The sequence below is a fragment of the Lampetra planeri genome, chromosome 49 (assembly GCF_965212315.1).
Source record: "Lampetra planeri chromosome 49, kcLamPlan1.2.h2, whole genome shotgun sequence".
NCBI lineage: Eukaryota > Metazoa > Chordata > Hyperoartia > Petromyzontiformes > Petromyzontidae > Lampetra > Lampetra planeri.
Window position 1 is genome coordinate 737,110 of NC_136155.1, and position 144,179 is coordinate 881,288.

General features: G+C 54.0%; 3 protein-coding genes and 1 non-coding gene across 5 annotated transcripts; 2 read left to right on the forward strand and 2 right to left on the reverse strand.

Annotated features, from left to right (window-relative positions):
- Positions 1 to 458: 458 nt before the first annotated feature.
- LOC144734058 (dual adapter for phosphotyrosine and 3-phosphotyrosine and 3-phosphoinositide-like) lies at positions 459 to 14,154 on the reverse strand. Of its 2 annotated transcripts, XM_078616108.1 has the most exons (10): positions 12,986 to 14,154; positions 12,215 to 12,334; positions 11,197 to 11,330; positions 9,326 to 9,450; positions 8,569 to 8,616; positions 7,904 to 7,966; positions 7,019 to 7,104; positions 6,394 to 6,481; positions 4,498 to 4,554; positions 459 to 3,962 (listed from the first exon to the last, which is right to left on the reverse strand). In XM_078616108.1, the coding sequence occupies exons 1-9, from the start codon at positions 13,015 to 13,017 to the stop codon at positions 4,504 to 4,506; spliced, it is 747 nt and encodes a 248-aa protein (XP_078472234.1). In that variant the 5' UTR covers positions 13,018 to 14,154; the 3' UTR covers positions 459 to 3,962; positions 4,498 to 4,503. The 2 variants fall into 2 exon arrangements, with proteins under 2 accessions (XP_078472234.1, XP_078472233.1); XM_078616107.1 differs by having other exon boundaries at positions 459 to 4,554; positions 12,986 to 14,153.
- A 4,993-nt stretch (positions 14,155 to 19,147) lies between these two features.
- Positions 19,148 to 62,688, reverse strand: ADAMTSL2 (ADAMTS like 2). The gene is given in 20 exon segments (XM_078616050.1): positions 19,148 to 23,517; positions 24,966 to 25,110; positions 26,978 to 27,154; positions 27,802 to 27,969; positions 28,730 to 28,885; positions 29,751 to 29,964; positions 30,353 to 30,479; positions 31,432 to 31,535; positions 33,313 to 33,544; positions 35,571 to 35,649; positions 35,652 to 35,906; positions 37,416 to 37,571; positions 40,139 to 40,314; positions 41,417 to 41,497; positions 46,804 to 46,927; positions 49,159 to 49,304; positions 50,148 to 50,250; positions 53,467 to 53,539; positions 61,456 to 61,607; positions 62,574 to 62,688. Coding segments are annotated over 20 exon segments (2,889 nt in total). The 5' UTR covers positions 62,676 to 62,688; the 3' UTR covers positions 19,148 to 23,398.
- Positions 62,689 to 91,127: 28,439 nt separating this feature from the next.
- On the forward strand, positions 91,128 to 91,231 carry LOC144734094 (U6 spliceosomal RNA). The gene has a single exon (XR_013588475.1). It is a non-coding gene; the product is annotated as a U6 spliceosomal RNA (small nuclear RNA).
- Positions 91,232 to 118,783: 27,552 nt separating this feature from the next.
- MYMK (myomaker, myoblast fusion factor) lies at positions 118,784 to 125,615 on the forward strand. The gene is made up of 5 exons (XM_078615985.1): positions 118,784 to 118,981; positions 119,566 to 119,680; positions 121,580 to 121,728; positions 122,464 to 122,580; positions 125,376 to 125,615. The coding sequence occupies exons 1-5, from the start codon at positions 118,847 to 118,849 to the stop codon at positions 125,526 to 125,528; spliced, it is 669 nt and encodes a 222-aa protein (XP_078472111.1). The 5' UTR covers positions 118,784 to 118,846; the 3' UTR covers positions 125,529 to 125,615.
- Positions 125,616 to 144,179: the final 18,564 nt, after the last annotated feature.

The following is a 144,179-nucleotide window of genomic DNA, read 5'->3' on the forward strand; positions in this document are numbered from 1 at the left end:
ACCCGCGACACTGACAAAATGCACTTGAAGCGTGATGCGTGCACCGCTCGGGGAAGGGATCCAGTTGAGGAAGAGGCGTCACCGGCCGTCGCCTTGCGAATGTCCCCCACAGTACGGGCCGTTGGTGAACCCGTGACCTTGGTTGCCCTGGGGTCATTGCCGTGCTCCCAGAGTCCACTCTCGTTTTTTTACAAACCCCCAAAAAACTTGACATTTCGTCTCTCACAGCTGGTGAACCTCGGCCTGCCACAATCTGCTGCACGGCGATGCGTTATTCAATTGTAATTAAAATATTTAGCTGATTGTTTCGTACGATACGAAATTATTGTTGAGTGCTGGGTGTCAATCAGAACTGCTTATTGTTGCTGTGTTATGTTTAGTTTGTTCTCCTTTCCCCCGGCACCTCAGATTAGCGCAGTTGGCTACGTACGGTGCGAAAGAAGTTCAACATACATGCATTAAATGGCACATTTTATTATTTAGCAATTGTTTAACAAATGTTCAACATGTAGGTCACACACAGCCGGCAATGCCGTCGTCTGCACGAGCTCAGCTTTCGAGAGGTTTTGCTGCAATTTTTACAGAGCACTGTACAAATACCATCATCATCATCATCATCCCAGAGGGGTCGATACAATTGACACCACTTTGTGGGGAAGTCAATAGTGGTCGTCCTACGGAAAGACTCGTCCCACCATAGGAACGTGGAATTTCCACCACCAGCTCAGCACTGTTAAACACAAGAGGACTACTGACTCACTGCTCAATTCAGCACGAAATAACACGAAGGTTTAATTAACAATAGCTTTAGATAACATTAATAATAATGCAATTTATTCCGGAAAGCCCCAACGAGTCTCAGAACTCTTGTCGCAGGCTGGTCCTGCATTGGGATGTTGAGCTATTTCCTTATCAAAAAGTCAAAAATGATTTCTACCCCCAGAAAATCACTCACGACTCCGAACCTTCCACTTGAACCGCAACCCAATTACTTAGAACTACCGCGATGAAAACCTGGCGTCGCCGTGCACGCAACGCGGCCTTAAACAACATAAACACTGCACCCGAGGCAGTTTGCCAATAAATATCTTTAAAACGAAAAGCTTTCGTCCGTCAAAATCGTCCTTTGTTTTTGTTTTGTATCCAGGAACGAAGCGTCCACGACACGCCGTGGCTCAGCGGGACACCTCTCACCGGAGGCACCTTCGTGGACACCGAGGGTCACGTGACCTCTCCTCCTCCGACACGAGTTTTCTGACACACGACCTTGAGCTGCACGGCAAAGTCACCGCGTCGCATACATTGTGTGCGTTTCCTTCCCCCGCACCTCCGACTGCGAGAGACGTTCAACATACATACAACTGAGCATCACACGACTCACTTTCTTCAGATGTGTAGATCGTCCTGGCTTACAGCTTATTTAATTGGAGTAGCGCGGGAGATTTTTTCCCATGGCGGCGAAACTAAAAAGACGCGCAATGGGTATAGCTTAATACAAACCTCACATTTTGAACACTGCAATTCAAACGCACACCGCAATACTGAACGCGATCTCTTAAAAATAAAACGCATAAATATCGACCGTGCACGTTTTCACGTCTCCCACGCCGCGGTGTCCGCAGAGCGAGTGGTCGCGAGGTCAACCCCCGCTCGCGGGTCCAACTCGGCCCATCATCGTTGCGAGGCAGATAAAATGAACGGCACCTTCCTGAGCAAGTCGACTGTGGTCGTGCTCTGAAGCTCGTTCTCACAGATGCCGAGTAGACCACCAGCTCATACCCCATCCCCCCTAGCCCCCCACTCTATGTCCACCCAGTGGCTCAAAGGCTCCGAGTTCAAATCCGGGAATCAATAGTGGTTGCCTTTATGAGGCTAAACTTGTCCCCGCCATACAAATGGGGAATTTCCAGCACTGGATTAAGGCTCTAAACCACTCGAGCAAATACATTTGTGGGCTTTTGTTTCCCTTTTGTTTCCCTTTTTTCCCCTTCACGGTAGCGGGAACGCAGCGCGGTCAGCCTGGGACAGCGGCGCCCCCCCCACACCCTCTCATCCTCCACATCCTTCACTCTTCTCCCTCGTCGCTAACTATCATCTCTGACGCGTGACTTCATCTACCTGCCAATCCTCAGTCTCATCCTCTCCAGTTATGAGGTGGGTCAGGTGGGGGGAGAACCCTCACAAGCGGGTTGTGAATGTGCACATTCAATGTGTTCACTCTGGCGAGTGAACACATTTAATGTGCACATTCAATGTGTTCACTCTGGCGAGTGAACCCGGGTCTCGCTTGAATCTCGCAGTCTCAGTGGGCCCTGGTCATCTGCTTGATGTAGAACAAAGGAAGGGAGGAATTGGGGGGAAATGAGATAATGTGACTGAAACCTAGCAATTCGTAATAATAATAATGCACGACTAATTGTTTTGGGTTCGGCCACTTAACGATTTGTGTCGTAAACACCTTCCACCACCTGCCGACGCAGCCAACCAAATAACACATTGTCGCAAGAGTCGAGCTCACAAATGATGATGATTGTTTTCAGCTCCGTTGCCGGTAAAAGGTGAGGAACAATTCTCAGAAGCAGAATGAGAAGCAGTGAAATACGATGACGATTTCGCTTGAAACTGCGCCAAGCGTCTTCAAGCGAAAGATCCAGGAAGTCAGAATTAAAGCCAGGAAGTGAAGAGATGAAATAACACGAATACTGTGCAAAGGAAATCCAACTTGACAAACGGTCAGCATGAAACAGAAGCGAATTTGACAACATCCTTGTCATTTCATTGGACGGGACGAGTTGCGGGCGGCAGTCACTGTACGCGGTGAACATACAACCGCTCTGTAAGGTGCCCCTCTGCGCAGGCCTCAATCCTTCAAGTACAAATTAGAACCCAGCAAGCGCCTCTTCCTCTCTACCGCCGTGCGGCAGGGCGATCGGCATCGTGCGCGCGTTGGAACTTCTTTGGCACCGCACGTGGCCAACCGTGCGCGGGTTCCGGGCCCGTGGGCCAGCAGTAGCCGCAGGGCCCTCCGCGGGCGACGCGTCGCGGACTTCTCCGAGGCGCTGCCGGCGGCAAAAACGAGCCGAGTGCCGTTGCAAATCGTCGCGACGGACGGAGTTCCATGGCGCGGTTTTGACGGCCGCGGTCGGAATGGTGACCAGGCGCAGCCACCTCGGGCTGGCGCGGCCGGCTACGTACGGCACAGAAGAAGTCCGCACGCACAGGAGCGGAGCTCGTCTTGGAATACCGGCACATAACGCTCCCGTGCGGTCGAGTGCTGACACGGTGGTTGGCGCACTCGCGCCAAGAGACCCGTGGTGATTCGCTTCACAGCCACAACCACCGGCGGTGAGCCCCGGCGTCACACCGTGTGGCGAGCTTAACAGCGACCGGGTTTAGGAGTTTGTATTTTTCGTTCAAAAGTGTTCACAGACGGACTGACGGAATATTTGACGATCACTCCATCGCGCGTTTTCAGATGCGCTTCTTTGGCCGTCTGGAACGCTCTTTCTTCCAATATTAGGAAGCTACTGGAGCGACCATGCACTTTGAAATCATCATCTAGATTGGAAAGACATTTATTTATGAACTGCTTTTTGTGTTTAGTTTGTTGTCCCTCCCCCGCACCTTCGATGAGCACGGGTGGCTACGTACCGTGCGAAAGAAGTTCAACGTACACACACGTGACATCTGGGACACTCCCTGGCGTAACCAACAGGAGGTCGTGGGTTCGGTCCCGACCCTGACGCCTGCTGCTGTATATGTGGAGTCTGCGTGTCTCTCTCCCCGTGGTCACGTGACATTTTCTCCGGGACCTCTGGTTTCTCCCTCCACATTGAGAATCAACATCACGCGTTTAGAGTATTCGGCTGCAATGCATTTCCACGCGATAAGCCACTTCACTGAGCTACCGTTTGTGGCCAGGTCGCTTCTGAAAAAGAGCTACATAGCTCAGTGGGCCTTTCCTGGTAAAACAAAAAAAGTATAATTTAGTAGAACACCTTTCCCTTGTTCACCAATCCGTACTGAGAGGAATGAAGAAGTACGGTCAAACAACCCTCATGATCCGTACAGTTGGCTATGCGCTGTGCGCGGTGTTCAACACGTGACCGACGTGGCACGGCGAAGCCTTTATCCAACGGTGGACTCACAAAGGTTGTAAATGACGACTGTTTTAAATGCGAGGCTCATGGAGGAATACAAAGGCAACGTGTTTTTCCCCATCAGATTCATCATCGATGCCATTCAAGGAGCAGTGCTTGTGTTGCGATCGAAGCGTCGTAGTTTTTGTTATTTTCTTTGAACCTATCTACGTGACTTTACCGAAAGTCCCAAAGAATATGCACACACGTTCTCATTTTGTAAGTGTGCTCTCATCATTCAGTGAGCGCACTTTCGCGTCTTGTTGTTTATACGCACGTAGAGACGCATGGATGTGCGAGCGTGAGCGCGTGCGAGCGGGTGGCTCACGCCCCGCGAACGATGCGCGTCGTCACGCACCCTGCGCTAGCTCGCCAGCAGGAATCTCGTCTTGCATCCATCCTGGTTGATGTGGCTCTGCAAAACAGAAAATATACGCACAGCAGCGAGACGCCATGAAGCATTCCGACGAAAAGGGGCCGAGTCATCGTTTCCTCGCCGGTGACGAGAAGTCCCCATCGGCCGGGTGAAGTGTTGAGCGCACTGGACCTGCGATCCGGAGATTGTCACCGGATCGATGCCATCGCCCCGGTGCGGAAGTGGAAACAATGGGGGCGGGTTTCTGAAATCCTCACCTCCTCACCAATCACCGCTTCCTCTGTCCACCCAGAAGTATAAAGGCTAGGAGATGTTAACTACCTCGCCTGGTATACAGGAGGTCGTGGGTTCGATCCCGACCCTGACGCTTGCTGCTGTATATTTGTTGGAGTTTGCGGTGTCTCTCTCCCCGTGGTCACGTGGATTTTTCTCCGGGCCCTCCGGTTTTTCGCTACGCATTTATTTGGCCGCAACAAATGTCCACGTGATAAGCCACTCACGTGATAAGCCACCACTTCGACGAGCTGTCATTTGTGATAGGCAGCTCGCTTCTGAGCTACATAGCTCAGTGGGCCTTAGCTGGTAAAATAAAATGTTTAGTTTATAAATGGGTTCGCCGCAGTCGAACAGAAGGATGGTCAGCATGGAAGAGTAGGCCAAAACACGCTCCAAGGGGCCTTCTAGAGCTCCCTCTCGTGGGATCCCTTCCGCCAGGAGCGGTGTTAGCAAGACATTGCAGGGCTGCACCTTTAGCTTTCAACCTCCGCTTGCTGATTCTGAGGCTCTTAATGATCTCGATGGAATATGCGGCTGAAGGAGGTCATGAATGCAGGCCTTGAACAAGCAACAAAATAATCTTAGAATCAATACGGGGGGTACGGATAGGGTGCCAGTGAAGGGACAGGAGCAGAGGGGTGACGTGGTCCTTCAAGCGTGTCCCAGTTAGCACCCTGGCTGCTCTACATTTCCACGTGATAAGCCACTTTGTTCAGCTATCATTTGTGTGCCTTGTCACTTAATAATAGCTCCTCAGTGGGCCTCACCTGGTTGATTAAAAATGTGAAGTTTTATTTGTGTATTTTTAAGTGAGTCGTTTCCCTTTCCTACACTTTGCACCACCGTCGTGTTGTTGTTGTTGTATTGTGTTGTTGTTGTTGTTGTCACCTTCTGACCCCGTGCCCCGACTGGACATCTGTGACAAAATTACTCTAAAGCTCATCAGATTCGTCCAAGTATTAATATTCTGATAACCAAGTTCAACATACAGACACACGAGCAGTCTCCACCTGTCCCGACTGAGCAGGCTGACGCTGGGGCACGGAACGAGCGACGCACGCTAGCGAGCGAGCGAGCGAGTGGTGAGTGGCGAGCGAGTGGTGAGCGGCGAGCGAGCGAGTGGTGAGCGGCGAGCGAGCGAGTGGTGAGCGGCGAGTGAGCAAGTGGTGAGCGGCGAGCGAGCAAGTGGTGAGCGGCGAGTGAGCGAGTGGTGAGCGGCGAGCGAGCAAGTGGTGAGCGGCGAGCGAGCAAGTGGTGAGCGGCGAGTGAGCAAGTGGTGAGCGGCGAGTGAGCGAGTGGTGAGCGGCGAGCGAGCGAGTGGTGAGCGGCGAGCGAGCAAGTGGTGAGCGGCGAGCGAGCAAGTGGTGAGCGGCGAGCGAGCAAGTGGTGAGCGGCGAGTGAGCAAGTGGTGAGCGGCGAGCGAGCGAGTGGTGAGCGGCGAGTGAGCGAGTGGTGAGCGGCGAGCGAGCAAGTGGTGAGCGGCGAGTGAGCAAGTGGTGAGCGGCGAGTGAGCAAGTGGTGAGCGGTAAGCGAGCGAGTGGTGAGCGGCGAGTGAGCGAGTGGTGAGCGGCGAGCGAGCGACCGAGCGAGTCCGCGCCTCACCAGCTTCCAGCGCAGCAGCCTCACCCACTCGTCCGTCTCCCGCGGCGAGTCGGCGTACATGTAGTAGGTCCTCTCGGGGAACACGAGGCTGAGACGGGGGCGACGCCACAGTTACACGAGGACACCGTCGGTGTCCCCCCCCCCCCCCCACGAATGCAAAGTTCAAAATTCGCCCCCTCCTTCGCCCTGGGATGGAACTAAACAATGTGTAGTTGACCACGTAAGCCCCACTGAGCCATGTCAGAAGCGAGCCGGCCACAAGCGTCAGCTCGGCGAAGTTCCCCTCCGACGGCACTTCCCCCGGCGCTCTCCGGCACCATCTCACATCTGGTGACGGCGGCGAGGCGCGAGGTCCGGCGCGGCACACGGGGTGGTGGTGCGTGGCCAAAAACACCACGCCCCGCCGCCTTTGTCTCCTGAGCGGCGATGTTTACACACCGCACCAGGTACTCGCTTAAGGCCGAGTTGACTTAAAGGAGGCCCAGGACCGGTTCAGATATTCGCCACCGATGTTGCTCGTGAGCGAGGATCGAACTCGCGTCGCCAAGAATGTGACGCGTCGTGTGCGCTCACCGGCACGGGCTCACCGGTACGCGCTCACCGACACGCGCGCGTACGCACGTACCAGAACACGTTGGTCCTGTCCTGCGTGTAGTCGTACTGCACTGCGCTGCACCTCGTGAGATCCAGCGTCTTGATCGCTTCAGCGTCCTGCGAGAACGCGAGGGAAACGCGTCATGCAGCCCACACGCACGGCGGACCCCAGAGGGCACACAACTGGGTGGGTGCGTGGGGGGGGGGGGAGTCATGTGACCATACTTCACCACGCTGGTCAATTCAAGTCGTTGAACTTCTTTCACACTGTACGTAGCCAACCGTGCCAACCCTGCACAGCTTCCCAAATATAAATAATACGTCATTTTAACTTGTGCGCTGGGCAGTATTCGCTCACTCTTGAACACAGACGGAGAATTACTCAAGAGGCGCGAGTAACCACAGACAGGCAGGAAGGCAGCCAACCGTGAGACCAGGACAAACAATTGCCCAAGCTCTGCGGTCCACTATACGTTGAGGTGCTCTTGGTCAACACGTGCGAGGGGGCAACACTCGATCCCGTGAAGATTGCACGGGCGGAGTGCTGTTCATAGATTCCCCCGGGCCCTGCGGTCTCCCACTCAGACCCGACTGTGTCCGTGTGGTCAGCAAGGAGCACGGCGGCGGTGGCTATGAGATGTTAACTACCTCGCCGCCTGCTCGTGCGAAGTGCCCGTACCCTGGCCTGCCGGGGGAAACGCGTGACAGCAGATGTGCCCGAGGTCCAGAGGGAGACTGGCAGGAGGAAGGGTGGGGGAGAGATTGAGAGAGGGGGGGGAGAAAGGGAGAGAGACAGACGGGGAGATACAGGGAGGAAGAGAGGGGAAGGGAGCAAAGCCAGGAAAAGGAGTGACGAGAGAGAGACAGAGCAAACGCTCGGTGAAGGGACTGGCTTTGGCGGCTTGTAGCGACTCACCCTGGGCTCCTTGTAGTACTTCATCTCGTGCCGGAACACCGTGAACCATCGCAGCTTCCAGCTCTGCAGCTCGTGCACAAAAAGCAGAAACAAAGCAAATGACTCACTCAGGAAACGTTGCATCTTCCGCCAAAAATAAACGCAGGCCGGATCATCTCACCGGGCGATGCCATCACAATACCCACTCTCGTGGTTATCGACCTATTTTCATTGGTATTATTATAGTATTTGATGGGCTAGTCACTCTCTCCGTGACGGGCTACGCGCACTGTGAGAAGTCCATGTACGTATGCCGAGCTTCTTTCGCACCGTACGTAGCCAACTGCGCTGATCAAAGGTGCGGGGGAAGGACAACATCTAAAGAAAAGATCTTTCAATCTAGATGACATAAAAGTGCATACCTCCAGTGGCTTCCTAATATCAGTGGCAAGAGCTTTCCAGACGGCCGCAGAAGGGCATCTGAAAGCGCCGTTGTTGGATTGCGTAGCCAAAGAGGCTGACGGCTAGCTATGAAGAAGAACCATTGCCCGAACCGTCGTCTCTTACATATTTATCGTTTTAAAGCCACACGGTGTTATTGCCGCACGTGATGAGTGTTTTAGTTTGCTATAATAATGATGGCTCCTATAATCACAAGGCCACCCAGCGGGGCCTAGCGGCAGTACCTTGATGATGAAGCCTTGCTTGGTGAGGAAGCCTTCCTTCGTTGCTAACTGCGAGGGGGGGGGGGTGATGGTGATGTGAGGACATCGTAAAACAAACATTATCCAGGCTGACAAACTCCACACTCTGAAAAACAAAACAAATAAACTCACCCAACAAAAAAAAAATTAAATTAAAAGACCGACCAGGACAGACAGACTTGAAGTTCCTCAATATGACTTTCTTCATCTATATTAATGCCCGGGGCTTAGACAGCCAGATAGACGCTAACTTAATATGCTTCTGTGGTAATACCAGAGGTGCTCACGGCCAGCTTAACAGTGCCTTGAGAATTTTAGGATTTACTATTAACACATGAGGCTCCTCCAATTAGCACGGTTGGCTATGTACGGTGCAAAAGAAACTCAACATGCATACGTACGAGGCTCAAGGAGCCAGACGATGGCTCCTCGTACGGTCGTGTAGCGGTTAGTGAGCTGCGCTATCAACCCAGTGACCGAGGTTCGAATCCCGCTCACGGGCAACACCGGTGACGATTAACTGAACCGGTCATGGGCCTCCCCTATGTCGACTCAGTGTGAAATGAGTACCTGATGCGGTGTGTAAACAACATTAGCACCGAGTTGACAAAGGCAGCCGGGCGTGGTGCTGGCCATCCATACGTTGGCCGGTACAGCCCTAGCGGTCCGTCTCAGGCTACACGGAGGATCTTTGTCTTAACAGATAAACAAACCCTCCTCCCGGCTGTGCCACGCTCACCGAATCGGCGTGCGGCTCCAGGAGCTCGGGCTCGCCGTGCAGCGCCGTGTGGATGCGCACCGACTCGTACGTCTGCGGCTCCGACACTTGGCGCGGGTAGGGCAGGTGCAGCAACACCAGCGTGCCTGCCGGCACGGCCGTTCCACGCACAGACAACCTCAAAACTCGTCGTCGTCGCCGTCGTCGTCATGCTAACAATCCACATTTATGTAACACTTCATGTCACTTACTGCTCTCGTGTGGACTCACAATTATCGCTATCACACAACCTACTTAACGGCCAACAACCGCAGGGACGTTTTCAGACGTCTGACAACTGCCTGGCGATGCTGCAAGCGCGAAACGTCCGCACCAAAGCTGTCCGCCGTCGCGCGCCGGTGACACTCAAGCAGTCGAAATTTGGCTGTTCCAGGCGACGACTCGCCACGCCGCCGCAAGCACGGCCCGCCACGAGTCGTCTCGTCGTCGGCAACTTGCCGTGCCGGTTTCGTTGGAAGGGCGCGCGACACAGAATCAGCATGTCTATTTATCTGGGAGAAATCTGGGAGATACAAATTTAGCCTGGAGACACGGCCACGTGCATCCCAGTTGAGCACTCCTCGAATGTAAGAAGCGGCTGGTTGCGAGCGATTCTCTGACGCGCTGGAAAGCGTGCGGGGAGGTTTTGAGAAACGGGAAGACTTCTTCACACAATTCTGGCAAATTGCCTGATGAAGCTGGTTGTAATCACCAGCAGAACTTCACAGCACTCTAATGGTAAATGTTGGGGGTGTACTCTCCAACACTCCGGTGTAGTCAATCTTAATTTTAGAACTTTCGTGACTGCAGGAATTATTATTTGGTTCTTTCGGTTAAGTCGCGTTTAAAGATAAAATAATAAATTAAATTAAATAATAGAATACGACGTTTCGATTGCAACACAAGCAATCATCATCAGGTATAATGAAATAGCGACATAAGATCTAACCAGAAAACTATAGACAGACATATTAGCAGACAGATATCACCAAGATACATACATAGCGAGAGCAACACAGGTGACAGAGAGGGGTGATCGTCTCTGTGGGGTGGCCTTAAATAGACAGAGGGGGGGGCGGAGGCAGAGAGAAGGAAGGGGGGTTAGAGAAAAAATTAGCATATCAATGAGTGGTCAACAGACGTGGTGCTGCACGGCAAGTAAGCCTGAAAATCAGGAGGACACACTAAAATTAAATAACCTAGTAAAATATCGAAATGTAATGTAATACAACACAGAGGGTCGGTCAACACACAATTAACGCATAGCCTGGTTGATTACGTATTTCAAAGATTGCTAAGTTAGAATTTAAGTGTGAACATTCTAAAGAGGACACAGGCAGAGAAAACAAGTCGCCAGAGAGAGAGAAAAAAGATAAGCTTAAAACTTCCCCGTAGAAGTGGTTCAATCTTAATTTTAGAACTTTCGTGACTGCAGGAATTATTATTTGGTTCTTTCGGTTAAGTCACGTCTAAAGATAAAATAATAAATTAAATTAAATAATAGAATACGACGTGTAGTAACTAATTGTCAGGTTTTGTTGACGTGACAAACCTTATTGATTGGCTGTGTCAGGCTGTGGTGGGGATAACGACACGTTCATATTTAAGCGCTCTGAACCCAACAAAAAACCTTCATCACGAAAAATATTGGTCGCGAAAGAAGAGAAAAGGAGCGAGCGAGTGAGCGAGTGAGTGAGCCCCCGCGCGAGTGAACGGCTCGACGACGAATCAGCCGCACGCCCAACAGCCCAAGCCGAACGTCTCGCGGTAGCGGTGACGGTGGCCGGTCGGCGGCACGAAGCGACGGCGCCACCACCACCACGACCACCACCATCGCCGCCGCCGTCACCCACCGGTCTCGCTGCCCACGAGTGGCTTCTGGGAGAAGTGCGCCAGGAGCTCCGGCAGGGACTGGAACTCGCTGAAGCCGAATTTGATCTTCCCGTCGCTGCACTTCACCAGGAAGTGCTTCACCGAGTCCTGGCACCTGCTCGCTCGCACGGAGCGCGAGACTCACTCGGGCTGGCCAGACTCACTCGGGCTGGCTGGCACGTAGGATGAGACTCACTCGGGCTGGCTCGCACGGAGCGCGAGACTCACTCGGGCTGAATCGCACGTAGGATGAGACTCACTCGGGCTGGCGAGACTCACTCGGGCTGGCTCGCACGGAGCGCGAGACTCACTCGGGCTGAATCGCACGTAGGATGAGACTCACTCGGGCTGGTGAGACTCACTCGGGCTGGCTCGCACGGAGCGCGAGACTCACTCGGGCTGAATCGCACGTAGGATGAGACTCACTCGGGCTGGTGAGACTCACTCGGGCTGGCTCGCACGGAGCGCGAGATTCACTCGGGCTGGCTGGCACTGAGCATGAGACTCACTCGGGCTGGCTCGCAAAGAGCGCGAGACTCACTCGGGCTGGCTAGACTCACTGGGGCTGGCTGGCACGTAGGATGAGACTCACTCGGGCTGGCGAGACTCACTCGGGCTGGCGAGACTCGCTGGGGCTGGCGAGCCTCACTCGGGCTGAATCGCACGTAGGATGAGACTCACTCGGGCTGGCGAGACTCACTCGGGCTGGCTGGCACGTAGGATGAGACTCACTCGGGCTGGCTGGCACGTAGGATGAGACTCACTCGGGCTGGCTGGCACGTAGGATGAGACTCACTCGGGCTGGCTGGCACGGAGGATGAGACTCACTCGGGCTGGCTGGCACGTAGGATGAGACTCACTCGGGCTGGCTGGCACGTAGGATGAGACTCACTCGGGCTGGCTCGCAAAGAGCGCGAGACTCACTCGGGCTGACTGGCACAGAGTGCGAGACTCACTGGGGCTGACTCACATGGAGGACCAGTGGTCGGCACTACTCACTTGACGGACACGGCGAGCTGCCCCGACTCACGGCTCTTGCGCAGGAGGTAGCTGCCCAGCGCCCCGTTGGACATGAGCAGAGCCTCCGCCTGGTGCCTGCTCAGCTCCCCGTGGTACCAGCTGCGCCGCACACCGCACAGGCAAAACGCCACCCACACAAGCGTTTTAACAGACTGTTGGGGCGAGGTGAACACGTGTGTGTGTAGCGACAGATGAACACGTGTGTGTGTGTGTGGACACAGGTGAACACGTGTGTGTGTGTAGAGACACAGATGAACACGTGTGTGTGTGTGTGTAGACACAGGTGAACACGTGTGTGTGTGTAGAGGCAGATGAACACGTGTGTGTGTGTGTAGACACAGGTGAACACGTGTGTGTGTGTAGAGACACACGTGTGTGTGTGTAGAGACAGATGAACACGTGTGTGTGTGTGTAGAGGCAGATGAACACGTGTGTGTGTGTAGAGACAGATGAACACGTGTGTGTGTGTAGAGGCAGGTGTGTGTGTGTGTAGAGACACACGTGTGTGTGTGTAGAGACACAGATGAACACGTGTGTGTGTGTAGAGGCAGGTGTGTGTGTGTAGAGACACACGTGTGTGTGTGTGTAGAGACACAGATGAACACGTGTATGTGTGTGTAGAGACACAGATGAACACGTGTGTGTGTGTAGAGACACAGATGAACACGTGTGTGTGTGTAGAGACAGATGAACACGTGTGTGTGTGTGTGTAGAGACGCACGTGTGTGTGTGTGGTTGCCGTGAGCTCACGAGATCTCCTGGAGTCCAGATTCGTCCTCCATGATGGGGACGAGCGCGAACGGCCCCTGGGCCAAACCATGAGCCACCACGCCCGAGTGGCCGTCTCTGAGTGTGTTCCCTGCGGCCCCTCGGCTCAATGTCCACTCTGTCAGTACTGTCCTCCGTGTGTGCTGCCCTCTGTGTGTGCTGCACTCCGTGTGCGCTCTGCGCGTGTGTGCTGCCTTCCGTGTGTGCTACACTCCGTGTGTGCTACACTCCGTGTGTGCTGCCCTCTGTGTGTGCTGCCCTCTGTGTGTACTGCACTCCGTGTGCGCTCTGCGCGTGTGTGCTGCCCTCCGTGTGTGCTACACTCCGTGTGTGCTGCCCTCTGTGTGTGCTGCCCTCTGTGTGCGCTCTGCGCGTGTGTGGACTCGACACTGACACCGCGGTTTAGTCGCTTCCTTGTTTTGTCCACGTGACAAGAACTGCACCCAGCACGCCCTCACCCCCTGCCTCCCTCATGGCAGAGAGGGCAGCGCAGTGGGCTGGTCACTGTCTAGAGGGGGCAGGGCAGTGGGCAGGGCGTTGTCTAGAGGGGGCAGGGCAGTGGGCAGGTCACTGTCTAGAAAGGGCAGGGCAGTGGGCAGGGCGTTGTCTAGAGGGGGCAGGGCAGTGGGCAGGTCACTGTCTAGAGAGGGCAGGGCAGTGGGCAGGGCACTGTCTAGAGGGGGCAGGGCAGTGGGCAGGTCACTGTCTAGAGGGGGCAGTGGGCAGGGCGTTGTCTAGAGGGGGCAGGGCAGTGGGCAGGTCACTGTCTAGAGAGGGCAGGGCAGTGGACAGGGCGTTGTCTAGAGGGGGCAGGGCAATGGGCAGGGCGTTGTCTCGGGAGAGAGAGGGACGCGGTATTGTCCAGGTGAGCCGTGTTTAGGGTTCACCGTGGCCTCTCTGCTGCCTCCCTGCCACTGAGTGGGTCACTGAGCAGCTCTAGACCGTGTTTGGTGGTGGTGGTTCTACGGCATTGGAACGATGCGATGCAGTAGCTCGCCCTACACGAGTCTGTGTGCTGTGTGACACCTCTGGCAGGCAGGAGGACGAAGCGTGGTTGGCTACGTACGGTGCGAAAGAAGCTCTACATACAGTCCACACATTCACGTTGCAACGGACCCAGCAAGCAAGCCCACGCATGTGTAGCCAGGCGTTGTTCTGCATTGCAGCGTTCCAACAAACTGGTGGTGTGAGAGTCAGAATATTTATTGATACGGCGAGGAACCCGATAAGCGATCAAAGTTCCTCTTTGTAAACAGATGTCCCGTCGATGTGTGCTCGTGCGTGTGTAGCGGTGCACAAGTAACGACACAAACATCAGCATATTTGACAATAACACGAATTCCCAATGTTTTGAGTGGAGTTTATTGGAATTCCTGCCTCCTGTACTCCCAACGTAACTGCTCACGGCCTGTGGTTGATAATGATGATAATTATAATAATTATAATAAGTGTATTACATCTTATTTTCTGGATTATAAGACGCTCCAGAAAGTCAAGGCTATACGGGGGAACTTTATCTTTGTATGGAACGCAGCTTTCCAATCACACTGCGCCAACGCTTCCCAAACCCGATGCAAAGACAAAGATCCCCCATGTAGCCTTAACAGACTGTAGGGGCAAGTGCTGTTAGCGCGTAGCACCTATGAAGGCTGGCACGGCACACGAGGGGGTGGGTGGCCAACACCACGCCCGGCCGCCTTTGTCTCTCCAGTGGTGATGTTTACACACCGTACCAGGTACTAATTTGAGGCTGAGTCGACCTAAGGGAGGCCCAGGACCGGTTCAGATAATCGTCACTGGTATTGGCCGTGAGCGGGAATCGAACTCAGGTCACCGGGTTCGTAGTGCAGCGTAGCGCTAACCGTTGCACCACCGCTCCCCACACGCCGTATGCTCCCACATTCACACATCCGATTTGCGCGGTTGGCAACATACGGTGCGAAACAAGTTGAAAAGAAACCAGTTTTGTTTTCTTATTTCACCCCACTGAGCCGTGCAGCTCGTTTTCAGAAGCGAAGTGGCTCATAGTGTTGAAATGTATTGCGGAAGCCAAAACCATGCACACGTCAGGGCAACGTGGAGCTTCTCGTGTTTGAAGGGGCACGGCAGCTGGCGACTGACACCAATGAGCGCCTCGCCTCACGAGACACGTGCCGCTCAAAAAGGGGAACCCACAGCCGAGTGGAAATTCAACCGCAAGCCGTGACAACCGCAGTGGGATTTTTTGCGTTTTTGTTCAATCTTTCCCCTGCCTCTCACACAAAAATAACGTCCGCTCAAGTTGTGTTTCGCCTGTTAAATTGCGACAGTTACCACAGAACCCCCCCACCCCTCCCCGACTATCGAAATCCGATGAACTGCGAATCTCGTTTGTGGCCCATGTCCAAGTAAGTTCCCGTCTCGTGTCGACCGTTGGACGCTGCTCGACATCCCCATTTGCGTGTCTCCCACTCTCTCGCGAGGATTTGTATCCGGGTCCTCCGATTTTTCCTTCCACATTTAAAATCAACGTGCATTTCGAGTATTTGGCCGCTATACATTTCCGCATGACAAGCCACTTGATCTCGCTGTTATTTGTGGTCAGGTCGCTTCTGAGTTCTGACAAAGAGCTCCACAGCTCAGTGGGTCTTAACTGGTCAAATAAAACTAGTTTCGTTTAACCCGTTTGCAGATGGAGGGTTTAATTGGCTCAGGGGACAGGTTCAGTGAGGAAGGTTCAAGGAGGCTGAGGATGAGGTTGTAGGGAATGTGATGCAGCACATCGGGCTCACTCCGGACTTCACTCCACACGTGTTGCTGTGTTCTTGGCGACAATAAACAGCCCGTGGGGAACGAGGTGCATCCTCTGCACAAGTTTTAAATATAAGACATTTCCTTTTTATTTAAAACCACATTGGAACAGATGCTATGACATCAGCAAATACTGTCATAAACCTTACATATGATTGTTAGCATAGGCAACCGAGTTGATATATTTTAATATTTTTCATCTAAATCTCTTGATACAGCACACATATTTTTTTCCCGTAACATTTTGTAAAAAAAAAATGGTATACTCTACACAAACATGGTATCCACATTGCACAAACATTATCCATCGGGAAGCGTAACAAATAAAATAAAAACCTCATGACGCATCGTCCACGTGTGACCTGGTGGGCTGGGCCACGTGCCGAGCACCGCTGCGGGGGGCATCGCGACAAGCTGAAGTGGCCCAACTCGCAAGGCCACGCTGGGGACCACGCGTGGCTGCGCCTACCGCCGTTGCCAAGTTCTGTCAGCCGCCTCTGATATGTTCGACTTTGAGCGATGTGGTTTTTTGTTTGTTTTGCACGCGAATAGATGCCAACATTCAGGTCGAACTGCCTTATGCACAGGATGCTGGAGCCTTCGCTTTCGAATTTGCGTCAACAGTCAGAATCAGTGTTTTCAAACGACATGGGTACATTTCTAGAGGCTACGTTTCGGGACCAGGCATCTTTCACAGTACCAACCCGTTCAGCTATCCGTTAAACCGGTTGCGATGGATTGTATTCCACTGCTGATGGCATTTTTTGTTTAAACGGCGCAGTCATGCGCGTCAATATTTCAAATTCTGTTGGTAAAGTACAAGTCGCATGGTCGCGTTGGAACGCCCCCTTCTTCCACTGGCACAGCCGAGCCGAGCGGGCGTGGAACCCTCACGGTATGAAACTCTCGCCTCGCAAGACACCGGAATGAGGCTGTTGGCCAGACAGGTCCACGGCCTTGGGGTTATCATCATTTTCATCTTTACTCTGCACTAAAGTCGGTACACATGAACGAGTTGATGCCGACGTCAGGCTCAACGAACATGCGATGTCAGCCGCGCAGCTCGGATTCTGCGGTGGAAAAACAACCGGGGCGCTCCCCCCGAAGCTGCACCGGGCTGGCTCGGCACTGGCTCGGATCGGGTGTGCAGTGGAAAAAAGAGGTGTTCGTAACACAAAAATCTTGTTTTGTGCATGACATTTCCATCCGGCAACCCAGAGTGGGCTCGCATAGCTTCAACACATTTTAAAAATTCACACGTGACACAGTTCTTCAAAGTATGCAGTTTCTAGTTCAAGTTTACAGCTTGTAAGCATGTTTCCACTGTGTGTGAAAAAATCTGATGGGTCTGTACATTTGTCAAGACAGTTCCATCGACAGAAAAAAAAACATCGTGAGCACCAGCAGTTAACAAATCACCGATACATCGAGAAATGTGTTTGAATCGGTGAACGTGGAATTAAATATTTGCGTGTGCACCCAAGCATTCATGCTATGGCTTGGGTTCCGATTAGGCCTGTCAATGCCATACAGCAAATTGTCAGCGACATTTATACCGGTGTATCACTTGCTGCAGGCTGCTTGTTTAAACTGCACCAGTTGCGGACGCGAGGCAATTAATTGAAACGAGAACACGGTTCGTATTGAAGAATGCAGTTGCCCACGACCCAATGCATGCCGGCGCATCGATTAGTTAAAAGGACAACCCAAATACAATCACACAATGTGTTGCAGAGACATGCCTGGGTCACCTGGCCGATACAAGTGTTGTCAGTGAGAACAAATTTACTGTTGTGGAATGCAATCGCAAGATTTGTGGGTATCGCAACATTTTAGTTCGTGATATCACCGCGGTAAAAAAAAACAATATTTTACCGTGGGAAATATCGGAGGCACCACCAAAACAATGACACCGCAGTGTTTTGAACACATTGACAAAGCTGGTGCTTAACGAAAGCCAAAAACGTTCAAAGCGTCTCTGCTTTTCATGCACCTTCAAGTAGAACGTCTTGAGCGATGGAACTAAACGTCACGACGGGTCGTGCAATGTGGATCTCTGTAAAAGCCGGGTCCGCAACTGAGCAAATAATCAGCTGCGCAAATTGGGCGCATGCAACCGATTCGCTTGCACGTGGATGCCTCCGCAACCGGTTGCACGAGCTGGTGCTGCTCACGGTAGAGACGCAGACGCTTCTCAAGCATCGATCTGTCAAGCGATTTGCAGCGGCGCATTTCATCACCGTGGGGCGCATTTGCTAACTATGATTGGCTCTTATAATCCCGATGGGTGGGGTGGGGGGGGTGAAGGTCACCAGGAGAGGGTAAGGGCGATGCTCCCAAGGGTCCTGGCCAGACACATTAGTCACGCCCAGCCACGCCCTGTGTTTGCGCAACTACTCGCTCAAGATGTGGACAAAGCAGCTACAGAGGCGATGATTTAAGTTGCACGATTTCAAGAGCGATCTGAACACTTTGTAAACGGCTCTGTCTGGAAACTGTCGCAGGTCGTCAACCATTCAAACCACAAGCAGTATACAGTACCGTGATATGGAACGTCATTAGCTTTTCCCCGTCACAGAAACACATATATATGTTTTGGGTTGTCCCTTATAAGCAAGTGTTGAATTTCAAGATATCAGATTCAAGTTGTCAATTAAAATCAAGTTTGTATGGAGCAATACGTTGCCATGTATTGTTGCCACTTATAGCACCCACATTGTGTGCAATCGTTCACGGCTGCTGTTGAGTTGTAATTCTCGACAGGGTAACCGCGTTCAAATTGCTGCTGCGTTATTAGCTTCCACGCTGCACCAATGCGCATAGCAGTGAGAATTTTTTTCCAACTATAACACGTGGCATCGGATTCATTCATGCAATTGGACGAACGTCACTGAGAGATATATGATGAGCACATTTTTTTTGAACCGTCACCATTGTTGCATTGCATTAATTGCACGCCCTAATTTGACTGCGTTATGGTAAAAGAACGCACGAAAGGAAAACAAACACGTAAATATATTTATATATTTGTTACAACTTACAACACTGTTAATGGCTCATAATGTAATATACATTGAAATTCACTATTCTGCCATTAACTTAAATTTATCTATCCTAAGGAATCCCACAATTCACAGAAGCCAGGCGTTCAGCACAGCAGAGGTCAAGCAGCGCCTGTGCAGTGCCCATCCAAGGCCCCCCCCCCCCCCGGAGGCTCCTGGAAGGGCCCTCTCATTGATTCATTCACAACTACACGCGGGGCCCTCTCTTGTGCGAGGCCTGGGAGTTTTGTTTGTACCCTTTTGTCCCCCCCCCCAAACCCACCTACCCCCCCCCCCTCCTATCTTACAAACATTTGATTAAAGTGAGAATATTGGCACCGCAGCGCAGTGTGGAGGAGTGCGTGCAAGTCACCTTTTGCATTTACAAAGAAAATTTTGTTACGCGGGGGGAGGGGGGGACGTTACAGCATTTAGTTACGTGCCGGTGTGGTGGATTCCGAGCGATTTCTCATGCGAATGACTTACGCGAAGGTATGTTTCACCACCTCAATGAATCAAGGCACATTGCAGTCCATCGGTCTCCATGGGGCATTTCTCTACCCACGTTTTGCAGTAGCGTTTTGTTGAAGCAGCCTAAACCCTCGCCTGGATCGACATTCTTATTCTCATCAGTCAGCATGGCATGGGCTCGTTGAATGCCCGCGCAAGCAAATTCTGCTGAAAAATATCGGTTCGGGAGGCCCCGTAAGGCTGATGGACGGATACGTAATTTGACTTGGTGAAGGAGATCCTGTTTGTGTTTCGCTTGGCAGAGCCACACGTGACCCAGACTCTCTCCTCCTTGCCGACTGCGCTCCAGTGATGGACTGATTGATGGAGGCACAATTCTGCTGCGTAGCGATCTAAACTCTTTGGTTCTTTCGGTAAAGTCACGTAGGTAGAAATAAAATAATATAAGATACAATAAAACAAATCACGACGTTTCGATCGCAACACAAGCAATCGTAATCAGGTGGGAACACCACAGCAAGAAAACATGATTTACTTAAAGAACCAAAGAGTATGGATTCCTGCAGTCATGAAAGCTTAAAATCAAGATTAGCGATCTAAAGTTACAACATTTCTGGCCACTCAAGCACCATCTCCTCCCACAGGGCGAATGGTCTCTCTCACGTTCACCTCCACTCGCTGATTACGCCCCCACAACCACGATGCTAGCCCCACCCACTACTCGTGAAGCTCCGCCCTCTACTCAGGTAGCCCCTCCCACTACTCCGGTAGCCCCACCCATGAGCCGAGTATGAAACTGGAACATTTAGAATCGATGACAAAATTGACGATTTTTTCCCCGTGAGCTGCTGGGGGGAGAGAATCACTGAGCCTGTGGCCATGGCACGTGGGCCCAGTGCCGCCATCGATGTTGGCCTGCTCACCCACTGGTCACGGAAACCGAGGCATCTTTCAGAACGCTCGTGAATGGAGGCTGGCCAAATATCCCAATGTAGGACGGCAGAGCTCGGGCAATTGTTGGCGCCGGTCCTGGCCGTCTTGCCGCTCGTCTGTGGATTCCTGGCGCAGGCCTCGGCGCGACAGAACACTCTGCAGCGTTTTGATCTGGCACTTTGCACGAATGACGCCGCTGTTAACCCCCCCCCACCCCCCCAATGTAAACCATTATCCGAGTGCCAGTGGATAAGGGGTGGGGGGGGGGCTTCGGTTATTGCACCTGGAATTGTGGGTACTCCCATCGTGTCGACCAATGCAGCACACATCCGCCTACAGTGCATCACTCGTCAGTTTCACAGCACCAGTTGTCGAGCGTCAACGAGCACGACGATGCTGGCTCCGGACGATACCTGACAACTTTCCAAGGGCTTTAGAGAGAGAAACAAAAAAAGGGAACTTTTTTTTTAGTCGATGTGCACAAGAACGAATATAATTCTATACTAATTTTTTAGGGGGGTGGAGGGGGTGGGTGGGTGGCCCCCCCAGCGACGAGGGGGTTCGTGGACACCTTCCCGTCACGCCGCCTCGTGCCTCGGGGGGCACGCAGAAGGCTCCGTGGCGGCGTCGTTCAGCAACAAAAATCGGAGAAGCTGGCAGCGGTTGTCCTAATCGTAGCCTCGTAGAAATGTGAAATTGTCACCCACGGACCCAGGGGCCTTGGGCGGGTGATAAGCACCGCCCATCAGTGGTCATCCGAGCCCAGACGTCACGCTGACCTTTGAACCGATGGCATTGGCCGAGCAATGTGACGAGCAACGGCGTCGTTGGGGTCTCGTGATTTCGTGGGAACGCCACCGGAACGGGATAACGGGCTCACCGTGGCACAGTTCTGCTCCGAGTCACCCGTGAAGAGGTCTCACGAGGTGCCTCTTGCCTTCGCGTGACCGCGCTCTTAAAGCACCAGACGCGACCTTTCCACACGCTGCAAATCCCTTCGCATCAACTCGCTACGCTCGAGAACCCGGTTTAATCACAAAGTCACGTCTATGTGAGGCTATGGGTCTCCATGCAAGTCTATGGGTCTCTATGTGAGTCAATGGGTCTCTATGTGAATCAATGGGTCTCTATGTTAGGCTATGGGTCTCCATGTAAGTCTATGGGTCTCTATGTGAGTCTATGGGTCTCTATGTGAGTCTATGGGTCTCTAATCGAGTCTATGGGTCTCTAATCAAGTCTATGGGTCTCTATGTGAGTCTATGGGTCTCTATGTGAGTCTATGGGTCTCTAATCGAGTCTATGGGTCTCCATGTAAGTCTATGGGTCTCTATGTGAGTCTATGGGTCTCTATGTGAGTCTATGGGTCTCTAATCGAGTCTATGGGTCTCTAATCAAGTCTATGGGTCTCTATGTGAGTCTATGGGTCTCTATGTGAGTCTATGGGTCTCTAATCGAGTCTATGGGTCTCTAATCAAGTCTATGGGTCTCTATGTGAGTCTATGGGTCTCCATGTAAGTCTATGGGTCTCTAATCGAGTCTATGGGTCTCTATGCGAGTCTATGAGTCTCTATGTGAGTTTATGAGTCTCTATGTGACTGGTGAGTGGGCTGAGACATCAACTCGCTACTCTTGAGAACGCAATGAAATCACAAACTCAGGTCTGTGTGAGGCTATGCGTAATTCTCACATCAACAAGTTTAAAATTTTCAAATGTATGTATAGCAATGGCCAATGACTAATTTTCACGTAAATAATTCACGTTCAAATGTAGAATATCAAACGATGGTTTTTAAATGATGTGTTTAGCAGAATATATGTTAACGTGTTATAATAATATTTATCCAAGAGAATGCCCATTAAGATCCACCCTTTCTGTTGCAGGGCAGAAACTGGAGTCATCATCATTATCATCATCGCGTGCGTGTAATTATCTGTACAAAACAATAATTATAATGTACGGCGCTTTGTCGATCCACTGCTAGATGCAGGCCTTACCCCCATGCCTGTAATGGCCATGGGAGTTGTTTGACCATACTTCCCCACGCTGGTCAATGCGCGTTGTTTGAAGGGGTTGACCCAGGACCAGTTTTAAAATTGCTCGCCACCGATGTTAACCGTGGCCGGGAATCGAATGCCGGTCGCTGAGATGTGCAAACCACCACTGTTCCGTGGCTATGTGTGCAAGTGGTAAATGCGCAGTATTTGTACCATCGTTGGTTAGCCACGAGTGGTTCGTTACCTCTGAAATACCGGCCCTTGCTATAGTAATGTGGAATTCACCACTAAAGTCGAAAGACCACAATTATATTAGCACCACCAATGTACTCATTCACCTATGGGGACAATGTTGTATCAATCCCACTATCGATGATTCTGTACCTACTGCAGAGCGTAAATACATGTTCATCACGGGACATTGGGTGGTGAAATGGCTCAGTGGTGCCGCCTTTACCGCTTGTTGCAGAGATATGCGGTTCGACTCCGGCAGGCCGCCCTGGTTAACAATGCAGGCGCATTAACCGTAATATTCGCGCCGCCTGCTGCGCTTCAGTGGACGTTCAAGATCCCGTTACGCCCTCCGAACAGAGTAGCACATTGCGTGCCCACGGCGTGCTCAGGAAATGTGACAAATTTGAAAATGTACCAGCAGATTGCCCAATTGGGATTACACATAGCAGCGTCTGCCTCCTACTGGCAGACTGATGTAGAGCGACAGCTGCCACTGGGAGTGACCTTGGCTCGACCCACATAGCAGCATCTGCCTCCTACTGGCAGACTGATGTAGAGCGACAGCTGCCACTGGGAGTGACCTTGGCTCGACCCACATAGCAGCGTCTGCCTCCTACTGGCAGACTGATGTAGAGGGAGGGACAGTACTCAAACCGCCCCCACGACTGGACACCACCGCGGGCTGAGTGTGTGCCAATCACAGCAGCAGCAGCGACGGCGGGGATGGTGGCGCCTCCCTTCGCAACGATCGCCTCACGCGCTATTGGAATGGTGGCGAAGACAACATTTGGGGCAAACGATTCCGTTTGCTTTTGACTGGAGGGGGAGGAGGAGGAGGTGTGGTTTGTTTGGAAAGGAGCGCTGGCATCCGTCCGAGGCCGACACCGAGGGCGATGCGCCTACGCAGCGCCACTCGGCGCACTGCGCGCGCTTAAACGTTCTTGTTTTTGCACGACCGGCAGCAGGCCGTTCGGTAATACCAGTGGCCGCACAGCTTCACTTTGATCACGAGGACGCAGTTCGCCGTCGGCTTGTCTTGACACCGGTCGTCTGTCCGCAAATAAACACGCGCACGCACGAGGGTTACCCCATTCGTCGACGTGAGGACAATATGCAATCACGTTTTCTTGACGCGGTCGTGGGCGTGTAAACCACGTTAGAAGAAAGGCGGCGCAGCAAAAGTGTGGACTCGTCATCTGCCCCTTCTCTGTGGGATAATGCTGCAACCCTCACGTGCATGAGCTTCCTCCCACACGCATACACACTCATGCATTGGTTGAAAACCCCTTAATCGTTTCCCATTCCGATGGGAAAGGACATACCTGCACGTCATCAGTTTTTCTTATGATTCTGTTCCGATGACGTACGTGTACGTCGAATGACTCTATCGGCCTGGAGACGTGCCGAGGCTCCCACAATGCCGTGCGGGAGGGCGTGCGGCGCAGTCTGGCGCCAGCTATCGTAGAGTGCGGTTGTGTCGCTACGGTTCTCTGCGGTGAGTAACAACGTCTTTAAAAACAGCGGCGCTGCTACGCCTCTCTAAATCATATTAACGCTGAGCGGCTTGCGCGTTTCGAGATTCGGGCGGTGAACGGGACACCACACCCTGCGACTTGCAGGTGTCTCGAGAATGGGAAAGGGTTCATATTTATTAGACGACCGCAGCGCTTGAGCTTGATGGTTGGTAGCGGCGGCGCCCCGCGTGTCCGCGACCTTCACGCATTGTGTGTGCTTCCTCGGCGACCGTGCACAGGCGGCGATGACGACGAATACGACGTCAAAATAAACAAGCGTCACGCGGTGGTAGACGTCACGTCGTCCTCACTATGCGCGTCTAATTCCGAAGACGCTCGACGCGGATCCAAACCGCTACGTTTGGTCGCGAGAATCTTTTCGTCGGGTGGGAAAACGGAACAGTTGGGAACACCCAATGAGTGGCCCACGGCCCGAGCAGCCTCTGTGAGGAGCGGCGGGAAGACGTTACCCACATCGCCAGGCGGTGGTGGGCCTGCACGTGGCCTGCGATGCAGCGTGTTGGAGGTGGGGAGGGTTGGAGGATCACCGCGCATGTTGTGTCAACCGCTTCTCGTGGCCGTCGAGGTGCTAGAAACTTGCCATGGTTCTGGAAAAATCTCCCGATGATGCCGGCTGATGTACTTACTGGCGAAACGTCCAACACGCCGGTGGGCTGAAGTAGTAAGCTACATGGCGTGTTTTGTTTACGTGACGAACCTTACTAATCGGCTGTGTCGGGTGGTGGGTTAATGACACATTTATATTCATGCAATCTAAGCCAAAAAGTTTCAGCCGTTCTCTCTCCGTGAGAGCGAGCGAATAAAACCAGGCGACGTCGCGTTTACGGGGTGACATTGTCGTGACGACATCATCGTCGTCGTCATTATTGTGAAGACGGTGGGGGGGGGGGGGGGAGAGCAAAACACAACAACCGAGGGAATAGAGGGGAAGGCCGAGGGGTGAGAAGGGGCAGCGGTGCTCACCCGGGGCCTCGGTGGGGCAGGCCTGCAGCTCGCAGTTCTGCTTGGTGCTGGGGCGGCTCAGCGCGTCGCAGCCCTGGCCCAGCTCGTCGCCCTGGTAGCACTTGGCCTCACGCACGCGGATGCCCGTGCCACACGTCTTGCTGCACTGCACACACACGCACACACGCCGCTATCAACGATCACTGCTACTAGTATAAGGCGCGTGTTCTTGTAGCCGGGTAACGCGAACGCGGCCATCGCGAACGACAGCGTGGCGAAGCGGGCTTCATCGCGGCGGGAATGTCTGGCGGCCAAATGCTCTAAACGCCCGATGTTCATTCTAAATGTGTAAAGAGAAAAAAAACGGAGGACGCGGCAGAAAAATTCACGTGACCACGGGGGAGAGATATACACAAACTCCAAATACGCAGCAGGCATCAGGGTCGGGATCAAACCCATGACCTCCTGTAGACCAGGCGAGGTAGTTAACATCTCCTAGCCACCGTGGTGCCGCTCTAAAGCCGCACGCCGCAGTCCACGCCAACGACAATGGCCGCCATTCAGCATTAAGTGTCGGTGACATCGCCGCGGCGCTTGTGCCAGGCTAGGTGCCCCGTGAAAATAGGAAAAGTATTGAAGGCTCGCTGGCAGGCGGTCAGGAGATAGACCCAGATGCCATGGGTTGACTGAGATGACTGGCAGATGCACCAGCTGTGTGCGAACTTGCTGCGTTTTAGCAGCCCGGCGCTCCGCTCGTTGTTGTGAGCGTCGCCTCTCTGCTCTCCGCTGTTGCTGGAGGGCGACTGCCTTCAATGCCTAGGAGCATCCTTCATGAGCCTCCTCCAAAACAGGCCTATCGTGGCACTGCTGGTACCCATCATCAGCAAATCTACTCAGTCCACATCCTCCTGTACCGCATCAGCTCCATTTCTTCTCTAACTCGTGTCGTGCCCGTTTAACCCCCTCTATCCAGCAAAACAGGTGCTCTTTGGACATGCAGTGGCTGGGCATACGGGCTACATGATCCAGGCAATGCGGCCTCGCCTGGCAATGGACCTCACTGATGGAATTGTGTCCAGATCTGTCAAGAATCTGCGAGCTAACACAATCCAGCCTGGTTAAACCCAGGATGGATCGGAGGCAGGCCAGCCTGTGAATGTATCAAACTTGGGCAGATGTTCCTTTAGAGGGGTCCTCGTTTCACAAGCGAAGAGAAGGCAGGGAATAATTGTGGCTTAGATGACCTGGAGCTTTGCGTGGAGCGACAGGCCAGGTAGCTTTCACGCAGAGTGGAAGCCACGCGAACACCCACACACACTTGCACCCGCCTGCCACACTCCGTGCAGCGGTCAGCACACTGCACGACGAACCCAGTGACCCAAATTTAATTCCCGCTCACGGCCAACATTATTGACGAATATTTGAACGGGTCTTGGGCCTCCACTAGGTGGGCTCAGCCTTAAATGAGTACCCGTGCAGTGTGTAAACATTAGCACTGGGGAGACAAAGGCGGCTGGGCGTGGTGCTCACCACCAACCCCCTGGTGTGCCATGTCTCATCTTTGCCTCCACCAAAACCTCTACGATGCAAATAATCCCCCGCACCACACCGGCCACTACAGCGTGCAACCTCTACAACACACCAAACACGCCACACGCCACACGCCGTGTACCCGGGCAGCGGTGGCCCCTGCGGTACACAAAGCCTGACCGGAGGTGCAGTGCACGTCCCCTCGCTCTGTATGGACAGCGCGGTGAACTTCTTTCGCACAGTACGTAGCCAAACGTGCAGAGGAAGGACAACAAACTAAACGCAAAAAAGCAGTTCTATAGAAATTAGTTTTCAATCGAGATTTAAAAGTGGTGTAGCTCCAGCGGTTTCCTCATATCGGAAGGAAGAGCGTTCCAGACGGCCGCAAAAGCGCATCTGAAAGCGCCGCGCGATGCGGCGACCGTCTCCGTTCGACGGCGTAGCCACAAAGCCGCTGCTGCGGCGGGGATGACCGGACGCTCGCTCGCTCGCGCGCCTCTGACCTGTGACCAGGCAGTAGTGAACCACTTGGAGCACGGCCGCTGGAAGCAGGAGGCCTCCTCCTGGGGCCGAGTGCCGGCGTCGCACTCGGGCGGCGGGAACTCGCGCAGCGCCGAGTTCACGGTGCCGGCGCAGATTACGCGGCGCGTCTTCTTGCCCCGCCCGCACGTCGCGTTGCACTGGCGACGAGAACGGCGACGGCCACGCCGAGAATGATAGTAACGATGAAAACAACGACGACGACGACGATGAAATCTGTAAATGTTATAACATCGGTGGTTCTTCAAATGGCGGGTCGTATTGGGGGTCGGTGAACGAAGTGGGAGCATCCTGAGAGGTGTGGCTCCCACAGAGCGCAATCAACAAACTGGCACAAAGCTTTTGTTTATTAGCGCCCCCCCCCCCTTCCCACATTAATGAAAGAAACAATGGGTGGAATTTTCTCCGTAAAATATTCGTAAGATACCGATTTTCGGGGTCTCAGGACAGGGTGATTGGGGGAAGATTTGGGGTGACCGTGGCTTAGACACAGGTGGTTGCTTGGACGGTCATCATGAGCAGGCTACGAGGACAGGTAGCCGGATAGACGGACAGACGAACGGATGAACTAACTGAAACAGACGGGCCAGATAAATGTATTGACACGCAGAAGGACGAACAGGCGGACGTGATGGACAAACAGACAGACAGCCGGGTTCATAATTGTGCTGATGCCGTGGAAGAGCCGGATGGATCGGCATGCGGACAGACGGTTGATGGATGAACGGACGGACAGACAGACGGACAGACGCACGACAGGAGGAGGGGGGGGGGGGTGCGGACCGACCTCCTCCCAGTCCTGCGCCAGCCAGCTGGGGGGGCAGTTGGTGCCGCACGGGTGCACGGCGAGCGGCTTGGAGGCGGCGTCGCACTGCGAGTCCCCCAGCACGCTGCCCTCCGCGCTGCGGCACGTCACGTAGCGGCGCACCGTGCCCTCCCCGCACGGCCCCGAGCACTGAGGGGGGGGGGGGGGGCGTGAGCGCAGGGTCAGCCGCGACACCCGCCACCCGGTCGCTCCGTGCTCAGTTTGCACGTGCGTGGGTTGATTACTTCCTCCGCGTAGCCAACCGGGCACGGTGCGGTGTGGCGGTGCGTGGTGTGGTGGTTAGGTGGTGCGTGGTGTGGTGGTGCGTGGTGTAGTGGTTTGGTGGTGCGTGGTGTGGTGGTGTGGTGGTGCGTGGTGTGGTGGTGTGTGGTGTGGTGGTGCGTGGTGTGGTGGTGTGGTGGTGCGTGGTGTGGTGGTGCGTGGTGTGGTGGTGCGTGGTGTGGTGGTGTGGTGGTGTGTGGTGTGGTGGTGCGTGGTGTGGTGGTGCGTGGTGTGGTGGTGCGTGGTGTGGTGGTGCGTGGTGTGGTGTGGTGGTGCGTGGTGTGGTGGTGCGTGGTGTGGTGGTGCGTGGTGTGGTGGTGTGTGGTGTGGTGGTGCGTGGTGTGGTGGTGTGGTGGTGCGTGGTGTGGTGGTGCGTGGTGTGGTGGTGCGTGGTGTGGTGGTGCGTGGTGTGGTGGTGTGGTGGTGCGTGGTGTGGTGGTGCGTGGTGTGGTGGTGCGTGGTGTGGTGGTGTGGTGGTGTGGTGGTGCGTGGTGTGGTGGTGTGGTGGTGCGTGGTGTGGTGGTGCGTGGTGTGGTGTGGTGGTGCGTGGTGTGGTGGTGCGTGGTGTGGTGGTGTGGTGGTGCAGCGGTGGTGCAGCGGTGGAGCGGCTCGACGTGACGGTGCTCACCGGAGCCCACTCGGACGTGCTCCAGCGGCGGTCGCACGGAGTCCCCGTGCAGTCGCGCGCCGCCGCGGGGCGCGACGCCGCGTCGCACAGCCGCTCGTCCGCCGAGCAGCGAACCTCCCGGCGCATCTCCCCCTCGTCACCACAGCGCGCCGAGCACTGATCGCACGCACGGCACAGCACACGTGGTACACGCGGCACGCACAGTACACACGGCACACACAGGATAATCGAATTACATAGCATCTCATATCAACGACTTTTGAAAGGGTCTCCCTGCAGCAGCGGCTGTCCCTGCGTGGCGCAGCACGTGGTCCGCAAGCTGCCATTCGTCTCCCAGCCAGGGGGAGAGGGGGGGTGGGTGACGTTTCCTGCTGTGCGTTTCTCCAACTCAGGACTTTGCAGTGTAAATGTTTTCTTTACCTGGCAAGTTTGGACCATGTTGCTGGCACGCGTGAGTTTTAGTTTTTTATAAAAAATGTAAATGTATTCTTTTTTTTACTCTTATTTTATTATTTTATATCTACGTGACTTTACCGAAAGAACCAAAGAATATGACGTTTCTCTAGCGAAGCTAGCGCCAAGCCAACGGCGACGTGGCGTTCACTTTCGAGACGCCACGCGGCAATAACCGGGGCGGCCTGCGGGATTCGAACCGGGCGAAAACCTCCGCAAACGAGCGGCGAGAGCGCTGCCGCTGGCGCCATGGTGGTGAGATGTCAACTACCTCGCTCGGTACACAGGAGGTCGGCGGTTCGATCCCATCCTTGTCAACCCCTTATCAGTGCCCTACCTCATTACAGACCAATTCAGACCTTATTGGTCATCCCGTGCCCCTTGTAAATCTCAACGTTCATCCTACAACGTCCCGTCACAAGGGAGAAACACAAACAAACAGACGGCTGTACGCCGCATGGACCCGAAGACTCAATTCTCCCGCACAAGAATCGGGGAACAACCGCACAGGGGCTGACAGCCATGCGACGATGACCCCGCCGAGTCCGCGCATCCGAGCCGCCCGCACCTCGGACCACTCGGACGTCTCCCACTGGGGGCCGCAGCCGGAGGAGCGGCAGGCCTTGCGCTCCGCGGGCCGCGGCAGCTCGGCCGCCTCGCACAGCTCCTCGTAAGCGGAGCTGTCGAAGCCCGGCGCCAGCATGCGCCAGCAGCGCACCGAGCGGAACTGCACCCCCTCGCCGCACGAGCGCGAGCACTCGCTCCAGCGGCTGTGCTCCCACCTGCGGGGGGAGGGAGGGGGGGGGAGGGAGGGGGGTTTCAGGCGGTGGGCCGGGGGGGGGCCTCTTGGCGAAGGAAGCGATCGCAGGTGGAGCGCGGGGAAACAAAGCAGCGCGGGGGAGGGGAGGGAGGAGGGAGGGAAGGGAGAGGATAGAGGGGGGAGGGAGACGAGGGAGGGAGGGGGAGGGAGGGAGGGAGGGAGGAGGGGAGGGAGAGGAGGGAGGGAGATGGAGGGAAGGAGGTAGGGGGGAGGGAGGGAAACGAGGGAGGGAGGGTGGGAGAGGAGGGGAGGCAGGGAGAGGGGGCAAAGGGAGGGTGGGAGAGGGGGGGGAGGGAGGGGGAGGGAGAGGGGGAGAGCGGGGAGGGGGAGGGAGAGGGAGCTCTGCTTGCCTTGGTTGACACTCACGTCCGGCGCAGAACTCGCGCGTGGGCTCGGGCCGCGTGACCGCGTCGCAGTACGACTCGTCCACCTCCGCGCCGTCGTAGCGGATGCAGACGGCGTACGACGTCGAGATGCCTGAAGGAGCACGCGCACACAAGACAAAGATCCCCCGTGTAGCCTTAACAGACTGTTGGGGCAAGTACTGTTAGCGAGCACCTATGAAGGCCGGAACGGCACACGAGGGGGTGGGTGGCCAGCACCACGCCGAACCGCCTTTGTCTCCCCAGTGGCGATGTTTACACACCCAACCAGGTACTTATTGGAGGCTTAGTCGACTTAGGGGAGGCCCAGGACCGGTTCAGATAATCGTCACCGGTGGTGGCCGTAAGCGGGAATTTAACCCGGGTCGCCGGGTTCATAACGCAGCGGGCTTACCTCTACACTACCACACACAGACACACACACACAGAGACACACACACACACACAGACACACACACACACACACAGGCACGCACACAACAACAACAACCGCCATTCGCCACTAAGTGGCGGTGACGTCACCACGACGCTTGTGCCAGGCCATGTGCACCCTGAGGCCACGTGAAGTGTCGAACGCCCGCTGGCAGGAGGTCACGGGGCAGACCCAGGTGCCACGGGTCGACTGACCGAGATGACCGAGATGACAGGCACGCACACACACACACAGACACACACACAAACACACAGAGACACACACACATACGCACAAAGATTCTGGCACACAATGGACTTCTCTTTTCTATGACACGACGAAATTTTGAACCTCCACCGTGAAGGGGACGGCGCGAATCTTACGGACAATCCGCCCGCAGCAATCACCAGGCCGGCCTGCCGGATTTCAACCGCGTGTCCAGCCAGCGCTTCAGCCATTAGGCTGCACGGAGGCACCGCGGTAAACGACACCGCAAATTACTCAATTGTGACTGCACGCAGCGGCCAGCAACGTTCCCCCCCCCTCCCGCCACCCCCCGACTGCGAAAACCTTGCCGGCACCCCCCGAGAACGGAGAGTCGTGAGCGAGGATCTCCGGGGCCACCGGGCGTCACCTGTGGTGCACGTGGAGCTGCAGGGAGCGTAGGCCGAGACTTTCCAGCGGTACATGTCAGCCAGGCTGATGTCGTGCTCCACCGCGCCCAGCTCGTACTCGTTGCTGCCGCACAAAGGCAAAGATGTTTTGGGTGAGATCGCGTGAATGTAAATGTGTGCGTCGTTAAACCCGCCACCACCACCCGACACGGCCTATCAAGTCAACAAGACGTGCCATGTGGTTACTAGTTGACAACAACGGTTGCGTTTTGGAGAGTGAACCCACCACAACATTTGCAATGCAAGTTGCCGTGACGTTCTACATGTCATTGCAACCAGCATCATCAGGCGACAGCCAGAATTGTGGAGAAATCCCCCTCCTGTTTTCGTCTTAAATAGAGGGGTGCACGTGACGTCGTCACCTGTGAGCCAATCAGGAGCGAAGACCCACAGGGGTTGGGAGGGGGTAATGTAGCCATATAAATAATTACAGTGGATGTCCGTTATTCTTTGGGTTATTCACAGTTAATCAACATTGTACATTACCAACAAATATTACCTCCTGTGTAGCCTTCTATCGACTGTCGGGGCAAGCGCTGTTTGCGAGTGGCAGCTGTGAAGGGCGGCACGGCACTACAAGAGGGGTTGGTGGGTGGTCAGCACCACACCCGGCCACCTTGGTAGGGAACCACTTTTTAATATTTGGGCAGTGATGCATGGTGGCTCTACCGAGACGATAACTTCCATCGCGATTGATCCGCCGGCGTACGTGCAGAGTCATAGCCAGTATCTGTGAGCTACTCATCAAGGAGCACAACGCATCATCATCACGTCAACTCCTCCGGTCGTCATCCTCACAGCAGCGGCAGCAGCAGCTCTTGGCTGCTGCCATCGAGCAAAGGCGGCGGTCACCGCATCGCGCGGCGCTTTCATGTGCGCTTCTGCGGCCGTCTGGAACGCTCTTCCCTTCCGATGTTAGGAAGCCATTGGAGCTATGCACTTTTAAATCATCGTCTAGATTGAAAACTAAACAATTTAGAACTGTTTGTGTTTGATTTGTTGTCCTTACCCGCACCTCTGATTAGCACGGTTAACTACGCGCGGTGCATGAGAAGTTTCTCAGACAAACAAACAAACTCACGTATAAAGACAAAGATCCCCTGTGCAGCCTTTCATAGAATGTGGGGGCATGCCGTGTGTGCGAGTAGCACCGATGAAGGCTGGCACGGCACACGATGGGGGATGGTGGATGGTCAACACCACGCCCGGCTGCCTTGGTCTCCCCATTGTGTGAATTGGTGAACAGTCAAACGGGTGAGTTAGTCAAGGAATGAATGAGTGAGTGATTGATCAAACGTGTGAATGAATGAGTGAATAATTAAACAAGTGAGTGCGTATGTGAATGATTGTATAGGTGAATGAAAAGTGAAATGGAGAAATAAATGAGTGAATCATTAAACAGGTGAGTTAGTGAATGAATGAGTGAATGAGTAAACAGGTGAGTGAGTTAATGAATTAGTGAATGACGAAACGGGTGAATGATTGCAATGACTCAACAGGTGGCGGAACGAGTGAACTTCCTAAACAGGCGACTGAGTGGAAAGATAAAACATAGCTTCGTTTTATTTGTATATTTTAAAGTGACTTGTTGTTGTAACGTTCTGACGTGCCCCGACTGGACATCTGTGAAAAGAGCTTTACAGCTCATCGGATTCCTCCTCCAGTCTAAATAAAGATTCTGATTCTGAGTGAATGAGCGAGCGGGCGAGCGAGCGGGCGAGCGGGCGAGCGGGCGAGCGAGCGGGCGGGCGGGCGAGCGGGCGAGCGGGCGAGCGGGCGAGCGAGCGGGCGAGCGAGCGGGGCGAGCGAGCGGGCGAGCGGGGCGTCAGATCACTTCTCACACTTCGGACTCGGAGGCCTCGGCTGGCCGCTGGGGAGGCCGCTGGAGTCGTGACGGGCGACCTCCTGCTCTGTCGAGGCTGCGGTTGGTGTTGGCGGAGGACATCAGCGTGAGGGCGTTGGGGCCCCATCCTCCTCCGTCGGCCCGCTCGAGGCCCAGCGCCCTCGTCCCATTCCTCAGCTCCGAGCCGCGGCCCCCGGCGGCGAGCGAGGAGAGAGGCCGACTCCTGCGCACTGCACGGAGACACGCGGCCCACGCGTGGCCTTGTCGCACACTGCTGGGGCGAGCGCTGCGAGCGCTGCCGAGATGTTGACTACCTCGCCTGGGATGCAGGAGGTCGTGGGTTCGATCCCGACCCTGACGCCTGCTGCTCTATATTTGGAGTTTGCGTGTCTCTCTCCCCTTGCTGGTGTGGATTTTCTCCGGGTCCTCCGGGTTTTTCACTCCACATTTAAAATCAACGTTCACGCGTTGAGAGTTTTTTGGCTGCTATAAGTTCCCACGTGATGATAAGCCACTTCGTTGGGCGAGCATTTGTGGCCATGTCGTTTCCGAAGAAAGAGCTGTATATCTCAGTGGGTCGTACCTGGTAACATAAACATTGAAATAAACATTGTTTATTACTTTATTTTAAGGCGTGGGGCCCACTTTTCTAGACCACCACGCTGTGCCTGTTTGGCCCAGCCCCACAGGTGAGCACGGCTGTATACGTACGGTGAAAAAGAAGTTCAGCATACGCACGTGAAGGACATCGATGACGATCCGTCGTCAACTCACTGGCTAATCATCGCTGTCCCCGGGACAATCCCCGTTGGCCAGGCGGGACAGCCACTTGATGGTGCGTTCGAGCGGCAAGCACCGGGTTGGCTGGGGGGATTCAATGGGGATTAAGGCAGGGGTTCGGTTCCACGTCGCAACGTCTGAAGGAGGTGGGTCGGGGTGAGGGGGTCGTGAGAAGACGTGAGGGATGGGAGAGAGGCGCTTCGGGCTCACGATGAAGACCTGCCCACGAAGTAGGCGGCTTGTTTGGGGGCGAGCCGCTGTGACGGAGACGTGAACGCGTGTGCCGGACTCTCCCACGCGGCCCGAGGGAAGCCGCTCGCATGCGTCTATGTTGGACTTCTTTTGCACCGTACGTGGCCACCCGTGCCCATGGGAGTTGCGGGGAGGGGGGGAGGAAGGACTACGCAGCGGGTGGCCACGTGAGTCCGACAACATCAGCGGCGTTGCGGCGCCAACTGGCGGTGCCGTGCCTCGCGGCGCCCGGTGCCAGGCCACGTCGAGCGGCCCGTGACCTTTGGCAGGTCACGGGGCGCAGCTGCGCTCCCCCCCCACTGCGCCAGGAGGGCGGCACGACCCCGGCGTGTACAAATCTACACTCCCACCGCTCGCGCCACTCCGCGGCGGTGAAGTCACCGGGGGGCGTGTTGCCAGGCTGGGCACGCGTTGAGGCCACGACAGGTGCTGAAGGCTCACTGGCAGGAGGTCACGGGACAGCTCCAGGTGCTGTTGGCTAAATGAGTGAGACGACTGGCAGATGGACCACCTGCGCTCCCCACTACTCCGCACTATGCCATGACAACAAGACAAAGACCCCCTGTGTAGCCTGAACACACCGCTGAGGCAAGTGCTGTGAGCGAGCACCGATGACGGCCGGGGAACGCCACACGAGCGGGTGGGTGGCCAGCACCACGCCCGGCCGCCTTTGTCTCCCTGGTGGCGATGTTTACACATCGTACCAGGTATTCGTTTGAGGTTGAGTCGACCTAGAGGAGGTTCAGGACCAGTTCAGAAATTTGTCTTGAGCGGGAATCAAACTCGGGTCGCCGGGCTCTGTAGCGCTGCTCGCTAACCACGGTACTACCGCTCCCGGCTCGCTCGCTCGCTCGCTCATCCACTCGCTCACCTACTCACTCACCCACCCACTCACCCACCCGCTCGCTCACCCACTCGCTCACCTACTCACTCACCCACCCACCCACTCACTCACCTACTCACTCACCCACCCACTCACTCACCCACTAACTCACCCACTCACTCACCCACCCACCCACCCACTCCCCCACCCACCCACCCACTCACTCACTCGCTCACCCACTCACCCACTCACCCACCCACCCACTCACCCACTCACCCACCCACCCACTCACCGACCCACCCACTCACCCACTCGCTCACCCACCCACTCACTCACCCACCCACCCACTCACTCACTCACCCACTCACCCACTAGCTCACCCACTCGCTCACCCAACTCACCGGATACGAAGAGTGCCCTGGCGGCTCCGAGCACCGAGCCGTTGGCCACGATGTTGGAGCCGCCCCCCCCCCGCCCCCCCCCCGCGAGGCGGAGGCCAGCGACGCGTTGGCCGTGAGCGGCTCAGGGAGGGGGGCGGCCGAGGCGCGCGCCGCCGGCCCCCCCCGGGACGCCGCCGCGGTGCCCCCCCCCACGGAGTGGGCGGCCGTGGCGGCTGCGGCGGCGGCGCGGCGCTCGCCGATGTCGTTGCCGCTGGGCGGGGGTCGCTCGCGCGCCACCACGAAGTTGTCCACCAGGAGGTGCACAGCGCCGCCCGCTCCTCGCTCCAGGGACACCTCCTGGGCGGCGGGCAGGCGGGACAATGACGACGACGGTGATGGTGGTGATGGTGGTGATGGTGGTGGTGATGATGGTGATGATGGTGGTGGTGATGATGATGATGGTGGTGGCGGTGATGATGGTGATGATGATGGTGATGATGATGATGGTGGTGATGATGATGATGGTGGTGATGATGGTGATGATGGTGATGATGGTGGTATCAACTTGGAATGGCACCGCCGCCATTGAGTGGTGCCGTTCGCTCTCAGAAACAGACAGAGAGAGACAGAGAGAGAGGGGGGGGGGGGCGAGAGGCGCCAGCAGGAGGCACCACAGACAGACAGGCAGCAGCAGCAGGAGCAGCAGCAGCAGTAGCAGGAGCAGCAGGAGCAGCAGGAGCAGCAATAGCAGCAGCAGGAGCCCGGTGGTGAGGCGCTGCTGCTGCTGCCAGCTGGTCTCTTTTATTTTACCAGGTTTAGCGCTGCTGAGCTACGTAGCTCTTTTCCAGATGCGACTTGGCCACAAATGACAGCTCAACGAAGTGGCTCATCACGTGGTAATGTATAGCAGCCACATACTCTGAACGCGTGTTTATAATTGTGGAGGGAAACACCGGAGGCCCCGGAGAAAACTCCCCTCGACCACGAGGAGAGACAGAGAGAGAGAGAGAGGCACGCAAACTCCAGACACACAGAGAGCGGCACGCGTCACCGTGGGGATGGGACCCACGACCTCGCCACCAGTCCGCTGCTTTTCTGGGGAACCGAATCGGTGGGATGGTTTCCGCCAATCGCATCGCCGCTGCATCGCCCCTCCACCCCGTCAGCACCCCATCAGCACCCCATCACCACCACCCCACCACCCCATCACCCCATCAGCACCCCACCATCCCACCAGCCCACCACCCCATCAGCACCCCATCACCACCACCCCACCACCCCACCACCCCATCAGCACCCCACCACCCCATCACCCCATCAGCAGCACCCCATCACCACCACCCCATCAGCACCCCATCACCACCACCCCATCAGCACCCCACCACCCCACCACCCCATCAGCACCCCACCACCCCATCACCCCATCAGCAGCACCCCATCACCACCACCCCATCAGCACCCCACCACCCCACCACCCCATCACCCCATCAGCAGCACCCCATCAGCACCACCCCATCAGCACCCCACCACCCCACCACCCCATCACCCCATCAGCAGCACCCCATCAGCACCACCCCATCAGCACCCCACCACCCCACCACCCCATCACCCCATCAGCAGCACCCCATCAGCACCACCCCATCAGCACCCCACCACCCCACCACCCCATCACCCCATCAGCAGCACCCCATCAGCACCACCCCATCAGCACCCCACCACCCCACCACCCCACCACCCCATCACCACCACCCCATCAGCAGCGCCCCATCAGCAGCACCCCACCACCCCACCACCCATCACCCCACCACCCCATCAGCAGCACCCCATCAGCAGCACCCCATCACCACCACCCCATCAGCAGCGCACCTCCGGCACGTGGGAGTCGTCCACGTCGTTGTCGGCGTCGCGCAGCTGCAGGAACTGCGGCCGCTCGGGCAGCGACGGCGTCGCCTTGGTGATGGGCACGCGCGGCACCGTGAACTCGTACGTCACATACTGCATGCGCCCGTTCTCGTTCAGCAGCTGCGGGGGAGAGACAGAGGCGGCGATGACGAAGACGACGATGATGACGACGGTGATGACGACGACGATGACGATGATGACAATGACGACGATGATGAAGATGATGACGACGGCGATGGCGATGACGACGACAATGACGACGGCGACGACGATGACGACGACGATGACGACAATGACGATGGCGACGATGACGAAGACGACGATGAAGATGACGATGGCGATGACGACGGCGACGCGCTCCACCTCGACGCTGCCCGACATCGCCGCCTCCTCGCTCGCTCGCTTGATGGACTTATTTGCTCGGTGAGTCCCGGATCATCGCTGGGCCTGACTGGGAGACCGAATCGAGCTGGAGACCTCGACGTTGAAGCTCAGCACGTCCTCGGCAACCGCGACCTTTGCTATTCGCAATGAGGGTTGTTGTTGTTGTGTTAGATCGCGTGAATATGAATGTTGTCGTTCACCCAACACCACCCCATCGGTGAGGCTTGTCACGCCAACAGAACATGCCAAGTGGGTACCGCTGCAGCGTCACCGGTGCGCGTTGCAGCGTAGACGGACGACATTTTGCGTAGAATTCTACGGTTAGCATGATCGGAGGTCGCCTGATCGATTTGATCTGCCCGTGCGGCAGGTGAAGCTCCGTGTGAGTGGAAGATTAGGCCAAAGTACCTCCTTCCGAAGGGGGCTCTCTGGCTCTAGTGGAGGACCTTCCGCTAGCCGTCTGGCATGAGCGAGCAAATCGCATTTTTTTTCTGCTCGTGCCCAAAGGATTGGCCACAAAAACTTCCTTCCAAGCGCCGTGCAAGAAGAAGTTGAAGACAAAAAAAAATTTTATTGGCAAAACAACTTTGAGCAAAAGAGTCACGTGACAACAGCAACGAACCCGTCGAGCGCTTTGAAGGGCTGCTGGGACTTTTTTTTTATCCATGTCCAAATAATAAATGGCCATCATGATTAATGCCAATCAGCCCCCGACCCCGCGCACTCGCAAGCCGAAGGCCGTCGCGTTCGCAAGGACGGACTCCGCAAATGAGCGCAGAATTTGGCGGTTGTGCCAGACGGCGAGACATTTTACCTTTATAACAACAACAAAAACATTCTACACATCGTTTCCAATGTATTTTTAAATGTACCATTTTTTCCACCCTCTTCCCCCGCCGCCTGCAAACCATCCAGCAACCCCAATGGTCCCAACACGTCAACTCCAATCGCGAAACGCACAACTCTCACTCCGCACGGATTTAATAAGGGCAGCCCCCCCTACCTCCAACCCTTGCCTCCCATCCCCCCCGCCGCACCGCTTTAATAATTCCTAAACACCAAAAGGGTTTCGTGTTTTATTTTCTCTCTCTTCAATTCTCCAATGAAGAACAATGGTAGTCACTGCTCACCCCGAGTCACAGCCCTGCGTGGCTTCATCGCAAAGCATCGACCAACGACCAGACCGCCACGCTCCACTGCCGTGATCTACCACCCTGGCTTGCCGTCCTTCCCCCCCCCCACGCCCCCGACGCACCTCCGATAATAATCATGATCACGATCATTATGATCACGGTTGGCTACGTAGCGGAGCAAAGGAAGTCCACCCACACCGTCGGTACGTACCAGGAGCAGTACCCCTCTGACGCAAAGATGAAAGTCTTTCAAAAAGTCACCTGGTGAAGGTGACAGCCAAAGCCTTTTGGCGGCGGTCGTGCTCATGCCACTGCTCGTGGAAAGGCAACTTGCTCGAGAGCAGTAGTAGTAGTAAAACAAAACACCCTCCAGAGGGTATTTGGCCTACTCTTCCACGCTGATCACACGGTGTTTGGAAGAGGTGGGAGCAACCCACGCTTTACCCCACCGCACGCGGCCCGCCCATCGATGCCGGAGCGGCTGGACGCGTTTAAGCCGCCAGCTGGACCGCGTCGAACGCGGGGGATTGATGACAGAAGGATCGGCTTCACCCATTCTGGCAATAACACGGCAGCTGTGCGATAAGATGCTCAAACATCAAACAGATGATAGCTATTGCAAGGCATCACGTCTGCATTAGCCACACGCACTTGTGGGAAAATCGTGCAAACGAACGTGCTCTGGTAGTTGCATCGCCTTTGTACTGTCCGCCTGTTGCGCCTTTTTTTGTTTGTTGCGGTTGCACCCGATTCAAGAGCTGAATGGCTCACAGGGCTATACCTAATAAATGAACTTGAACTTGAACTTGAACTTCGGCGTTCTCTGGTCTAACACTGGTGAAGAGACGAGGCCATAAAAGAAGGCCGGTGGTCACGTGTTTAAGCGTGGCACTGGTGGTCACCTGTTTACTGTGACGCTGATGGTCACCTGTTTACTGTGATGCTGGCGGTCACGTGTTTACCGTGACACTGATGGTCACGTGTTTAAAGTGACACTGATGGTCACCTGTTTACCGTGACGCTGGTGGTCACGTGTTTAAAGTGACACTGATGGTCACGTGTTTAAAGTGACGCTGGTGGTCACGTGTTTAAAGTGACACTGATGGTCACGTGTTTAAAGTGACACTGATGGTCACCTGTTTACCGTGACGCTGCTGGGCACGTGTTTACCATGACGTTGATGGACTGCGTGGTGGGCCCCGCAGCCACGATATACTCAAAGCCGTCCGAGAGCACGTTGGAGGGCCTCCGGTACTTGAAGACGGTCCCGGCCATGCGGAAATTCCTCGGGTTGTCCAGGATGAAGTTTCCGTTGATGAAGAAATTCCCAGAGTCGTCTGCAAGCGCTAATAAATACAGTTCCACGCACGTACAACATGCAACGGGGCGCCACGGTGGCGAGATGGTAACCACCTCGCTGGAATGAAGGAGGTTGTGGCTTTAATACCGACCCTGATGTCAGCTGTATATCTGGAGTTTTCGTGTCTCCCCGTGGTCGCGTGAATTTTGGTTCTCCGTTTTTTCCCTCCACATTTAGAATCAACGTCACACGTATAGAGTGTTTGTCTGCCATAACTGTCCACGCGATAATCCACTTCGTTGAGCTACCATTTATGGTCAGCTCACTTCTGAAAAAATAGAGCAATATCGCTCAGTGGGCCTTACTTGGCAAAGTTAAAATAGTTTAGTCTTTTTTACCAAGGTCCCCTGTGTAGCCTTAACAGACTGTAGGGGAAAGTGCTGTTTGCGAGTAGCACCGATGAAAGCCGGCACAGCGCACGAGATGGTGGGTGGTCAGCACTTAGCCTGGCTGCCTTTGTCTTCCCAGTGGCGATGTTTGCACACCATAGCAGGTACGCATTCTTAAGGCTGAGTTGGCCTAGGCTTCGGCCCAGCACGTTGGCCATGAGGGGCAATCGAACCCGGGTCGTTGGGCTCGTAGTGTAGCACGTTAACCAATGCGCCATCGCTCCCCACCACATCCATACACGTGATAATACGTTATACTGCTGCTGCTGGTGATGATGATGATGATGGTGATCGTGATGATACTGCTGCTGATGATGATAATAATAATGCTATTGCTAATGACGACAATGTTGATGACGACAATTATGCAGCTGCTTCTGGTAATACTGACGTGTGCCGCTGCGTATGAGTGTTATGCTGCTGCTGCTAACGGTGATGATGATGCAATATCTGCCGCTAATGATGACAATGACGGTGATAACAATTCTGAAGCTTCCACTGCTGCTGTCTCTGTTAATGCTGATGGCTGCTGTTGACGAAAAAAACAACGATAAGTCGGCGATGAAGACGACGATGATGACGACGTTGATGAAGACGGCAAAGAAGACGGTGACGATGATGATGAAGACAATGATGACGATGATGATGACGATGATGATGAAGACGATGATGAAGACGATGGCGATGGAGAAGAGTTACCAAGGACATTGTCCGAGCGTTTCTTTTCGATGACCTGGATGTCGGTGGCGCCGATCGGGATGTTGGTCACATAGACATAGCCTGCACACACGCACACACACATACACATAGACATACGCACACACATACACACACACATACATATACACACATACACATAGACATAAGCACACACATACACACACACATCGACACATAGACACATAGACATAGCCTGCACACACGCACACACATACACATAGACATAAGCACACACATACACACACACATACATAGACATACGCACACACACACACATACATATACACACATACACACACACATAAACATAGTCTGCACACACGCACACAACAACCGCCTTTCGTCACTAAGTGGCGGTGACGTCACCACGACGCTTGTGCCAGGCCATGTGCACCTTGAGATCACGTGAAGTGTCGAACGCCCGCTGGCAGGAGGTCACGGGGCAGACCCAGGTGCCACGGGTCGACTGACTGAGATGACCGAGATGACTGGCTGATGCACCACCTGTGTCCCCTACTGTGCCACCTTGCAGTGCTTTAGCTTCCCGGCGCTCCGCTCGTTGTTGTGAGCGTCGCTCCGCCGCCCTCTGTTGATGTTGGAGGGCGACTGCCTACAACTGCCCAGTAGCGTCCTTCACGAGCCTCCTCCACAGAGGCCGATATTGACACCGCTCGTACCAGTCGTCAGCAAGTCCACTCAGCTCCACGTCCTCCTGTACCACATCACTCCATCTCCTCTCTAGCCCGTGCCGCGCCCATTTAGCCCCCTCGATCCGGCCGAACAAAGGCTGTTTAGGCATGCGGTGATTGGGCATGTGGGCTACATGACCCAGCCAAAGCAGCCTTGCCTGCCGGAGGAGCTCACCGATGGGACTTTGCCAAGATCTTTCAAGGATTTGTGAGCTCCTCACACAATCCAGCCTGGTTAAACCCAGGATGGATCGTAGGCAGGCCAGCCGAAATGTTTCTAACCTGCGAAGATGCTCCATTAGGGGGGTCCACGTTTCGCAAGCGTAGAGAAGGGAGGGAATGACCGTGGCCGAGAAGACCTGAAGCTTCGTGCGGAGTGACAGACCAGGTAGCTTCCACACAGCGTTACGCAACCGATGAAAAGATATTGCCGCTCGACTGATTCGGAGTGAGACCTCTGCTGTTAAACCGGAGCCGGTCATAAGCACACTGCCCAGGTATGGGAAACTCTCCACTCTCTCCACAACTGCCCCATCACCGATTGGGAGTTGTGGGAGTGGAGTGTCCGATGGTACAAAATATCCAGGAAGGTGCTTAGTTTTGGTGGGGCTGATGGTAAGGCCCCACCTCTTAGTGGCACGCTCCAGTCTCAGCAGCAGCGTCTCCAACTCCTCCTCTGAATGAGCAGCTATTACCAAATCATTGGCATTACATAACGTGGTTGACCAATAGGGAACCATCCCTTGATCGCACCCGGGCATCGATCAGCCTCCCATCATATCTGTACCAAATGGAAATTCCCCCGGTACAGCTATCGAAGGCTTCACGAACAACGTGGTCAAAATAGATGTTAAATAATGTGGGAGCCAGAAGACATCCCTGTCGCACCCCACAGTGTACAGGGAATGGCTCTGACTCCCGGCCACGTACCCGGGCCAGCTCACCATCATGAAGGTCCTTAATGATCGTGAGCAGAGGGTCAGGGACTCCGAAAGAACGAAGAACAACCCAGAGCCCAGGCCTACTGGTGGTATCATTGGCATTGACCAGGTCAATGAAGCAGAGATGTAGGTCATGTTGAAATTCCCTACACCTCTGCTGTAGCAGATGGACAGAAAACATGGCATCTGTGCAGGACTGCCCTCTTCTGTAACCGCATTGGGGCTCCGCAAGCCTCTCCTCAGCATGCCTAGTAAGGCGATGTTGAATAATCCTTGCCAGGACCTTTCCCTGCACACTGAGGAGTGAAATGCTCCTGTAGTTGTTACAGTCTGTGCGGTCCCCCTTCTTAAAGAGGGGGACCACCAGGGCATCCTTCCAGTCCTGCGGAACCCATCCAGTGGTCCAGACTGTTGTTATGATGTCATGTAGGGCAGTCTGTGCACAAACGCCACCCTCCCTCAGCATTTCGCTTGGAAGATCATCTCTGCCCGGTGCCTTTCCTGGTCTCAGACTCTGGATTGCCTTCAGTACTTCCTCAACGGATGACACCTCAGCCAGCCACTCACAGGGGGTGACTTCCCCCTCCAATATTTGAGGCACCGCAGCCTCAGTAGGGTCATCCCCACTTAGTGCCACGATGTTTTCCTGACTGAGGGATTTCCCCTCCCCCAGGACCTCAGAGAAATGCTCAGCAAATCTGCAAACCTGTTCCTGGGGGTCGGAGATTGGATCACCGTTCTTTCCCCTAATGATGGTAATAAGTGTGGCGCTGCAGGTTACTTTTTTGATGGAGTTAAATAGGGATTTGTGATCGCGGGCCACTGAGGCATCTCCTCAGCAACCCGCGACCACCACCCATCCTTGCAGCGCCTCACGGCTCTCCGAACCTCCGAGCGAAGGCTGCGGTAAGAGCACACACATACACACACACATACATACACAAAGATCCCCTGTGTAGCCTTAACAGACTGTAGGGGCAAGTGCTGTTAGCGAGCACTTATGAAGGCCGGAACAGTACACGAGGGGGTTGGTGGCCAACACCACGCCCAGCCGCCTTTGTCTCCCTAGTGGCGACGTTTACACATCACACCAGGTACTCATTTGAGGCTGAGTCTACCTAGGGGAGGCCCGGGACCGGTTCAGATCATCGTCACTGGTGTTGGCCGTGAGCGGGAGTCGAACCCGGGTCGCCAGGTTCATAGTGCAGCGCGCTAACCGCTACACCACCGCTCCCCATCATACATATACACACGCACACACAAAGTGCAAATCGCATGCAAGAGAAGGGTGACCCACTTAGGCAACAGCTGCTTTTGTTAAACTGCCCAATTTTTTTTGGCTCTTTCTCTCTCCTCTCTCTCCTCTCCTTCTCTCTCCTTGGCGTGGCTGACCTGTCAGCTGGCTGGCTGGCACACTCAAACACAAAGTGCCTTTGAGTTTATAATTCGCATACTTTCGCAAGCTGATGAAAAAAAATGACAACCGAAATAAAATGAACATTAAAATCAATATAACGACTGCTGACAAAACGCCAGTGTTTTCTCATTTACAAGGGAGGGAGGGAGGGGTAACTGGAGGATCAAGAGGATTTTGCCAAGCCCCTCACCCCCCTCCCCCCCGTTTGGAACGACAAAAACCCACTGCCCGGTTTCCAATCCACGTCGTTTCGTTCAAATAGCTGCCACTTTATCCCCACTTGTAAATCCTTCAAGAATAGAAAATAAAAGCCCATCCCTCCCACACACACAATACGAACGATACAATTAATACTTTGGTTTTTTTCGGTAAAGTCACGTAGGCAAAAAATATAAAATAAATAAAAATGAAAACAAATAAATTAAATCACGAACTTTCGGAAGCAACACAAGCAACCGTCATCAGGTGTAGACTGCTCCAGCAAAATTACTGAGGCGTATGAAGAGAGTTATTAAGAGACAACGTGTTTATATTGGGTGTTGGGCGGGGGAGGGGTCAAGGGGTCGTGGGGGGGTGGCAGGCCGTGTGGACGGTCGGGCACGATATTAGCATGAGTTAAGCCGACAGATAACCATCTGTATTATTTTGTGATGTCAGGGGAGGGGAGTTTGTGCACGAGTGATGGTGGTATATCAGGCTGGGAGTAATAAACTGGAAGAAATGGATATGGCTGTAAAATTACAAAGCAGCTAAAGTTAGACTTGGTTGATGACATCTTTCCAATGATTGCTCAATTTGAAACCATCCTCTCGGTTGAAGTTGTGTCTATGTTTGTATATCTGGATGGCTTCATGGACAAATCTTTGGTAGTATCCGGGAGGTTTGCAGAGTACTTTGGTATCGGAGAAAACAATATCATGAGAACCCGCTGTGTTGAAACAATGATAAGCTACGGCCGAATAATTCGTTCTGCCGTATTTCAAATCTGATTTGTGCTCGCGAATTCGGTCAGAAATGTGTCGTTTCGTCTCCCCGATATAGCAGTCACCGCAGGTACAACTCAGTTTGTAGACACCGGGGTACTGTAAGTCAGGAATGACATCCTTTACGGATGAGATCAGATCACGGATTTTGTGTACTGTATTGAATCGGACCTAGATCTTGTGTTTGTTTAGAATTTTGGAAATCTTTTTAATAACGCCTACTATGTATGGCAACGTGATGATTTTGATTGGAGTCTCAGGGGGTTGTTTCTGCATGGTGGGAGAAACAGCTTGGCGGATAGCACGGTCCGAGTATCCGTACATCTTGAGGGCCAGATGTACATGTTCCAATTCACTGGTCAGGTGGTGTTGGTCAGAGATGCAGTGGACCCTATGGTAAAGTGTTTTGATGAGGGAATTATTTTGTGCCGGATGGTGGTGGGAATCAGGCTTCAAGTAGGAATCTGTGTGGTTGGCCTTCCTGTAAACAGAATGTCCCAAAGAGCCGTTGGGCCTCCTCTCAAACAGAACATCCAGGAATGGTGGCTTGCCATCCTTCTCCACTTCCATGGTAAATTTGATGGATGGGTGTCTGGAATTTATGTGGTCTAGGAATGGGTTCATTGCTGGGAGGCCATGTGGCCAAATGACGAAAGTGTCATCCACATATCTCTTCCACAGAGAAAGACGCAGGGTGGATGTCTGGATGGCATCTGTTTCAGATTTCTCCATGAAAACATTGGCTATCACTGGCGACAAGGGGGGACCCATAATGTCAGCCATGATCCTGCTCCAAACAAGCAACCAGGCATTGGTGCTCCCCTCCCGTCTACAGCCCTGCAGAGCCAGTGGTGGAAGTTCACATTCCCATGGCAGGAGCAAGTGTATTATCTGTGACCGCCACTTCACTTCCAAGCGAAGAGGCACTCGACTGATCGAGCACGGAATCGGCGATGGGTCACGTCAACCGCGACCCGGGGTGTAAACCCCGCCGGGCGGCACAGTGCTCAATCCACTGCTGGATGAAGGCCTCACCGACACCATGCAAAAGGATACACCCCACCAAGATACGCATCCTACTCACATCCAGCGTTGACAAATCGTAGCAGAATGCACAGATCGCACGACTACACCCACAGAAAGGGGCTTCTTTCAACAAATTGATGTTCGAACAATGTGGCATCGGTGCAACGGCTCGCACACAAACTGTCACACGCACCGACATCGCTACTGATCCCACACTCGCCGTGACACGCACCGACATCGCTACTGACTCCACACTCGCCGTGACACGCACCGACGTCGCTACTGATTCCACACTCGCCCTCACACGCACCGACGTCGTTACTGATTTTGCGGTAGTTCCCGGTCACTCGCAAGCAGCTGCTGCTGTCACCCCCGCAAACGCCGCACTTGTCGACCCGCTTGGAGGAGTAGAGAACTCCGTCGCATCCCACAACCTGCAGGAGGCACAAAACCACAGGAGCGTCGCTCAGCATCGTCGTCGTCGCTCTCAGAATCGTCGTCATCGGAATCTCCACGGCGAGGGCGCAGCCCTGACGACGCTGCTGGTGGAAGGGCCCCCACTTAGAGAGGGAGCCCCGTTGGTCAAATGTCTTGGAGGAGGTGGGAGTGCAACGCGTTCCATTTCGTCGTCACAGCAGCAAAATCGAGTGCTGTGGCGCGATTCTACGCTGACCTCCACCTTACCGGCGTGAAGTTTGGTCAAGTAACCACACGGACCACGTGGCGTGGGGAGGCCCCTCATCCAACAGCGGATTGGCTACGAGGACTGTTTAAACTATGATTTATCTTACCAGCCCACTGAGCTGTACAGCTTAGTTCTTTTATAAAAGTGACCTGGCCACGAGTGATAGCTCAACGAAGAGGCTCATTATTCAATACCCTAAGCGCACGCTGATTTTAAATGTGGAGGGAAAAACGTGGAGGACTCAGAAAACAATCCACGCGACCACGGGGAGAGAGGCATGCAAACTCCAAATACACAGCAGGCGTCAGGGTCGAACCCACGACCTCCTGTACAGTGGCGGCTCCTGCTAAATCTCTCAGGGGGGGCAAATGTCTGGATGATTGATAAGGATAAGGTCCACCCATGCAATGGATAAATGAACAGCTTAAGCATATAAAGGCAACTTCACTTCTTTAATATTAATGAAAAATAAAGTGACTCTTACAATACATCTTGTTTGTTTCTATACTCACTATTAAAACAAACCACTCAAGTTTCTTTTATTAAAGATTCCACTAGGTGGCGACAAATTATATTGTTGGATGAAACGTGCTTACGTATGATGACGTAAGCACGTATGATGACGTAAGCACGTTAGGGCGAGCCCTCCCGGAAGCCATAGAGAATGCATTGCAGCGCCCCCGTTCGAAAAAAAACATCTTTGAATGTAAGTCTATGGGGCCACTCGGGGCGATTCTCAGCTGGAGGGAAATCGCCCAAAAAGAGGCGGTACTCCACAGAACGTAGCATGACGCTGATTGGACTATATCCAGAGGCACAGTGATGGCTAGCGTGACTCTGTGGTTGAATGACATTGGTGGTGCGTCGCCCAATCGCCCTAATGAAGAAACCGCCCCTGCTCCTGTATACCAGGCTCGTACATAGAAATAGGGTTGCCACCTGTAAGGTTTGATCCAGTCTGGTAGTCGATGTCTGTGTGTCTGGCGGCAGGAATGAATCTGCACCAAGACCTGTTATCGCTGAACCTTCAACACTGCGACTTGGACCCTGACAGTGACAACGACGACGACGCTCGGCAATGGAGTTCGCCGCAAGTCACCAACAACCACCCCCTCGTGAGAGAGCCGACGAGGCAGATCTTCCGTGAAGCTCACGGTGGCCTCAACCACATCCACCACACTAACCGTGGCAGGGTCAGACGCGGTTATACTCGACGATGATTCACAAATGGAAAATCAAAAACACTCCCGCAGTGTGCGGTGACTGCGGTCACCCATAAAAGCCCACGGAACATTTATTGGGTGTCCCAAATCCAAAACACAACGGAGTGCTTTGGATTTTCCATCTGTGCATGGGACATACAGCACAGTATGTTCTCCCATACCACCACACGTTGTTTTGATATAACAGGAGGCGTCGTCGTAGTCGTCCATGCAGCGATACTCCACTCCGCGAAGGGACGTAGGAAAATCTGAAGCCGGTCGACTACCGCACGTTTGTGGGCACACCGCGTGTGCCGCCCGATCAACGACAACCTCAAGCTCGGCAGAAGAGGCGCATGCCTGCCGAGGCTATGCCGCGTGAGCCTTCCTGCGACCTTCCGCGACCTTCCGCGTCGTCAATTCACTGCTGGTGGCGGAACTCCTCACGCCGTGCAGAGTTCGCAGTGCGGGTCACGTGACCCGATGCGGTCGCGTGGATTTCGTCTCCGGGACATCGACGCGTTTTAGAGCACTTGGCTGCGGCTGTAACATGTCCACGTGACGTTGATAAGCCACTTGGTTGAGCCAAGCGTCTTTGATGGCTGGGTCGCTTCTGATAAAAACAGGGCCTACTGTAGCTCAGGCGGGCCTTGCCTGGGTAAAATGAACACACATAATACGCTTTGGGTTTTGAAAACTTGGCCGCCGGTGAGGCCTCGCTCGTGAAGTCAACTTGGTGGTGTGAGTGGTGTCCGTGCTGCCGGCTGGCGGCCCCCACCTCGCACTTCCCGGCGATGCAGACGCCGCGGAAGTTCCTGTCCTTGCACGAGGTGCCGTCCCGCGCCCTCGTGATGAGCTGCCTCTCGCCGTTGGCCGTGGTGCACTGCAGGTCGCACGGCTTGTTCGAGATGTTGATGTAGTCGTCTGCGCGCGGGAGACGGCGGCACAGGGAGCGATCAAGTGGACGCGGGCGGGAGGGCGCGGTGAGACTTTGAAACATCCCATCCCACCGGCGTGTCGCCTGAGCAGAACTGCTGTTGGGGTCAAGCGCTGTGAGCGAGCGAGTCGCACGCAGGCGAGTGCTCGCTCACAGATGCGTCACACAAAGACGAAGATTCCCCCGTGTAGCCTTCAACAGACTGTAGGGGCAAGTGCTGTTAGCGAGTAGCACCTATGATGGTCGGCACGGCACAAGAGGGGGTGGGTGGCCAGCACCACGCCCGGCCGCCTTTGTCTCCCCAGTGGCGATGTTTACTACACACCACACCGGGTACTCATTTCAGGCCGAGTCGACCTAGGGGAGGCCCACGGCCGGTTCAGATAATTGTCACCGGTGTTGGCCATGAGCGGGAATCGAACTCGGGTCGCCGGGTTCGTAGCGCAGCGTAGCGCTCAGCGCTACGCCACCGTGTCCCACACACACACACACCACACACACACACACCATACACACACACCACACACACACCACACACACACACCACACCACACAAATACACACACACCACACACACACACCACACACACACCACACACACCACACACACACCACACACACACACCACACACACACACCACACACACACACCACACACACACACCACACACACACACCACACACACCACATACACACACCACACACACACACCACACACACACACCACACCCCACACACACACACCACTCTCACAAACACACAAACACACAACACACACAACACCATACACACCACACACACCACACCACACACACGCACGGGCATTCACCTGGGTAAAATGGAATCCACTGTAAATATTTGCCGTCGTAAGGCTTGGAGTTGAAGACGGAGCACTGCTCGACGCGGAACCCGCGGCTGTTGGGCGGGCAGGGCTGCAACGAGAACGAGAGGCGCGCACGCTGCGAGGGAGTTCACACCGCCATCTCGCTCACGGCCGCCACCGTCACCAAATCGATCTTCAACCATGAATCTCAGCAACGTCAACTCGCAGCTGACTCAAGTCCCCCCCCTCACCCCCCGTGCTGTCACCGTTCTAGCATCTCGCCCAGGTCCTGGAAGGAGGCTGCGGGCGAACCGAGCGCAACACAACAACGCGGACATCCAACAAGGGACACCAACTCATCCCAGAAACCAAACATGGCCGCGCCTCCTGGCTCCGGCATCCTTCCTCCTCGGAGACACCGGTGGTGACACCCGTTCACCGCTAACAGAACGTCAACAGGCCGCTGTGCAACATCTCCTTTCTGAGTGGAGAATGAAAGGCAAAAGCCACAGGAGTGCGATTGTGGCCATGGTGACAACACTCTCCACCGTGGAGTTAAACCACTGGTTAGTGAGTCACTAGTAAACTGTTGTTCGTGAACTCCTAGTAAACCACTTTACTAAACCGTACTTAACCACTGTCAAGCCCTTTCCAGTGCCCTTCCTCATTACAGACCAATTCAGACCGTATTGGTCACCCCGTGCCCCTTGTAAATCTCAACGTTCATCCTACAACGTCCCATCACCACAAGGGAGAAACACAAACACATAGACAAATGTTTGCCCGTATTGAAACGGCTGTACGCCGTATGGACCTGGAAACTCAACTTCCCTGTACAAGAATACGGTAAACTGTATAGGTTGACAGCTATGATTGAGAAAACCACTGCAGTAAACCACTAATAATCCGTACTAAAACATTGTACTAACAGAAAGCCCTCTCGTTGTGGCCAGCAGACCTTGACACTGACCTTCTGAACATGTTTACAAGAACAGAATAGATCTAAATGGTACAATTGTGTTTGTGTACATGTCAGTGGAGCTGATTTGACTTCATGATGGCTGGCAACAGCGGTGTCAAGATCGGCCTCTGTGGAGGAGGCTCGTGAAGGACGCTGCTACTGGGCAATTGGAGGCAGTCGCCCTCCAACAACAACAACAACGTAGGGCAGAGGAGCTATGCTCACAACAACGAGCGGAGTTGCCGGGCACTTAAAGTGCAGTGATTTGGCACATCTGCCAGTCATCTCAGTCGGTCAACCCATGTAGCACCTGGGTCTGCCCCATGGCTTCCTGGCAGCAGTGAGACTTCACGTGGTCTCAAGGTGCACCCAGCCTGCAACAAGCGCTGTGGTGACTTCACCGCTTAGTGGCAATCGGCGGTGGCTGCTGGTATATTCCACAGCACGGCTTCTCTCGGCAGGATGACCGTGCCCACTTGCGCCCAGCGTCGTCGCACGCAGTCGCATCGAGACGCTGCATCGACCCACGCGGTGTGTCACTGGTCTCATTCCATTCGGCATAATTCCACCGCTCACGTTTTCCAAAGTATTCATTGCAATCAGCTCTGTCCGTCTGTAACGAGGGAGGGGGGGCGAGTGGCACGATATCTTGCACGATCCAATGTGAACAAAACTTTCGTACAAAGTAGTGGTGCCATTCGGGACTTTCCCTGCCCAAAACCGGCCAAATTGATATGAAGGTCACTCAAAATTTGGAAACACAAACCCAGAGAAAAATAGAATGCGGTGCAAATGTGCAAATGCGTTTCCCCCCACCCCTGCCCATCCCTCAGCTGCCCCCTCGGCTTCTATGCGCGCTCATTTAACGCTTCCGAAAAACAAACGTACTTAACAAAACCTGAATCATAATCGCTCTCCCTTCACCTCTCTCTCCCCTCGCCCCGCCGATGTACGCGACGCCCCAGGCGTGAACGCCATTTATTGACGTGGGGAGAGTAAAATATGAGATGCTTGGTCAATGTCTCACGTAAAGTTGTATCACTCATCTTTTTATTTTTGCGTGCGAACGCCCGGAGAAAGCCCCATGCACGTAAACGATTGCACTTATCGAGTGCAGATGGCGAATTAATATTAATAATAAGGTCAAGGTGCAGCCCTGAGAGTGCTTGCTCGTGTAAAGGTCTCCACTAGAGGGCAGCTCTCGTGGAGACCTCTGCTCTCTATCTAGAGAACATTTTCCTTGCTACACTTCCACGCTGGAGTACCCACACCTCACCCCATCACGGGCAACCTGACACAAAGTGAATTGCGGTGACATCCATATACACCGCTGGATGGACACAGGCCAGGGGGACGATTTGAGAAACTCGCGCGCGTTGTTTCGACTGCCGCGCCGGGACATCGAATCGAACCTGGCGGTGACCTCTGGGTCGCGTCGCTGACCCCTACACCGCCGTGACGGCGCTCGCCGATGCGAGATGACGACGACGCGGATGGATTTGTGGGTTTTTTTTGCTTCGCATCTTTGTCGGCGTCTTTCCTTTTTTTAACAAAAAGATCTCGCCAGGTGACCTGGGGATTGAACCCGGGAAATTTGAGAGGTGCAGGGGTCAGTGGCCTAGCCCTCGTGGCCAGAGCCACGGTGATTCCACCAGCAGGAGGAGTTCCTCGTGCACACTCCACGCGGCAGCGGCGGCGGCGGGGTGTAAACAACCCGTGGCGGCCTCAACGCAAAGGGGCATTTTGTTATTATTCTGATAAAAGGGCCTCACTGTAAACAAGCTGTACGCATTCGAATGCACAAACACGTCAATAGGCGCGCAATTTTCAACTCGTACTTCAAAAGTTATCGCACGATCTGACCGTTAAAAAACACAATATTTAAAAAACCAGCCTTTAAACAGTCGGCGTCTCCAGCCGTGGGCTGTTGTTTAAAATCAAACCAAATAAAAGTTCAGCCTCTCACAAAACCCACAACAACAAAACACCACACAGAGGCAGGTCTAGAGCCCATGGGAGCCGGTCCCACACAGAGGGCCTCACGGCCCGGAGCACGCGGTGACGAGCGGGTGACGGTAACGAGCGGGTCACGGTACCCCCCAGGGTCTCCACTACCCCCGGTTGAGAACCAATGAGAAGCAGGAGGGGCAACCTTGAGTCTATTGGTTGAGGACCTCCCGCCAGCAGTGGTGTGGGCAGGAAATTGCAGGGCTGCGCCTTTTACCAATTTACCGAGACGTGTAAGGTTGGTGGACGTGAGTGTGCGTGTTCATGTGAGTGTGCGTGTTCACGTGAGTGTGCGTTCACGCGCGCATGTGAGTGAGTGCGCGTGTGAGTGCGCGTGCGTGCGTCGTTGACAACTACCTGCGGATTGCACAGTTGGTATCGGCGCGACGGTCCCGTGCATAAGTTATTGGCTCCCAACGCGAGCAGACGCCTGCCAGGAAACAGGGGATCACTTTAAACTTTGACCCAGCACAGGCAGCAAAACAAAAAGCAAAAAAACAAAAAACCACGTCGGATCGGAACGCGCGCACGCCACACACCCAGGGGGCTGGGGCTGCCACCTTCTCCGCTGTGGAGCAAACCTGGACACGTTTCCCTGCGACCTCTGAGGTCTACAATCGAAACTGTGAAATTGTCCCGTGAGTAAATTTGGCAAGATCATTACGTGGCCTAACCACCCCCCCCCCCCCCCCCCCATTAAAAAGAAACTGTGAATTATTGTTCACAAAGCTCAACACAATACAGGTGTAGAGGTGGTACGTACCGGGATGTAGCGAGCCATCGCGTAGCCGGTATCTACATCAAGGTCCGCACATGGGTGGCTACACCGACGTCCGCACTAGCCCCGCCCCTCGGGGGGCTGAGGGCTATATAAGGCGATGCGCATGAGCGCTCGGGGAGTCGTTGAAGCCAGTGAAGAATGAAGACGGAGCAAGCCAGATAGGACCCTGGGACCCCTAGCCCCGCTGGCCTTATCAGGGCCGGGACTCTGTGTGGCTCAGTGGTGAGACCCTGGGTACTCACGGCCCGACGCCCTTATCAGGGCCAGGTTTGATGAGCCAGTGGTTGGGACCCGCACCCTGGCTAGGTCGGGTCAGAGAGCCTCCTCTAGGAAGGACATAGCCGGAGGACCTGAGAGCATAGCCGGTGTCAGGCTCGCGTAGCCGTAGGCTGTGTTCCTAGGCTGTATAGATGACTGTTCTGTAGGGTGTTATAAATAAATACGTGCTGCCTCCGTCAACTCGTCTCCTGCAGTATGTAAGCTGTTACACAGGTATGAGAATAGGTTTTCCCCTTTTTTCTGGCAACAAAAACAGGTGTTGAGATGTTAAAACGCCAAACTGAAACCTTTTACAAGGAATCATGTCTGCATTAACCACAATAATTCAGAATAAAAAAAAAACTCTGATAATATATGCATTGTCTTTGAAACTGATTGGTCCACACCAGAGACAGCTTTCTTTTGAGCCTAGTGTCAAAACGGTGTTAGACCAGAGAACGCCAAAAGGTGTACAGCACAAAGACAATGCACTGTCAGTAATGAGAGCTCGGGGTGAGCAGCTACATCATGGGACCTCCTTTGCCAGCACCAAAATATGATAATAAGGTTTTCCCCTTTTTCTGGCAACAAAATACAGGTAGCAGATCTGGGTACAGGTCACGCGAACACAACGCGAGCCCAATTTCCCAGAGTGTGACTGGGTCGAACTTGTATGGGTGGCAACCCTAGCCGAACGACAGGACGGGAACACAGTCGAGACGAATCGAAGCGCACGCCGCACAGACGACGACCCGACTGCTCGCTCCGCGCAGCTTTGTTCAGCGAGGATCTCTGAGGGCTGGGCAGGCACGCGCACCAGTGGCTGCTGCGTCCAGCACCGTGCCCATCGTTACCTAACCAGTGGCGATGCTCGTGATGCCATGGGAATAGGTGATCGTTTTAGGCTGAGTTAACCTAGGGGTGATGCTGCTGTGCTGTAACGGTTAGCACGCTGGGCTGAGGAAGGTGCGTTTAGAGTGTTTTTAAGTATTTGACCGCGATAAATGTCCACGTGGTGAGCCACTTCGTTGAGCTGTCATTCGTGTCCAGGTGTCTTCTGATAGCTCAGTGGGCCTTACCTGATGAAAGCAAATGTTGTTTAAGTTTGCTTTGTGTTCTTTAGTGATGTGTTTACCTTTCCTACACTTTGCCACTCCGATCGTATTTTTTTTGTTGTTGTAACGTTCTGACCTGCCCCCACTGGACATCTGTGAAAAAGAGCTTTACATCATCGGATTCCTCCACTATATAAATATATATTCTATGATTCTACTGATGCTCATGACGCCATTGAGATAAGTTATCATTTTAGTCTGAGTCAACCTATGGGCGATGCTGTTGTGCTGTGATGGTGAGCACACTGGACTCGCAATCCAGATTTGAAGCTTTCGTGACTGCAAGGATTCATATTCTTAGTTTTTTTCGGTAAAGTCACGTAGATAAAAAATTAAAATTAATAAAAGTAAAAATAAATTAAAAATCACGACGTTTCGGAGGCAACACAAGCTTCCGTCTTCAGGTGGAACCGTCACAGCACGATAGCTGCATCAAGTAATACAGCTGTCGTGCTGTGACGGTTCCACCTGAAGACGGAAGCTTGTGTTGCCTCCGAAACGTCGTGATTTTAATTTTATTTTCATTTTACTTTTATTAATTTTAATTTTTTACCTACGTGACTTTACCGAAAAAACCTAAGAATATCGCAATCCAGAGTTCGCCGGATCGATGGCGCAAGTTTCTTCAATCTGGCAGCCACTGGGGCCCTCTGACCACCCAGCGGTGCGAATGGGTTCAGCACGCTTCGTCTATTGGCAGCTCCGCGAGTGGTGGGGGTTAAAGGGTGGTGGACAATCCCACGTCTTTGTATTGACGGGCTGGATGTCCTTCTCGCTCAGTCACCGATGCTGCGGCATACTAAGCTCGTACATTGCCATGCTAGTCTCTCAGTACAATGGCCACTTCCACAGCCTCAGGGAGATCATCTCTAGCCCCGCCCTCCTACCCTGAGGCTTGTCTCAGTAGCTTCCCCTCTCTCTCACCTGAAGACAGTCGCTTGTGTTGCGATCGAAACGTCGTGATTGATTAATTTTCTACCCACGTGACTTTACCGAAAGAACCTGAGTATGGATTCCTGCAGTCACGAAAGCTTCAAATCAAAAGTTATTCTATTTTTTCATTTGCTATACGGCCAGATAATATGACAAATCGCTAACCTTAAACACCCGGTCGTTCGTAGAAGTTGAAGGCAGTATAGTACTATAGTAATAGAGCAAGTGCAGAATCACTGAACCGGAATTGATAGCTTGAAAGAATTTAGCGCGGGGCTCTTGAAAGTGCGGGCCCGTAGCTACTACTACATATGTAGCTACTTGTGCTACTACGATAATCCGACACTGGGTGTTAAGATGTTCAAGTACTGGCGTAACCACACGTACCTGCGGTAAAGCGTGCAAACAAACATGCTCTGATAATAATTACAGATGCAATGTCCTCAAAATTCATTGACTCACACCGTACTTTGAAACGCCCATCGATGCCCATTCACTCTCCGCCCGCTTCTGGCCACCACCGACTGCGCCGAGTGCGCTGCCCTGGCGATGCCCTTGCGCTGCCCTTGTGCTGCCCTAGCGCTGCCCTTGTGCTGCCCTTGTGCTGCCCTGGTGCTGCCCTTGTGCTGCCCTGGTGCTGCTCCGCACGGCCCGCGTCGCATCGTGGAGGGCAGCGACGCTGAAAGTACCACTCGCGAGCGTCCCGAGCGGGGGAGCGGTGGCGCAACGGTTAGCGCGCTACGCTGCCCTGCAGTGACCCGGCGGCCCGAGTTCGATTACCCGCTCACGGCCATCAACACTAAGTGACGATTATCTGAACCGGTTTCTGGGCCTCCCCTAGGTCGACTCAGCCTCAAACGAGTACCTGGTGCGGTGTGTAAACATCGCCACTGGGGAGACAAAGGCGGCCGGGCGTGGTGGTTGGCCAACCCACTCGCCCCAACAGTCTTGAAGTTTATTTGTGTCGTTCCCCACACCTCCGATTAGCACGGTTGGCAACGTAAGGTGCGAAAGAAGTTCACCATAGGCCCGTGTATTACATACGGGAGGATCTTTGTCTTTGTTTGGGGTCTCGTTAGCCAAGCCCCCCCCCCACGGCACGCACAGTGACTCCAGCTGGTGGGTGCGTACGCACGCAGTTGGGACGCGCGTACCCGTGAGCGCACAGCCGCGTTCACTGCGGCGGCTGACGAGTGAGCTGGCGTGAGCACGCGCGGACGCACGCGCGTTGGCCGCGTGACGTCACGCGCGTTGACCACGTGACGTCACGCGCGATGCGTGTTGAGGGATGACAACGAAACAACTTCGTGCAGCGTCACGGTTTTTTTTGTGTCGGTGCGCACAGAGTGACGCAACTGCGTGGAGTGGTGGTGCAGTGGTTAGCGCACTGCGCTCTGGACCCAGCAACCTGGCCAGGTTAACTCGAGATGTTAACTCCTTCGCCTGGTCTACAGGAGGTCGTGGGTTACGATCCCGACCCTGTCGCCTGCTGCTGTATATTTGGAGTTTGCGTGCCTCCTCTCTCCCCGTGGCCGTGTCGATTTTTCTCTGGATCCTTCAAATTAAAAATCAAACGTCAAGCGTCTGAAGCATTTGGCCGCTATACATTACCACGTGACAAGCCACTTCGTTACCACGTGACAAGTCACTTCATCAAGCTACCATTTGTGATGGCCAGGTGGCTTCTGGTAAAGAGCTACGTGGCTCGGTGGCCCTTACCTGGTGAAATAGAATTTAGTTACGTTTTTTAGTTTAGCGCAGTTGGCTCCGTACGGTGCGAAAAAAGTTCCACGTACATGCACGCGACGTCGTGCACACTATCGTGAAGGACACAGGTCACGCTTCGCATCCCCGCCTGGTGACCTTGAACGAGGGGCGCGCTATTACAGACACGCCAAGAGGCCGAGTTCGTCACACAGCAATCGTCGTTGTGTTACCGCACGGGGGCAATGTGTAGACTACGCCCAAATCTGACAAGGCGATGTTTTGACTGTCACGAACATCGGCCCGCGGTTGTTTGTCGGGGAGATGCGAGTCGCGATGTCGATGAAACACGAAACCCCCCTCGCCGCCGCCGCCGCTCCTCGTGATCTCAGTGCGGAGTTTTGATTGCGAGGCTTCGATCGCTCGATTGCGTCCCCGAGAGCGTGCACGTTTCACGAGGAGGAATGCCCAAAATCGCACGGCGCGCGCGCAGAAGGTAAAAAAGATCCCCGATGTCGTAGCGTCATTTACGCGGTTGAAGCGAGCGCAGTCAGGGCTGCCACCTTTCCCACCCCGAGGGGACGAGACCCAGACGCGTTTCGCGGTCGGCACTTTGCCTGCCGTGCCAAAGCCGAGCGGCTTACGACCGCGGAGTTCAACAGAGCCACAGGGGTGGCCAGACCTCGGCACGAAACCAAATGCCTGCCGCCCGGCGCGCCGACGCCAATTTCCTGGGCTGTACCGGGGCTCAAGCACGGAAAGGTGGCGACCCCAAAGGGCAGTTGGCGAGCACCTATTAGGCTCAGCAATAGAGCACGTGGGGAAACGGTGTGGCCAGGAGCACACCACCGGCCCTCCTCGTTGCCGGTGTTCACGTACTTTAGAGCAGGCAGTCGCGGGTTCACCAGGCACTCAGCCAAACTGAGGAGCAGGATGGGTTCAGATGCCACGTGTCACTGACGTTATCCATGGGCAGGAATCGAACACCGATCACCACGACCGTAGTAATTTCAACTTCGAGTGCGCAGTCGTCGCTCAACAGGCAGAACAACTCGGAGGTGCGAGGAGGAACCACGGACAAGCAGGAAAGGCAGTCGCCAGGCGGTGAGCCGGCACCACCAAGCTCCACGGTCCTCTATGTATTGAGATGTTCTCAGCCAATCAATGAGTGTTTATATGTGGGAGGAAGCACCCGGAGCGGTGGTGTGGTGGTTAGCGCTACGCTGCGCGACGAGCCCGGCCACCCGAGTTCGATTTTCACTCACGGCCAACACTGGTGACGATTGTCTGAACCGGTCCTGGGCCTCCCGTAGGTCGACTCAGCCTCAAATGAGTACCCGGCGCGGTGTGTAAACATCGCCACTCGGGAGATAAAGGCGGTCGGGCGTGGTGCTGGCCAACCACCCCCTCGTGCGCCGTGCCGGCCTTCGCAGGTGCTCGCTAACAGCACTTGCCCCAACAGCCTGTTAACGCCGTACGGGGGAATTTTTGTCTTTTTTGTGTTGGTGATGGCAATAAACGAATGCAATGATTATAAAATGCACTGCGTGAAGCTGATCACAAGGAAGTGCGAGACGTAAGTTGACGGAGTGATATTCAAGCCCGACTGAGCTTCTCCATTCTCTCTACAAAGAAAGTTTCAGTAGACTCTGCACTGCTCCTTGAATGGAATCAATAATGAATCTGACGAAGCAAAACACCACTTTGCCTTTGTATTCCTCCATGAACCTCACATGCACTTTTAAATCTAGATTAAAATCTCATTTCTTTAGAACTGCTTTCAGTGTTTAGTTTGTTGTCTTTCCCCCCGCACCTCCGATTAGCGCGGTTGGCTACGTACGGTGCGAAAGAAGTTCAAGGTCTGTCTGTACGTATACACTTCTTTAGCGCCGTTACGGAGCCAACCGTGTGAATCGGTGGTGCGGGGGGAGGACAAGAAACGTGCATCAAGAGGATGGAGGAGGGAGAGAAATACGAACCCACAGCATCGGTGTCTGAAAATCTCGTTCCGAAAATCGATGTTGCTCACACACGTGTATTAATAAGCAGCCCGTCCTAGTAAAGGACTCAAAGCACACGAAGGCCTCTCTATCTTAGCCCAGCCGACACCTTCAAAGCGTTGTGCTCGCGCGGTACCGCTCACAGACTGTAATGTAACATTCAAACATTGAAATATAATGTAGTTAGAGCCCTTGCTATTTTATTAGTCTGTCCACCAAATATGCAGGAACTGGTCATTAAGTATTGGCTGTTGAATTCCCTCAAGAAGTTATTTTTCTTCCATACTTCAGGCACGTACGTGTGTGTGTGTGTAAGTGTGTGTAAGTGTGTGTAAGTGTGTACGTGTAAGTGTGTACGTGTATGTGTGTAAGTGTGTGTGTGTGTGTGTAAGAGTGTACGTGTGTGTGTGTGTGTGTAAGTGTGTACGTGTGTGTAAGTGTGTGTAAGTGTGTACGTGTGTGTAAGTGTGTACGTGTGTGTGTGTGTAAGTGTGTACGTGTGTACGTGTAAGTGTGTACGTGTGTAAATGTGTGTGTACGTGTGTGTGTGTGTAAGTGTGTAAGTGTGTGTGTGTAAGTGTGTGTGTGTGTAAATGTGTACGTGTGTAAATGTGTAAGTGTGTACGTGTGTGTTCATTGCTGTGTGGGAGCGGCAGAGTAGCGGTTAACGTGCCGCGCTACGAACTCGGCAACTGGAGTTCGATTCCCACTCACGGCCAACACTCACGTGATGATTGTCTGAAATGATCCTGGGCGTCAAATGAGCACCTGGTGCTGTGTGTAATCATCGGCACTGGGGAGACAAAGGCGGGCAGGCGTGGTGCTGGCTACCCGGCCCCCCCCCCCACCCCAGTTCTCCGCGTGCCGTGCCGGCCTTAATAGGTGCTGCTCGAGAACAGCACTTGCCCCAAGAGTCTGCTAAGTCTACACGGGGGATCTTTGTCTTGTGTGTATTTATCAGCCTCAATAAGCAAGTGTGTGCTTTGGCAAGACCTGCCCGTGTGCGTGTAAGTGCGTTGTTTATTGTTGTGCTGGGCAGTACTGGGTCCACCAAAGACTCAACCGGCAATCATTTATGGAACTTTCTGCACGACTTTTAAAAAGCAGGCGAGTGTGTGTGTGTCGGTTATTTAGAGCCGAGGACATTTGGCTGGGGCAGTGGCACACGATGGCATGGCCGTATACAACGGCAGTGTTCTGTGCAAGTGCAAACTAATTACTCAATCTTGCCAACATTGGCGGTGTTTAAAAATAAAACATCCGCAGTGTTTTATTTCCATTCGCACTACTCGATGCACATCACATCTCGCCACGGTGGCGAGATGTGTATTACCTTGCCTGCTATACAGGGAGTCGTGGGTTCGATCCCGACCTTGATGCAGGTATATTTGGAGTTTGCGGTGTCTCTCTACCCCATTTAGAAACAACATCAATGTCCACGTGATGAAAAGCCGCTTCGTTCAGCTATAATTTGTGTTAGCCTCGGTAGCTTTCCTGAATGTGGGCCTTACGTGGTAAAAAATCATGTTTTCGTTCGATATTTGTAGTTATTTACCCTCCGCCAAGTCGCTGCTGCAGGCAGTGGCGCTCCTGGGACATGACGCCTCCTCCGCAGGTGCGCGAGCAGCCCACCCACGTGCTCCACTCGCCCCACCACTGCGCCATCGCCTCCAGCTGTGTCCTCGACGGAGAGCTGTCGTCTCCCTCCTGCCGGAACGAGGACGCACCTCCGGTTAGAGCGCTTGGCTACGGACGGTGCGAACAAATAGTTCAACGTACACACACGCACACACGCGCGTACGTACTGGAATTGGGCAGCGGCCGGATAGCCGAAGAGTGATCCATGCTTTGCCAACGCTGGATAACCGGACGACGGATAACCGGACGACAGATAACCAGACCACAGATAACCGGACCACTGCTGTATTTGCAAAATTGTGCCATACTTAATAATTATCACTGTCATCAGAATCACCGTCATCAAAATTAGCAGCAGCACAGAATTACTTTTTTTATTTTCCCTAAATAACAGGGAAGTGGATATCACAGAGATACCTCTGAGATCCATTCAAGTGACCCATCATCATCATCAACAGCAGCAGCAGCAACATCTTCATTTCGCCATCACCGTCGTCATCATCATCATCAATGTCGTCATCATCAGCAGTAACCCGTGGGAGCAGAAACAGCAGACGCATTTCTAACTTCGTCGTCGTCGTCATCATCGTCGGCGGCAGTGACGTGGCACAGTGGTGGCGTGATCGCCGCCTGTTGCAGAGGATCGCGTTCTGAATCTGGTGGAGCGCCCTGGTTATTAATAAAACACGCCGTCTGCTCCACAAAGTGGACTTTGTAGATCCCAAAAATGTACCAAATTTGAAAAAAAAATAACACTGCAAATTACGACACGCGGCAACTATCCCCCCACCTACTGGCAGACTAATCCCCACTTTGCTGGCGAGGCTCTCGGTCACCCTGCGCCACCCAGGGACAGCTGCCACTGGGGGTGCCCCTATGAGCGTGCGCCGACGCGAGGTGCATCGGCGCCCCGAGACGTCCAGGCGGAGGGAAGGGCCGGGCGCCACCAAGAACGAATCGACGATCACCGTCAACGTGGAACACGAAAACATATTTCGTCGTCATGGTGAATGGTGGTCGCGATGAGGCACCGACCGGCAGTTTGTGTCCTCCGAGCCCGTCGGCGTGAGCCCCGTGCAGCAGGAGGCCCAGGACGAGGAGGAGCAGGAGGACTCCGGAGCCGGTGAAAAGCCCCATGCCGGATTCTAACAGCAGCAGCAGTAGCAGCAGCAGCAGCAGCAAAAGGGACAAACGTTCCTCACTAAGCCTCTATGTGGCACATCAACACGGTACGTACGTTGAACTTCTTCCGCACCGTACGTGCTAATCGCAGGTCCGGGGGACGGTCAAAAGACCGAACATAAAAATCTGAAGAAATTAGTTTGCCAACCTAGATGATGATGATTTCAAAGTGCACAGCTCCAGTGGCTGCCTAATTAATCGGAAGGGAAGAGCGTTCCAGACGGCCGCACAAGCGCATCTGAAAGCGCCGCGCGATGCCGTGACCGCCGCCTTTGTGCGATGGCAGCAGCCAAAGAGCCGCTTTTGCGAGGATGGCCGCCGGAGGAGTTCGTGCACCTTGACGGGATCAGCGACGTGTCGCGGTTTGTCTGCGGCGAGCACTTCGTGTGCGTAACGAGCGCGACCTCATCACAACGGATCCGTTCGGCGAGGACCAAAGAAATAGACAAAGATCCACCGTGTAGCCTTGAGCAGACTGCGGGGGCAAGTGCCGCTAGCGACCGCCTCCTGCGCACACACTCGCCAATTCAACCCGGGGCGGCACACAACGGGGTAGGTGGCCAGCACCGTGCCGGGTCACCCGTGGTGTCTGTCAACGCCGACGTTGACACACCGCACCAGGTACTCATTTATGGCCGAGTCGACCAAGGGGAGACCCCAGGACCGGTTCACGTTTCGCAAGCGTAGAGAAGGGAGGGAATGACTGTGCCCGAGAAGACCTGAAGCTTCGTGCGGAGCGACAGACCAGGTAGCTTCCACACAGCGTCACGCAACCGATGAAAATATATTGCCGTTCGACTGATTCGGAGTGAGACCTCTGCTGTTAAACCGGAGCCGTTCATGAGCACACTGCCCAGGTATGGGAAACTCTCCACTCTCTCCACAACTGCCCCACCACCGATTGGGAGAGGTGTCTTTATGTGTATGTAGAACACACACACACAAAGACACAGACATATATGCAAACTGACACATTGGAACGCACACACAAATACACAAAGTGATGGTGAGTGGGGTGGGTGATGGTGAGTGGGAGGGGTGAGTGGGGGGGGGAATCTGCCAAAAGACAAAGCTACCCCGTAGAGCCCTTAAGAGGCTGTTGGGGCAAGTTCTGCTCGCGAGGAACCTACCTACTCCGTCAAACACACTAACAACAACAGACTAACAACAACATCATACTAACAACAACAACAGACTAACAACAACACACGGACGCGCAGTGACAAGCGGGACATTAATAATACTACAATAAACAATTGGTAAACATTTCAAACTTACGACAGAGACGGGTGGGTGGGTTATCCCCCCGTTACGGGACCAGCTGCAGCAGTAAGTAGCACCACCACCACCAGTAGCACCACCACCAGTAGCACCACCACCAGCACCAGCAGCACCAGCACCAGTAGCACCACCACCAGCAACCACCAGCAGCACCACCAGCAGCACCAGCAGCAGCACCACCACCAGCAGCAGCACCACCACCAGCAGCACCACCACCAGCAGCAGGAACAGCAGCACCAGCAGCACCACCACCAGCAGCAGGAACAGCAGCACCAGCAGCAGCACCAGCAGCAGCAGCAGCAGGAACAGCACCACCACCACTAGCAGCAGCAGCACAGCAGCAGCAGCACCAGCAGCACCAGCAACAGCACCACCACCAGCACCACCAGCAGCAGCAGCAGCAGCACCACCACCACCAGCAGCACCAGCAGCACCACCACCAGCAGCACCACCAGCAGCACCAGCAGCACCACCAGCACCACCACCACCAGCAGCACCAGCAGCAGCACCACCAGCAGCACCACCAGCAGCACCACCAGCAGCAGCAGCGGCTCACTGGGGTTATGAACAAGACGACGCCGACAGCGGCAGCAGCAGCGGCTCCACGCAGCCTCAGCGAGCGCCGCCGCTGAGCCGCGCGTGTGCCTCGTGTCGGCGCAGCGTGCCCAGTGACGACGCCGCACGGCAGCTGATCAGCGGCGTGCGTCACGTGGAAGAGCGGGCGGGGGGGGTGAAGTTCAGCTTCGAGGAGGGGTGGAGAGAGAGAGGAGAGAGGGGGGGGGTAGTAAAAAAAGTACAAAGACAAAGATCCCCCGTACAGCCTTCACAGGCTGTTGGGGGAAAGCGCTGTCAGTGAGCAGCACCTCTGAAGACCGCGGCGGCACGCAGAGGGCCGGGTGGCTGCATCAGCACGCGCGGACGTCTTTGTCTCTCTAAGCAGCGATGTTTACACACCCGGGGCCGGTTCAGTGAATCGTCGCCGGTGTTGGCCGTGAGAGGGAATGCGAACTCGGGTGGCCGGGTTCGTAGTGCAACGCGCTAACCACTACGCTACCGCTCCCCCAACAGTTGAGATTGCAGGGAGTGAGTGAGAGAGTGGAATCATCAAATTTCTTGCACGCCACTGCCACTCTTGCTCACACACTCAATCACTCACACACTCACACACGCACTCACACACTCACTCTCACACACACTCACTCACACACACACATGCACTCACACTCACTCACACACCCACACGCTCACTCACACACTCACACACGCTCACTCACACGCTCACACACACACACGCTCACTCACACACGCTCACACTCTCTCACACATACACACACACTCACACACACTCACGTACACTCACACACACTCACATATACTCACACGCTCACTCACACACACACTCACATACTCACTCACACACGCGCACACACACACTCACACGCACACTCACACACGCACATTCACACACACACACTCACATATACTCACACGCTCACTCACACACACACACTCACATACTCACTCACACACGCGCACACACACACTCACACGCACACTCACACACTCACGCTCACACACGCACACTCACACACGCACATTCACACACACGCTCACTCACACACTCACACACGCGCGCGCTCCAACGAAGTTGGCGTGAGCCGTCGGCGTCACGCACACGGAGTTGTGGTGTTGGAGCAGCTCCCCGCCGCTCGAGAGGGTCGCGCGCGTCTGGCCAAGCAAGTCGCTGGCAAGGCGGGCCAGCTCTTACATAAGTCGCCTTCCAAAGAAAAAAAACATCCACGCCGCTCAGTTCCCGTTCAACTCTCTCGCGATTGTCCTCCGTGCGGGAGAGAATGTTTGACGTGACGAGCGGTGACGAGATTCACCGGAGCAGGAGCGGTGGCGTCTTCTCGCTGTGCGCGCGTGCGTGTTGTTCCGCCTGCTGGGTAACGCAAAGTCAACTCGTACGGCGCACGAGTTGACGTTGCGGTCAGCACGACCGCCTTTGTCTCCCCAGCGCTGATGCTTTACACACCGCGCCAGACACAATGTGTGTTGTTACAAGGCTGAGTTGACCTGGGGGGATGGTGGTGCAGGCGCTGTAGAATCGGTTCAGGATAATCTTCACTGGTGGTGAGAATAGGTTTTCCCCTTTTTTTCTGGCAACAAAACAGGTGTGAAGATCTTGATGTGAAGATTCGTGACTGCAGGAATCCATATAGAATCATGTCTGCATTAACCACAATACTTGCTGTCAGAATGAAAACCAAAAACAAGATTCAGGTCCGATTCAACACAGTACATAAAATCCGTGATCTGGTCCCGTCTGTAAAAGACGTGGTTCCAGACATACAGTACCCTGGCGTCTACAAACTAAGTTGCCTCTGTGGTAGCAGTTACATTGGAGAAACCAAACGACATGTCTCGGACCGCATCCGTGAACATAAAGCAGACCTGAAACACGGTAGGACAAACACCTCAGCCGTGGCAGATCACTGTTACAATTCAGTGGGCTCACATGACATTGACTTCTCCAAGACAGAGGTTCTCTGCAAGCCATCTGGCTACGATGAGAGATTCGTTCATGAGGCGATCCACATATACAAACACAGAGACAATTTCAACCGAGAAGATGGATTCTGGCTCAGCAATCATTGGAAGGACGTAATAAACCATTTCGGATCTTAACTGATTGTTGTTCACGTTTACGGTGACTTTCAGACCGCAGTCCACTCACTGGCATTGACTGTGTATCTTGTGTTCTCCACAGGGAATGCATTACTTGCTCCGCTGCGGGTCTCCTGCCACCGCTCTCCCATTCGCATGTTTCATTGCTTCTACAAACTATTAACATTCCCTCCCTTTGTTAATGCTACCCCCTACCCCCTCCCTTTGATGCTGCTAATCCTGCATAATGCATGGGCATAATATGACTTTGAAACCCCCCCCGCCCACCTCCTACGCATTTGCCATGAATATGCTAAATTCCTCTTGATATGCACATTCTTTTTGTTAAGGCGCTCTTCTTCCACCTCCAACCCAGCTTATATATAAGCTCCAAGCTTGGCAGTGTTTCATTCTTCACCTGAAGACGGCTGCTTGCGTTGTAGCCGAAACGTCGTGAGAATTATTTTATTATGTTTTATTTTTATTATTTTATTACTTCCCTTCTACGTGACTTTACCGAAAGAACCAAGAAGACAAAAACGTACTCTGCTAATATCTGCATTGTCCTTGAAACGGATTGGTCCACGCCAGAGACGGCTTTCTTTTGAGCCTGGTGGTGTTGGCTGGTGACCGTGAGCGGGAATCGAACTGGGCTGGCGCGGGTTCTTAGCGCGGCGCACGGACACCGCTGCGCCACCGCTGCGCCACCGCCCCCGATTCGCAGTCGCCGTGTCGCGCGGCGCTTTCAGACGCACTGTTTCTGCGGCCGTCTGGAACGCTCTTCCCTTCCGATATTAGGAAGCCGCTGGAGATTCAAAACTAATTTCTTTATAACCGCCTTTTGCGTTTGGTTTGTTGTCCATGCCCCGCATCCTGGTCGGCTATGTACGGCGCGAAAGAAGTTCAACGTAACTCTTTTACCCTACAACGCGGTAGTTAACGCGGTAGTTGCATTCCTGGAGAACATCGCATGATGGAGAGATCGCGTTGTAATAAATGGAATAGGCTAAAGCACAATCGGCGATAGCTCGCGGGATGCGTACGCAGGTCACGTGGGTAGCATCCAGAAGCATCCAGCAGCATCCCAGTGCCTCGTGCGGTGACGCTACGCCGCGGGGGGGGGGGCGGGGTGGGGGCCGGGGGGGTGGGGGCGGGGTTGGTTGGGGGGGGGCGGGGTGGGGGGCGGGGGGGTGTTACTTCTCTCACCCGCACGGCCCCTCGTGTCGTGGCTAAACAATGGATTACGCGGCACCTGTGGGCCTTGGGGGGCCAGGGGGGGGCTACGTCCACACGGAGTCACGTGAGACACCTCATTGCTTTACTGCCAACACGGAACGCGCTCGCTCACAGAGCCACCCTTTCAGACGACCGCTGGAGCAAGCGTCGTTAGCGAGCACCTCTAGACGGAGCCACTCCCGAGTGGCGGCGCCAGGCACCCACTAAGGGCCGCCTTTGTCTCCATTTCTTGTTGTTGTCGCCGATGTTAAATACAGCGCCAGGCACTGTGCCCTCGTTCGCGCCGCGCCAGCCTAGGGCAGCGCCAAGTGAGAGATTCGGTGGCCAGGCAATCGCCTGCTGCAGGAGAGAGTCGGCGTCGTGCCTTGGGCTTGCATCGCTCTTGGGAAGCCGTCCCACGACACGGTGCGCGACCACGCACCCGGCCCGCCTGAGTTGGACTCCTGGCCAAGGGTAACACCGGACGTCGTGAGTGGTGCTCAGAGTTAGAAACATCGGGCTCCTGCGACCCACCACGTCACCAGCCCGCGTTAACAGCGGTTGTCCAATGGGAAATCACAAGCGTGTCAAAGTTCACCAGTGGCTCAGGGCTGTAAATGGGAGATGAGCCCTGCCAGAATTTGACCGTGTAAATATCAGCACTGGGGAGACAAAGGCAGCCTTTGACTTGCTGGCCTCAAAAGGTTAAGAGTGCGTGTTGAAAAATGTTAACTACCTCGCCTGGCATACAGGAGTGTGTGGGTTCGATCCCGACACTGACGATGTCTGCTGTATATTTGGAGTTTGCAAGCCTCGCTCTCCCCGTGTGCGCGTTGATGTTTCTCCGGGTCCTGCGGGTTTCCCCTCCACGTTTAGAACCAACGTCACGCGTTTAGAGGCTTTGACTGCCATGAATGTCCACGTGACAAGCCATCTCAGGCCACTTCTAAAAGAGAGCTCAGTGGAGCCTTACCTGGTAAAATAAAACATAGTTGAGTTTAAAAATGAATCGCTAACAGAATATACGGGGGATCTTCGTCTTCGTTATTTTGTGAGCGAGTGCCTGTGTGTGTGTAAAGTGCACGTGCGTGCGTGCGGGGAGTCTTGGTACGGCGGTAAGCTTTCTGAACTTTGAACTTAGCCACCCGAGTTTGATTCTGGGCCATGGCTAACATCAGTGGCGAGTGGAATGAGAAACAATTCCGAGCTGACTCGGCCTCAAACGGGTGGCTGGTGCCGTGTGTACACATCGGCACAGGGAGACAAAGGCGGTCGGGCGTGATTGGTAGTTATCCCACCCCTTCGTGCGCCTTACCGGCCTTAATAGGTGCTCGCTAACAGCACTTGCCCCAACAGTCTGTTAAGGCTATACGGGAGATATTTGTCTTTGTGTGTGTATGTGTGTCTTTATGTATGTGCTTTTTAAAATATTATTTGACTGCACAGCTTGGGACGCTTTTCATCACTGTCCTGAGGGAATTTCCATCTGGTACAGATGCAATGGAAGGCTGATCGATGCCCGGGTGCTGTCAAAAGATGCATCTATACTGGCCAATCATGTATGCTGATGATCTGCTAATTGCTTCTCGACTGCTGAACCTGGAGCATGCTACTAAATGGGGCCTTACCATCAGCCCCGCAATAAATAAAGCACCTGCCTGGGTGTTTTATGTCTTCTCTGATGTTAACTCCCTCGCCTGGTATGCAGGAGGTCGTGTGTTTGATCCTGCTGCTGTATATTTGGAGTTTGCGTGTCTCTCGCTCTCTCCCCGTGGTCACGTGGATTTTGTTCCGGGTTCTCCGGGTTTTCCCTCCACATTTAGAAACACGCGTTTAGAGTATTTGGCTGCTATAAATGTCCACGTGATAAGCCACTTCGTTGAGCTATCATTTGTGGCCAGGTCGCTTCTGAAAAAGAGCTACATAGCTCAGTGGGCCTTACCTGGTAAAATAAAAATAGTTTTAGTTTTAGTCATCAAATACTTCACCCCCTCTCCATGGAGGGGCAGTTGTGGAGCGAGTGACATTGTAATGCCTGGGCAGTGCGGTTAGAACCATTTATGATTTGATAGCAGAGGTCTGACTCCAAGTCAGTCGAGCGGAATTATTTTTTCATCAGTTTGACACGTAGGCTTTCGTGACCAATATTATTCATAATATAAGTTTTTGGGTTGGATCACGTAAATATAAATGTGTAGTTAAACAAGTGACGACATCACATTTCTCCCTCTATTTAAACACAGATTGGAGCAGGAGGAGGATTTTTCCACAACTCAGGTTGTCGCCTGATGGGGCTGGTTGTAATTACCGGCGAAACGTCGCGGTACTAGAATAATAAATGTTGTTGTGGGTTTACTCTCCAACACACCAGTGTGCTGTACTAGTAACAATTGGAATGTTCTGTTTACGTAACAAACTATACTATTTGGTGGCAGGTTTAACGACACATTTATATTTACACAATCTAACCCGAAAACCTCTATAATGGATCTTATTCTTAGGTTTTTTCGGTAAAGTCACGTCGTGATTTTTATTTTATTTTTATTTTACTTTTATTAATTTTTATTTTATACCTACGTGACTTTACCGAAAAAACCTAAGAATATGAATCCTTGCAGTCACGAAAGCTTCAAATCTAGAATATAATGGATCTGTTCATCAGCTGCGTAACGCTGCTGTGTGGAAACTACCTGGCCCATCGCTCCACAGGCAGCTCCCTGTTCTTCTCGGCCACAGTTACGCCATCCCTTATCTTGTGAAACGTGAACCTCTTTGAAGGAACATCTGCACCAGCTTAAAACATTCAGGCTGGCCTGCCTATGACCCATCCTGGGTTTAACCACGTTGGAGTGTGTGAGGAGCTCACAGATTCTCGACAGATCTGGACACGGTCCCATCAATGAGCTCCTCCGGCAGACGAGGCTGCGCTGGCTGGGTCACGTTGCCCGCATGCCCAGGCGCCGCGTGCCCAAGCAGCTTCTGTTTGGCCGCAACGAGGGTCAATCACGGGCGCGGCACGGCCCGGGGGAGAGATGGAGGGATGCGGTATAGGAGGACGTGGAGCTGACGGGACTTGCCAATGACTGATCGCGGCGGTGTCAAAATCGGCCCAGCGGGTTCGAACCACGAACCTCTGCAAGAAGCTGCGAGCCGCGACCCCAACGCGGCGCCTCGTGCAGCGCCCCGGCACCTCCGAGCGGCCGGCCGAATGCGAGGCGAGAGCGGTGGTGACGGCGTGGGGGGGGCGACGTCGCGGTGCCTGCGGGGGGGCTGGGGGGGCTGGAAGGCCGTGTGATGAGATGGGCCGAGGCCGCCGATGCCGCGTCGCTCGCAGTCACCTCGCTCGGCCAGCCGAGTCACATCTGGTCTGCATCTTAACAACGAGTTCAGAACAGATACACACACAAAGATAAAGATCCCCGTGTAGCCTTAACAGACTGTGGGGGAAAGAGCTGTTAGCGAGCACCTATGAAGGCCGGAACGGCGCACGAGGGGGTGGGTGGCCAGCACCACGCCCGACCGCCTTTGTCTCCCTAGTGGTGATGTTTACACACCTCACCAGTTACTAATTTGAGGCTGAGTCGACCTAGAGGAGGCCCAGGACCGGTTCAGATAATCGTCACTGGTGTTGGCCGTGAGCGGGAATCAAACTCGGGTCGCCGGGTTCTTAGCGCAGCGCGCTAACCGCTACACTATCGCTCCCCGCACACACGTGCACACACACATACACACACACACATACACACACACATACACATACAAAAAGATCCCCCGTATAGCCTTAACAGACTGTAGGGGCAAGTGCTGTTAGCGAGCACCTATGAAGGCCGGAACGGTACACGAGGGGGTGGGTGGCCAGCACCACGCCTGACCGCCTTTGTCTCCCCAGTGGCCATGTTTACACACCACACCAGGTACTCATTTCAGGCTGAGTCGACCTAGGGGAGGCCCAGGACCGGTTCAGATAATCGTCACTGGTGTTGGCCGTGAGCGGGAATCAAACTCGGGTCGCCGGGTTTCATAGCGCAGCGCGCTAACCGCTACACTATCGTTCCCCACTTTCGCCGTACACCTGTTAAGGTTCTGCATAGCACGTACCAGAATCATGTAGCATGTGTGTCAGCCGATCGGCGACTTATTACAACGCCTATGACACATCCTCTCAATCTGCGTGGCTGTCCCACAAATGTTCTCACGACAAACTCCATCATCGTCATCGTCGTCCTCTTTATACGCTCCAGTGTGTCGCAATCGGAAGGTCCCGAGTTCAAATCCTGAGCGGTGGCTGACTTGGCACATCACCTTACCAGGGTCATCAAAATAGGTACCACTTTGTAGGGTTAGTCAACAGCGGTTGTTCCTTCCGGATTAACGCAACTGCGGTCATAGGAATGTGGAATTTCCACCCACTGGCTCAGGGTTGCAAACGAGAGATGAGCACCAACGCTTCGTGCTCCGTGCACAATTGGTAGGGATGGAGAGGCGAGATGTTAACTACCTCGCCTGGTCTGCAGGAGGTCGTGGGTACGATCTCGACCCTGACTCCTGCTGTATATTTGGAGTTTACGTATCTCTCTCTCCCCGTGGTCGCGTGGATTTTTGTACGGGTCCTCCGGTTTTCCCCTCCACATTTAGAAACGCGCGTTTAGAGTATTTTGCTGCTATAAATTACCACTTGATAAGTCACTAAGGTGAGCTATCATTTGTGGCCAGGTCGCTTATGAAATAAGAGCTACATAGCTCAGTGGACCTTACCCAGTAAAGTAAAAAAATTAGTTTAGTTTTAGTTTGTTTAAGTTTAGAACGCAGGCGCATGGACACGTGAACCGGTAACCGCTGCATAGCGATCGGGACAACGACGTCGAGTTGTAGCGGGTCACCATCGCGGAGAAATTAGCTCGCTCTCGAAGAGCGACGCAAAGGGCAGCAGCGACGTGGCCAGCCGCCACCACCCCACCCACCACCCTACCCACCACTCGAAGCTCTGTGGTCCTCTCTTGATTAAGGTGTTTCGGCCAATTGATGACTGTTTATCTCCGTCCATTTGTGTGCTTGAATCTCATGGAACAAACAAACTAGAGGCTCCATTATTAGACTGGCTTGACAGTTTGTCGAACATAAATTGTCCTTTTCCCAAATGCAGATTGCTTGTGTTGCGATCGAAACGTCGTGATTTGTTTTATTTTATTTCTAGCTACGTGACTTTACCGAAAGAACCAAAGAGTAATATCAGAATTGCCAAGCCTATGGACATGAGCGGTAGGCTGCCGGCTTTTAAAGCGTATTCACGGCATCCTGATTTTCAGAACCAAACCGCACCGCTTCATGAGATGTTCCAAACGATTTGGTGACGCTGCGTTGGCAGAGTTGCACAAGCACAAGAGGCCGCAGGGGCACGATAAGTCCCCGTTCAATTTGCAAAAATGTAAAACCGCTGATTGGTAAACGCACGTGCTTGGGCCCGTTACACAACTGAAGAACTGACGCCAATCGACTGTGCGATAGCATCGCTACCACCGCTACCGTCGAGCTGTACGGAAGAAAGAAAGAAAGTGGAGAAAAAGGCGCACGAGCGGTTGAAATCTCGCCACCCCCCCCCCCACCTCCTCTTAGAATAACGAAGTGCGCGCGTGTGTGCGCGCTTGAGTGCCGCGGCGTGGATGACGACCGCCGCCGCGTTGGAGTGTAAACAGTTCGTGACCAGCGTACCGACGATGACCTCCACTGACCCACAGCCGCTGTCTCAGCCGCAGCAGGTCGGGATTCGTCTCCGCATTCACCCTCCTTGCTGTTTGACGCCCCGAATTGAGTGGACGCCTCCAACCCACGAAGAGAAACGGAATGCGTCGCCTGGTCTACAGGAGGTCGTGGGTTTGATCCTGACCCTGACGCCTGCTGCTGTATATTTGTAGTTTGCATGTCTCCCTCTCTCTCATCATCACCGTGGCTAGGATATGTTAACTCCCTCGCCTGGTATACAGGAGGTCGTGGATTTGATCCTGACCCTGACACCTGCTGCTGTATATTTGTAGTTTGCGTTTTTCTCTCTCTCATCATCATCACGGTGGCTAGGAGATGTTAACTACCTCGCCTGGTATACAGGTGGTCGTGGGTTCGATCCAGACCCTGACGCCTGCTGCTGTATATGTGTAGTTTGCGGTGTCTCTCTCCCCCGTTTAGAATCAACATCACGCGTTTAGGGTATTTGGCTGCTATACATTCCCACGCGATAAGCCACCTCGGAAAACCTATTCTCATATGTTGGTACTGGCAAAGGAGGTCCCATGATGGAGATAATCCACCTCGCTGGGCTACAGTTCACCGGGGCCTGAGCTGGTAAAGGAACCGCGGGCTACAGGAGCTGAGCGGGGTTGAGACCGGAGCACACGTGGATGCATAGCAGGTGGTATAGGCTGCGCAGCTTAACGCTGTAAATCCATGCTCCCACGCGTCTGCTCCCTGCCCTTCACAGCCTCATAGTGACCAGCTCGGTGAAGTATGGTCAAGTAACCCCTCCCCCCACCCACCCACGTGGCAGTCACGGATCCACTCCCCCACCCGTGGCCAGTCGCCTGCCTGTCACTCTTCTTTCGCGACTGCGATGATTGCTGTGCTTGCCGTGAACTTCACTTCATGTTGGTCGACCAGGCTGGACTGTTTGGTCTCGTCCTTACTGTGTTAAACCACCACACTTCCGGCCACAACAACCCTCACCCACCACACCGCAGGCCACAACACTCACCACACTCCAGGCCACAACAACCCTCACCCACCACACTCCAGGCCACAACAACCCTCACCCACCACACCGCAGGCCACAACAACCCTCACCCACCACACCGCAGGCCACAACAACCCTCACCCACCACACTGTCGGCCACAACAACCCTCACCCACCACACTCCAGGCCACAACAACCCTCACCCACCACACCGCAGGCCACAACAACCCTCACCCACCACACCTCAGGCCACAACAACCCTCACCCACCACACTTCCGGCCACAACAACCCTCACCCACCACACCGCAGGCCACAACAACCCTCACCCACCACACCTCAGGCCACAACAACCCTCACCCACCACACTCCAGGCCACAACAACCCTCACCCACCACACCGCAGGCCACACCAACCCTCACCCACCACACTTCAGGCCACAACAACCCTCACCCACCACACTTCAGGCCACAACAACCCTCACCCACCACACCGCAGGCCACACCAACCCTCACCCACCACACCGCAGGCCACACCAACCCTCACCCACCACACTTCAGGCCACAACAACCCTCACCCACCACACTTCAGGCCACAACAACCCTCACCCACCACACTTCAGGCCACAACAACCCTCACCCACCACACCGCAGGCCACACCAACCCTCACCCACCACACCGCAGGCCACAACAACCCAAACCCACCACACTTCAGGCCACAACAACCCAAACCCACCACACCGCAGGCCACACCAACCCTCACCCACCACACTTCAGGCCACACCAACCCTCACCCACCACACCGCAGGCCACAACAACCCTCACCCACCACACCGCAGGCCACAACAACACTCACCCACCACACTCCAGGCCACAACAACACTCACTCACCACACCGCAGGCCACAACAACCCTCACCCACCACACCGCAGGCCACAACAACACTCACCCACCACACTCCAGGCCACAACACTCACTCACTCACCACACCGCAGGCCACAACAACCCTCATCCACCACACCGCAGGCCACAACAACACTTACCCACCACACTCCAGGCCACAACAACACTCACTCACCACACCGCAGGCCACAACAACCCTCACCCACCACACCGCAGGCCACAACAACACTCACCCACCACACTCCAGGCCACAACAACACTCACTCACCACACCGCAGGCCACAACAACCCTCACCCACCACACTCCAGGCCACAACACTCACTCACTCACCCACCACACTTCAGGCCACAACAACCCTCACCCACCACACCGCAGGCCACAACAACCCTCACCCACCACACTCCAGGCCACAACACTCACTCACTCACCCACCACACTTCAGGCCACAACAACCCTCACCCACCACACCGTAGGCCACAACAACCCTCACCCACCACACTCCAGGCCACAACAACACTCACCCACCACACTCCAGGCCACAACAACACTCACCCACCACACTCCAGGCCACAACAACACTCACTCACCACACCGCAGGCCACAACAACCCTCACCCACCACACTCCAGGCCACAACACTCACTCACTCACTCACCACACTCCAGGCCACAACAACACTCACCCACCACACTCCAGGCCACAACACTCACTCACTCACCCACCACACTCCAGGCCACAACACTCACTCACTCACCCACCACACTCCAGGCCACAACAACACTCACCCACCACACTCCAGGCCACAACAACACTCACTCACCACACCGCAGGCCACAACAACCCTCACCCACCACACTCCAGGCCACAACACTCACTCACTCACTCACTCACCACACTCCAGGCCACAACAACACTCACCCACCACACTCCAGGCCACAACACTCACTCACTCACCCACCACACTCCAGGCCACAACACTCACTCACTCACCCACCACACTCCAGGCCACAACAACACTCACCCACCACACTCCAGGCCACAACAACACTCACTCACCACACCGCAGGCCACAACAACCCTCACCCACCACACTCCAGGCCACAACACTCACTCACTCACTCACCACACTCCAGGCCACAACAACACTCACCCACCACACTCCAGGCCACAACACTCACTCACTCACCCACCACACTCCAGGCCACAACACTCACTCACTCACCCACCACACTCCAGGCCACAACAACACTCACCCACCACACTCCAGGCCACAACAACACTCACTCACCACACCGCAGGCCACAACAACCCTCACCCACCACACTCCAGGCCACAACACTCACTCACTCACTCACCACACTCCAGGCCACAACAACACTCACCCACCACACTCCAGGCCACAACACTCACTCACTCACCCACCACACTCCAGGCCACAACACTCACTCACTCACCCACCACACTCCAGGCCACAACAACACTCACCCACCACACTCCAGGCCACAACAACACTCACTCACCACACCGCAGGCCACAACAACCCTCACCCACCACACTCCAGGCCACAACACTCACTCACTCACTCACCACACTGCAGGCCACAACACTCACTCACTCACCCACCACACTCCAGGCCACACCAACCCTCACCCACAACACCGCAGGCCACAGCTGCTATTATTCTGCAGCTTGGGAATTCTCTCTCGTCGCCGTCTCTTTGCTCCCAAGCTCTCACCATAAGGCTGTCAACTGCCACCTATGACATTCTGCTGTCTGTTGCTGGCCGCTGGACGTTTTGCCACTTTGTCCGCATGGTGAACTTCTTTCGCACCGTACGTAACCAACCGTGTTCGCAACACACAGTCACTGTGCTCGAAACCATGCCACGGGGAGGCTTTCACGCAACTCCCGATTAGCATGGGTGGCGACGTACGGTGAGAAAGAAGATCAAAGACAAAGATCCCCCGTGTAGCCTTAACAGACTGTTGGGGCAAGTGCTGTTAGCGAGCGCCTATTAAGGCCGGAACGGCAGCACCACGCCCGGCCGCCTTTGTCTCCCTAGTACCGATGTTTTTACGCACCGCACCAGGTACTCATTTGAGGCTGAGTCGACCAAGGGGAGGCCCAGGACCGGTTCAGGTAATCGTCACTGGGTGTTGGCCGTGAGCGGGAATCGAACTCGGCTCGTCGGATTCGTAGCGCGGCGTAGCGCTCACCGCTGCACCACCGCTCCCCGCGAAATAGATTCGACGCACGTACATACACACATGTGGCCGTGACAAAAGCGTGAAGCTGACCGTATATCTTGTGCCATGTCACACGAAGAAAAGACTCCGTTCTAGCCGCCTCCGGCTCGCTTTTGCGTGAACCCAAGCGATCACATCGCTGCTTCGATGAACCTCTCCGCGTAAAAAGTGTAACGTCATCTGGTGATGCTGCTGCGGCTGCTGTGTTAGCAGTGGTACACGAGCACAGTTAACAACAACAACAAACAAGTCAACACATTCCGTGTCAACAACAATAACTACAATTTATATTGCGCCGTAACATGGCAAGCCATGACAAGGCCACTGAACAAATAACAACACCGCTGAGAGTCCTCGGTCATTAAACAAATCACTTGGTGAAGCTGCTGATGATGATGCTGCTGCTGCTAGACTGGTAGTGGTGCACACGCGCAATCATAGCCTTGAGGAAGGGCCATCGCCCGAACCGTCGCATATTTGTATTGATTTCTTTAAAGGCCACACGGTGCTACTGAGGAATGTGTCATGTGTTCCTTTCGTCAGTCACTGGTCCATTGCGGCGAGAAATGCACTACGTACGTTGAACTTCTTTCGCGCCGTACGTAGTCAACCATGCCAATCGGGGGGACGGTCAACGACAAAAAGACAAACTACTGACGAGGCGGGGAGTTTGGAGCCAGCCTCTGATTCACAACACAGACTCGGCAACTCGGAGGTTGGAGCCAGGCTCTGATGGGCTCTGCAGGGCTGTGGACAGGACGTGCTCACCAATGCCTGGGTGATTACTTGGAACAGGAGCATCGCTGACATTAATTGTATCATTCCTATTGTGAGTGTGTGGGAGGGATGGGGCTATTTTCTTTTCTTGAAGGATTTACAAGTGGGGATAAAGTGGCAGCTATATGAACTAAACAACTTGGATTGGAAACCGAGCAACGAGATGACGATCAAGTATCACCTGCGCGTGTGTCCCTCTGCCTCCATGTCAGACGTCGTCATCGCGATAGAACCGTTGCTTGAACAACATGACGCACTTTGTCAATAACAGCGTGTGTGTGTGTGTGTGGCATTGAAAGGAACGTTCTGGGCAATAGCCCTTGCTTATAGCGCGTAGAGAGGTCAGAGAGATGGAGTGGATGAGAGGTGGTGACTGCACTTTAACACCATGGGGCCTGATGAGAATTACATTAAAAAACACGTGTCGTAATGAATGGTTTTAAATTGGCATACTGTTAATTACAACTTTTAGTAGATATTGAGTAACATGGTTCAAACAATATACAGGATACATTTGACTATTACTGAATGTAGGATAAAAAGCTCAATATTTCAGCCAAGCAAAATGTTGAGTTTTACAGAGAGTCGTAAATATTTGTGGAATATAGAATGGTGGTTGGGTGCCCGGTGCCAGATAACAGACCCGCTAGGGTGCAGTGAGCCTTGTAACGTTCTTACCCCGTGCCCCGACTGGACATCTGTGAAAACGAGCTTTATAGCTCATCGGATTCCTCCAGGATAGATACATTTTCTGATTCTCAATTGAGCTGCCCTCCCTGGTGCCAGCCGGAACACTTCCCACTCTCCCCCTCGTGTACCAACCAACTGTGTGCCCGAGTGGCTGCCACATTCAGCCGGAGGGGAGCGTGCGCGCGACGGTGCAGGCCTGGAGCGTCTAGGAGACGTGGTGTTGCCTCGACGCAAGGCCGCAATATCTGATGTGTCGCCTGGTACGCAGGAGGTCGTGGGTTCGATCCCGATCCCGACGTCTGCTCTGTATTTGTAGTTTGCGTGTCTCTCTTCGCGTCCTCACGTGGAATTTTTTACCGTGTCCACCTCCGATTTGCACGCTTGGCTACGTACGGTGGTGCTCAAGAAGTTCAGCGTACAGACAGACATTGAACTTCTTACGTAATAGCCCAGTGGAGGCCGGGGGCCTCAGGAGGACGATCCTGTGTCAGAGCCGGCACCGCTGAGATCCTGGGGTCAAATCCGGGTTCCAGCCACCAGAGATCAGACCGGCTTCTCAAGTGGAGCGTAGCGAGTTGATGGCCTCGGCCTGGCCTTCAATGACGACACAACAACGACAACACGAGCAGGCTCAGCACACGGGGCGGCAGGGTGGAAGCGCAGTGGTCGCATCTCCGCCTCACAGCACGAAGGGGCCTGGGTTCGATTCCTGACTCAGATGCCTCTTTGCGGTGGAATTTCTATTTTCTCCCCCTGTTTTGTCTCCTCCGGGATCTCCGGTTTCCTCCCGCATCATTGGTGCTGGTCAAGCATCCCATTGTAGCAGCTCCCTCCTGAGCACGAGACTCGGGACTTGGTGCGGCTTTCCTGGGTTGACAAGTGTAGTGAAACAGCGCCGACTGGTGGACAGCAGCGGCAGCTGTGGTGGACAGACAGCAGCACACGCCGGTGAGGGTGTGAGCACGGGGTGTGGGCAGAGCGGAGGAACTGGGGCAAGGGTCACGGAGGACCCCGTCTGGAGGTCCCTGGAACCTGCCGGCGGGTTCGAGAAGGGGGCGTGGTCAGGGCGGAGCCAGGCCGCGCCGGGAGCATAAAAGGAGCCGAGAGCGGGGGGCTCGGGGCTGTCGGTGCTGGGAGTGGACTCGTCTCGTCGTCGCTAAACCTCTCCGCTAGATATTGCGCTACAAAGGAGAGGAGTTGGCTATCTCCTCTGGCTGTTGTGTACAGGCTGGGCTGAGCTACTGTGGAGAGTGTGTGGACGAGACCGTGAATGGTGGTAAATAAAGTGCCTCCTACAAACTCTGTCTCTGAATCGTTGACACAACACGATAGTTATTAACATTTGGCTCATTTTAGCTGTGACAAGTAACGTTTTGGGTGGTCGCCATACGATGAAAAAGTCTATGCGGGACATGAGAGAGGCATGTGCGAACAGTGAACCCAAGAGACTCAGAGGTAGGTCCACTGCTCACTGCAAGAGTCGTGAACGGAGAAGTCTTCACGTGTGTACAATGTGCGTCGGACTTCTTTCGCACCGTACGTAGCCAACTTTGTGAATGGAAGCCGCCGGCGGCACTATTGTTCGTGAGAAAACAGCGAAATGAAGAACACGTGAAGGGGCTCCACCAAAGGCGAGGAGGGGGAGAGACGAGAAGGCGAGCGCGAGTTTGGCGAGTGGCGGAGTGGATATGGCTCACGAGGTGGGCGCCTCGCGAGAGAGAGCGTGGCAGAGGCGTTTACCCAGGGCGCTACGGTGGCTAGGAGATGTTAACACCCTCGCCTGGTATACAGGAGGTCGTGGGTTCGATCCCGACCCTGACGCCTGCTGCTGTATATGTGGAGTCTGCGTGTCTCTTTCCCTGTGGTGGCGTGGATTTTTCCCCGGGTCCTCCGGTTTTCCCCTCCACATTTAGAATCAACGTCACGCCTTTGGAGTATTTGGCTGCTTTAAATGTCCACGTGACAAGCCACTTCGTTGAGCTATCATTTGTGGTCGAAAGCGCTACATAGCTCAGTGGGCCTTGCCGGGCCAAAAAAAAAAAAGCAGTTTAGTTGAACAAAAAACATTATTGACAATGAGCACATGGCCCTTGCGTGAGTTTGTTGTTGTTGTTGAGCCACGCGTGCAGCGGGTGTAGGGATGGTTCACGGGTGGTGGGTGGGGAGGGAGGGCAGCGCTTGCCCGGGGTTAGCGGGGTGAGCGACGGAGGTTGAAGGGGTGTTTCTTGCCGGGGTCTCGCTTCTTTTTTTTTCTGTGTGTGTGTCGTTTTTTCGTTTTACGGTCTTGGAAGACCGTTTACAGATGTGAGGTCTGGAAAGCAAAAGAATGTGTCACGGTGCAGATCGCTTTCAGAGACCGCGTGAGGTCAGCTGGAGCGTTTCACGCTGGAGAACACAGATTGCCGCACTTTAAGCGATCGCAAGGGGGAGGAGGGGGGTGGTGGGGGTGGTGGGGAGTTGGGAGGCCGTGGGCCATCCAAAGAAAAACTCCCATCATGTGCAGAGGCGAAGACGCCGATGAGACCGAGGAGGAATGCGTCGAGGGGTCCCGCGCGAGCCCCCCCCCCCACACGAGGCATTTGCTGACAAAAGCCCCCCTCCCCCCCCCGTCTGGACGGATGAAGTGAATGTGGTTCCAGCCCCCCCCCCCACCAATATATATAAACACGCCGTGTATGTATTTAGTTATTTGCCCGGGGAAGGCCTCGCCTCGCCTCGAGATTCTTTGTCGGGAGGGTTCGCGCCGCGTCCGTCGGGATGTTTCGTTGATTTCAGGCGGAGAGAGCGCGCGGACCGGAGCCCCTCCACTCAGCCGGGGGGGGCGGGGGGGGGGGCTCTGGTGAACGTCTCGAGAGGCGACTGCGGCCTGCGCTGGCCAGCCGACTTCCACGAGACGGAGGAGTTCCCCCCAATCCGTCCGACCAGATGCGACCTGTCGATAGAATCGCTGTTTGTGTTTCGCTCGCACCCGCACCGCCGGTTAGCAGCGGTTCGCTACGTACGGCGCAAAAGGAGTTCAACATACAGACGTACTACCACTTACACTACACTATACACTACAACACACAACGCTACTCTATACTACACTGCTACTATACACTGCACCGCTATGCTAAATTGAAAACTCACTTCTTTAGAACTGCTTGTTGTGTTCAGTTTGTTGTCCTCCAATTCGCACGGTCGGCTACGTACGATGTGAAAGAAGTTCAACCCGCAGACACACAGACAGACACACAGACAGACAGAAACACACACAGATAGACACACAGACACACAGACAGACACACAGACAGACACACACACAGATAGACACACAGACAGACACACAGACAGACACACACACAGATAGACACACAGACAGACAGACAGAGAGACACACAGACAGACAGACAGACAGAAAGACACACAGACAGACAGACACATAGACAGACAGACACACAGAAAGACAGACAGACACACAGACAGACACACAGACAGGACACACAGAAAGGACAGACAGACACACAGACAGACCGACACACAGACACACAGAGAGACAGACACACAGACAGACACACAGACAGACAGACAGACACAGACAAACAGACAGGACAGACAGACACACAGACAGAGAGACAGAGAGACAGACACACAGACAGACAGACACACAGACAGACAGACACACAGACAGACAGACAGACACACAGACAGACAGACACGGCGTACCCATTCGCACGGCTAGGCCAGGGGTTCGCCAACCTGCGCCTACGGAGCGGCGCGTGGCTCCTCCAGGATCTGCTGTCGTGACCCTTGTCCACATTTCCTTGCGGCTCTTAGAATACTGACGGGGGGGGGGGGGGGGGGATTTGTACCGAATTCGAAAGAATTGCTCCCCTTGTTATTTTCCTTTCCCGACCCCTTAGCTGGGCGAGGCGGTGAGGGTGATCTGAGCGACTTTTGCCGTTCGTTCAACTGCCCCGCCGGGTCGTTGAATCCGGTGAACAAGTCCAGTGTGCTGACAGTTTGGTGGATGGCCTCCTAGTCCTTGTTGGACGACGTCAGGCGATCTTCGATTGTCCACCGTGAAGCAGACGCTGCGTAGTTGTCTTGGAGGATTGTTCACCCTTTCCTGCTCAGAAAAGTCTGCAAGTCGCAGGGTGGGTGTCACGTTCACCGCTGAATCTCGGAACGAGCGAGCGGCTCAGCATAAAATTTTATAGAGAGAGGCATCGTAGCGCTGCTGTTTTTTAAAATACATTTTAAGACTCACCGCAGAGAACTGTAGCGACACGACCACACTCTATGATAGTTGGCACCAAACTGTGCCACACGGCATCCCGTATGGTCTTGTGGTAGCCTCGTTACCAATAAAGTTAGTTTATTTTAGTTTTTCTTCCAATTCTGTTCTGATGACGCACGTGTACCGGGAAGGGTTTAATACGCACCAAAGTGCAGTCCGTTCTGGGTGTTTTCACGATGCGACTTGTGTATAACGCGATTCATGTATTAGGAAACACTTGTTTTTTTATGACACGGATGCGGAACTGCGTCGCGCGAGTAGAGTTAAGCAGTTGTGCGGCTGCCTCGGCGTAGCATCACACGAGGCGGCGGGATACTGCTGGATGCTTCGAGATGCTACCCACGCGCCTCAGTCTTTGTTCGGCCTGCGTACGCATCTCACGTGGTATCGCGGACAGTGCTTTACCCCCGACATTATCTATTAGAACGCCATTTTTCCATAACGCGGTGTTCTTCAGGAACGCAACTGCTACTAATGGCGTTATAGGAGAACGGAGGGTATTAACCAGGGCGGCCACCGGGTTGGAACCCCCTGCAGGAAGTGACAAACGCGCTGCCCCGTCACTGCCACCGCCGCAACCGCCACGCGCGTCTGCACCGCGGGATGGCAGCTTTGTAGCGCAAGACTTTGCCCATTTGTTTTGTATACTCGTAGAATCACTTATCCAACAGTGGGTCGAGATTGACATTCAGCAGCAATGGATAGAATGGCATCGGTCAGCAGGCACAGAGTGCCCGGATCGATTGCAGTAATGGTTGTGGTGGTGTTGGTGATTGGATGACACACGAGCGCGGCGAGGTGGGTCAGACAATCCCCACGGGTGATACGGCGTGGGGAGAGCCTTAACAGAGGGCTGCACATTCCACTTTTCTATTCGTTGTATCGCCTGCGTGCGTGTCTCTGTTCCCCCGATTTGTGTACTGCCTCCGTCACCGTCATTTCTCCAACCGCGCTCAGACAGAACCCAACAAACTCAACGCATAATAGAGGTTCTGTTGGGTTCGATCGCGTGAGTATTCATGTTCCGTTAACCCAACAGCCACAGCGTCTGGCTCTCAGTACGGTTTTTTGTCACGGAAACAAAATGTGCCAAATTAAATTAATCGGGCGATTTGCCAGAATTGTAATGACCGGCGAAAAGTCGGACTCAGATTGTAAATGTTGCGGGTTTACTCTCCAACACACAACCGGCGTGCTGAAATAGCAGCGTGACAAACCTTACTAATCGGCTGTGTCGGGTGGTGGTGGTTAACGACACATTTACATTTACGAGATCTAACCCAAAAAAACCTTTATTATGGATATTGGTCGCGAAAGGCTGCTACGTCTTACACAAACTCAAGGTATTTGTCAATGACACTCTGGCCACGAAGGGAAAAGTATAGAACAGGTGACGGCTCATGCAATTGCTCTTCTTCATAGAACATAAATAGAGACACGAGAGAAATCGACAATAAGAGTTGAACACGACGCTTAACACCACGGGGCCTGATGGGAATTAAATTATTTAAATAATATTTTCTGATGACCAGTTTTTAAACGGGCATGTGAATAGTTACACTGATAGGTGCAATTGAGTACCATACGAACCCTACGGTAGTCAAAATGTATCACTACTTAATAAACTTCGTCAACCACAACAACTACAACAACATCAACAACAACCTTCAGAGACGCCGTGTCAATGCGGCCGAGTTCCTGCGTTTGAAACTTGGGCAGCCACGTGCGACCAGTTTCTCCCGAGCTCCTCGCGACGAAGCTCAGAATCAGAATCTTTATTTACACCGCAGGAGGAGGAGGACTCAGATGAGCTGTGAAGCGTTTTGTTTGTTACAAAATGTCCAGTGCAGACGAGTCAGCAAGTTGCATAGACCACGATCGTGACAGCCCAGCAAGTTGGTGCCAATCATTGCCTGACACCCCCCCACCACTATTTACGTGTTTCATCATCAACAATGATCAATATACTGCTGGATTAAGGCCTCGATGCTAACTACCTCGCCTGGGGTCTATAGGAGGCCGTGGGTTCGATCCCGACCCTGATGCCTGCTGCTGTATATTTGGAATTTGCATGTCTCTCTTCCCATGGTCGCGGGAATTTTTCTCCGGGTCCTCCGGGTTTTCCCCTCCACATTTAGAATGAACATCACGACGCGTTCAGAGAATTTGGCTGCCATAAATATCCACTTGATAAGCCCACCTCGTTGAGCTATCATTCGTGGCCAGGTCGCTTCTGAAAGAAAATATGTATATAGCTTCGTGGGCTTTATCTGTTAAACTAAAAAAATAGTTTAGTTCGGGTGTGGCAGAGCGAGTGGTCCCATGATGTAATAATCGACCGAATATTTGCTGACAATCTTATTTTATCGCTCCGTCTCCCCTGTGAGCGTGCTCTCAAGAGCGTTCCATCCTTTGACACCCACTCCGTAACCACTCTTCACCATCGGCCATCGTCCCTCCGAGCCGTGACGCCTCCTGCCCCATCCCACTGGACAGACGGAATGAGATCACTCACCTGCGTGTCCTCTCCAATCCACGCGCAGCCCCTTTCTGTCTCGCGATGCAATCCCCGGGCAATCATCCCTCCATCCTGGACTCCTGATAAATGTTCCTCCAATGTTGCTTAATTCTGCCTGGGCATTGCATGGAGAGAGCGAACGTGCGTGCATTCGTGAAATCGACGGCACGAGGTGTAACTCGCACAGCGGACTGTATGTAAAAGGAAGGAAGCAATTGCGTCTCGTGGCCGAGAAAACCCGATTTGCAGAGAGATCAAAGGCACAGTACTCCGACGCTGCGCTCAGCAGGCCCATGTGTCCCATGCAGGACTCTTGCCTATTAACGCAGCAGTGGAGGAGGAGGAGGAGGGGTCGTGCAGAGTTTGGCGCGCTGCCATACAAAGCCAATGCCCCGAGTGCCACGTCAAACCTTGGGACAAACCCACGATCGCTTGGGGACAGGCCCGGGCGAACATGACGTTGGCCACAAGTGGAGCGTGCGGGAGCAGCCCGAATAGCAACCGCGGCCACCGACCCAAGCGAAGACGACGATCGCCCCTCGTGCTCAACTCCTGGCCTCGACAGATCCGTTACCCACGTGGCGTCACGACCACCCGCTCTGCCACACCCGAAGCCGTTCCATCGATCGCCGACGTCGCCGTCAAACTACAACAATGACTTCCACAGCCATAAGAAGACGACGAAGACGCCCTGAGTTCAATTCCCAGCTACGGATACAATTTCTGAAGGCGCACCGGTGGCGAGATGTTAACTACCTCGCCTGGAATGCAGGAGGTCGTGGGACAGATCCCGACCCTGACGTCTGCTGCTGCTGTATATTTGGAGTGTGCGTGTCTCTCTCTCCCCATGGTCGCGTGGGTTATCTGGCTTTTCCCTCCATATATAGAATCAAAATGCATTTGGAGTATTTGGCCGCTATACATTGCACGTGATTCGCCACTTCGTTGAGCTATGATTTGTGGCCAAGTCGCTTCTGAAAAACGAGCTTTATAGCTTAGTTGGCATAACCTAGTAAAATAAAAAAAAATAGTTCATAGCCTCTAGCAGAGGTCCATTAGTCAGCAGTGGCGTGTGCAAGCAATTGCAGGGCTGCGCCTTGGTCTTTCACACGGGCTGCAAAGCCACGTGAAGGCGCGCCCACTTGTGGAGAGTTTTAACAATCCCCATTCAGAGTTGCAGCTCTGAGAAGAAGTCATGCTGTGCTCATAAAGTGGACGGATGAGACCACAGGGAGAACACGCGCACTTCCAAATCGAGAGGAGTCAGGCTCGCGATCGAACCCTCTCAAAGGGAATTTGGCCGACTCCTTCCTGCCAGCCACACGTCCGTGGAAGAGGTGGGGGCACCCACACTTTGCCTCACCCCACGTGACCAGTCAATGAACGAGGACTGCGGGAAAACCCATTGCAGCAGCAGCAGCAGGAGCAGCGGTGGGGAGGATTTAAGAAAAACGTGCAACGTTGTTTCAAATGTCACTGGTGACCAGCGTTACGACCATTGCATCGTGGCAACATTTGAGATTGTGTATATTATGTAATATTTATTTTTAAATATAAGGACGGTCCCGGATTTTACGACGCCACAGCAACACCGTCGTAAATCGGATCGTCCCCAGACAGTAGAAAAAGTAGAAACTTCATTTACTCAGCCGCATTGAAACGGCGTTCAATAGGTAAATGTTGACAATACAACACCTGAGAAGAACGAAAGCTCCACGGTGAGTCGCGTGAATCGATCAAGGGTGTCGGTATTCAAACGTCGTGAATGTGGATCGTCGTAAAATGGGACCGTTGTAATCGGGAGATAAAAAAAAAACGCCGTACTGCACAAAGTGACTTTTGCCTTGACGTATAAAAACTCTCACGTTGGTTGACAACATATTAAAATAAAGACCCAAGGCAGGACCCTCCTGAATAAGAGAGTCTTTGATGGATACATAATAGCTGTTCTTCTTGAACAGCTATGATGAATCCCTGCAGTCACGAAAGCTTTACATCGAAATATAATAGCTGTTCTTATTAACTACCTCGCCTGGTATACAGGAGGTCGTGGGTTCGATGTGGACCCTGACGCCTGCTGCTGTGTATTTGGAGTTTGCGTGTCTCTCTCTCTCCCCGTGACCGCGTGAAATTTTTCTCCGGGTCCTCCGGTTTTTCCCTCCACATTTAGAATCAACGTCACGCTCTTCCAGCATTTGGCTGCTGTACATTTCCACACGACGAAAAGCCGCTTCGTTGAGCTGTCATTCGTGGCCAGATCACCTCTGAAAAAAAGCCCAGTGGGCCTTACCTGGTAAAATATTGGGAAATAATAGTTTATTAGATTAGTATGTTATTGTTATCGTCCTTGAGTTTCTGCCTCATTTGACGCATGCCTCTCGCTTGTGTCTGCCCGTGTCTCTCTCTCTCTCTCCCGGGGCCTCGAGGTGTCCGTTGTTTCCTGCGTCTCACGCCGTGTTCCTGCTCTGCGTTCACACAGCCTCTGGCTCTCAATCCGTCCACGCGTCCCACGTCGTCAAATCCGTCACTCGCATCTCACTCGACCCCGTGCATGAGGCGCCGTGTCTTGACTTATCGAATCTCAGCGTGTCCACGCGTTTATCCGTGGGACTACACTCTTGGTGTGTGTGTAACAATTCATGAAATGTCGAGCAAATGCACATCTACAATTTGTGTTGTTGTTAATCCACTGCTGGATGAGGGCCTCCCCACACTACGGGGGTCACCGGGGTCACTGGAGCACGCTTCACCTCGCTGGCGCAGTGCTGGTTTGTGAAGTCGGGGCCCCGCTGAGATGGCAACCAGAGAAGGATATTACAACAGCGTCACAAGAGTGTGTCTTTCGAAACATCCCTCTTGCGATGCGCACATCGGTACAGAAAGTTTAGGAATTAAATGAAGGTAAATTAACACCACGATGAATATCAACTCTTAAAGATTCAGTTCAAAGTGATGTGTCCGTTAAATTACTTTTGGCTGAGAGTTGGTGAATTTCAGTGACACCCACTCACTCACCCACCCACTCACTCAACCCCACACCCACTCACTCACCCACTCACTCAACCCCGCACCCACTCACCCACCCACTATCCCCAATCCCACACCTAGTTACCAACCTACTCACCCACCCACTAACCCAACGCCAGACGAAGTCACCCACCCATTCACCCATTCACCAACTCGCCCACTGTCAAATGTTCAAATTAACCTTATGGCGGGACCCCGCGGTTTCCCGAATAAACGCAAGTCAAAATCGCAATCAACTAACGAATTGTTGCTGGCGACTCCGTCCCACCGCGCACACGAAAGCCGCGACCCGCCTGGCACGGACCATCCTGGTATCGTGCCGTGTCCAGGCGCAGCGGCGGCGAGGACGAATGTGCAGAAGAAACGCAACTTTGATTAGCGCCTCGTGTGGAGCTCCTCGAGAGAACTAGATCGCCGTGCCGTTCGCCTTCAGCAGGCACAACACGACGTCGCGGCGCAGCTCACGCGAGAGCCGGGGGCTCGTGGGACCCCCCGGGGGGGTCGCGCCACGAGGTTCAACTGTCCACTCGGCGGCAGCGCGAGGCGAGGTTGTCCGTGGTATGGATGGCGTTCGATATCCGCAGGGAGCCGCACGCATCTTGACTCAACGACAACGTGTGCGTGTGTGTGCGTGCGTGTGTGTGTGAGTGTGTGTGTGCGTGTGTGTGCGCGCGTGTGTACGTGCGTGTGTGTGCGTGTGTGTGTACGTGCGTGTGTGTGTGCATGTGTGTGTGTGCGAGTGTGTGAGTGTGTATGTGTGAGATGTGAGTGTGTGTGAGTGAGTGTGTGTGTGAGTGAATGTGTGTATGTGTGAGTGTATGAGTGAGTGTGTGTGAGTGTGTATATGAGAGTGAGTGAGTGTGTGTATGTGTGAGTGTATGTGTGAGTGTATGTGAGTGTGTTTGAGTGAGTGAATGTATGTATGTATGTGTGAGTGTGTGAGTGTATGTAAATGTGTGAGTGTGCGAGTGTATGTGTGAGTGTGTGTGAGTGTGTTTGAGTGTGTGAGTGTGTGTGAGTGAGTGTGTGTGAGTGAGTGTGTGTGAGTGTGTGTGTGTATGTGTGAGTGAATGTGTGTATGTGTGTGTATGTATGTGAATGTGTGTGTATGTGTGAGTGTGTGAGTGAGTGTGTGTGAGTGTGTGTGTGTGTTTATCTGAATGTGTGTGTATGTGAATGTGTGTGTATGTTAATGTATGTGTATGTGTGAGTGTGTGAGTGTGTGTGAGTGTGTGTGTGAGTGTGTGTGAGTGTGTATGTGAATGTGTGTGTATGTGTGTGTGAGTGTGTGTATGTGTGAGTGTGTGAGTGTGTGTGAGTGTGTGAGTGTGTGTGTGAGTGTGTGAGTGTGTATGTGAATGTGTGTGTATGTGAATGTGTGTGTATGTGTGTGAGTGTGTGTGTATGTCAGGGCCAGGGCAACTCAGCTCGGAAACCCCAAACCGCGACTTCCCCCATCTCCCCCCGCCCCCGCCCCCTCGCTGCGTGATCTCAGCTCAAGCCGCTGTCGTCTTCAGCGTCATCCCCCAAACACTGCCGCACAGCAGATACGCGGGGGCCCCGGCGGGGAGGGGTTGAGGGGGGGGTTGGGGGGGGACGGTGGGGGCAAAGAAGAAAATGATGGGGGGGGCGGCGGGAGGGAGAGGAGGGGTAAGAGAGTTAAATTAAACAAACACACAGAGAGAGAGAAGATGACATACCGTCTATGTTTCTGCACGTAGGCGGACGCGGGCTGCTTCTGCTGCTCGCTCGCTCGGGGATGACGGGGGGGGGGGTGCAAGAGCTCTCCCTCCACCCTCTCCCCTCTCTCTCCCCCTCTCTCTCCCTCCACTCTCTCCCCCCACACTCTCTCTCCCCACACTCTCTCTCCCCACACTCTCTCCATTCTCTCTCCCTCCACCCTCTCCCCTCTCTCTCCCCCTCTCTCTGCCTCCACTCTCTCCCCCCACACTCTCTCTCCCCACACTCTCTCTCCCCACACTCTCCCCTCTCTCTCCCTCCACTCTCTCCCCTCTCCCTCCACTCTCTCCCTCCACCCTCTCTCTCCACTCTTTCTCTCCACTGTCTCCCCACTCTCTCCCCTCTGTCCTCTCTTGCTTCGGCAGTACAGATACTAAAATTGGAACGACACAGCGAAGATTAGCACGGCCCCTGCGCAAGGGCGACGCGCAGGTCCTCTCCCCTCTCTCCCCTCTCTCTCTGCACGCGAGGAGGAAGAACCATCGGCACTTTCTGACGCTCGTTATATTTTAAATATACAGTCTGGGTCGAGCAAATGCCTTCCATGTGTCAGACGCCGCGGCGTGGCTATATATGGCTTCTGCGTAAGGCTCCGCTCGTTCGTCTTCGGCAGACAATGCTAACGGCGCGACGCGCGTAGCGAGTGGGGGGCTGGAGCAGTGGGGGGCACACGAGCCCCCCCCCCACCACCCCTAGGGACCCCTGGTGCCTGCACCCTGCACTTCCGCTGACCGGTGTGGTGAAGTATTGGCAAGCCACCCCCACTGTGTGTGGAGGCCTTCAGCCAGCAGTGGATGGACCATGGGCAGTCAGTGATTCGTGTTGTTGTCTGGAGAATGGTGCTTTAACATCACGGCCTCATTCAAATCCAGCACTGTCTATAAATGATGAAGAAAACCCCGCCATCAGCAGCACCACCAACACCACCTTTGTCTTCCCAGTGTACAAGTACCGCGGCCGGGTACAGGAATCATTTGAGGCCGAGTCGACCTAGGGGAGGCTTAGGTGGAGATCGGATGCCAATCGCATACGAGTGGATCGAACAAACGAGCAAAGTAGTGCACCCCTGCTGCCCGCGAGCACACATGTTCACCCCGCGTGTGTGCAGATCTGTCAGACCACTGCGACTCGCCTACACGAGCGAGCGAGGCTGATTGGCGCAAAGTTCACGCGACATTCTGGGCGGTTTAAAGAGCTGAGATTTGGCTGCTGCCTGGCCCAAGTCGACGCTTTGGACAACAACAAAAAAGCAAACCAGTTAAATTGTCTGAATTGTGGCCCCAAAACGGATGCGTATTGGTTTCACTCATCCTGTAAAGCTTCAACGCTTCGGTTCCACGCCGCTCCGTGCGATTCCTAAACACTTCAGCGCATAGGCTGCCCCCCCCCCCCGTCATCAGTGAAACAAAGTAACTCGGCCACCCGAGAGAGTGACGCCAATGCGGGCAGAGCGCGTGAGTCCAGAGACAGGGTCACGTGTTGGTGTGGCAAAGTGTGGGCACTCCATCGTCTTCCCAGCGTGGAAGAGTAGGCCAACTAACCCCTGTGATAGTCTAGAGGGTCTGCACTCTCGTGTAGACCCATCTGCAAGCGGTGGCACGAGCACGAAATAGCAGCACTGCGCCTTTATCTGTCGACCTATCCACGTCAGCACAATCCGCGCGTACGGGGCAAGGCGGAACCACGTGGACGAATCGAGGTCTTGTGCTCGTGTGGCCACGCGGTGGCGCGCCTGCTCGCCTGTGTTCCCCGAGATTGGCCATTCCACGTCGCTATGGAACGCGGGTCTGGCTTCATCGACTGCTGTTCTCTGTTGGCAGCTGAGCATCAAAGGCGAGGATCTTCCGTGAAGCCTAAACAGGCTGTAGGGGCAAGTGCGGTGGGTGGTCAGCACCACGCCCGGTCGCCTTTCTCTCCCAAGTGGCGATGTCTCATTTGAGGCTGAGTCGACCTAGGGGAGACCCAGGACCAATTCAGATAATCGTCACTGATGTTGGCCGTGAGCGGGAATCGAACTCGGGTCGCCGGGTTCGTAGCGCAGCGCGCGAACCACGACGCCACGACCACTCTCGCACACACACGCGGGTCAGAGAGTCCCGATGACACTCCTTGCATGCTATAATAGTTTCATTCTCAGTGATGATCATTCAGACGGTGCTCACCTCTTATTTACAGCCCCTGAGCCTGTGGTGGAAATTCCACGTTCCCGTGACGGGGGCGAGTCTACCCAGAGGTCTCGCTCACTTCATCCCGCACCTCTGATTAGCGTCCGCAAAGTGCACACAGCTCCACGTGTCGGCAAACACGCGGACGACGACATCGCCACCACCACCGCACTGCCTCTCCCCACGTCTGCACGCGCGCGCACGCACGCACGCGCACACACAATATCCTACTCTGCGCTGGTCCACAGGCATTTTCAATCCGCTGCTGGATGAAGGCCTCCCAATCACTGCGGGTCACAGGGGGGGGGGGGGCAGGGGGGGTTCACAGATTTCACTCGCTGCCCATCTTAGCCGTGACCAGGAATTGAACTCGGGACACCTGGGCTCAACGTGCAGTGCTCTCACCGCTGCTGAACCACTGCTGCACATCTCCTACGTACTGCACGCAGACAAATAAGACAAGTCGGAGTTGATGTTGTTGTTGTTCTACATTGCACTCACACGCTCACAGGTATACGTGAATCATAGCCGCACGCACTTAACACGACACACACACACTCCTTAGAGCTTCAATACACAAACTCCTGAAAGCTTCAATACACAAACTCATCATGCAATGCGGGTCCTCCGGTGCGCCCTTTGTAGACTAAGTCCGGCTAAGCCCAGCTGATGGCGAGCAGTCACTGCACACGAAGTCACTGCACTGCAGATCATCGTCACTGGCGTTGGCTGTGAGCGTGAATCTAACCCGGGTCGCCGGGTTCATAGCGCCGCGCGCTAACCGCTACACTACCGCACATACACACACACACACACGTGCACACACACACGTGCACACACACACACACGCGCACACACACACACGCGCGCACACACACACACGTGCACACACACATACGCGCACACACACACACACGTGCACATACACACACGTGCACACAGACACGCGCGCACACACACACGCACACACGTGCACACACACACGCGCGCACACACACAGGTGCACACACACACGTGCACACACACACGTGCACACACACGTGCACACACAACAACAACCGCCATTCGCCACTAAGTGGCGGTGACGTCACCACGACGCTTGTGCCAGGCCATGTGCACCTTGAGGCCACGTGAAGTGTCGAACGCCCGCTGGCAGGAGGTCACGGGGCAGACCCAGGTGCCACGGGTCGATTGACCGAGATGACCGAGATGACTGGCTGATGCACCACCTGTGCCCCCTACTGTACCAACTTGCTGTGCTTTATCCACCCGGCGCTCCGCTCGTTGTTGTGAGCGTCGCTCCTCCGCCCTCCGTTGTTGTTGGAGGGCGACTGCCTCCAACTGCCCAGTAGCGTCCTTCACGAGCCTCCTCCACAGAGGCCGATCTTGACACCGCTGGTACCAGTCATCGGCAAGTCCACTCAGCTCCACGTCCTCCTGTACCACATCACTCCATCTCTTCTCTAGCCCGTGCCGCGCCCGTTTAGCCCCCTCGATCCGGCCGAACAAAAGCTGTTTAGGGATGCGGTGGCTGGGCATGCGGGCTACATGACCCAGCCAACGCAGCCTTGCCTGCCGGAGGAGCTCACTGATGGGACTTTGCCCAGATCTTTCAAGGACTTGTGAGCTCCTCACACAATCCAGCCTGGTTAAACCCAGGATGGATCGTAGGCAGGCCAGCCAAAATGTTTCCAACCGGCGAAGATGCTCCACTAGGGGGGTCCACGTTTCGCAAGCGTAGAGAAGGGAGGGAATGACCGTGGCCGAGAAGACCTGAAGTTTCGTGCGGAGCGACAGACCAGGTAGCTTCCACACAGCGTTACGCTACCGATGAAAAGATATTGCCGCTCGACTGATTCGGAGTGAGACCTCTGCTGATAAACTGGAGCCGGTCATAAGCACACTGCCCAGGTATGGGAAACTCTCCACTCTCTCCACAACTGCCCCATCACCAATTGGGAGTTGTGGGGGTGGAGTGTCCGATGGTACAAAATACCCAGGCAGGTGCTTAGTTTTGGTGGGGCTGATGGTAAGGCCCCACGTGCACACACACACACACGTGCACACACACACGCGCACACACACACACGTGCACACACACACGTGCACACACACACACGTGCCCACACACACACGTGCACACATACACGTGCACACACACACACGTGCACACACACACGTGCACACACACACACACGCGCGCGCGTGCATCCCGTATACACGCGCACACGACCAGCCACGAGGACACCGCGTCAGCTCACTGGATGGTGGTCAATCAAAGGGAAGCACTTTGCTGCTGCTGCTGTGTTATTACCACCACGTGTGTGTATGTGCGTGTATGTGTGTGTATGTGTGTGTATGTGCGTGTATGTGTGTGTATGTGTGTGTATGTGTGTGTGTATGTGTGTGTGTGTGTATGTGTGTGTGTCTGTGTGTGTCTGTCTGTGTTTGTGTATATGTGTGTGTGTATATGTGTGTGTATATGTGTCTGTGTATATGTGTGTGTATGTGTGTATATGTGTGTGTGTGTCTGTCTGTGTGTGTGTCTGTGTGTGTCTGTCTGTGTGTGTGTATATGTGTGTGTGTATATGTGTGTGTATATGTGTCTGTGTATATGTGTATATGTGTGTGTGTATATGTGTGTGTATATGTGTCTGTGTATATGTGTGTATTTGTGTGTGTATGTGTGTGTGTATGTGTGTGTGTATGTGTGTGTATATGTGTGTGTGTATATGTGTGTGTGTATGTGTGTGTATGTTTGTGAGTGTGTAATTTTTCTTCTTCTTCTGCCACGAGTAGGCAGGCCATGCAAAATCGCTCATATTTGGCCGCTACCCCTGGGGGAGTGTCTGCCCCTGTGAAATGTTGAACAGATGCTGCAGGAGGGAGCCGAGTTAAAGTCCTCGCTCTCTCTCCAAAAGCGTGCAGGCAGGGGCCAGCCCATAAAACAGGTTGTCTGTCTCAACGCGAGACGCTTCAAAGGCTCCTTCCTTGAACACTCAACACCGCTCTTTTCAAACCATTATTTATGAACGACACTTTATTTGTATGATCATCTTCATCATTCTCGCGCCCCAACGCCGGAGTAAGCGATTTCCGCTTTGGAGAATGTACAACAACAACGACGACGATATAAAAACAAAGAGAAATCGCTGAGCACAAATGCGGCGCATTCTTTCACCGGGAGGGAGGAGGAGCGGTGGTGGTGGTGGTGGGGAGGGGGCGAAATCTTTCAACGTTGGAGTCAAACGGCGCGAGAGAGCGCAAGGCAGCAGCAGGAGCAGTAGCACCACCAGCAGCGGCAAGGTGTGGCAGGCTCGTGTTGATGGCACGCATTGCGAGTGGCACGGTTCTTGGTGACACGCATTGTGAGTGGCACGGTTCTTGGTGACACGCATTGCGAGTGGCACGGTGCTTAGTGACACGCATTGCGAGTGGCACGGTTCTTGGTGACACGCATTGCGAGTGGCACGGTTCTTGGTGACACGCATTGCAAGTGGCACGGTTGTTGGTGACACGCATTGCGAGTGGCACGGTTCTTGATGACACGCATTGCGAGTGGCACGGTTCTTGGTGACACGCATTGCGAGTGGCACGGTTCTTGGTGACACGCATTGCGAGTGGCACGGTGCTTAGTGACACGCATTGCGAGTGGCACGGTTCTTGGTGACACGCATTGCGAGTGCCACGGTTCTTGGTGACACGCATTGCAAGTGGCACGGTTCTTGGTGACACGCATTGCAAGTGTCACGGTTGTTGGTGACACGCTTTGCAAGTGGCACGGTTGTTGGTGACACGCATTGCGAGTGGCACGGTTGTTGGTGACACGCATTGTGAGTGGCACGGTTGTTGGTGACACGCATTGCGAGTGGCACGGTTCTTGGTGACACGCATTGTGAGTGGCACGGTTCTTGATGACACGCATTGCGAGTGGCACGGTTGTTGGTGACACGCATTGCGAGTGGCACGGTTGTTGGTGACACGCATTGCGAGTGGCACGGATCTTACACCCGTGTGGCCACCAGTGTCCTCTCGCCTATCTCCAAGTTAACACGGTTGGCTACGTACGGTGCGAAATAAGTTCAACATACATGCAGTTTAAATGAGTTTACGTCGCAAAAATTAATAATATAAAAATATTAATGTCTTTTTTCGAGTGAATATGATTTCATGAACGTAATTTTTCACTTTTGTCCAGAGTACATTATCAGTTGTATAACAAATATATATCGATCGGCAAAAATAACTATCAATAAAATAGCATTATTCTGAGGTCTCAAGAAGTGGGGGGGGGGGGGGGTGAGGATCGCGCTCATCACTGACCCACCACTCCCTTGGAGCCACCACTGCTCGCTACAGCGGTGGTGGTGAGGTGTGATGATGATGATGGGAGCGTGGGGCACAGTGGCCGAGTGTGCTCCTGTCCAGCCGCAGCGCTGCGCCTATTGCGACAAGGGGAGCGGTGGCGTGGTGGGTTAGCACTACGCTGCCACCCGAGTTCGATTCCCCGCTCACCGCCAACGCCGGCGACGATTATCTGAACCGGTCCTGGGCATCCCCTAGCTCGACTCAGCCTCAAATTAGTACCCGGTGCGGTGTGTAAACATCGCCACTGCGGAGACAAAGGTGGTCGGGCGTGGTGCTGACCACCCACCCCTTCATGTGCCGTGCCGGCCTTCATCGGTGCTACTCGCTAACAGCACTTGCCCCAACAGTCTGTTAAGGCTATACGGGGGATATTTGCCTATGTCTTTGCATATTGACGTACACATTGCCATAAGCACAAACAGAATATAATCTGCAGGGTACTGAGCCTCACTTCGCCAGCACTGCTGGGAACCTGGGTTCAAACCCGGGTTTCAACCGGCTCTGATTAAACTGGCTTCTCAAATGTCACGAGCTGGTGGTCTCAGCACGACCACGCATGACTGCAACAACAAAAAACCGCCATCACGTTCAATTTACTTAATGCAGCAAATATCAGCTCTGAGGATTAATTTAGTTAATTGCTATGTGCCCAATACTCTAAGCGGGGCACTTTAAAATGTACACAACCCAATATGAACAATGAGCTTTTGAAGGGACTTCAGAAGTAGTTCTGTAAAGCCATCCCTAGGAGATGCACTCCGACACAGGGTGGTCCAATGCTCACTTGCTAGAGTTCCAAAAGGAGATGTATCCATCTCATGACATGATGCCAATCGCAGAGACGCACCGTTATCAGAAAGAGAGAAGATTATTTTTCTTGAACACCATGGGACGGATATATAATTAAAATCCCAGCCACCGATAATTGAATCATATTTTGGTTTTTATACTCAATTTGGCTAAATTCCATCAGTTAGAATTCAAAAAACGTCGATGGTAACTACCGCGCAATGAAAACCAGCCTCGTGCCAGAGTGGCCGAGTGCGGGCCCGCTCGGGCAAGGCCTGGCGACGCTTCTCTACGCGCTGCCCTGAGCACTTCCCATACGATTGTCAACTTGGGGAGCCGCGGTGGCGAGGAGATGTTAACTCCCTCGCCTGGTATGAAGGAGGTTGTGGGTTCGATCCCGACCCTGACGCCTGCTGCTGTATATTTGGAGTTTGTGTGTCTCTCTGTCTCATCATCATCACGGTGGCTAGGAGATGTTAACTCCCTCGCCTGGTATGCAGGAGGTCGTGGGTTCGATCCCAACCCTGACGCCTGTTGCTGTATATTTGGAGTTTGCGGTGTCTCTCTCTCCACGTGTTTTTTCCCTCCACATTTAGAATCAACGTCACCCGTTTAGCGTATTTGGCTGCTATAAATGTCCACATGATAAGCCACTTTGCTGAGTTATACTTCGTGGCCGGGTTGCTTACAAAAAATAGCAATACAGCTCAGTGGGCCTTACCTGGTAAAATAAAACGAGTTGTATCGTGTAGTTGCCTTTCTCATACAACACGAGGCCTACCGGAACTGTACAGTCTGCTGTCAGCAAGTTTAGCACGGCAATATCGTTGCGAGATATCGGCACGACGTCTGCCACCCGACACACCACCTGCCAATTCCCCAATACTGTACCAGGTTAAACCAGTGCCGGATTAAGCGAGTGCGAGGCCTGTAGCATATGTTATAAAGGGGCCCTATATATATAGAAAAGCATAATTCTTAAAACACAAATGTTTGACTTGCATAGTAAAGTAATTGTATTTTTTCATTTGCTATACAGCCAGATAATACGACAAATCGCTAACCTTAAACACCCGGTCGTTCATAATAGTTGAAGGTGGTATAGTACTATAGTAATAGAGCAAGTGCAGAATCACTGAACCGTAATTGATAGCCTGAAAACATTAAGCGCGGGGCCCTTGAAAGTGCGAGGCCCGTAGCTACATGTGATGCTGCTTGTGCTACTGGGATCATCATGCACAAGGTCAAACTGCGGCCTGTGCCCACCCCTCCAATGACTCCAGTCACCCCCTCGCTCGCGCTCTCTCTCTCTGGCTCGCTCACCCCTCCCCCTGGGTGTTCCGTGCACGCTTCGCTACGACACTTAGAGCCACTCACACCTGAGAGTCGCCACCTTTCCCGCAGGACACAAAACCCGGAGACAGTCAGCACGCGCCCCACAACTCCGATCGGCAAGGTTGGCTACGTACGGTGCGAAAGAAATTCAATCTACAGACACACTGTGCACACACACATGGCGTTCCCACTTATACTGCCAGGTCAGGGGTCGGAAAACCCTCTGGCTCTGCGTTCGGCTCGTGAAGGACTGCTTCGTGACCTTAGGGGCCGTCCATAAATGACGTCACGCGATTTTGGACGATTTTTTACCCCCCCCCCCTCGTAACACGGCGTCACAAAAAGTCAGACCCCCCCCCCTCAAATATGACGTCACAAAGCTCTGCCCCCCCCCCAAAAAAAATAAAACATGCTTCAAATCGCTTTAAACTATTGTCATTGTAGTGCGTATTTAATGTGGCGCTGCACTCTGATGTTGTCGGAGAAAACAAAACATTTATGAAAAAGCCAATTTAATGAAGTAGAACGTGTCGTCTATATTTATTTAAAGTTGCGCATTTTGATGTGACGTCACATTTCTCAACCCCCCCTCCTCGACACACATCGTCACAAATGTCTGAACCCCCCCCCCCCCAGGTGCGTGACGTCATTTATGGACGGCCCCTTATCCACACACGCACACACACACAGGTCAACATCGTGCACTCCTCTCCTGCAACGGAGTCCACGAGAATGACCGCCGGGAATCAGCGCGCGAATCAAACAATCGGCGCGCGCGTGGCCAACTTCCCGTGCAGGTGGCACGGGCCGGTTCGCCCACGTGGGTCCGTGGCCGAACACGTCCAGAGCGGTGGTGGTGGTGGTGGCCTGGGACGAGTGCAGGCCACCACCACCAGCACCAGCAGCAGCAGCACGAGGCATGGGAGGGAAAAACCAGATTTCTCCAGCGGCAGGCATCGGGCTTTTTCTTTAATACAATTAAACCCGATTTCGAGGAATTAAAACCTGGTTTAATGAATACGAAACTCTGATCCAAGGCTTAGGCTGCTTCCTCGTCGGTGCTGCTATCGTACTCGGGGGGGGGGGGGGGGGCGTCGGGCACGGGGTAGTCGTAGAATGCGGCGGGCAGGTTGGTCTTGATGAACACGAGCTTCTCCTCCACAATCGTGGCGCCAGTGAGTTCCTGAGCTTGGAATGGACGAAGTCCATCGTTAAGAAGTTGGCGAAGTGCGCTTCTGCAATTAGAACCAATTAAACCGGATTTCTCCCAATCTCAGATGATCGGGTTTAATATAAAAAGACAATTAAACCCGATTGTAGAGAACCCGCCTGTGCCACCCCTGGCACGTGCGCAGACTCGGAGCCGCGCGATCTCAGCTGAGCCCCCCCCCGAGACGCCCCGCCCCCTACCCCCCACCCCCCCGAGACGCCCCGCTCCTCCACCCCCCCTGAGACGCCCCCCCCCACCCCCCCTGAGACGCCCCGCCCCTCCACGGCCGTCTTCTTTGATGTTGTCAGACGCATCCCACACGCCGCTGCTGCTGCTGGCGGGGCTACGTCGCATGGGAATGCCCCAGGAAGAGCTAGAATCTGTGTTTAGTGTAGTGTATAGTGTAATGTATAGTAGTGTAATGTGTAGTCTTGTATAGTGTAGTGTATAGTGTAGTGTATAGTAGTGTATAGTGTAATGTATAGTAGTGTAATGTGTAATAGTGTATAGTGTAGTGTATAGTGTAGTGTATAGTGTAGTGTATAGTGGTATGTATAGTAGTGTAATGTGTAGTAGTGTATAGTGTAATTTATAGTGTAGTGTATAGTAGTGTATAGTGTAATGTATAGTAGTGTAGTGTATAGTGTAGTGTATAGTGTAATGTATAGTGTAGTGGTGTAGTGTATAGTGTAGTGTATAGTGTAGTGTATAGTATAGTGCAGTGTGTAGTGTAGTGGTGTAGTGTATAGTGTAGTGTATAGTGTAGTGGTGTAGTGTATAGTGTATAGTAAAGTTGTGCTGGAGTCTGTTGCCAGGGAGAGGGAGGTGTGGACCGCCACTACTCGACACGCTGCCGCCGGCTTGACCGTGACGGCGACACGCGCGCACTGAGACGCGAACGCGTCACAATCGACGCGGTGTGGACGCAGGCACGATGAGATGCCCACAGGGGTGCAGCGGTGAGCACGCCTGGGACTTGCAGCGCAGAAATCGATGATGCTCATCGATTTCCCGACGCGGCAATTGAAGACAACCGTGAATCTCCACCCCCACCACCCACCCCGCGTCTGTCCACTCGGCAATGCCGAGGGGCACAGCGCAGTCCGCCAGCATGGAAGAGTAGGCCAAAAACACACCCTCCCTTAAGGGGATCTCTCAGAGCAGCCTCGAGCAGAGGTTTGTTCTGCCCAGCCCCGGCGCGAGCTCAGCTATTGCAGGGCTGCGCCTTCGCCTTGGAGGCGGGCGGGAAAGCCACGTGGGTGTGCGTCTCCCGGCGGCGGCGACTTTTAACAATCTCCATTCAGAGTTCGCGCTACGGCTCTTGGGAAGAGTTCGCGCTCGATTCACATCGTAGACAGATGCCTCTCTTCTGCCAATTTAAACAAAAAAAAACATTTATTTGCGGTATGTTTTGGCGATTACTCATGCTGCTGCTGCTGCTCCTGCTGCTGCTGCCACTCGTCTGCCCATGAATCTGAAAACGCCTGCAGCGCATCCTCCTCGAAACGTCGCTCGAGATTCAGCGTGGGCGAAAGTTGATGATGAGAACGATGAACACGGCGTTCCACGAGCGTATACACACGTCGCGTGTGCATGCGGCACATTGGGCATCTAAAGCTTGCAAATAACCCACAACCAATGAGATTTCCCGCTCGAATAGGCATTTAGGCGGTACTCACCTCTATATAACGGCATTGAGCTGGTGGTGGAAATTCCGCATTCGTACGACGGGGGCGAGTCCATCCTAATGACAACTGCTGTCGATTTCGCCACAAAGTGGTACTTATTTAAACGACCCGGTTACGATGATGGGCTGAGTTCAACCCCCTCCCCCCCCGGCACGGAACTCAGGATTTGAACTCGCAACCTCGCGGGAGTGCGCGCCGTCGGCTCGCGCCCTTACCTGCTGCCTGCCGTGCGCTCGCCTCTCCCCTTGCCGACACCTCCACTCGGGCGCGCCGAGCGAGGAGCGTCGTTCCCTCCGGGTCCCCCCGCCCTCCTCCTCCTCGATTATTCTTCACTCTCCGTTTTCTCTTCGGTCGCCTGCCACCCCCCACACACCCACCCACACACCCACCCACCCACCCACACACCCACCCACCCACCCACTCTCTCTCTCTGCCGAAGCTCCCCCCCTCCACCACCTCCACTCCCGCCTCCTCGACGTTGCTCCTCGACGGCAGCCGCCGCACGAATCGCGTCTTCCGCAGCCAGGGGCCACGTGGTGCAGCGGTGAAGCAGAGACGATCACGTGGTGCACAGGTGAAGCAGAGACGATCACGTGGTGCGCAGGTGAAGCAGAGACGATCACGTGGTGCAGTGGTGAAGCAGAGACGACCACGTGGTGCGCAGGTGAAGCAGAGACGATCACGTGGTGCGCAGGTGAAGCAGAGACGATCACGTGGTGCAGTGGTGAAGCAGAGACGACCACGTGGTGCGCAGGTGAAGCAGAGACGATCACGTGGTGCGCAGGTGAAGCAAAGACGATCACGTGGTGCAGCCGTGAAGCAGAGACGACCACGTGGTGCGCAGGTGAAGCAGAGACGACCACGTGGTGCGCAGGTGAAGCAGAGACGATCACGTGGTGCGCAGGTGAAGCAAAGACGATCACGTGGTGCAGCCGTGAAGCAGAGACGACCACGTGGTGCGCAGGTGAAGCAGAGACGACCACGTGGTGCGCAGGTGAAGCAGAGACGATCACGTGGTGCGCAGGTGAAGCAAAGACGATCACGTGGTGCAGCCGTGAAGCAGAGACGACCACGTGGTGCGCAGGTGAAGCAGAGGCGACGAGACGGGTGCGGTGTGAGAGGGGTGTGAGTTGGACGGGGATTGCCGCTCTCACGCTCCGGCAGAGAGAGGAGGGAGCGGGAGGAGAGAGAGAGCGTCTATCGGGATGCCCCTTTATCTGTTGGGAATGAAAAGAGAGAAATGTCAGTCGTACATTGTCGACGGTGTTCTCGGTCGTTCGGTAAAGAGGTGAAGTCTCAGCATCAGCTGTGGGAGGAATCCGATGAGCTATGCAGCTCTTTTTTACAGATGTCCAATAAGGTGCACGAGGTCAGAACGTGGACAAGGGTGCTAAGCATAGGGCAGTGAAACACATCACTTCATAAAGTACACAAATAGAACTGAGCTATGTTTTAGCTTGCCAGGTATCTAAGCATAAACAGTCCACCGCAGTGGGGCTCGTTCAAATGCAGGTATAATGGCATATACATTTATATATTTAAAAAAACATCCGTTGAATGACACTTCAAAGTCTAAAGCGATATTGTTTTACAGATAAAAATTACATTCTGAAAAATAAGTATAAAGCAAATAATCAGGCATTAATCATTCAAATAGCAGGGCAAAGTAATCAGATAATAGGAACGTGTAACTTTATCATTTATCAAACGTACCCTTTGCAATTATTCGCGAACTTACATTTAAAAACAAACATATCTAGAGGGGGGGGGGGTGTGTACGAGGAGAAGGATGCGAAAGAAAATAAACTCGCAGCCACGAGGGGCGAGACGAGAGAAGGCGTACCGCGCGAATTCCACAAAAAAAGTCAAATCCGTCGGCGAAAACCACGCCAAGGGCAGCAGCAGCAGCGGTGGTGGTGGTGGTGGCTGTGGTGGCGGTGGTGGTGGTGGTGGCTGTGGTGGCGGTGGCGGTGGTGGTGGTAGCCCTACTGAGCGCCGCTCTACCTGAAGTCTGGGCGGCTTGCGAGGCACCCTATATAGCAGCGCACTCAAACATTATGGAATGTTGGCCCTCATTGTAAGAACCGCCCTGCGATTTTTTTCTTCTTCTGCTCCTTCTTAAAGGAACACTCTCTCATATTTCGCTCTGCCTTGCCCAAGTAAATATCTTGCTTTGCGCTTTGCTCTGTGTTTGCGTCTGTTACTCTTTTGGGTTGTCGTGAAGGACGAATGCTGTGCGCACATTTTAATTTAATTCGGGTGATACAAACCTCGAACGTCAACACACCACACATACCACACACACACCACACACACACACCACACAACATCATACACACACCCCCACACATACACACCGCACACACCACACACACACCACACACACACACACCACACACACACCACACACACCACACACACACACCACACACACACACACCACACACACCACACACACACCACACACACCACACACACCACACACACGACACACACAAACAACGACACACACCACACACACGACACACACCACACACACACCACACACACCACACACCAGACACACACGCCACACACACCACACACACCACACACACCACACACACTACACACTCCACACACACACACCACACACACACCACACACACCACACACACCACACACACGAGACACACACACCACACACCCCACATACACCACACACCACTCACCACACACACACCACACATACACCACACACCCCACATACACCACACACACCACACCCACGACACACACCACCCACACACACGACACACACACACACCACACACACACACGACATACACCACACACACATCATACACACACCACACACCTCCACATACACCACACACACCACACACATCACCCCACACACACCACCCCACACACACCACACCACACACACCACACCACACACACAAACTGCCCGTCACGCAATCTGACCGGCTCGGGCTTGCGGCGGCCCAAGCGAATCCGCGCGCCATCGAGTCGCACCGCCCGAGCTTCGTCTGCGAGTCCAGAGCAGGTGGTGGAAATTCCCCATTCCTGTGGCCCAGGAGCCATCTCCACATCGGCCTCCTGCGTTGGGCGAGGGCTCGGGGCAGCAGCCCCGAAACCAGGCGGCTCCCATGCCACCAGGTGGTGCTCATCTAATGCCGAAGATGGGTGGGGGGGGTCAGGTCGACCCTGGCTCAGATTAGATTTCGTGACCTCGCTGGGAGGGGGGAGGGGCAGGGTGACACGAGCGGTACCAGGCCTGCCACGTGCCCCAAGCACCACCAGGCCTGCCGCGTGCCCCAAGCACCACCAGGCCTGCCACGTGCCCCAAGCACCACCAGGCCTGCCACGTGCCCCAAGCACCACCAGGCCTGCCACGTGCCCCAAGCACCACCAGGCCTGCCACGTGCCCCAAGCACCACCAGGCCTGCCACGTGCGCCAAGCACTACCAGACCTGCCACGTGCACCAAGCACCACCAGGCCTGCCACGTGCCCCAAGCACCACCAGGCCTGCCACGTGCCCCAAGCACTACCAGGCCTGCCACGTGCCCCAAGCACCACCAGGCCTGCCACGTGCGCCAAGCACTACCAGACCTGCCACGTGCACCAAGCATCACCAGGCCTGCCACGTGCCCCAAGCACCACCAGGCCTGCCACGTGCCCCAAGCATCACCAGGCCTGCCACGTGCGCCAAGCACTACCAGACCTGCCACGTGCACCAAGCACCACCAGGCCTGCCACGTGCACCGAGCACTACCAGGCCTGCCACGTGCCCCAAGCACTACCAGGCCTGCCACGTGCCCCAAGCACTACCAGGCCTGCCACGTGCACCGAGCACTACCAGGCCTGCCACGTGCACCAAGCACCACCAGGCCTGCCACGTGCACCGAGGAGCGCGAGGTGCAGTGTGGACGCGTGCGGGGCGGAGCGGCAGCCGGGCGCGGCACTCGGTCAGAGCGACCTCGACAGTCGTGGGAGGAGAGGCTGCCCTCCTTTGCTCAATCGCGCGTTTGGTGATGCGAGCTCGTCTCCCTTGGTGGGCACACCCCCCTCTCCGAGCCGTTGGTGGAAATGTCCACGTTTCTACGACGGGGGACCAGTTTCCTCTCTCCAGCCGCTGTTGACTTCCTCCCACAAAATGGAATGTATTTTATACCACCGCTGAGATGTGATGGGGACCCGCAACCCGAGTTCTGCATTCTACCACAGCACTGTCCAGCCAGAAGCTCGTAGGAGCAGTAGTAATGATGATTCCACAAATCTCAACGCCCTTTGTCAGTAACACCGTCGCCTGAGAAGTAAAAGTATATTGTAGGTGACGTTTCGGGCAGTGGCCCTTCTTCATAGCACAAAATAACGTCTCGTAATAATGTAACAGCCCTTGGTCAATCCACCGTTGGAATGAGGCAACCCCCGCATCGTGCAAACCATGGGGGTTCTTTGACCATACTTCACCAGTGCGGTTGGTCGAGTGGGGGACACCGCTCACCATCGACGTTAGTCGCGCCCAGGAATCAAACTTGGGCCACTGGGCTCAGAGTGAGGTTCTGAGCAAGAACATCATAGATGGGTAAAGGTGTAGCTTGCACGCATTGATGCTGGCCTAACTATGAACTAAACTATGTTTTATTTGACCAGGCAAGGCCCACTGAGCTGTATCGTTTTTTTTCAGAAGCGAACTGGCCAAAAATGATAGGTCAACGAAGCGCCTTTACCGTGTGGAAATGTAGAACAGCCAAATACTCTCAGCGAATGTTTCTAGAAACATCTTGGAAGCGATGGGAAGCACCCACATTATACCCCACCACGACTCACTGTGGTGATCCAATTTCTACTGCCTGGATGGACAGAGGCAGCCGGCAGAGCGAACTGTTGACCACGACCTTAGCATCCCTGCTTTATAAACGCATTTATATATTTAAAAACACTTCCTGCCAATGTATCAGGCATTGGCAGTGTGAACAAGAAGGCATTCTCTCGGGTTACACATACCAACAATAATGCCCTTTATTTTGGACGGGAAAGGCGTGAGTCCGAATGTTGTGTTCAGGAGGGTCCTGCTACATCATCACTTACGTTTGGCACATTCAACGAACAAGTGTTTGGCTTTGTGTGGGAGGACATCGGAGAGCCCCGACCAACGCACGCACAGCAGCGGGGGGTGGCAACTCCACACGGATGGAAATCAAGAACCCATTCCTCTCACGCTTTCTCCTCGCCGCCTCACACCGCGAAGCCTATAACACCTGGTATTTGTTCCAGGTGTCCAAGTACTGAGCAAGGCTCAGAATCCCGCCTAGCTTTTCAGATGTGGTTGATCCTCTCGGGATGATTTTGTTAGAGACATTCATTTAGTTTTGCCGATCAACTGCGGCGATTTTGGTGAGGTATGGATAATCCATACATTTAGAGCCATCCTTTTAGTAGCACGGGTGCAAAACTTTTCTTTATTACAAAGGCAATGAGCGGGAACTACTCATTAACCCACTCATTTCAAACGGGTTATCACATAATTCGCTGCTATTAGTAACACGCATACACAGCAATTGTATAACCGCTCAAGCGATGCCACCTTTATGGTGGCACCAACCAGTGACATCGCTTCTGCTGCGTGGCCTAGTCGACTGCCTGTGCAGTCGTAAGCAATGCGCAGACGCGTGCCACATCTCAATGACCGAGTGGCTTGCGGTGAGATTTTCAGACGAGACTTCGGCGTTTTAAAACGAACCCAAGTCGTGAACAAACAGAGGTATTATTATTATTACTTTGTAGAACATTCCGGCGCGCGCACACACACACACAAACCTCGCACCGCAGCGCTCTGTTATTCCAGGCAGCCGTGCGCTCTTGCCGAATGTTAATGCAATAATTGTTTAAGTAACCAGTCACGTTTGGCCGACGTGTGGGATTTTCACCTGGTCAGAAACCAAGAAAAAATATATTTTAAAAAAACTTCAAGAACGAGCGGCTTTGCTCGCGACCGCCAAGTCTCACTGCGGACCGCGTCGGAACAATTAGCCGGCTGGCGAGCGAGGAAGCGTCGACGATTACCCCCCCCCCAGCGCTCCCGAAGCGTCGTCCGTCGCATCCGAAGCAGAGCGGCTACGATCCTTCGGAGGCCCTCTCCCACCTGTCTCCTGTTGTGGGTTTCTTCTTTTTACGCCGCAAAAAAAATACTTGGCGACCGCCGCCGCGTTGGCGAGCGTTCGCAGCGGGCGCGAGCGGCACGCGTCAACAGCTCAACACGTTCGTCGACGAACGCTGCGGGTGGCCTTCAGAGGGAACGTGTGTCACAGGCGACGTCTCAGCCAATGGTTCGGCTTCGTAGCACATTAAGGGCCGCGGTGGCGAGATGTTGACTATGCAGGAGGTCGTGAGTCGGATGCCGACCATGACGCCTGTTGCATATTTCGAGTTTGCGGTGTCTCTCTCTCTCTCTGTCTCTGTGATCGCGTGGTCTCTGTCTCCGTATCCTCTGGTTCCCCCCACCCCCGCCCCACATTTGGAATCAACATCGCGCGTTTAGAGTATTTGGCTGCTATAAATGTCCACGCGATGAGCCACTTCGTTGAGCTGTCGTTTGTGGTAGCCAAGTCGCTTCTGAAAACAATTGGTAAATAGCTCAATGGGCCCTGGCAACATAAATTATTGTTCATAGTTTAGTTTAAGGGACATTCCTAAACATGTTTGCTACATAAGGGCCATTGCTCGAAACGTCGCCGACCGGAAAAAATGTTATGTTAATGCCACCGTGATATTGTCACGTGTGCTGGGTTATTTCACCAACTCCACCATCTCCACCTCCACCTTCACTACCTCTACCCTCACTACCTTCACCATCTCCACCACCTTCACCACCTCCACCACCTCCACCACCTCCACCACCTTCACCACCTCCACCAAACCAGAGACGCACATCTCGGACTTTAATGTGGACATATTGAACAGAGCAAATGAACAAACTTCCCCAAGCACAAATGATTATCACGCAAATAATTCCTTTCGCATTCTGTGAAGCCGGGCTTCTGGGATTTAAAATAAATGTGTGCATATATTTTAAAAATTAAATCACCCTGTGTGTATATTGTATTATAGTATCATCAGAATGTGTATCGTAGGTACGGGTCAATGCAAGACATGGCTTGCGGATGACTTATAACGTAGATTTGCGGCAGGAATAACTGTAACTAACTTTAAAAAATGTACATCCAACAAATTCCTTATTTTAAAAGCTCCATCGAAACGGGAGGGCCCATTTTCATTCCCGCTTCAGCCAAGGACCGTTGTTCGCGTATAATAATAATTAGAAGTGTTTTCCTAACTCGCAGCATATTCCACATATTTCCTTCACAGTTTCCGCATTCTGCTTCACGGAGCTGCGGGGCATGAAATGTTGTTGATGCTTCGTGGTCAGAGCAAATGTTTGTTTTGTGGTTGTTGCTCCCCCCCCCGCTCCTCTCTCTCAAGTCATTTGAAAGTGAAAATGCTGCTCTGAAATGCTTCAGCAAGCCCACGCATGGCCCGCGAACACATCCTGCTGCTCCTGCTGCTGCTGCTGTGCGATCCATAGCTCCCTGCCTCTAATACCCCCCACCCACCCACCCCCATCACCCCCCCCCCCCGCACCAGTCTTGAGAACGTGGACATTCCGTGGCCACGTGGCTGGGTGAGGCGAGTCACTCTCGTGGTGTCTTCATCACCAAGTAGTGGCGGGTGGCCACGTGGCTGGCGCACCGCTACGCGCGCACCAACCCGGCGACCCGAGGTCGATCGCCACTGAAACCGGGTCCTGGGCCTCCCCCTAGATTGACTCAGCCTCAAGCGAGTGCCTGATGCGGTGTAGTAGACGTAAGCGCCGGGGGAGACAAATGCGGTCAGGCGTGGTGCTAGCCACCCGGCCAGTCCCTTGCATGCCATGCCGGCCTTAATAGGTGCTCGCTAACAGCACTTCCCCACAACAGCGTTGTGTCGGGCTACACAGGGCACGTCTGTCATGGGGGCTCGGTAGGTCCCGGCCCAACGGAGGCACAAAGCAAACATTGTTGTTGAGGGTCCATCCCTCGCTTTGTATCAACTTCTAGCAAGAGCTGTGGGGGAAACAAATCTTTATAGCTCATCGGAGTCCTCCAGGATAAATAAATATTCAGATTCTGAAGATGACAGAGGACAGAGAGTTATCGCGGACATACGGATGTTCTCAGTTGAAAATTCATCGGTTGAGGCATTAGTGGAAGGTGCCTTACAAATAAATGTAAATTATTATTGTTGTTGTCTCCATATATTGTCAGTGTCAAGAGGCACTGCTGCGGAGGCTGTAGTGGCTGCATGTTGCGAAGACGGAGCGCCCCCAACAGCGTTAAATGCCCGAGACCGTGAGCGTCACGGCGATGTGGATGAGGGCGAGAGGAGCCGCGATCTCTAAAAGCCTCCTCGGTGCGAGTGCGCCAAGAGACACATCGAATATTGTGGCCCTCCACCTGACCGATTGACGCACCCCCTGAGCTGACAACGCAGTCACTACGTCACTGGTACACAGTCACTACGTCACTGACAACACAGTCACTGCACCACTGACAACGCAGTCACTACGTCACTGGTACGCAGTGAATGTAAATAGCAGCAAGTTTCTAGAGACGCTTCTGGGCCATTTCCGTGGGGGTCTCTCATCGCGCGCCAGCAACGAGCGGCCCCAAGCCGCACGGTGACGCCGGGTCGGCCTTTGGCGCCGCGGTTGAGGGGCAGTGAGGGGGGGTGAGGGGCGGGGGGTGAGGGGCGGGGGGGTGAGGGGCAGTGAGGGGTGGTGAGGGGGGGTGAGGGGCGGGGGTGGGTTGAGGAGGGGGGTGAGGGGTGGTGAGGAGGGGTGGTGAGGAGGGGCGGTGAGCGTTCACTTGATCGAACGCAGGAGCAGCAGCGGCGGCGTCGGTCAGCAGCAACAGCAGTCTCGGATGTCGCTCGGGGCTTCGCTGAGAAGAAGCAGAGCACCTGGTGCACGTGACCCTGTGACGTCAGAGCGCGTGGTGCACGTGACCGGTGACATCAGAGCGCGTCGGGCACGTGACCCTGTGACATCAGAGCGTGTGGTGCACGTGACCCTGTGACATCAGAGCGTGTGGGGCACGTGACCCTGTGACATCAGAGCGTGTGGTGCACGTGATCCTGTGACGTCAGAGCGTGTGGGGCACGTGATCCTGTGACATCAGAGCGCGTCGGGCACGTGACCCTGTGACATCAGAGCGTGTGGTGCACGTGGCCCTGTGACATCAGAGCGTGTGGGGCACGTGACCCTGTGACGTCAGAGCGTGTGGTGCACGTGGCCCTGTGACATCAGAGCGTGTGGTGCACGTGGCCCTGTGACATCAGAGCGTGTGGGGCACGTGACCCTGTGACATCAGAGCGTGTGGTGCACGTGGCCCTGTGACATCAGAGCGTGTGGGTAACGTGACCCTGTGACGTCGGAGCGTGTGGGGCACGTGGCCCGTGACGCGGGTGGCGTGCGTCTGTCCTGTGTCGGTGGAGTGGCGGTTAACTTGCTGCGCTTACGAACGAAGATGGTGGGCACCGCATGGCGCGCTTCCAGATGCGCTCCTCTGCTGCCGTCTGGAACGTTCTTCCAATATAGGGAAGCCCCTGGAGCAGTGCGCTCTTAAATCAACTAGATTTAAAACTCATTTTTTTAGAGCTGCTATTTGTGTGAATATCTCAACTGATCCTGGGCCTCCCCTAGGTCGACTCAGCCTCAACTGAGTACCTAACGCGGTGTGTAAACATTGCCACTAGAGGAGACAAAGGCGATCGGGCGTGGCGCTGGCCACCCACCCACCCCCTGGTGCGCCACAGTGCCGGATCGCTAACAAGACTTGGCCTGACAGTCTAAACCAAAAATACACTTATTTTTTATTTACCAGGTGAGGCCCACTGAGCTATGTAGATCTTTTTCACACGCGACCTGGCCACATATGATAGCTCAACCAAGTGGCTTATCACGTGGATAGCTATCGGTCGAGACGAATGAGTGCCAGCCAAAAAAGGGAACACACCTGAGAGAGTAAGTCTCCTGCGGAGATGGAGCGATGAAATCAGCTCGGATGCGGAAGCTGAACAGGTTGTTGAGTCGTGAGAGCGTGAGACGTGGCGATAGCTGAAGGGAGGCCTTCATCCACCAGCGGACAGATCATGGTTGATGTTGATGTTGATCTGGGATCAGAGTTCTGCGATGCAAAGGCACGTGGTGCGCGTGCGGTCGTGAGTTTTTTTTTGCCGATGTCTCCGCTGGGCAAACATTGCCAATGAGAGGCATTTCAGCCATTTCAACAACACGTCAATCTGAGTTTAAGAACAAAAGTTAAATATCCTCCATCCCATCTCACTCTGCTCCCCGCCCCATGCCCCCCCCCCCACGCACTCTCCTACCTCTCATCTCACTCCCCTCTACACACTCCCCTACCTCTCCCTCTCATCTCACTTTACTCCCCTCCACGCACTCTCCTGCCTCTCCCCTCTCATCTCACTCTACCCCCTCCACGCACTCTCCTACCTCTCCCCTCTCATCTCACTCCCCTCCAAGCACTCTCCTACCTATCCCTTCTCATCTCACTCTACTCCCCTCCACGCACTCTCCTACCTCTCCCCTCTCATCTCACTCTACTCCCCTCCACGCACTCTCCTACCTCTCCCCTCTCATCTCACTCCCCTCCAAGCACTCTCCTACCTATCCCTTCTCATCTCACTCCACTCCCCTCCATGCACTCTCCTACCTCTCCCCTCTCATCTCACTCTCCTCCCCTCCACGCACTCTCCTGCCTTTCCCCTCTCATCTTACTCCACTCTCCTCCACTCACTCTGCTACCTCTCCCCTCTCATCTCACTCCACTCCACGCACTCTCCTACCTCTCCCCTCTCATCTCACTTTACTCCCCTCCACGCACGCTCCTACCTCTCCCCTCTCATCTCACTCTACTCCTGTTGAATCTCAGTGGGCTTCCTTTCCACTGCGCTATACAACGGGTGAGTTGTTAGGATCAGAGGAGTTCAGAATCTGAATTGGAATGTTTGTTTCTACTGTGGGAATCCGATGAGCTGTGAAGCTCTTTTTCACAGATGTCTGACGAGGGACAGGTAATTGCCACGTGTCACTTCACCCCCATCCATAGGACGGGCTGCCCTCTAACAAGGGTAACGGTGCAGCCCTGAAATGTCGTGCTGACGCCACTGCTGGCAAAAGGAGCCTCTGCTCGGGGAAGTTCAATATAGTTACTCTGGACGGGAGTTTGGCCTACTCTTCCACACTGTAGTATTCAAGAAGTTTAAGACCCTGACCGGGCCCCGGTGTTGTGGGGAGAGCCGAGCAGCTGACGCGGCGAGGCGCGCTGGAAGATTCCGCCCAGCGTGAGCGGGGCCCGCGAGGAGGCCCTCGACAGCTGCTGCTGCTGCTGCCAGGGCGCCCAGGCCCCCCCCCCACCTCGCGTGGAGGCCGAGGGGGGGGAGCAGCTGCCAGCCCTCGTCTGTCGGTCTGCAGCAACGGGGCAGGCGAGGGGGACCCCCCCCCCCGCTCCCTCGTGGTGCCAGCTCCGGGCGAGAGTGGTCAATCTCTACCCACCCACCTACCCACTCATCCCTACCCACCCACCTACTCATCCCTACCCACCCACCCACCTATCCCTACCCACCCACCTACCCATCCCTACCCACCTACCCATCGAGGCCAGGTGATAGAGCTGGAGGAAGAGATTCATTTATCGTTGTTTGTTGTACAAATTGAAGTTGAATAGCAGCCATATCCTGTTCAAATGAGCATGGAGGCATTTATTGAGGCTCATCTCACGTGTGCAGCCCTGATCAGCCAGTGAGGGAAACTCCACATTACTATGACGGGGGGGGGGACGAATCTGTCCATAATCACCGATGACTTCCCCACAAAGTAGTACTCGTTTTATTGACCCCCAGAAGCCGGGATAATTGGCTGAGTCAACCCCCACCCCCAACCAGGATGCGAACCCTGAACCCTTCGCCATCGCGAGTCGCTCGCCGCTGAGCCTCCTCGCCGGTTTTACGATACCGCAACACCAATAACAACAACAACAACAATAACAACAACAACAACACCAACACCAATAACAACAACAACAACAACAACACCAACACCAATAACAACAACAACAACAACACCAACAACAACAACACCAATAACAACAACAACACCAACACCAATAACAACAACACCAACACCAATAACAACAACAACAACAACACCAACACCAATAACAACAACAACAACAACACCAACACCAATAACAACAACAACAACACCAACAACAACAACACCAACACCAATAACAACAACAACAACACCAACACCAATAACAACAACAACAACACCAACACCAATAACAACAACAACACCAATAACAACAACAACAACAACAACACCAACACCAATAACAACAACAACAACACCAACACCAATAACAACAACAACAATAATGAATGAATGATGAAACAACATTCATGATTTGCTGATACTCTCCGACGGTTCGGCTTGGGTCAGGGCATGTCAACGTGGCAGCGCCTGCGACGTTGACCGCGAGGTGAGTTGGAGCGAGGGCGGAGACCCCCCCGCTCCCTCTCCACTCCCCCCCCCCGCCCCCCCCCCTCCCGTGACCCGTGGACCAAGCGAGGCGACTCGAGACGCGAGCGAGCGGCAGCTGAGAGCGCTCCTCGTGAGCGCTGCCGCGAGAGGCGTGCGGCGTTTGGCGCAGCGGCGGCTTCCTCGCCGGCGGCGGCGGCGAGTGAAGATCCACTGCTGGGTGAAGGCCGCCTGCTCCTCCTCCCCCCTCCTCCCTCCTCCTCCTTCCTCTTCTCTCCTTCCTCTTCTGTCCCTCCTCCTCCACTTCCTCCCTCCTCCTCGCCACTCGTGGGAGGCTGCTGTGGATCTGCGTCCCTGCGCTGTGAACTCTGGAAGCCCAAAATTGATTCGCGTGCCGATTGATTTCTGACCCTTCCCCAGGCTTCTCCCTCACCACCCAGCCCCGGCGACCAGAGTGGTGAAGTATGGTCAAACAATTATCACCCAGCGGCGGTGAGTGACGAAAAATTGAAACTGCACGCGCTCATGTATCCGTTGTGAACATCCGCGGAATACCAACTGCATTGAGTCTGAACGAGAGTTGCACTTCTCGAACGCGTGTGGTGTCCCTAGTTGACTCCATGGCTCCCGTCATAGGAACGTGGAATCTTCACCACCGTCTCAGGGTCACCAGTAGAGTTACGCATAGCATGGAGAACTGCAGTTGCATCGGTTGGAAGTCCGATTAGCACGGTTGGCTACGTACGGTGCGAAAGAAGTTCTACGTAGTGTGTGCAGTGCAGTGTATACACGAGAGCGTGGGTTGGCCAGCATAACGCCCGGCCGCCTTTGTCCCCCGAGCGACGATGTTTACCACACACGCACCAGATACTCGTTTGAGGCTGAGTCGACCTAGGGAAGAACTGGTTCAGGTAATCTTCCCCCGGCATTGTGATGGCCCGGGTCGGTTGACTGCCCCCCCACGCACACAGTCGAGTTTGGGGGGGGGCTGTCACAGGCGGGGTGGGTGCATAGGCAGCTGTCCCACGAACAACAGCTGCCACGGCCCGGCCACCTGTCACACAACACGCCCCATCACCACCACCACCATCACCACCATCACCATTCACCACCACCATCACCACCATCACCATTCACCACCACCATCACCGCCACACTCGCCCATCGCCATTCACTACCACGCAGTCTCCGGGCACGTGGTTCCTCACCAAGGTAAGACTCTTTTCGATTTAAAGCGTTCGTGACTGCAGGGATTCATCTTCTTGGTTCTTTCGGTAAAGTCACGTAGAAGGGAAATAATAAAATAATAAAAATAAAACATAATAAAATACAATTCTCACGACGTTTCGGCCACAACGCAAGCAGCCGTCCTCAGGTGAAGAACAGGTCTGTCGGAAAGACAGCGTCTGAAACGTCGACTTTACCGAAAGAACCAAGAAGAAGGTAAGACTCCTATCAAAGTGATTTTACAACAATTTGTTTTTCTCTAAAAACTGTACTGTAATGCCGCTTGAACACGTAGCCTTTCGCGACTAATGTTATTCATGACGTAGGATTGTGGGTATCAATGTGTCGTAACCCTCCACCACCCAACACCTAGTCTGGCAAATGGCCCGGAGATGCTGGGCGATGTGATGACCGGCGAAACGTCACTCTCCAACACACCGGTGGGACCTGGACTTAAAGCTTTCGTGACTGCAGGAAGTCATATTCTTTGGGTCTTTCGGTAAAACCACGTAGACTGAAAAAATAACCAAAAATATCGACGTTTCGATCTCAACACAAGCGGTCGAAACGTCGATATTTTTGGTTATTTTTTCTGTCTACGTGGCTCTACCGAAAGACCCAAAGACTATGAACAGCGGAGGGATTGAAGTAGCACACTCATTGACGCGCTTCGTGGCAAAACCTTGCTGGCTGCGTCGGGTGGTGGAGGGTCACGACTCAACATTTATACTTACAGCGATCTAACCCAAACAACGTTATTACGAACTGTAATGCCTCTCTCCTTTGCATATTTGTCTCTCGCGATGTGCAACACAGAACCCGACTTGGGTATTCGTGTTTGAACATCACCCGTGGGCCACACGGCCTCTTGGGAGCAAATTTTATCGCGATCATTGGGTTCGACACATTCGGTGTTGACATTCTGGGCCACGTGATCAGTCGAGTGATGGTTTGCAACGAACCCAATGCTGGCAAACTGCCCGATGTTTGTAGAACCGAGGGGTTTGTGTGAAACGTGGAGACGCAAATATGTCAAGAATGCATTATTTATTTAGATCGTGTTTCAACATTCACCAACACCACGAGCAGGCTCAGTGTTTCTGATTCAGCACTGAGCGGACTGAAGCTACAACTTGGGGCGTGCAGTCGCGAGGCAGGGCTCGGAACACGACACAGACGCAAAGTTATCGAGCGACGAAGCTTTGTGCCGTAATAAGCCGCTCGACTGTGAGCTACGTGATTATAAAGGACGCGAATGCGATCCGGGAGAGAGTTGGCCTCTGAGCGCTCCCACTGAGGGTGATAACGGCAACGTCTGTACGGGCGTTTCGAGTATTTGGCTGATAAACATGTCCACGTGATTAGCCACTTCGTTGCGCGATCGTTTGTGGCCAGGTCGCTTATGAAAGAAAATATCAATATAGCTCAGTGGGCCTTACTTGGCGAAACAAAAAACAAGTTTATAGTTTTACAGATTGCAACCGTGACAGCACAGAGCGAATACAGCCGACACCAATCACCGCGAATTCTTCCCCACAGCAGAGAAATACTCACTGTGGGCAGCCGCCTCTTGTTCCAGAGCACGAATGTATGTTTAGTATGTTGGTGGAGTGTAGTGTATAGTGTAGCATATGCAGTGTGGTGTATGGTGGAGTGTATGGTCGTGTATAGTGTTGAATATATGATTAATTTCTTTCGCACCGTACGTAGCCTACTGTTGCTAATCGGAAGTGCGGGGGAAAGACACGAAACTAAACACAAAAAGCAGTTCCAAAGAAATTAGTTTTCAATTTAGTATAGTGGTGTAGGGTATAGTAGTATAGCGTATAGCAGTGTAGTGTATAGTGTAGTGTATTGTAGTGTATATTGTAGTGTATAGTGTAGTATGTCTGTATGTTGAACTTCTTTCGCTCCGTACATAGCCAACCGTGCTAATCGGACTTCCAACCGATTCAACTGCAGATCTCCACGCCGCGCGTAACTCTACTGGTGGCCCTGAGGCGGTGGTGGAAATTCCACTTTCCTATGGCGGGAGCCACGGGGTCAAATAGGAACACCACGCGCATTCTTTAACAACTCTCGTTCGTAGCCAACCGTGATCACGGGAGGTGGCGTGGTGTGTGTGGACAGCCGGTCCCACCCTCACCACTGCCCTCCCACGTGTGACTTGTCCCCAAAGAATCTCCGTGGGTCTCCGTGGGCTGACTCGACGGTCCGTGGTTGGTGTTGTACGGCCGCAGTAGCGCGGCCGTGGCCTGCGTCTTTAGAAATGTTCCCTTCGCGCAGGCGATGTGCGCATCGGTCCGTCGATGTTGCGATGCCGTGGATGGTTCTACCAGCGGCGTCTTCCGAGGTTTGCGCGAGGAAAGTGACAATAGCTCAACGCGTTCACCAACAGCACTGGCCTAAAGAGGGAAACAGCTGTTCCGAGAAACAACCTTTTGTGAAACAGCCGTCGGTCTATCTGCTACGGAGAAGGGGCATTGCCTGTGACGTCGCCTCTCCTCTCTCTATCTTCGTTTTAGGAGGGTACAGTTTTAGAAATACATAAAAAAAACACAAAACGGTCCATTGATGAATATTTTCGTCGCTAATTTGAGTGAGCGAACTGAAACACGGGGGCGACAAGGCAGACGACACTTGAGGACGCGTCGTGTGGTCCGCGTGGCACGGCCAGATGGGCTCCATCCTGGTCAAGATGTTTCTGCCCACGATCAGCGGCCTCGCGTTCCTGCCCACCGTCAGCATCGCCGCCAAGCGCCGCTTCCACATCGAGGCCATGGTCTACTTCTTCACCATGTTCTTCATCACGGTGCGGGCCACCTACACACCCACCTACCCACCCACCTACACACCCACCTACCCATCCACCTACCCACCCACCTACCCACCCACCTCCCCACCCACCTACCCATCCACCTACCCACCCACCTACCCACCCACCTCCCCACGCACCTACCCACCTACCTATCTACCCATCCACCTACCCACCCACGTACACACCCATCCACCCACCCACCTACCCGCCTACCTGGCAGTGGCAGGGTCCAGAGTATAGTGTATAGTGTAGTGTGTGTAGTGTGTGTAGTGTGTGCAGTGTATAGTGTAATGTGTGTAGAGTGTAGTGTGTATAATGTAGTGTGTGTAGTGTATAGTGCAGTGTGTGTAGAGTGCATAGAATAGTGTGTGTAAAGTGTAGTGTGTGTAGAGTGTAGTGTATAATGTAGTGTATAGTGTAGTGTGTGTATAGTGTAGTGTAAAGTGTAGTGTGTGTAGAGTGTAGTGTATAGTGTAGTGTAGTATACGGTGCTAGTCGGCTGTGCGGGGGGAGGGGGGGGGGGACAACAAACTAAACACAGCGTTTGCCCTGCTGTGCCCGCCCCCCCCCCCCCCCAGTGCTACCACGTCTGCGACGGCCTGGGCTTCCTCTCCATATGCATCATGCGCTCCGAGTTGCTCGAGTACTTCAGCGTGTACGGCATCGCGCTCTCCATCTGGGTCACGCTCATCGGTGGGCTCCCCCGCCCCTCCCGGCTCCCCCCCTCCCTGCCCCCTCGGCTCCCCCCCCTACCCGGCCCCCACCGCCTTCTCGCCCTCTCTCAGCGAACGAGACCCACACTAAAACTTAACAATGTTTATTTTCACCAGGTAAGGCCCACTGAGCCGTACAGCTCTCTTAGTTCCAGAAGCGACCTGGCCATTACAAATGATGGCTCAACAAAGTGTGCTTGTTGTCAGTATCGTGCAGACATTTATGGTTGCAGCCAAAGACTCTAAACGCGTGGTGATGTTGTTTCGAAATGTGGACGGAAAAACCGGAGGACCCGGAGAAAAATTCCACGCGACCACGGGGAGAGAGAGAGACGCAAACTCCAAATATACAGCAGCAGGCGTCAGGGTCGGTATCGAACCCACGACCTCCTGTATACCAGGGGAGGTAGTTAACATCTCCTAGCCACCCCTCAACTGGTCCTGAGCCTCTCCTCCATCGCCTCGGCCTCAAGAATGAGCGCCTGGGCGCGGTGTGGCGACGTGACCACTGGGGTGACGAGGGCGCCACGGTGGCGAAGAGATGTTTACTACCTCGCCTGGGACACAGGAGGTCGTGGGTTCGATCCGGACCCCGACGCCTGCTGCTGTGTATTTGAAGTCTGCGTGTCTCTCTCCCCGTGGTCGCGTGGATTTTCTCCCTCCAGATTCAGCGTCAACGTCAACGTCACGCGTTTCGAGTCTTTGGCTGCTGCACGTTGCCGCGTGCTAAGCCCACCTCGTGGCGCGATCGTTCGTGGCCAGGTCGCTTCTAAAAAAATAGCCACATAGCTCGCTGCGCCTTACCTGGTAACATTAAAATAGTTTCTAGTTTAATCGTTTTCAAGGTGCTACTCACCCAGCACCATCGCATGCCGTGCCGGCCTTCACAGGTGCTCGCTAAAGGCACTTGCCCCAAACACATTGTCCGAGGCTACACGGGGGATCTTTGTCTTTGCTATGATGCCTATGAACCCGGCAACCTGAATTTGAACCCTCGGCCACGGACGACTTCAGACCGGGTTCTGGCCTTCCCCTAAGTCGACTCGGCCCCAAATGAGTTACCTGACGTGGTGAGAAAGCAGGTGCCACGTGGGGTGCTGATGTAACTAGAATGTAAACCCTCTGCATTGGCACAAGTTGTACGATCGTGACAATGATGATGCTGATGCTGAGATCGGGGATGGTGATGACGCCATTACTAGGATGAACCTGCTTATGCGGCTCCTGTTGTTGCTGCTGCTAGAAATGATGATAATAATGATGCTGCTGATTATAATTGACAATGATGTTGTTGCTGATAATGACGATAATGATTGTGATGACGATGGACAAAAATGCTGCTGCTGATGATGATGTTGCTGATGATGATGATGTTGATGCTGATGATGACGTTGATAACAATGGCAAATGCTGCAGCTGATGCTGACATGATGCAGCTGATGATGATAGTCACTACAGTACTGCTATTGATCATGATGATGGCCATATTGATCATGATGATGATGACAATCCAGCTGCTAACAGTGACCGGACAGTGCTGCTGATGATGATGATGATGCTGACAATGTTGCTCATGATGATGATGATGATAATGATGTTACTGATGATGATGATGATGTTGCTGATGATGATGATAATGATGATGTTGCTGATGATAATGATGTTGCTGCTGATTATGATGATAATGATGCTGCTGCTGCTGATGATGCTGCTGCTGCTGATGATGATAATGATGATGTTGCTGCTGATGATTATGATGATAATGTTGCTGCTGCTGCTGCTGATGTTGCTGCTGCTGATGATGATGATGATGCTGCTGCTGATGATGATGCTGCTGCTGATGCTGCTGCTGCTGCTGATGACGGTGGGCACGCGCCAGCCCTAGGAGAATTCGAGGAGCCGCAGCGGCTCGCCGTGGTGATGGCGGGCGTGCTGGGCATCGCCGTGCGCGTCAGTGAGGACAGCTGGGGCACGGGCGTCTACGCGGGGCCCGTCGTGGCCGCGCTGCTGCTGCTGGCACTCAAACACGTGAGGAGGCCCGCGGGGAGCACGGGCCCAGCCAGCCGTGGCCCACCCGGGGTGGGGCTGGGTGGGCAGGGCTGCCACCCTTGTTTGTCTCAAGGGGTCTGAGAACGACGAATTCTAGAAAATCCGCTGCGTTCCGAGAGGGCCTCGCTCCACTATGGGCAGGTCGGCGGCTCGCCCCGCCGCCTGCTGAGGGTGCGGCTGCCAAGTCCTAAAGCCGTGGAGCGCACACACGAAGCGCTGGCTGGGTGGGTGTGAGTGGGTGGGTGAGTTAGTGTGGGTGGGTGAGTTAGTGTGGGTGAGTGGGTTAGTGTGGGTGGGTGAGTTAGTGTGGGTGGGTGAGTTAGTGTGGGTGGGTGGGTGAGTTAGTGTGAGTGGGTGGATGAGTTAGTGAGTGTGTCGGTGTGTGGATGAGTGGGAGCGTGTGTGGGTAGATGGGTGAGTGGGTGAGTTAGTGGGTGAGTGTGTGAGTGAGTGAGTGGGTGAGTGGTGAGTGTGTGAGTGCGTGCTGTGCCACGAACCTGGCGAATCGAAGTTATCTGAACCGGGCCTCCCCTAGGTCGACTCGGCCTCAAATAAGTACCCTGATGCGGCCGGTCGTGGTGCTGGCCACCCTCCCCCTCGTGCGCCGTGCCGGCCTTCATAGGCGTTCGCGAACAGCTCTTGCCCCTCCACTCTGACAAGGCTACGCGCAGGGGTAGGTGGGGACATCTCTTGCCTTTGTCTTGTCTCCATCAGACGAGGAAGATGATCGAGCTGAGGGCGTTCCTCCCTTCCCGCAAGGTCTACACGCACCACCTGGGCCCGGGGATCTGCTTCCTCGTGCTCGCCTTCACTCTGCGCTTCTATTTCCAGGTGCGCGACAACATTTACACTCTGAGTACGACGTTTCGCCAGTAATTTAAGCTCTGTGGACCTATATCGGGATGCTTGCCCAACATGATCGCCACCATTACCATTATTGACATGGCATAATGCTCACGATATTCGGGACTTAATTGCTCACCTGACATTTTCTGGAACGCACAAAGCATCATCATCACGTGCACTCCTCTGGTCGTCATCCTCACAGCAGCAGCAGCAGCAGCGGCGGCAGCTCTTGGCACAGAGGCGGTGGGCACCGCATCGCGCGGCGCTTTCAGACAAGCTTCCGTGGCCGTCTGGAATGCTCTTCCCTTCCGATATTATGAGGCCACTGGAGCCGTGCACTTTTAAATAATCTAAATTGAAAACTAATTTCGTTGGAACAGCTCTTTGTGTTTAGTTTATTGTCCTTCCCCCGCACCTCCGATTAGCACGGTTGGCTAAGTACGGTGCAAAAGAAGTTCAACGTATGTACATACTCGACTGGCTTGGAGTGGGAATTTTCAATCAGCATGAGGCTCTATCGGCAGAGTACAATGTGATGCTGTCTATAATAATCGTACATGATTGTACCCTCTATTGCTACAAGCAACATGAGGATAAAACAAGGTCAGATAGGTGTGCCGTGCCCAATCGTGCCCAGCGCAATGTTCCACACTTTTCTGACAGAACTCAATTACAGTACTATGTTGCCAGAAATAGCATCATCAGCGGCATCAGCAGCATTATCACCACCAACAACAACCGCCATTCGCCACTAAGTGTCGGTGACGTCACCACGACGCTTGTGCCAGGCCATGTGCACCTTGAGGCCACGTGAAGGGTCGAACGCCCGCTGGCAGGAGGTCACGGGACAGACCCAGGTGCCATAGGTTGACTGACTGAGATGACTGGCTGATGCACCACCTGTGCCCCCTACTGTGCCAACTTGCTGTGCTTTAGCCACCCGGCGCTCCGCTCGTCGTTGTGAGCGTCGCTCCTCCGCCCCCCGCTGTTGCTCCACATCATCTTGTACCACATCACTCCATCTCTTCTGTAGCCCGTGCCGCGACCGTTTAGCCCCCTCTATGCGGCCAAAGAAAATATGTTTAGGCATGCGGTGGCTGGGCATGCGGGCTACATGACCCAGCCAACGCAGCCTTGCCTGCGGGAAGAGCTCACCGATAGGACTTGGCATTATGACGGCCACGACCATCATGATCGTCATCATCAGCATCAGCAGGATAATCATTACCAGCAGCAACAACATCATTACCGCCACATTATCAGCAGCAGAGGCAGCACGTGGATCAACATTAGCTGCAACAGCAGCAGAATTATCACCACCACTACTACCATCATGATTATATTATTGTTATCATCATCATCATCATAAAAATCATGATCATAATTATCAGCAGCATCAACACCATTATCAATCAACCCCCATTACCAACATCATCATCATCATTTTTTCAGGGGTGGGTAAAATGAGAACTGCACACCACCGTTGATTGGCAGGTCGCCTGCGTGCTGGGTAGAGTGGTGTGCACTTCCACTTACTATTTATTTAAATGTGTTTTTATTTTACCAGGTAAAGCCGACTGAGCTGCAGTTTAAGCTGCAATTGGCCACAAATGATAGCTCAACCAAGTGGCTTATCAGGTGGAAATGTATAGCAGCCAAATACACGAAACGCGCGACGTTGATTCTAAATGTGAAGGGAAAAACCGGGAGGACCCGGAGAACAATCCACGCGACCACGGGGAGAGAGAGAAAGACACAAACTACAACGATACAGCAGCAGGCGTCGTCAGGGTCGGAGTTCATCCGAGACACCGATCATCGTGGAAGAGTAGGCCAAAAGCAACCCCTGTTGGAGCGAACTCTTGGGCTGCGTGGTAGCGGAGCCCCCCCCCCCGTCCCCTTCCCGTCAACCGGCAGCCAACAGCCGTTGCCTGGTCCGCGCCTTTACCTTTCAGTAATCGCCAGCGACGCTTTATTGTTACAGCTCACGCCATCAACTCGGTGCCGGCAACCAAATTGCGGCAGCGTCGGCGGCGTCGTTGTTGGTTCAGGTTGAGAGCGCCGCGCAATAATTAGGCGATCTGCGAAATCCGAAACAGGTGCCCTGCCCCACCGCCGCTCCGAGCGGGAGGCCGACCGCAAGGCGCCCTCCCACTCGGCAGCGCTCGCGCGCCCCATCGACAGCGACGATGACGACGACGACGAAGACGACGATGACGAAGCGCCCGAGACGGCACGCGCGGAGCTCCACACGCGATGCGGAGGACTCCCCCCCACCGACCCCCACCCACTCCCCTCCACCGACCCCCCCACCGACCCCCCCACCCACCCGGGCGGGCAGGCGGGCGGAGGAGGGGGAACGATCGAGCAATTACGGAGGGGCTCGCGAGCGGCGGCAGCGTTGCGTCGTTATTTACGCCGGTGGAGGGGGGGGCTGTTGGGGGTGGGGGGGGGCTGTTGGGGGGGGGGGCGTGTTGTGTCTGGCGCCGCGGGCTGAGCGGGTAGAGGTGAAACGAGGGCTCCGTAGACTCCTCACGCAGAGACCAGTAGACTCACACAGAGACCCGTAGACTCACATAGAGACCCGTAGACTCACGCAGAGACCCGTAGACTCACACAGAGACCCGTGGACTCACGCAGAGACCCATAGACTCACACAGAGACCCGTAGACTCACACAGAGACCCGTAGACTCCTCACACCGAGACCCGTAGACTCACACAGGGTGGGTGCGTGCGTGCGTGGGTGCGTGCGTGCGTGGGTGCGTGCGTGCGTGTGCAGGAGTGGGACTACCCGTACGTGCACAGCTTCTTCCACTGCTGCCTGTCTGCGGCGTGCGTCATCTTGCTGCCACGCAGCAGCAGCAGCAGCGTCGCGCAGGGGAACCAGCAGCCGGACAAGTTGAGCTGCTACACGCTGTGCTGCTGCGTGTGACGGGGCCGCGCGCGCGTGCCGCCGCCCTCGCTGGGGAGCAGTGGCGTAGCGGTTACTCACAAACTAGATTGTAAACTTCTTTTTAGATCAGGCAAAGCTCTCCGTGCAGCTCTTTTGTCGGTGAGCGACCTGGCTATCGCCGATGATAGCTCAACGACGTGGGCTTATCACCGTGTTGGACATTTATAGCGGACAAACACTCTCCGAACACCTGATGTTGATTCTAAATGTGGAGTAAAAAAAAACCGGAGGACCCGGAGATAAAATCCACGCGGTCACGGGGAGAGAGACACGCAGACTCCACATATACAGCAGGCGTCATGGTCGGGATCGAACCCGCGACCTCCTGCACACCAGGCGAGGTAGTTAACATCTCCTAGTCACCGTGATGATGAGAGACACGCAGACTCCACATACACAGCAGGCGTCAGGGTCGGGATCGAACCCACGCCTCTTGCGCACCAGGCGAGGTAGTTAACATCTCCAAGCCACCGCGTGACCCGAGTTCGATTTCCGCCAACACCGGTGACGAATATCTGAACCGGTCCTGGGTATCCCCTAGATCGACTCAGCCTCAAATAAACACCTGGTGCGTTGTGTAAACATCGCCACTGGGGAGACAAAGCAACGGTAATGTCACCTCGGCGCTTGTGCCATGCGAGGTGCACGTTGAGGCCACGTGAAGTGTAGAAGGCTTCCTGCTGGTAGGAGGTCATAGGACAGACCCAGGTGCCATGGGTTGACTGAGATGACAAACAGAAGCACCTACTGTGCTCCCCCACTGTGCCAACCTGCTGCGTTTTAGCCGATTGGTACTCCGCTCATTGTTGTGAGTCGCGTCCTTCACGAGCCTCCTCCATAGAGGCCGATCTTGACACCGCTGGTATCAGTCATCGGCAAGTCCACTCAGTTCCATATCCTCTTGTGCCACATCAGCCCATCTGATATGTGCCGTGTCCGTTTTCCTCCTTATATACAGCCAAACAGAAGCTCCATGAGCATGCGGTGACCGCAGGAACTCACCAATGGGACTGCGTCAAAATCTTTCAAGGGTCTGTGAGCTCCTCACACAATCCAGTCGATTAAACCTAGGATGGATCGTAAGCAGGTCAGCCTAAATGTTTCAAACCGGCACAGATGTTCCTTTAAAGGGCTCCACCATTCACAAGCATAGAACAAGGGAGGGCTTAAGTGTGGTCGAGAAGACCCGGAGTTTCAAATGGAGCGACAGGCCTGGTAGTTTCCACTGCTCCACTGATTTGGAGTGAGACCTCTGCTACCCAAACGTAGCTCATCATCAGCGCGCTCCCCAGCTACGGAAACTGGTCCACATTGTCAACAACTGCCCCACCGCTCATGGTGAATGGAGGAGTGAAGTTTTTTATGATATAAAATACTCAGGCAGGTGCTTTGTGTTTGTTGGGCTGATGCCAGCCCCCCCCCCCACATCGCTTACCATCACACTGCTGGGTCAGCAGCAGCAGCAGCAGGGTCTGACAACTACTTCTCAGAGTGAGCAGAAATGACCGGATCATCATATGAAAAAATAAGAATAGGTTATAAAATTTCTGCCGATTAAACAGGAGTTGTGTTAAGATGTTAAAACACCAAATCAAGTACTGCATTAACCACACAGGTACATGTGGTGAACATGCAACACAAGCTCTTTGGGTCTTTCGGTAAAGCCACGTAGATAAAAAAAAAGTATTATTTTAGATAGAAAAATAATATAAATAAAAGTGTATTATTTGTATATCTACGTGGCTTTACCGAAAGACCCAAAGAACATGAATTCCTGCAGTCACGAAAGCTTGAAGTCAAGATGCAACGCATGTTCGGATGAATGTGTGCATTGCCTTTGAAACCGATTGGTCAACACTGTTGCCTTTTGGCGTTGGTCTCTGGTCTGACACCGGTGGTGAGACGAGGCCCTGAAGAAGGCGGCTGTCTCTGCTGTGGTCATTTATTACCATCAGAGCATGTTTGTGTGCATGCTCCCCACAAGCACGTGCGGTTAATGCAGACTTGAACATCTTAACATCCACTGTTTTATTGCCACAAAGGGTGAAACATATTCTTCTTTTTTTCATACTTTGATACTGGCAAAAAAAGTCCCATTTTGAACCAGATCATCAGCATGCATCCCACCAGTACCACCAGCCTCATCAGCATCATCAGCATCATCAGCATCATCAGCATCATCAGCATCATCAATGTGAGGTGACGTTTGGTCTTCACCTCCACATGGTGGATATTCTAAACCGCTGTCGGCAACGTCATCCCACGTATCATGATCACGTAATTGTGTTCATTACTTATTCGACGCAATTGATGTTGTTGCAATTGCTTTTGTTGATGTTGTTGTTACGATCGCCGTTATTGTTGTTGTTGTCATTGCTACTAAATAAAGCTCGTGCTGGCTTGATTCCGTGTAAGTACCCCGAGCTCTCCGCGCTGTTTGGGGAGCGGTGCGGTGGGCACGCTGCCCCCCCCCCCCCCCCCCAGGGCGAGAACAAGGCTCCAGGGTTCAATTCCCGACCTGGGTGCCTTTCTTCCGTGGATTCTGTCCGGTCGCTCTCTCTCGTGTATATATATGTATATGTGTACGTACGTTGATTTTCTTTCGCACCGTACGTAGCCAACCGTGGTAATCGTGGCCCCCACCCCCCCGGATGGACAGAGCTGCGAGTTGGGGCCCCCTTTGACAACCAGCATGAGATGTGTTTGCTACCACGGTGTGAAAGAACACCGACTTATTTAAGACGCGGTTTAATTTGTTTTTACAAAAATGCTTTAATTTAAGTTCCACGTTTTAGTTTAATTATAACAGCAACGCGATATTGCAAAGAGGCACTATACTGCGGAGGCTGTAGTGGCTGCATGTTGCGAAGACGGAGCGCCCCCAACAGCGTTAGATGTCCGAGACCGTGATGGTCACGGCGACGTGGATGAGGGCGAGAGGAGCCGCGATCTCTAAAAGCCTCGTCGGTGCTAGCGCCAAGAGACACATCGAATATTGGGGCGCTCCACCTGACCGACTGACGCACCCCCTGAGCTGATAACGCAGTCACTACGTCACTGGTGACGCAGTCACTACGCCACTGAAAACGCAGTTACTACGTCACTGTCGCACTCATTGCACACAAAGTGCTCGCCACAAATGGACCACAATGCCTCGCTAATCTCGTAAAGGAGCATAAACCATCATCGCGCGAACTCCCCTCATCCTTGCAGTGGCTTTTGGATCACAATCGAACGCTTTGAGATGCGCTTTCGCGGCCGTCTGGAACGCTCTTCCTTCCGATATTAGGGAGCCACTGGAGCTGTGCGCTTTTAAATGATCGAGATTTGAAAACTAATTTCTGTAGAACCGCTTTTTGCATTAATTTTGTTGTCCTTCCCCCTGCACCTCCGATGAGCGTGGTGGGCTACGTACGGTGCGAAAGAAGTTCAACACACACACGTGCGTGTGAACACGCGCGAAGAGAGCCAGACGAAGACGTTGGGCGGGAGGTGAACACGCCTCAAAGCGTCGAGCGTTTTGGAAAGACGAAGACGACTTCCACACACGGAGGTGGCCATGGGAGCCGAGCACGAAGCCACCAGCAACACCCTCTGAGGTCCTGGGCTCAGAGCCTGGGGGCATGACCCGCGGGGGTGGGGGGGGAGTGAGGGGGTGTTAGACTCAAGACCGCTCTCGCGTGGCACCGCTTGAATGATCTCAGCTGATGATTGTGGAGGAGGACACACACGCAAACACCCACGCCGCAGCACCCACGCCGCAGCACCCACGCCGCAGCACCCACGCCGCAGCACCCACGCCGCAGCACCCACGCCGCAGCACCCACGCCGCAGCACCCACGCCGCAGCACCCACGCCGCAGCACCCACGCCGCAGCACCCACGCCGCAGCACACGTAACGCACTCGCATCGGACACGAGTCGTCCCTGTTGCGGTGTCCGGAGAGTTGGGGAGGTCAGCGGATGAGGGGTTGATGGACGCCTCCTGTGTGCAGCTCGCCGCGCCGAGAAAGATGATCGCGCAGCGTCCACCACTTGATTTCTGGGAGGACCCCCCCCCCACTCACCCACCCACCCCCTTACCCACCCCACCCCCCACAACCCCCACCCACCCACCCCCCACAACCCCCACCCCCCACAACCCCCACCCACCCCCCCACCCACCCCCCCCCCACTCACCCACCCACCGGGTGATTTAATCATCGATGCATGGCGTTCACACAAAAAATCCGCATGTTTAGGATTAAGGTTTAGGTTTGCGCGGCCAATATTAGGATATTCGTAACAGAGTTTTGGGTTAGGACGCGTAATGACCAGGCCAAATCTGTGTGGTAAGAGCCTCCACCACCCGGCAGCCAAACATGCTTTAAGAATGATTGCAGATCGTTTGATGTTCTATATCTGTCGGAGTGACAACGGGAAAAGGTACAATCTTTATTTGAAGCTTTCGTGACTGCAGGAATCTATACTCTTTGGTTCTTTCGGTAAAGTCACGTGGGTATAAAATAAAAGGTACATTAGGCGACGTTTCAGGCGATGGCCCTGCAAGTGAAGAAGGCCGTTGACCGAAACGACAATTGGTTGAAATAAAGGGTGATTAAAATAATGTTTTAACACTTCTGAGAATTTGCAACAACATCACAAGAAAAGTGCCTCCGGAGCTCTGGAGACCACCTGGAGAAGATTCCAGGCCACGTGTTGACAATGATGGAGAACAAGTGGAGACTGACTCTTTGAAGCTATTAACATTATATTTGTTATCACGTTAGACTGCATTATCCGTTCTCTTTCCATTAAAAACGATAGTCCCATATAAGTGTTAAAACATGTTGGAAGCACCCCCTGTATTTACGTTCATTATTCATACATTTAGTTATGTACACACACAAGTAGGCAAACAAGGTTGAGACCCACTTGGCCGGTCTGGTAACAACGCGAGGCGAGCTCCAGGGGATTTCGCCCGGACTGCTCGTCTCGTCTCGAGAGAGAGAGATCACAGAGGCCCCAACGCTCCGAGCCGCAGTGCCGAGGGAGACTGACTTTGTACAGGAGGTGGGTGTCACGTCGTTTCGCGCCCCGTTTGATGTGCTGGGTCGTGACCGACTGGGAAAGCCAATCAGGTAGTTTCTGGTGGCCGCAATTGAGACCAAGTCCTGGGTTGGGATTGAAGGGGGTGCTGGGGGGTTGGTGGTGGAGGGTGGGGGGTTCTCACTCTTAGGGGGCATTCATGAAGCGCCGAGTTGTTGTGTTTCCCACCGAGGCCAATCTAGAAACTTCTCAAGGTCCGAGGCAGAGAAAAGGGGCATGTTTGAAATGTAATTTTTTTTTTTTACCATTGTAAGGCCCACTGAACTATACAGCTCTTTTTCAGAAGCGACCTGGTCATCACAGGTGATAGCTCAACGAATTGGCTTATCACGTGGACGTGTATGGCAGCCAAATATTCTGAACGCGTGACATTGATGTTAAATGTGGAGGGAAAACCCGCAGGACCTGGAGAAAAATCCACGCGGTCACGGGGAGAGAGACACCGCAAACTCCAAATATACAGCAGCAGCAGGCGTCATCAGACTCGAGATCGCACCCACGACCTCCTGCATACCAGGCGAGGGAGTCAAACATATTTCCCTAAATCGATAAGAACACATACAAACAAATCCAATACCAATGTTCGTGATCCCAAGGGGAGAGGAAGTGTTGGTCACAAATGTGTCCTGGTGGGCCCGAATGTTCATTCACCTGTAGGGACGACAACTCTTCAATACATGTTCGTTGCTCCGAAGGGAACAACTGTCTTGTTGTCTACAGAGTTATATCGCAGAATCTCAATCCACGGCGCGGCTTTACAATAATTATAAACCTGTACATACGATGATAGCGGTTGTCATAGGGAGTGGGGTTGTTATTAAAAGTGGTGGTGTAACTACGGTGACAGGAGGACATGTGGGAGTGGTTATGGAGGGGTTTTGGTCGTGATAGGGGTAGCGATAGGGGTTGGGGTAGTGATAGGGGTAGCGATAGGGGTTGTGGTCGTGATAGGGGGGTAGCGATAAGCCACTTCGTTGAGCTATCATTTGTGGCCAGGTCGCCTCTGCGAGAGAGCTATACAGCTCAGTGGGCTTTACCTGGTCAAACAAAATATATATTCAAAATAGTAACAGATAGGGGTAGTGGTAGTGTTATGGGTAGTGATAGGGGTAGTGATAGGGGTTGGGTAGGGGTCGTGATTGGGGTAGGGGTTGGGGTAGGGGTAGGGGTAGTAATAGGGGTAGTGGTAGGGGTAGTAATAGGGGTAGTGATAGGGGTTGGGGTAGTGATAGGGGTAGTGGTAGGGGTAGTGATAGGGGTAGTGATAGGGGTTGGGGTAGTGATAGGGGGGTAGCGATAAGCCACTTCGTTGAGCTATCATTTGTGGCCAGGTCGCCTCTTAAAGAGAGCTATACAGCTCAGTGGCTTTACCTGGTCAAAAAATATATATTCAAAATAGTAACAGATAGGGGTAGTGGTAGTGTTATGGGTAGTGATAGGGGTTGGGGTAGGGGTTGGGGTAGGGATAGTGATAGGGGTTGGGGTAAGGGTCGTGATTGGGGTTGGGGTAGGGGTTGGGGTAGTGATAGGGGTAGTGATAGGGGTTGGGGTAGTGATAGGGGTCGTGATAGGGGTTGGGGTTGGGGTAGTGATAGGGGTAGTGATAGGGGTAGTGGTAGGGGTAGTGATAGGGGTAGTGATAGGGGTAGTGATAGGGGTTGGGGTAGTGATAGGGGTAGTGATAGGGGTTGGGGTAGTGATAGGGGTAGTGATAGGGGTAGTGGTAGGGGTAGAGATAGGGGTAGTGATAGGGGTTGGGGTAGTGATAGGGGTAGTGGTAGGGGTAGTGGTAGGGGTAGTGATAGGGGTAGTGATAGGGGTTGGGGTAGTGATAGGGGTAGTGATAGGGGTAGTGATAGGGGTAGTGATAGGGGTAGTGATAGGGGTTGGGGTAGGGGTTGGGGTAGTGATAGGGGTAGTGATAGGGGTAGTGATAGGGGTAGTGATAGGGGTTGGTGATAGGGGTTGGGGTAGGCCTCTTCCTAGCTGGGGGGCGGGAGCCGCAGGAGGATGATGATGATGACGATGATGATGACGATGATGATGATGGGCGAGGGGAGACGAGCTGGGGGTTGGTTTTTGTCGCTGCGTGCGCGTGACGACGAGATCGCTTTCTGCGCAGCGCGATCTGACGCCACTCCGCTCCACCAGCCGGGCCCAGCGGTTGATGGAGAGGCGCGTCCTGGCTGACGGCCGATTTGAAACCAGGTGCCTCGAATGAAGCTACCTTTTGATGATACTACGATAACCCGGCACCACTGGTTGTCAGTAGTGCAAGTAGGTTGATGGCCATTCCGTACGATTGGCTGTATTTTACATTTCTCGAATATGGAAACACGGAACAAGCTACTGGTCAATTACTCCAGGCGAGACCCTCCTGACAAAGCCCCGAGGCTAGTCGAGGCATTTCACCGTTCGCAGTGATGATTACAATTCAAGGGTCGCTTTCGATGACGGCTGGATCATCGTACATGCCGGGTAGAGCGTCTGATCAGTTGTGAGCGCACTGGCCTACACACCTGGCGACCTGCGTTCAATTCCCGGCCGCGGCTAGCGTCGATGGCGAGCGAACCACCCTGAACCGGTCCTGGGCTCCGATTCCCCTTCACCAATTGCGGGGAGGTATGGCGATCCCAGGGACTCTCCATGCTGCCAGGGTGCAGGGCGAGGCTTTGGGTGCAGTGGTGGACGCACGAAGGCCTGCGAGTGATTGATCGCGCGCGCAGTAACAGCCGCGCGTGCGTCACCTTCTTTGCGATTGAAAGGGAAATGTCCCAACATTCATTTTCTCCAAACTTGTATCACTACGGGGGGGGCATAATTGTGCCAGTTTAGGGACGCCAATGATACAATCAGTGTGTACGGTCAGCGATTTACTCCCACACACACGGCAGCAGTAGTAGTAGTCGTAGTGGTGGTGGTGGTCGTGGTGGTAATACGTGGGAACCCTTTGATCTACCTCCTACCAAAGCCGGAGGAACATTTTTTTCCGTCGTATTTTTCTTAATTCGCCGCGTTCATTTTCCCATTGAGTCATTGCCTTTGTGTGTTTTTATTTTGTGTGCGTGTGTCTCGCGGCTGTAACGAGGAAGAAGAAGGAGGAGGAGAACGACGATGAACCGGGAGCCGAGCGAGCGGCGTAATTTTTCAAATGCGTCGCAGGTGAAACAGATTACGATGGGGGGGGGGAGGGGGGTAACGGAGTGCATCTGGAGCCCATAGCGGGCGCGCGCCGTGGGGACAGCGAGCGGGGTTCGAGCCGGTTCTGCAGCGGCCGCCTTTTAGCCAGATTCGCAGAAAAGGATGGGGAGGAGGAGGGGGGGGCAGTAGGGGGAGGGGGGGCTGTAGGGGGAGGAGGGGCAGTAGGGGCAGAAGGGGGGAGGGTGGGGGTAGTAGGGGGAGGGGGGTAAAACAAAAACAACTTCAAATGAAAGAGCGGCAGAGTTCGTGATTTCGGAACGGGGTCTCGGCGTCTGCCGCTCCCTCCCCTCGCATGCCACTCCTCTTCTACACGCGTGGAATTTTTATTTACAAAGTCACGAAAAAATTCGTCACGAATCGTGCTGTTGCTTGATGTGCCCGGGGGCGGTGGTGGTGGTGGTGGTGTGGTGGTGGTGGTGGTGTGGGGGGGGGGGGTTCAATCGCCTTGCCCGAACGAGGAGATTGCACTGCAGCCGGGGGGGGGTCCTGGCGTCATCTCTGCGCCACGGTCTCCTGGTGGCGATGCGTACACCTCCTACAACACATCTGGTCAGCGTGGAAGAGTAGACCAACGACCCTCTAGAACTCCCTGTAATAGAGAAGCCCTTTGGATTACAGCAATGTGAGCAAGCCAGCAACTGTAGGGCCCACACCTCGCCCTTCGAACCGAGAAGCGAGCGGGCGACTTTGCCCGCTGGGACGTGGGGCACGTTCGCTCGCGAATCCAATCGGTGCACTCATCGCCAACATTGCCCCGGAGTCGGTTACCGCTTCCTCACTTCCAGAACCGGTGGACGATTCGAAATAACCGGGGGAGGGGAATGGGGGGGTTACCGTTTTCAAAACCTCGACGTGAAACTGACAGAGAAGCTGCCGCGCCTGATATGCAGGAGGTCGTGGGTTCGATCCCGACCCCTGATGCCTGCTGTGTATTTGGAGTGTGCGTGTCTCTGTCTCATCATCAGATGTTAACTACCTCGCCGGGTATACAGGAGGTCGTGGACTCGATCCCGACACTGACGCCTGCTGCTGTATATTTGGAGTCTGCGTGTCTCCTCTCTCCCCAGCCTCTGCAGGGTTTCCCCTCCATATTTGGAATCGGCGTCGCACGTCGAGATGATTTGGCTGCTCTACATCGCCACATGACGATAGGCCACTTTACTTTAGCTGTCATTTGTGGCCAGGTTGCATCTGAACAAGAGCTGCAGTGAGTCTTGCCTGGTAATGTTACATTTTTTGTATATATATACTTTATATATACTTCATATTTGTACTTTAATGGTCGTTCGTTCCCTACAAACCCCTAAGAGAGACTCACAATCATCCTAGCCGTAGCGGCAGTTGTCGTGCTGTGGTGGGTGGGCCATATTTTAAACTATTAAACTGTTATTTTTTTTATTTTTGCCAGGTACGGCCCATGAGCTGTGTCGCTCTTTTTCAGAAGCGATCTGGCCACACATGACAGCTCAACGAAGTGGCTTAGCATTTTTGGAAATTTCGAGCGGCGAAATACTCTTTAAACGCGTGACGTCGATTCTAAATGTGGAGGGGGAAATAACGGAAGAACCGGAGAAAATTCTACGCGACCACGGGGAGAGAAGAGACACACAAACTCAAAATATACAGCAGCTGGCGTCAGGGTCGGGATCGAACCCACGACCTCCTGTATACCAGGCGAGGGAGTTAACATCTGATGATGAGACAGAGACACACAAACTCCAAATATACAGCAGCAGGCGTCAGGGTCGGGATCGAACCCACGACCTCCTGTATACCAGGCGAGGGAGTTAACATCTGATGATGAGACAGAGACACACAAACTCCAAATATACAGCAGCAGGCGTCAGGGTCGGGATCGAACCCACGACCTCCTGCATACCAGGCGAGGGAGTTAACATCTCCTAGCCACCGCGGCGATGATTGTGTCGGCTGACCTATGCAGACTTAAGTGAGATGTGTATTTCTTCTGCCTAATCTTGTTGCAGCAGCAGCAGCGATGAAACACGTGGCTTTCCTTCGCAATACGCCGCAATTGTGTTTGTTGTTGTTGTTGCAAAAACGATGACTCACGTTCATTAACGTTGGCACAGAGCGCACACTTGCAAGCGAACTTTTGCAACAAGCAAGTGGGCTCGGACGTGGTTTAAAGACGATCATTACAGACCATTTAAACCCCCCGGCCAATGCCCCGCTGAACGAAGGCCCAAGTCGCTTGCTCACGGCTGCGGGGCTGATGGGGCCCACAGGTTGCAGCCTCTAAGAGGGTCGTGTGGCCTCCGACTTCCACACTGAACAAGCGCCGTGGAAGAGGCAAGGCGCCCAACACTTTACCACTGACCGTGGTGTGCAGTGCTCATTTTACCCACCCCCTGAAAAGCTGATGATGATAGTGGTGGTGATAATGCTGTTGCGGCAAGTGCTAATGTTGATCCACGTGCTGACTCTGACGATCATGTTCCTGCTGCTGGTAATGATGCCCATCATTACCAGCAGCGTTAAGCGAGGACTTACCTATCTAAAAGGCGACGTTTGCGGCAATGGCCCTTCTTCAGAGCAGATGGCAAGTGCTTGCACACACACACATGAACGTACTCACACACACATGAACGTGCTCACACACACACACACATGAACATGCACACACACACACATGAACATGCACACACACATACATGAACATGCACACACACATGAACATGCTCACACACACACACGTGAACATGCTCGCACACACACACATTAACATGCTCACACACACATGAACATGCTCACACACACATGAACATGCGCACACACACATGAACATGCACACACACACACACTACCACCGCGAGCTTTGATCAATGCTCCTTCCCTACGGCGTTCTAAGTTGGCCCAGCTTGCTGTGTCCGCGAGCCTCGCAGAGGAACTGTTTTGCATTATTTGCCGCTTGTCTTCAAGCCTCAATTTATCACAATTCTCCGCCTTAGCGGCAGCAGCAGCAGCAGGCCCTGGTGCTTACACGCCTGTGAGCCTGACCTGGGCACCCGCGTGTGCGTGAGTGTGTGCGTCTGTTTCGTGAAGGAAGCCGCTGCTGCTACCGCTGCTGCTACCGCTGCTGCTGTGTTGGGGAGTGTGGGAGGCAGTCGCCCTCCAGCAACAGCGGAGGGCGAGAGGAGCGACGCTCACAACAACGGACGGAGCGCCGGGCGGATAAAATCGAAGAAAGTTGGCACATTGGGGAGCACATTTGATGCATCTGACTGAGTCATCTCAGTCGGTCAACCATTGGCACCAGCTGGGTCTATTCCGTGACCTCCTGCCAGCGGGCTTTCCGACACTTGAGGTGGCCTCAAAGTGCACCTAGCTTGGCACAGGCGCCCTAGTGACGTCACCGTCGCTTAGTGGTAAGCGGCGGTTGTTGTTGTTGTGTTTGTACGCATGGGGAGCGGTAGTACAAACCCCGGCAAGCCGAGTTCGATTCCCGCTCACGGCCACCAACACCGGTGACGATTATCTGAACCGGTTCTGGGACTCCCATAGGTTGGCTCAGCCTCAAATGAGTATCTTGGTGCGGTGTGTAGTAGACATCGCCAACGGAGAGACAAACACGGCTGGGCGTGGTGCTGGTCACCCACCTCCTCGTGTGCCGTGCCGACCTTCATAGGTGCTCATTATACAGCACTTGCCTCTACAGTCTGTTAAGGCTACAGGAGCATCTTTCTCTTTGGCTGTGCGGGAATAATCCTGCGTGGCCGAAATATGGAAAATGTTTAACTGGCGACGTTTCGGCCAATGGCCCTTCTCCGTATCATATAAATCAAAGCAAATGAGATTTCGTCATCAAACGAGATTCCGCAATCACCTGATTACGGAAACTAACCCTCACTTTTAAAGTCGATTACTGTGCCCCGGCGACCTGCCTCGTGAAGGCGGGAAACCCCCTACAAGCCACGCCCAGTGTGACGTGGGATGATGCCGAGCCACCAATCACCCCCACCACCAAGCACCACCTCCCGTCCAGCGGCACACGTGGGAACAGAAGTGAGATTTTTTTTCTTTCTCTCTCTTGCCAGCTGTTTAGTCGACCAAGTCGTGCAATCGAAGCGACGCTGTCGATTTCTCGGGGAGCTGGGAAGCCGCCCGGCTCCAGCCTCGCGTCCGAGCCCCCACGCCGAGGCAGTTGTGTGGCGCGAGCCGTTGATGAGAAACAGCGAACTCGGCCTCTCGGCACGTGACCCCTCGTCACAGGAACTGCTGCCCGTCAGCTCGCCGTCACGCGGGCACGTGACGAGAAACACTGCCTCCCACCCCACCCCACCCTCCCCCAAGGTCAAATGTGTCACGGTGGGCACCCTTTAGATCAACTTGGCCTGAAATTAGCACCCCGTAAACGAGTGGTGCGGGGGTGGTGGTGGGGGGGGGGGGCACACTGGTTAGAGCGCTAAACTTTGAACCCAGCAGATTTTTCTTCATTTCCTGACCACAGCCAAGATCGGCGTCAAGAGACATCCGAGCCGGTCCTGGGTTCCGCTGCACCCCCCCCTCCTGCCCCGCTTCACCAACCCACGTTGACCGGGGTGGTGAAGTATGGCTAAAACAACCCCGCACCAAACGACGCGGCACGGCGAGGCCATCGTCCCGCTGAGGTTCGACCTGACCCAACGTCTCGCGGCTCAACGCCCGATTCACAGACGCGAGGGCGGAGGAGGATGATGAGGAGGAGGATGATGAGGAGGAGGATGAGGTTGAGGAGGATGAGGAGGAGGCATCATCACAGCGACGACGACGCCTCATCCTCACCGCCCCTGCCACTCCTCGCGCGTTCCTCGTCTGCCTCGTCACCGCCTGTGGCTGCTGCTGCTGATGCTGCTGCTGATGCTGCTGATGCTGCTGCTGCGGCTGCTGCTGCAGCGGCTGATGCTGCTGCTGCTGATGCTGCTGCTGCTGATGCTGCTGCTGCGGCTGCTGCTGCTGCTGCAGCGGCTGATGCTGCTGCTGCTGATGCTGCTGCTGCTGATGCTGCTGCTGCGGCTGCTGCTGCAGCGGCTGATGCTGCTGCTGCTGCTGCAGCGGCTGCTGCTGCTGCTGCTGCAGCGGCTGATGCTGCTGCTGTGGTGGCGGCGCGGGCAGCCGCCGCTCTGCATCGACATCAGGCGGCCCTCTGCACGAAGGGGGCGATGCTTCTTCGTGGTGTCGTTCTTCGAATTTTTGCTGAAAAAACAAAAACCCTAAAAAAATGGGTGAGGGGTCTGGGGGGGAAGAGCCATGGACGTCTCTAACTCCAGGGTCTCACACATGTCACTTCGCGTGCAGAGATATTTGTAGTTTTCTTGTCTTTCTCATCATCATCACGGTGGCTAGGAGATGTTAATTACCTCGCCTAGTATACAGGAGGTCGGGTGTTCCATCCCGAACCCTTGACGCCTGTTGTATATTTGGAGTTTGCGTGATGTTGTTTTATGTTCCTTGATTAGTAGCTCACAGACACTGGCTATGACTCAGCACGTAAGCCAAGGTCTCAATGCCAGTGAAAGTTATGGTCTCGGTAGAGCCACCACGACTCACTACCCAAATAAAAAAAAGTGGTTCCTTACTTGGCATGCCCGTGACAGACGGTAGCAGCGTGCCAAGGCTTTCATCCAGCAGTGGATCTCATTGAGTCTTGGGTGCGATTGCGTGAGTAGAATGTGTGTCGTAAACCCTCCTCCACCTGACACAGCCGATCAATCAAAGTTTCGCGTGAACGACGCGTGGCGAACTGTTGCTGATTCGACTGCAAACTGCAACGTTTGACAATTTCATCTTCTTGGTTCTTTCGGTAAAGTCACGTAGGAGGGAAATAATATAATAATAAAAATAGAACATAATAAAATTATTCTCACGACGTTTCGGCCACAACGCAAGCAGTCGTCCTCAGGTGAAGAACAGGTCTGTCGGAAAGACAGCGACAGACCTGTTCTCCACCTGAGGACGGCTGCTTGCGTTGTGACCGAAACGTCGTGAGAATCATTTTATTATGTTTTCTTTTTATTATTTTATTATTTCTCTTCTACGTGACTTTACCGAAAGAACCAAAAAGATGAATCCCTGCAGTCACGAAAGCTTCAAATCGAAGTTTATCAATTTGTTACGGACGTTTCGCTCGTAGTTACAACCAGCATCATCAGGCAGTGGACACAGCGTGGCTGCTGCTGATGACGACGGCGACGATGCTCACACGTCTCCCTGCCGCATTGCGGTACAGCAGGTGGCGCACTTCGGCAGTGGAAAAACTCGCAGTGATCCCGTGCTCCGAGTGAGCACGGGGGCGTTGCTGAGCACTCGGCGCTTCTAACTCGCACCCTGCGTAGACACCGGCACTGCTCATTGAGCCTCGGCTCCTGTTGACGGCCAGAGGACAGCCCCTGTCGTTCATTATTTCGTTCGTTCGTCCACCCACCCTCCCACCCACCTAATAATCATCGAACCTTTTCCTTTCTCCTTCGCTCTTTCTGGATTTGAACAAAAAAAATCACTCGTTCATTGCGGCTAAGATATATATGTATATGTGTCTAAACTGTCTCGGGCATCAACTCCCCTCCCACGCAGATGACAAAGACTTTTGAATAAGTGGCGTTCTTGATTTTGCTTGCTGCAATCATCATCATCATCATTTTTGTATGATTGAGCTTTGTGTACTATTTTGTGTTCAAGCCAGCTAATAGTTGCATGATGATCTAAACACAGTATACACACACACACATTGTATTTTATTGACAATCATACAAACGGATAAGACAATAATAACGAACAGCCGTTTGTCGATCCACTGATGGATTAAAGCTGCTCCATGCTGTATCACTCACATTGGGGGGGGGGGGTTGTTTGACCATACTTCACCACGCTGGTCAGGGTGGGTTGGTGAAGGAGAGCTCATCCCTCGCTCGCCACTGATGGTAGCCGGGTATTAAACTCAGCTCACACCCCTTGTGCGGTGCGCGTGCTAACCACTGCGCCACCTCCACACCGCACGGCATTTGTCTAAGCGGTGAGTCTTTAATCACGAATTATATTCAAAGTAATTCCATTTAAGTGGCGTTACAAATAACATTTTGACGTTTCTGATGCCTGCGGTGGACGTGACGAGTGCGATGTAAGCACGGCGTGTTTTGAATAAATTATGAAGCTGACAATGGTGGTTAATGTACTGTGCTGTGAAGAAAGGCCAATCCTCCGAAACGTCGCGTATTATAAAAAAAAACGTTGCTTATAAACTTACAAGGATTTGTTTTAAATCCCTGCAAAGCCACGCGGTGCTATTGACGAATGCGTTTTTGTTATTTTTGGAAATTGAAACTTGGCTGATAGACCTCTCAAGTCATTGTCCAGCTGATCACATGGGGGACCCTCCTGCAGGAGGAGGAGGGGGGGTATAAATAAATATAATTCCATTCAATGATTCATGCGGGCAGGACCGTCCATAGGGGGTGGTGGGGGGGGGTGCGTGGCCCGGAGCAAACCCCACTGTGTGGGCCCCCCCCCAACCGCCTTCAAACTAAAACCGGAACTCTGACGTCTGACACCTTGACGCCGAAGCGCGCCCCCCCCCACCCCAAGGTGCGGGGCCCAGGGCGGTCGCCCCGGTTCGCCGTGACCCTAGCCAGGCAGGGCAGTGACGCCGGTTTGGTGGGGCACTGAACGCGCCACTGTGACCCCGGGTGACCCGAGTGGGATTTCCCGGCCACGGCTGACATCAGTGGCGAGTGACATCTGAACTGGTCCGAGGTGTCTCCCCCACCCACGTGTCACCTACCCACACTGACGAGCATGTGTGGTCAAACAAGTTCATCCAGCAGTGGAGAGGGCTGTTACCGATGCATTGTTACTGGTGATATTGATTCTCGCTTTTGCATATGCTCATCGTTCATGTGACTTTACATGCCCTGTCGTATTGCACAAAAAGACAAAGATCCCCCATATAACCTGGACAGGCTGTCAGGGCAAGTGCTGTCAGCGAGCACCTATGAAGGCCGACACGGCACACGCGGTCGTGGCTGACCAACGCCACGCCCGGTCGCCTTTGTCTCCCCAGTGGCGATGTTCACACAGCGCACCAGGTACTCAACCTCGGCACGTCCCAGGACCGGCTTATATAATCGCCACCGGTGTTAGCCGCGAGTGGGAATCGAACTCGGATAGCCGGGGTCCGTAGCGCAGTGCGCTCTGCCGTGTTGCAGCCCAACATTGACATCACGAATGTTCACACCGCGCATAGAGTCGTGTATTGGATGTGCGCATGACAGATCGCAGGAGTGCAACTTACAGCTGGTTAAATTTCGATTTAATGCTTTCGTGACTGCAGGGATTCATCTTCTTGGTTCTTTCGGTAAAGTCACGTAGAAGGGAAATAATAAAATAATAAAAATCTAAATAAAACAATGTATGTTATTATGTTTTCTTTTTATTATTGTATTATTTCCCTTCTACGTGACTTTACCGAAAGAACCAAGAAGATTACAGCTGGTTGCCAATCCGTTGCTATACAAGGTGGGCTTCCCCGTTGTGCCGTCGTTTGACCATACTTCACCTCACTGCTCAGGGCAGGCTGGTGAGCTGAGAGCGGTGGGGGTGCATCCGGGATGGTCCGTGAGATCTGCTCTCATCGTGCCGCTGATGCCAGCGGTGGCCGGGGGAAGGACTCGAACTCAGGTTGCCACGTGTGGGGCGTCACGGTGGCTAGGAGATGTTAACTACCTCGCCTGCTGTACAGGAGGTCGTGGGTTCAATCCCGACTCTGACGCCTGCTGCTGTATATTTGGAGTTTGCGTGTCTCTCTCTCTCATCATCATCACGGTTTAAATGTCACGTGATGAGCCACTTCGTTGAGCTATCATTTGTGGCCAGGTCGCTTCTGAAAAAGAGCTAAATAGCGCATTGGGTCTTACCTGGTGAAATGAAAATAGCTTTAGTTTTAGTGTATTGTTTAAAAAAAATAAAAGTAGTTTAGTTTAAGTTTATAGTAGTGAGCTAACCACTGCGCCACCGCTCATAACCGTGCAATGCCTTTACATAGTGAACATTCTCGTGCCCAGAGTGCGGGGGGATCGCGAGCCAGCAGCCACGAACCCCCTTCTTCTACACACGGATTTAATGGACCTCCCTCTGAGACCAGTTGTACACACCCACCCACACACTCACACACAGAGACAAAGATCCCCCGTGTAGCCTTCACAGACTGCCGGGGCAAGTGCTGTTTGCGAGCACTTGCGAATGCCAACACGGCGCACGAGGAGGTGGGAGGCAGGCAACCGCGCACGACCGCCTTTGTCTTCCCAGTGGCGATGTTCACACGCACCGCACCAGGCACTCATTTGAGACTGAGCCAACCTAGGGGAGGGCCAGGACCAGTGCAGAAAATCGTCACTGGTGTTGGCCGTGAGCGGGAATCGAACTTGGGTCGCCGGGTTCGTAGCGCAGCTACACTACATACACAACATCCACCGCAAACGCGCACACCCACGCACCCACACGCACCCACGCATACACACACTAGATAACAACAACCGCCATTCGCCACTAAGTGGCGGTGACGTCACCACGACGCTTGTGCCAAGCTAGGTGCACGGTGAGGCCACGTGAATTGTCGAACGCCTGCTGGCAGGAGGTCACAGGGCAGACCCAGGTGCCACGGGTCGACTGACTGAGATGACTGGCTGATGCACCACCTGTGCCCCCTACTGTGCCAACTTGCTATGCTTTAGCCGCCCGGCGCTCCGCTCGTTGTTGTGAGCGTCGCTCCTCCCCCCTCCGTTGTTGTTGGAGGGTGACTGCCTCCAACTGCCTAGTAGCGTCCTTCACGAGCCTCCTCCATAGAGGCCGATCTTGACACCGCTGGTACCAGTAATCGGCAAGTCCACTCAGCTCCACATCATCCTGTACCACATCACTACATCTCTTCTCTAGCCCGTGCCGCGCCCGTTTAGCCCCCTCGATCCGGCCGAAAAAAGCTGTTAAGGCATGCGGTGGCTGGGCATGCGGGCTACGTGACCCAGCCAACGCAGCCTTGCCTGCTGGAGGAGCTCACCGATAGGGCTTTGTCTAAATCTTTCAAGGAAATGTGTGCTCCTCACACAATCCGACCTGGTTAAACCCAGGATGGGTCGTAGGCAGGCCAGCCTAAATGTTTCCAACCGGCGAAGATGTTCCATTAGGGGGGTCCACGTTTAGCAAGCGTAGAGGAGGGCGGGAATGACTGTGGCCGAGAAGACCTGAAGCTACGTGCGGAGCGACAGGCCAGGTAGCTTCCACGCAGAGTTACACAACCGATGAAAAGATGCCACTCGGCTGATTCGGAGCGAGACCTCTGCTGTCAAACCGGAGC

Bases quoted from the DNA above. Each gene is read 5' to 3' on its own strand.
- LOC144734058 (XM_078616108.1), bottom strand. From the start codon at position 13,017: ATGGAGGACGAATCTGGACTCCAGGAGATCTC. The intron at 8,617-9,325 runs GTGAGCGTGGCA...CCCCCCTCGCAG, and splicing joins TGGAGCCGCACGCCGATTCG to TTAGCAACGAAGGAAGGCTT. The intron at 4,555-6,393 runs GTGAGGCGCGGA...TCTGTTTTGCAG, and splicing joins GGCTGCTGCGCTGGAAGCTG to AGCCACATCAACCAGGATGG.
- MYMK (XM_078615985.1), top strand. From the start codon at position 118,847: ATGGGCTCCATCCTGGTCAAGATGTTTCTGCCCACGATCAGCGGCCTC. The intron at 118,982-119,565 runs GTGCGGGCCACC...CCCCCCCCCCAG, and splicing joins TCACCATGTTCTTCATCACG to TGCTACCACGTCTGCGACGG. The intron at 122,581-125,375 runs GTGCGCGACAAC...GTGCGTGTGCAG, and splicing joins CTCTGCGCTTCTATTTCCAG to GAGTGGGACTACCCGTACGT.